The sequence below is a fragment of the Phytophthora infestans genome, genomic scaffold (assembly GCF_000142945.1).
Source record: "Phytophthora infestans T30-4 supercont1.21 genomic scaffold, whole genome shotgun sequence".
Taxonomy (NCBI): Eukaryota; Oomycota; class Peronosporomycetes; order Peronosporales; family Peronosporaceae; genus Phytophthora; species Phytophthora infestans.
The window spans coordinates 141,478-285,656 of record NW_003303738.1 but is presented as its reverse complement, the minus strand read 5'-3'; the positions used below and the strand labels follow the sequence as shown (position 1 = coordinate 285,656).

Here is a 144,179-nt window from a genome sequence, read left to right as displayed (position 1 = left end):
GTATCAAGGACACAGATACAGACTGGGAGGCGTGGGAGAGATCAGAGACGATCGTCACGCATATCAAGAGCGGACGTGCGCGCGAGGCCAAAATGGCAAAAGCAGTCGCCCACCGTGGGGCTCGAACCCACGACCACAAGATTAAGAGTCTTGCGCTCTACCGACTGAGCTAGACGGGCTTCATACTCGCACACAAACCCAAAACATACAAAATCAAACAAACCGACGCGCTCGCTACCACCCACTCGTCCCAGCGATCGCACACAGCCCACACAGGCCCCACCCCGATCCGCGATCGACAGAAGAAGCACTGGTCGGACATCTCGATTCAACGAGTCGTGATCGGCCCAGCCACCCTGTCTCTTCGCACCAACTCCGTCTTGCTCACACGGCTTCACTTCACACTGTCCGAGGTCCTTGATGGACCCGTCCACATATCGAGTCCGAGCGGCGTGGTGGTGTGGCATGCAAGCCGGACTCGATCTGCGCGACCCTGTCCGCAGAAAGAACGGCCAGATTTTACCAGTCATCGGAAACAGGACGACTGTCAAACATCCACACCGGTATCAAGGACTCAGATACACACTGGGAGGCATGGGAGGGATCAGGGACGATCGTCACGCATATCAAGAGCGGACGTGCGCGCGAGGCCAAAATAGCAAAAGCAGTCGCCCACCGTGGGGCTCGAACCCACGACCACAAGATTAAGAGTCTTGCGCTCTACCGACTGAGCTAGACGGGCTTCATACTCGCACACAAACCCAAAACATACAAAATCAAACAAACCGACGCGCTCGCTACCACCCACTCGTCCCAGCGATCGCACACAGCCCACACAGGCCCCACCCCGATCCGCGATCGACAGAAGAAGCACTGGCCGGACATCTCGATTCAACGAGTCGTGATCGGCCCAGCCACCCTGTCTCTTCGCACCAACTCCGTCTTGCTCACACGGCTTCACTTCACACTGTCCGAGGTCCTTGATGGACCCGTCCACATATCGAGTCCGAGCGGCGTGGTGGTGTGGCATGCAAGCCGGACTCGATCTGCGCGACCCTGTCCGCAGCAAGAACGGCCAGATTTTACCAGTCATCGAAAACAGGACGACTGTCAAACATCCACACCGGTATCATGGAGTCAGATACACACTGGGAGGCATGGGAGGGATCAGAGACGATCGTCACGCATATCAAGAGCGGACGTGCGCGCGAGGCCAAAATAGCAAAAGCAGTCGCCCACCGTGGGGCTCGAACCCACGACCACAAGATTAAGAGTCTTGCGCTCTACCGACTGAGCTAGACGGGCTTCATACTCGCACACAAACCCAAAACATACAAAATCAAACAAACCGACGCGCTCGCTACCACCCACTCGTCCCAGCGATCGCACACAGCCCACACAGGCCCCACCCCGATCCGCGATCGACAGAAGAAGCACTGGTCGGACATCTCGATTCAACGAGTCGTGATCGGCCCAGCCACCCTGTCTCTTCGCACCAACTCCGTCTTGCTCACACGGCTTCACTTCACACTGTCCGAGGTCCTTGATGGACCCGTCCACATATCGAGTCCGAGCGGCGTGGTGGTGTGGCATGCAAGCCGGACTCGATCTGCGCGACCCTGTCCGCAGCAAGAGCGGCCAGATTTTACCAGTCATCGGAAACAGGACGACTGTCAAACATCCACACCGGTATCATGGAGTCAGATACACACTGGGAGGCATGGGAGGGATCAGGGACGATCGTCACGCATATCAAGAGCGGACGTGCGCGCGAGGCCAAAATAGCAAAAGCAGTCGCCCACCGGGGGGCTCGAACCCACGACCACAAGATTAAGAGTCTTGCGCTCTACCGACTGAGCTAGACGGGCTTCATACTCGCACACAAACCCAAAACATACAAAATCAAACAAACCGACGCGCTCGCTACCACCCACTCGTCCCAGCGATCGCACACAGCCCACACAGGCCCCACCCCGATCCGCGATCGACAGAAGAAGCACTGGTAGGACATCTCGATTCAACGAGTCGTGATCGGCCCAGCCACCCTGTCTCTTTGCACCAACTTCGTCTTGCTCACACGGCTTCACTTCACACTGTCCGAGGTCCTTGATGGACCCGTCCACATATCGAGTCCGAGCGGCGTGGTGGTGTGGCATGCAAGCCGGACTCGATCTGCGCGACCCTGTCCGCAGCAAGAACGGCCAGATATTACCAGTCATCGGAAACAGGACGACTGTCAAACATCCACACCGGTATCATGGACTCAGATACACACTGGGAGGCATGGGAGGGGATCAGGGACGATCGTCACGCATATCAAGAGCGGACGTGCGCGCGAGGCCAAAATAGCAAAAGCAGTCGCCCACCGTGGGGCTCGAACCCACGACCACAAGATTAAGAGTCTTGCGCTCTACCGACTGAGCCAGACGGGCTTCATACTCGCACACAAACCCAAAACATACAAAATCAAACAAACCGACGCGCTCGCTACCACCCACTCGTCCCAGCGATCGCACACAGCCCACACAGGCCCCACCCCGATCCGCGATCGACAGAAGAAGCACTGGTCGGACATCTCGATTCAACGAGTCGTGATCGGCCCAGCCACCCTGTCTCTTTGCACCAACTTCGTCTTGCTCACACGGCTTCACTTCACACTGTCCGAGGTCCTTGATGGACCCGTCCACATATCGAGTCCGAGCGGCGTGGTGGTGTGGCATGCAAGCCGGACTCGATCTGCGCGACCCTGTCCGCAGCAAGAACGGCCAGATATTACCAGTCATCGGAAACAGGACGACTGTCAAACATCCACACCGGTATCATGGACACAGATACACACTAAGAGGCATGGGAGGGATCAAAGACGCTCGTCACGCATATCAAGAGCGGACGTGCGCGCGAGGCCAAAATAGCAAAAGCAGTCGCCCACCGTGGGGCTCGAACCCACGACCACAAGATTAAGAGTCTTGCGCTCTACCGACTGAGCTAGACGGGCTTCATACTCGCACACAAACCCAAAACATACAAAATCAAACAAACCGACGCGCTCGCTACCACCCACTCGTCCCAGCGATCGCACACAGCCCACATAGGCCCCACCCCGATCCGCGATCGACAGAAGAAGCACTGGTCGGACATCTCGATTCAACGAGTCGTGATCGGCCCAGCCACCCTGTCTCTTTGCACCAACTTCGTCTTGCTCACACGGCTTCACTTCACACTGTCCGAGGTCCTTGATGGACCCGTCCACATATCGAGTCCGAGCGGCGTGGTGGTGTGGCATGCAAGCCGGACTCGATCTGCGCGACCCTGTCCGCAGCAAGAACGGCTAGATTTTACCAGTCATCGGAAACAGGACGACTGTCAAACATCCACACCGGTATCATGGAGTCAGATACACACTGGGAGGCATGGGAGGGATCAGGGACGATCGTCACGCATATCAAGAGCGGACGTGCGCGCGAGGCCAAAATAGCAAAAGCAGTCGCCCACCGTGGGGCTCGAACCCACGACCACAAGATTAAGAGTCTTGCGCTCTACCGACTGAGCTAGACGGGCTTCATACTCGCACACAAACCCAAAACATACAAAATCAAACAAACCGACGCGCTCGCTACCACCCACTCGTCCCAGCGATCGCACACAGCCCACACAGGCCCCACCCCGATCCGCGATCGACAGAAGAAGCACTGGTCGGACATCTCGATTCAACGAGTCGTGATCGGCCCAGCCACCCTGTCTCTTCGCACCAACTCCGTCTTGCTCACACGGCTTCACTTCACACTGTCCGAGGTCCTTGATGGACCCGTCCACATATCGAGTCCGAGCGGCGTGGTGGTGTGGCATGCAAGCCGGACTCGATCTGCGCGACCCTGTCCGCAGCAAGAGCGGCCAGATTTTACCAGTCATCGGAAACAGGACGACTGTCAAACATCCACACCGGTATCATGGAGTCAGATACACACTGGGAGGCATGGGAGGGATCAGGGACGATCGTCACGCATATCAAGAGCGGACGTGCGCGCGAGGCCAAAATAGCAAAAGCAGTCGCCCACCGTGGGGCTCGAACCCACGACCACAAGATTAAGAGTCTTGCGCTCTACCGACTGAGCTAGACGGGCTTCATACTCGCACACAAACCCAAAACATACAAAATCAAACAAACCGACGCGCTCGCTACCACCCACTCGTCCCAGCGATCGCACACAGCCCACACAGGCCCCACCACGATCCGCGATCGACAGAAGAAGCACTGGCCGGACATCTCGATTCAACGAGTCGTGATCGGGCCCAGCCACCCTGTCTCTTCGCACCAACTCCGTCTTGCTCACACGGCTTCACTTCACACTGTCCGAGGTCCCTTGATGGACCCGTCCACATATCGAGTCCGAGCGGCGTGGTGGTGTGGCATGCAAGCCGGACTCGATCTGCGCGACCCCTGTCCGCAGAAAGAACGGCCAGATTTTACCCAGTCATCGGAACAGGACGACTGTCAAACATCCACACCGGTATCATGGAGTCAGATACACACTGGGAGGCATGGGAGGGATCAGAGACGATCGTCACGCATATCAAGAGCGGACGTGCGCGCGAGGCCAAAATAGCAAAAGCAGTCGCCCACCGTGGGGCTCGAACCCACGACCACAAGATTAAGAGTCTTGCGCTCTACCGACTGAGCTAGACGGGCTTCATACTCGCACACAAACCCAAAACATACAAAATCAAACAAACCGACGCGCTCGCTACCACCCACTCGTCCCAGCGATCGCACACAGCCCACACAGGCCCCACCCCGATCCGCGATCGACAGAAGAAGCACTGGTCGGACATCTCGATTCAACGAGTCGTGATCGGCCCAGCCACCCTGTCTCTTCGCACCAACTCCGTCTTGCTCACACGGCTTCACTTCACACTGTCCGAGGTCCTTGATGGACCCGTCCACATATCGAGTCCGAGCGGCGTGGTGGTGTGGCATGCAAGCCGGACTCGATCTGCGCGACCCTGTCCGCAGCAAGAGCGGCCAGATTTTACCAGTCATCGGAAACAGGACGACTGTCAAACATCCACACCGGTATCAAGGACTCAGATACACACTAAGAGGCATGGGAGGGATCAAAGACGCTCGTCACGCATATCAAGAGCGGACGTGCGCGCGAGGCCAAAATAGCAAAAGCAGTCGCCCACCGTGGGGCTCGAACCCACGACCACAAGATTAAGAGTCTTGCGCTCTACCGACTGAGCTAGACGGGCTTCATACTCGCACACAAACCCAAAACATACAAAATCAAACAAACCGACGCGCTCGCTACCACCCACTCGTCCCAGCGATCGCACACAGCCCACACAGGCCCCACCCCGATCCGCGATCGACAGAAGAAGCACTGGTCGGACATCTCGATTCAACGAGTCGTGATCGGCCCAGCCACCCTGTCTCTTCGCACCAACTCCGTCTTGCTCACACGGCTTCACTTCACACTGTCCGAGGTCCTTGATGGACCCGTCCACATATCGAGTCCGAGCGGCGTAGTGGTGTGGCATGCAAGCCGGACTCGATCTGCGCGACCCTGTCCGCAGAAAGAACGGCCAGATTTTACCAGTCATCGGAAACAGGACGACTGTCAAACATCCACACCGGTATTATGGAGTCAGATACACACTGGGAGGCATGGGAGGGATCAGAGACGATCGTCACGCATATCAAGAGCGGACGTGCGCGCGAGGCCAAAATAGCAAAAGCAGTCGCCCACCGTGGGGCTCGAACCCACGACCACAAGATTAAGAGTCTTGCGCTCTACCGACTGAGCTAGACGGGCTTCATACTCGCACACAAACCCAAAACATACAAAATCAAACAAACCGACGCGCTCGCTACCACCCACTCGTCCCAGCGATTGCACACAGCCCACACAGGCCCCACCACGATCCGCGATCGACAGAAGAAGCACTGGTCGGACATCTCGATTCAACGAGTCGTGATCGGCCCAGCCACCCTGTCTCTTCGCACCAACTCCGTCTTGCTCACACGGCTTCACTTCACACTGTCCGAGGTCCTTGATGGACCCGTCCACATATCGAGTCCGAGCGGCGTGGTGGTGTGGCATGCAAGCCGGACTCGATCTGCGCGACCCTGTCCGCAGCAAGAGCGGCCAGATTTTACCAGTCATCGGAAACAGGACGACTGTCAAACATCCACACCGGTATCAAGGACTCAGATACACACTGGGAGGCATGGGAGGGATCAGGGACGATCGTCACGCATATCAAGAGCGGACGTGCGCGCGAGGCCAAAATAGCAAAAGCAGTCGCCCACCGTGGGGCTCGAACCCACGACCACAAGATTAAGAGTCTTGCGCTCTACCGACTGAGCCAGACGGGCTTCATACTCGCACACAAACCCAAAACATACAAAATCAAACAAACCGACGCGCTCGCTACCACCCACTCGTCCCAGCGATCGCACACAGCCCACATAGGCCCCACCCCGATCCGCGATCGACAGAAGAAGCACTGGTCGGACATCTCGATTCAACGAGTCGTGATCGGCCCAGCCACCCTGTCTCTTCGCACCAACTCCGTCTTGCTCACACGGCTTCACTTCACACTGTCCGAGGTCCTTGATGGACCCGTCCACATATCGAGTCCGAGCGGCGTGGTGGTGTGGCATGCAAGCCGGACTCGATCTGCGCGACCCTGTCCGCAGAAAGAACGGCCAGATTTTACCAGTCATCGGAAACAGGACGACTGTCAAACATCCACACCGGTATCAAGGACTCAGATACACACTGGGAGGCATGGGAGGGATCAGAGACGATCGTCACGCATATCAAGAGCGGACGTGCGCGCGAGGCCAAAATAGCAAAAGCAGTCGCCCACCGTGGGGCTCGAACCCACGACCACAAGATTAAGAGTCTTGCGCTCTACCGACTGAGCTAGACGGGCTTCATACTCGCACACAAACCCAAAACATACAAAATCAAACAAACCGACGCGCTCGCTACCACCCACTCGTCCCAGCGATCGCACACAGCCCACACAGGCCCCACCCCGATCCGCGATCGACAGAAGAAGCACTGGTCGGACATCTCGATTCAACGAGTCGTGATCGGCCCAGCCACCCTGTCTCTTCGCACCAACTCCGTCTTGCTCACACGGCTTCACTTCACGCTGTCCGAGGTCCTTGATGGACCCGTCCACATGTCGAGTCCGAGCGGCGTGGTTGTGTGGCATGCAAGCCGGACTCGATCTGCGCGACCCTGTCCGCAGCAAGAACGGCCAGATATTACCAGTCATCGGAAACAGGACGACTGTCAAACATCCACACCGGTATCATGGAGTCAGATACACACTGGCACACTGGGAGGCATGGGAGGGATCCACACTGGGAGGCATGGGAGGGACCAGAGATGATCGTCACGCATATCAAGAGCGGACGTGCGCGCGAGGCCAAAATAGCAAAAGCAGTCGCCCACCGTGGGGCTCGAACCCACGACCACAAGATTAAGAGTCTTGCGCTCTACCGACTGAGCTAGACGGGCTTCATACTCGCACAACAAACCCAAAACATACAAAATCAAACAAACCGACGCGCTCGCTACCACCCACTCGTCCCAGCGATCGCACACAGCCCACACAGGCCCCACCCCGATCCGCGATCGACAGAAGAAGCACTGGTCGGACATCTCGATTCAACGAGTCGTGATCGGCCCAGCCACCCTGTCTCTTCGCACCAACTCCGTCTTGCTCACACGGCTTCACTTCACACTGTCCGAGGTCCTTGATGGACCCGTCCACATATCGAGTCCGAGCGGCGTGGTGGTGTGGCATGCAAGCCGGACTCGATCTGCGCGACCCTGTCCGCAGAAAGAACGGCCAGATTTTACCAGTCATCGGAAACAGGACGACTGTCAAACATCCACACCGGTATCATGGACACAGATACACACTGGGAGGCATGGGAGGGATCAGAGACGATCGTCACGCATATCAAGAGCGGACGTGCGCGCGAGGCCAAAATAGCAAAAGCAGTCGCCCACCGTGGGGCTCGAACCCACGACCACAAGATTAAGAGTCTTGCGCTCTACCGACTGAGCTAGACGGGCTTCATACTCGCACACAAACCCAAAACATACAAAATCAAACAAACCGACGCGCTCGCTACCACCCACTCGTCCCAGCGATCGCACACAGCCCATACAGGCCCCACCCCGATCCGCGATCGACAGAAGAAGCACTGGTCGGACATCTCGATTCAACGAGTCGTGATCGGCCCAGCCACCCTGTCTCTTCGCACCAACTCCGTCTTGCTCACACGGCTTCACTTCACACTGTCCGAGGTCCTTGATGGACCCGTCCACATATCGAGTCCGAGCGGCGTGGTGGTGTGGCATGCAAGCCGGACTCGATCTGCGCGACCCTGTCCGCAGCAAGAGCGGCCAGATTTTACCAGTCATCGGAAACAGGACGACTGTCAAACATCCACACCGGTATCATGGAGTCAGATACACACTGGGAGGCATGGGAGGGATCAGGGACGATCGTCACGCATATCAAGAGCGGACGTGCGCGCGAGGCCAAAATAGCAAAAGCAGTCGCCCACCGTGGGGCTCGAACCCACGACCACAAGATTAAGAGTCTTGCGCTCTACCGACTGAGCTAGACGGGCTTCATACTCGCACACAAACCCAAAACATACAAAATCAAACAAACCGACGCGCTCGCTACCACCCACTCGTCCCAGCGATCGCACACAGCCCACACAGGCCCCACCCCGATCCGCGATCGACAGAAGAAGCACTGGTCGGACATCTCGATTCAACGAGTCGTGATCGGCCCAGCCACCCTGTCTCTTCGCACCAACTCCGTCTTGCTCACACGGCTTCACTTCACACTGTCCGAGGTCCTTGATGGACCCGTCCACATATCGAGTCCGAGCGGCGTGGTGGTGTGGCATGCAAGCCGGACTCGATCTGCGCGACCCTGTCCGCAGCAAGAGCGGCCAGATTTTACCAGTCATCGGAAACAGGACGACTGTCAAACATCCACACCGGTATCATGGAGTCAGATACACACTGGGAGGCATGGGAGGGATCAGAGACGATCGTCACGCATATCAAGAGCGGACGTGCGCGCGAGGCCAAAATAGCAAAAGCAGTCGCCCACCGGGGGGCTCGAACCCACGACCACAAGATTAAGAGTCTTGCGCTCTACCGACTGAGCTAGACGGGCTTCATACTCGCACACAAACCCAAAACATACAAAATCAAACAAACCGACGCGCTCGCTACCACCCACTCGTCCCAGCGATCGCACACAGCCCACACAGGCCCCACCCCGATCCGCGATCGACAGAAGAAGCACTGGTCGGACATCTCGATTCAACGAGTCGTGATCGGCCCAGCCACCCTGTCTCTTCGCACCAACTCCGTCTTGCTCACACGGCTTCACTTCACACTGTCCGAGGTCCTTGATGGACCCGTCCACATATCGAGTCCGAGCGGCGTGGTGGTGTGGCATGCAAGCCGGACTCGATCTGCGCGACCCTGTCCGCAGCAAGAGCGGCCAGATTTTACCAGTCATCGGAAACAGGACGACTGTCAAACATCCACACCGGTATCATGGAGTCAGATACACACTGGGAGGCATGGGAGGGATCAGAGACGATCGTCACGCATATCAAGAGCGGACGTGCGCGCGAGGTTAAAATAGCAAAAGCAGTCGCCCACCGGGGGGCTCGAACCCACGACCACAAGATTAAGAGTCTTGCGCTCTACCGACTGAGCTAGACGGGCTTCATACTCGCACACAAACCCAAAACATACAAAATCAAACAAACCGACGCGCTCGCTACCACCCACTCGTCCCAGCGATCGCACACAGCCCACACAGGCCCCACCCCGATCCGCGATCGACAGAAGAAGCACTGGTCGGACATCTCGATTCAACGAGTCGTGATCGGCCCAGCCACCCTGTCTCTTCGCACCAACTCCGTCTTGCTCACACGGCTTCACTTCACACTGTCCGAGGTCCTTGATGGACCCGTCCACATATCGAGTCCGAGCGGCGTAGTGGTGTGGCATGCAAGCCGGACTCGATCTGCGCGACCCTGTCCGCAGAAAGAACGGCCAGATTTTACCAGTCATCGGAAACAGGACGACTGTCAAACATCCACACCGGTATTATGGAGTCAGATACACACTGGGAGGCATGGGAGGGATCAGGGACGATCGTCACGCATATCAAGAGCGGACGTGCGCGCGAGGCCAAAATAGCAAAAGCAGTCGCCCACCGTGGGGCTCGAACCCACGACCACAAGATTAAGAGTCTTGCGCTCTACCGACTGAGCTAGACGGGCTTCATACTCGCACACAAACCCGAAACATACAAAATCAAACAAACCGACGCGCTCGCTACCACCCACTCGCCCCAGCGATCGCACACAGCCCACACAGGCCCCACCACGATCCGCGATCGACAGAAGAAGCACTGGTCGGACATCTCGATTCAACGAGTCGTGATCGGCCCAGCCACCCTGTCTCTTTGCACCAACTTCGTCTTGCTCACACGGCTTCACTTCACACTGTCCGAGGTCCTTGATGGACCCGTCCACATATCGAGTCCGAGCGGCGTGGTGGTGTGGCATGCGAGCCGGACTCGATCTGCGCGACCCTGTCCGCAGCAAGAACGGCCACATTTTTTACCAGTCATCGGAAACAGGACGACTGTTAAACATCCACACCGGTATCAAGGACTCAGATACAGACTGGGAGGCGTGGGAGAGATCAGAGACGATCGTCACGCATATCAAGAGCGGACGTGCGCGCGAGGCAAAATGGCAAAAGCAGTCGCCCAGCGTGGGGCTCGAATCCACGACCACAAGATTAAGAGTCTTGCGCTCTACCGACTGAGCTAGACGGGCTTCATACTCGCACACAAACCCAAAACATACAAAATCAAACCAACCGACGCGCTCGCTACCACCCACTCGTCCCAGCGATCGCACACAGCCCACACAGGCCCCACCACGATCCGCGATCGACAGAAGAAGCACTGGTCGGACATCTCGATTCAACGAGTCGTGATCGGCCCAGCCACCTTGTCTCTTCGCACCAACTCCGTCTTGCTCACACGGCTTCACTTCACACTGTCCGAGGTCCTTGATGGATCCGTCCATATATCGAGTCCGAGCGGCGTGGTGGTTTGGCATGCAAGCCGGACTCGATCTGCGCGACCCTGTCCGCAGCAAGAACGGCCAGATATTACCTGTCATCGGAAACAGGACGACTGTCAAACATCCACACCGGTGTCAATGACTCAGATACAGACTGGGAGACGTGGGAGAGATCAGAGACGCTCGTCACGCATATCAAGAGCGGACGTGCGCGCGAGGCCAAAATGGCAAAAGCAGTCGCCCACCGTGGGGCTCGAACCCACGACCACAAGATTAAGAGTCTTGCGCTCTACCGACTGAGCTAGACGGGCTTCATACTCGCACACAAACCCAAAACATACAAAATCAAACCAACCGACGCGCTCGCTACCACCCACTCGTCCCAGCGATCGCACACAGCCCACACAGGCCCCACCACGATCCGCGATCGACAGAAGAAGCACTGGTCGGACATCTCGATTCAACGAGTCGTGATCGGCCCAGCCACCCTGTCTCTTCGCACCAACTCCGTCTTGCTCACACGGCTTCACTTCACACTGTCCGAGGTCCTTGATGGATCCGTCCACATATCGAGTCCGAGCGGCGTGGTGGTTTGGCATGCAAGCCGGACTCGATCTGCGCGACCCTGTCCGCAGCAAGAACGGCCAGATTTACCAGTTCATCGGAAACAGGACGACTGTCCAACATCCACACTGGTATTCAAGGACTCAGATACACACTTGAAGGCATGGAGGGATCAGGGACGATCGTCACGCATATCCAGAGCGGACGTGCGCGCGAGGCCAAAATAGCCAAAAGCAGTCGCCCACCGTGGGGCTCGAGCCCACGACCACAAGATTAAGAGTCTTGCGCTCTACCGACTGAGCTAGACGGGCTTCATACTCGCACACAAACCCAAAACATACAAAATCAAACAAACCGACGCGCTCGCTACCACCCACTCGTCCCAGCGATCGCACACAGCCCACACAGGCCCCACCCCGATCCGCGATCGACAGAAGAAGCACTGGTCGGACATCTCGATTCAACGAGTCGTGATCGGCCCAGCCACCCTGTCTCTTCGCACCAACTCCGTCTTGCTCACACGGCTTCACTTCACACTGTCCGAGGTCCTTGATGGACCCGTCCACATATCGAGTCCGAGCGGCGTGGTGGTGTGGCATGCAAGCCGGACTCGATCTGCGCGACCCTGTCCGCAGAAAGAACGGCCAGATTTTACCAGTCATCGGAAACAGGACGACTGTCAAACATCCACACCGGTATCAAGGACTCAGATACACACTGGGAGGCATGGGAGGGATCAGGGACGATCGTCACGCATATCAAGAGCGGACGTGCGCGCGAGGCCAAAATAGCAAAAGCAGTCGCCCACCGTGGGGCTCGAACCCACGACCACAAGATTAAGAGTCTTGCGCTCTACCGACGTGAGCTAGACGGGCTTCATACTCGCACACAAACCCAAAACATACAAAATCAAACAAACCGACGCGCTCGCTACCACCCACTCGTCCCAGCGATCGCACACAGCCCACACAGGCCCCACCCCGATCCGCGATCGACAGAAGAAGCACTGGGTCGGACATCTCGATTCAACGAGTCGTGATCGGCCCAGCCACCCTGTCTCTTCGCACCAACTCCGTCTTGCTCACACGGCTTCACCTCACACTGTCCGAAGTCCTCTGAATGGACCCGTCCCACATAATCGAGTCCTGAGCCGGCGTGGTGGTGTGGCATGCAAGCCCGGACTCGATCTGCGCGAACCCTGTCCCGCAGGCAAGAACGGCCCAGATTTTACCCAGTCATCGGAAACAGGACGACTGTCAAACATCCACACCCGGTATCATGGAGTCAGATACACACTGGGAGGCATGGGAGGGATCAGAGACGATCGTCACGCATATCAAGAGCGGACGTGCGCGCGAGGCCAAAATAGCAAAAGCAGTCGCCCACCGTGGGGCTCGAACCCACGACCACAAGATTAAGAGTCTTGCGCTCTACCGACTGAGCTAGACGGGCTTCATACTCGCACACAAACCCAAAACATACAAAATCAAACAAACCGACGCGCTCGCTACCACCCACTCGTCCCAGCGATCGCACACAGCCCACACAGGCCCCACCCCGATCCGCGATCGACAGAAGAAGCACTGGTCGGACATCTCGATTCAACGAGTCGTGATCGGCCCAGCCACCCTGTCTCTTTGCACCAACTTCGTCTTGCTCACACGGCTTCACTTCACACTGTCCGAGGTCCTTGATGGACCCGTCCACATATCGAGTCCGAGCGGCGTGGTGGTGTGGCATGCAAGCCGGACTCGATCTGCGCGACCCTGTCCGCAGCAAGAACGGCCAGATTTTACCAGTCATCGGAAACAGGACGACTGTCAAACATCCACACCGGTATCATGGACACCGATACACACTGGGAGGCGTGGGAGGGATCAGAGACGCTCGTCACGCATATCAAGAGCGGACGTGCGCGCGAGGCCAAAATAGCAAAAGCAGTCGCCCACCGTGGGGCTCGAACCCACGACCACAAGATTAAGAGTCTTGAGCTCTACCGACTGAGCTAGACGGGCTTCATACTCGCACACAAACCCAAAACATACAAAATCAAACAAACCGACGCGCTCGCTACCACCCACTCGTCCCAGCGATCGCACACAGCCCACACAGGCCCCACCCCGATCCGCGATCGACAGAAGAAGCACTGGTCGGACATCTCGATTCAACGAGTCGTGATCGGCCCAGCCATCCTGTCTCTTTCGCACCAACTTCGTCTTGCTCACACGGCTTCACTTCACACTGTCCGAGGTCCTTGATGGACCCGTCCACATATCGAGTCCGAGCGGCGTGGTGGTGTGGCATGCAAGCCGGACTCGATGTGCGCGACCCTGTCCGCAGAAAGAACGCCCAGATTTTACCAGTCATCGGAAACAGGACGACTGTCAAACATCCACACCGGTATCATGGACACAGATACACACTAAGAGGCATGGGAGGGATCAAAGACGCTCGTCACGCATATCAAGAGCGGACGTGCGCGCGAGGCCAAAATAGCAAAAGCAGTCGCCCACCGTGGGGCTCGAACCCACGACCACAAGATTAAGAGTCTTGCGCTCTACCGACTGAGCTAGACGGGCTTCATACTCGCACAACAACCCAAAACATACAAAATCAAACAAACCGACGCGCTCGCTACCACCCACTCGTCCCAGCGATCGCACACAGCCCACACAGGCCCCACCCCGATCCGCGATCGACAGAAGAAGCACTGGTCGGACATCTCGATTCAACGAGTCGTGATCGGCCCAGCCACCCTGTCTCTTTGCACCAACTCCGTCTTGCTCACACGGCTTCACTTCACACTGTCCGAGGTCCTTGATGGACCCGTCCACATATCGAGTCCGAGCGGCGTGGTGGTGTGGCATGCAAGCCGGACTCGATCTGCGCGACCCTGTCCGCAGCAAGAACAGCCCGATATTATCAGTCATCGGAAACAGGACGACTGTCAAACATCCACACCGGTATCATGGACACAGATACACACTAAGAGGCGGGGGAGGGATCAGAGACGCTCGTCACGCATATCAAGAGCGGACGTGCGCGCGAGGCCAAAATGGCAAAAGCAGTCGCCCACCGTGGGGCTCGAACCCACGACCACAAGATTAAGAGTCTTGCGCTCTACCGACTGAGCTAGACGGGCTTCATACTCGCACACAAACCCAAAACATACAAAATCAAACAAACCGACGCGCTTGCTACCACCCACTCGTCCCAGCGATCGCACACAGCCCACACAGGCCCAACCACGATCCGCGATCGACAGAAGAAGCACTGGTCGGACATCTCGATTCAACGAGTCGTGATCGGCCCAGCCACCCTGTCTCTTCGCACCAACTCCGTCTTGCTCACACGGCTTCACTTCACACTGTCCGAGGTCCTTGATGGACCCGTCCACATATCGAGTCCGAGCGGCGTGGTGGTGTGGCATGCAAGCCGGACTCGATCTGCGCGACCCTGTCCGCAGCAAGAGCGGCCAGATTTTACCAGTCATCGGAAACAGGACGACTGTCAAACATCCACACCGGTATCATGGAGTCAGATACACACTGGGAGGCATGGGAGGGATCAGAGACGATCGTCACGCATATCAAGAGCGGACGTGCGCGCGAGGCCAAAATAGCAAAAGCAGTCGCCCACCGTGGGGCTCGAACCCACGACCACAAGATTAAGAGTCTTGCACCCCGAATGAGCTAGACGGGCTTCATACTCGCACACAAACCCAACACATACAAAATCAAACAAACCGACGCGCTCGCTACCACCCACTCGTCCCAGCGATCGCACACAGCCCACACAGGCCCCACCACGATCCGTAATCGACAGAAGAAGCACTGGTCGGACATCTCGATTCAACGAGTCGTGATCGGCCCAGCCACCCTGTCTCTTCGCACCAACTCCGTCTTGCTCACACGGCTTCACTTCACACTGTCCGAGGTCCTTGATGGACCCGTCCACATATCGAGTCCGAGCGGCGTGGTGGTGTGGCATGCAAGCCGGATTCGATCTGCGCGACCCTGTCCGCAGCAAGAACGGCCAGATATTACCAGTCATCGGAAACAGGACGACTGTCAAACATCCACACCGGTATCATGGACACAGATACACACTAAGAGGCATGGGAGGGATCAGAGACGCTCGTCACGCATATCAAGAGCGGACGTGCGCGCGAGGCCAAAATAGCAAAAGCAGTCGCCCACCGTGGGGCTCGAACCCACGACCACAAGATTAAGAGTCTTGCGCTCTACCGACTGAGCTAGACGGGCTTCATACTCGCACACAAACCCAAAACATACAAAATCAAACAAACCGACGCGCTCGCTACCACCCACTCGTCCCAGCGATCGCACACAGCCCACACAGGCCCCACCCCGATCCACGATCGACAGAAGAAGCACTGGTCGGACATCTCGATTCAACGAGTCGTGATCGGCCCAGCCACCCTGTCTCTTCGCACCAACTCCGTCTTGCTCACACGGCTTCACTTCACACTGTCCGAGGTCCTTGATGGACCCGTCCACATATCGAGTCCGAGCGGCGTGGTGGTGTGGCATGCAAGCCGGACTCGATCTGCGCGACCCTGTCCGCAGCAAGAACGGCCAGATTTTACCAGTCATCGGAAACAGGACGACTGTCAAACATCCACACCGGTATCATGGAGTCAGATACACACTGGGAGGCATGGGAGGGATCAGAGACGATCGTCACGCATATCAAGAGCGGACGTGCGCGCGAGGCCAAAATAGCAAAAGCAGTCGCCCACCGTGGGGCTCGAACCCACGACCACAAGATTAAGAGTCTTGCGCTCTACCGACTGAGCTAGACGGGCTTCATACTCGCACACAAACCCAAAACATACAAAATCAAACAAACCGACGCGCTCGCTACCACCCACTCGTCCCAGCGATCGCACACAGCCCACACAGGCCCCACCCCGATCCGCGATCGACAGAAGAAGCACTGGTCGGACATCTCGATTCAACGAGTCGTGATCGGCCCAGCCACCCTGTCTCTTCGCACCAACTCCGTCTTGCTCACACGGCTTCACTTCACACTGTCCGAGGTCCTTGATGGACCCGTCCACATATCGAGTCCGAGCGGCGTGGTGGTGTGGCATGCAAGCCGGACTCGATCTGCGCGACCCTGTCCGCAGAAAGAACGGCCAGATTTTACCAGTCATCGGAAACAGGACGACTGTCAAGCATCCACACCGGTATCATGGACACCGATACACACTGGGAGGCGTGGGAGGGATCAGAGACGCTCGTCACGCATATCAAGAGCGGACGTGCGCGCGAGGCCAAAATAGCAAAAGCAGTCGCCCACCGTGGGGCTCGAACCCACGACCACAAGATTAAGAGTCTTGCGCTCTACCGACTGAGCTAGACGGGCTTCATACTCGCACACAAACCCAAAACATACAAAATCAAACAAACCGACGCGCTCGCTACCACCCACTCGTCCCAGCGATCGCACACAGCCCACACAGGCCCCACCCCGATCCGCGATCGACAGAAGAAGCACTGGTCGGACATCTCGATTCAACGAGTCGTGATCAGCCCAGCCACCCTGTCTCTTTGCACCAACTTCGTCTTGCTCACACGGCTTCACTTCACACTGTCCGAGGTCCTTGATGGACCCGTCCACATATCGAGTCCGAGCGGCGTGGTGGTGTGGCATGCAAGCCGGACTCGATCTGCGCGACCCTGTCCGCAGCAAGAACGGCCAGATATTACCAGTCATCGGAAACAGGACGACTGTCAAACATCCACACCGGTATCATGGACACCGATACACACTGGGAGGCATGGGAGAGATCAGCGACGATCGTCGCGCATATCAAGAGCGGACGTGCGCGCGAGGCCAAAATGGCAAAAGCAGTCGCCCACCGTGGGGCTCGAACCCACGACCACAAGATTAAGAGTCTTGCGCTCTACCGACTGAGCTAGACGGGCTTCATACTCGCACACAAACCCAAAACATACAAAATCAAACAAACCGACGCGCTCGCTACCACCCACTCGTCCCAGCGATCGCACACAGCCCACACAGGCCCCACCCCGATCCGCGATCGACAGAAGAAGCACTGGTCGGACATCTCGATTCAACGAGTCGTGATCGGCCCAGCCACCCTGTCTCTTCGCACCAACTCCGTCTTGCTCACACGGCTTCACTTCACACTGTCCGAGGTCCTTGATGGACCCGTCCACATATCGAGTCCGAGCGGCGTGGTGGTGTGGCATGCAAGCCGGACTCGATCTGCGCGACCCTGTCCGCAGCAAGAACGGCCAGATATTACCAGTCATCGGAAACAGGACGACTGTCAAACATCCACACCGGTATCATGGACACCGATACACACTGGGAGGCGTGGGAGGGATCAGAGACGCTCGTCACGCATATCAAGAGCGGACGTGCGCGCGAGGCCAAAATAGCAAAAGCAGTCGCCCACCGTGGGGCTCGAACCCACGACCACAAGATTAAGAGTCTTGCGCTCTACCGACTGAGCTAGACGGGCTTCATACTCGCACACAAACCCAAAACATACAAAATCAAACCAACCGACGCGCTCGCTACCACCCACTCGTCCCAGCGATCGCACACAGCCCACACAGGCCCCACCACGATCCGCGATCGACAGAAGAAGCACTGGTCGGACATCTCGATTCAACGAGTCGTGATCGGCCCAGCCACCCTGTCTCTTCGCACCAACTCCGTCTTGCTCACACGGCTTCACTTCACGCTGTCCGAGGTCCTTGATGGACCCGTCCACATATCGAGTCCGAGCGGCGTGGTGGTGTGGCATGCAAGCCGGACTCGATCTGCGCGACCCTGTCCGCAGAAAGAACGGCCAGATTTTACCAGTCATCGGAAACAGGACGACTGTCAAACATCCACACCGGTATCATGGACACCGATACACACTGGGAGGCGTGGGAGGGATCAGAGACGCTCGTCACGCATATCAAGAGCGGACGTGCGCGCGAGGCCAAAATGGCAAAAGCAGTCGCCCACCGTGGGGCTCGAACCCACGACCACAAGATTAAGAGTCTTGCGCTCTACCGACTGAGCTAGACGGGCTTCATACTCGCACACAAACCCAAAACATACAAAATCAAACAAACCGACGCGCTCGCTACCACCCACTCGTCCCAGCGATCGCACACAGCCCACACAGGCCCCACCCCGATCCGCGATCGACAGAAGAAGCACTGGTCGGACATCTCGATTCAACGAGTCGTGATCGGCCCAGCCACCCTGTCTCTTCGCACCAACTCCGTCTTGCTCACACGGCTTCACTTCACACTGTCCGAGGTCCTTGATGGACCCGTCCACATATCGAGTCCGAGCGGCGTGGTGGTGTGGCATGCAAGCCGGACTCGATCTGCGCGACCCTGTCCGCAGAAAGAACGGCCAGATATTACCAGTCATCGGAAACAGGACGACTGTCAAACATCCACACCGGTATCATGGAGTCAGATACACACTGGGAGGCATGGGAGGGATCAGAGACGATCGTCACGCATATCAAGAGCGGACGTGCGCGCGAGGCCAAAATAGCAAAAGCAGTCGCCCACCGTGGGGCTCGAACCCACGACCACAAGATTAAGAGTCTTGCGCTCTACCGACTGAGCTAGACGGGCTTCATACTCGCACACAAACCCAAAACATACAAAATCAAACAAACCGACGCGCTCGCTACCACCCACTCGTCCCAGCGATCGCACACAGCCCACACAGGCCCCACCCCGATCCGCGATCGACAGAAGAAGCACTGGCCGGACATCTCGATTCAACGAGTCGTGATCGGCCCAGCCACCCTGTCTCTTCGCACCAACTCCGTCTTGCTCACACGGCTTCACTTCACACTGTCCGAGGTCCTTGATGGACCCGTCCACATATCGAGTCCGAGCGGCGTGGTGGTGTGGCATGCAAGCCGGACTCGATCTGCGCGACCCTGTCCGCAGCAAGAGCGGCCAGATTTTACCAGTCATCGGAAACAGGACGACTGTCAAACATCCACACCGGTATCATGGAGTCAGATACACACTGGGAGGCATGGGAGGGATCAGAGACGATCGTCACGCATATCAAGAGCGGACGTGCGCGCGAGGCCAAAATAGCAAAAGCAGTCGCCCACCGTGGGGCTCGAACCCACGACCACAAGATTAAGAGTCTTGCGCTCTACCGACTGAGCTAGACGGGCTTCATACTCGCACACAAACCCAAAACATACAAAATCAAACAAACCGACGCGCTCGCTACCACCCACTCGTCCCAGCGATCGCACACAGCCCACACAGGCCCCACCCCGATCCGCGATCGACAGAAGAAGCACTGGTCGGACATCTCGATTCAACGAGTCGTGATCGGCCCAGCCACCCTGTCTCTTCGCACCAACTCCGTCTTGCTCACACGGCTTCACTTCACACTGTCCGAGGTCCTTGATGGACCCGTCCACATATCGAGTCCGAGCGGCGTGGTGGTGTGGCATGCAAGCCGGACTCGATCTGCGCGACCCTGTCCGCAGCAAGAACGGCCAGATATTACCAGTCATCGGAAACAGGACGACTGTCAAACATCCACACCGGTATCATGGACACAGATACACACTGGGAGGCGTGGGAGGGATCAAAGACGCTCGTCACGCATATCAAGAGCGGACGTGCGCGCGAGGCCAAAATAGCAAAAGCAGTCGCCCACCGTGGGGCTCGAACCCACGACCACAAGATTAAGAGTCTTGCGCTCTACCGACTGAGCTAGACGGGCTTCATACTCGCACACAAACCCAAAACATACAAAATCAAGCAAACCGACGCGCTCGCTACCACCCACTCGTCCCAGCGATCGCACACAGCCCACACAGGCCCCACCCCGATCCGCGATCGACAGAAGAAGCACTGGTCGGACATCTCGATTCAACGAGTCGTGATCGGCCCAGCCACCCTGTCTCTTTGCACCAACTTCGTCTTGCTCACACGGCTTCACTTCACACTGTCCGAGGTCCTTGATGGACCCGTCCACATATCGAGTCCGAGCGGCGTGGTGGTGTGGCATGCAAGCCGGACTCGATCTGCGCGACCCTGTCCGCAGCAAGAGCGGCCAGATTTTACCAGTCATCGGAAACAGGACGACTGTCAAACATCCACACCGGTATCATGGAGTCAGATACACACTGGGAGGCATGGGAGGGATCAGAGACGATCGTCACGCATATCAAGAGCGGACGTGCGCGCGAAGGCCAAATAAGAAAAGGAGGCGCGCACCGGGGGGGGTCGAAACCACGAACACACAGAATAAGAAGCCTGCGCGTCTACCGACTGAGCTAGACGGGCTTCATACTCGCACACAAACCCAAAACATACAAAATCAAACAAACCGACGCGCTCGCTACCACCCACTCGTCCCAGCGATCGCACACAGCCCACACAGGCCCCACCCCGATCCGCGATCGACAGAAGAAGCACTGGTCGGACATCTCGATTCAACGAGTCGTGATCGGCCCAGCCACCCTGTCTCTTCGCACCAACTCCGTCTTGCTCACACGGCTTCACTTCACACTGTCCGAGGTCCTTGATGGACCCGTCCACATATCGAGTCCGAGCGGCGTGGTGGTGTGGCATGCAAGCCGGACTCGATCTGCGCGACCCTGTCCGCAGCAAGAACGGCCAGATATTACCAGTCATCGGAAACAGGACGACTGTCAAGCATCCACACCGGTATCATGGACACCGATACACACTGGGAGGCGTGGGAGGGATCAGAGACGCTCGTCACGCATATCAAGAGCGGACGTGCGCGCGAGGCCAAAATAGCAAAAGCAGTCGCCCACCGTGGGGCTCGAACCCACGACCACAAGATTAAGAGTCTTGCGCTCTACCGACTGAGCTAGACGGGCTTCATACTCGCACACAAACCCAAAACATACAAAATCAAACAAACCGACGCGCTCGCTACCACCCACTCGTCCCAGCGATCGCACACAGCCCACACAGGCCCCACCACGATCCGCGATCGACAGAAGAAGCACTGGTCGGACATCTCGATTCAACGAGTCGTGATCGGCCCAGCCACCCTGTCTCTTCGCACCAACTCCGTCTTGCTCACACGGCTTCACTTCACACTGTCCGAGGTCCTTGATGGACCCGTCCACATATCGAGTCCGAGCGGCGTGGTGGTGTGGGCATGCTAGACGGGACTCGATCTGCGCGACCCTGTCCGCAGCAGAACGGCCAGATTTTACCAGTCATCGGTAACAGGACGACTGTCAAACATCCACACCGGTATCATGGAGTCAGATACACACTGGGAGGCATGGGAGGGATCAGAGACGATCGTCACGCATATCAAGAGCGGACGTGCGCGCGAGGCCAAAATAGCAAAAGCAGTCGCCCACCGTGGGGCTCGAACCCACGACCACAAGATTAAGAGTCTTGCGCTCTACCGACTGAGCTAGACGGGCTTCATACTCGCACACAAACCCAAAACATACAAAATCAAACAAACCGACGCGCTCGCTACCACCCACTCGTCCCAGCGATCGCACACAGCCCACACAGGCCCCACCCCGATCCGCGATCGACAGAAGAAGCACTGGTCGGACATCTCGATTCAACGAGTCGTGATCGGCCCAGCCACCCTGTCTCTTCGCACCAACTCCGTCTTGCTCACACGGCTTCACTTCACACTGTCCGAGGTCCTTGATGGACCCGTCCACATATCGAGTCCGAGCGGCGTGGTGGTGTGGCATGCAAGCCGGACTCGATCTGCGCGACCCTGTCCGCAGAAAGAACGGCCAGATTTTACCAGTCATCGGAAACAGGACGACTGTCAAACATCCACACCGGTATCAAGGACTCAGATACACACTGGGAGGCATGGGAGGGATCAGGGACGATCGTCACGCATATCAAGAGCGGACGTGCGCGCGAGGCCAAAATGGCAAAAGCAGTCGCCCACCGTAGGGCTCGAACCCACGACCACAAGATTAAGAGTCTTGCGCTCTACCGACTGAGCTAGACGGGCTTCATACTCGCACACAAACCCAAAACATACAAAATCAAACAAACCGACGCGCTCGCTACCACCCACTCGTCCCAGCGATCGCACACAGCCCACACAGGCCCCACCCCGATCCGCGATCGACAGAAGAAGCACTGGTCGGACATCTCGATTCAACGAGTCGTGATCGGCCCAGCCACCCTGTCTCTTCGCACCAACTCCGTCTTGCTCACACGGCTTCACTTCACACTGTCCGAGGTCCTTGATGGACCCGTCCACATATCGAGTCCGAGCGGCGTGGTGGTGTGGCATGCAAGCCGGACTCGATCTGCGCGACCCTGTCCGCAGCAAGAACGGCCAGATATTACCAGTCATCGGAAACAGGACGACTGTCAAACATCCACACCGGTATCATGGACACAGATACACACTAAGAGGCATGGGAGGGATCAGAGACGCTCGTCACGCATATCAAGAGCGGACGTGCGCGCGAGGCCAAAATAGCAAAAGCAGTCGCCCACCGTGGGGCTCGAACCCACGACCACAAGATTAAGAGTCTTGCGCTCTACCGACTGAGCTAGACGGGCTTCATACTCGCACACAAAACCAAAACATACAAAATCAAACAAACCGACGCGCTCGCTACCACCCACTCGTCACAGCGATCGCACACAGCACACACAGGCCCCACCCCGATCCGCGATCGACAGAAGAAGCACTGGTCGGACATCTCGATTCAACGAGTCGTGATCGGCCCAGCCACCCTGTCTCTTCGCACCAACTCCGTCTTGCTCACACGGCTTCACTTCACACTGTCCGAGGTCCTTGATGGACCCGTCCACATATCGAGTCCGAGCGGCGTGGTGGTGTGGCATGCAAGCCGGACTCGATCTGCGCGACCCTGTCCGCAGAAAGAACGGCCAGATTTTACCAGTCATCGGAAACAGGACGACTGTCAAACATCCACACCGGTATCATGGACACAGATACACACTAAGAGGCATGGGAGGGATCAGAGACGCTCGTCACGCATATCAAGAGCGGACGTGCGCGCGAGGCCAAAATAGCAAAAGCAGTCGCCCACCGTGGGGCTCGAACCCACGACCACAAGATTAAGAGTCTTGCGCTCTACCGACTGAGCTAGACGGGCTTCATACTCGCACACAAACCCAAAACATACAAAATCAAACAAACCGACGCGCTCGCTACCACCCACTCGTCCCAGCGATCGCACACAGCCCACACAGGCTCCACCCCGATCCGCGATCGACAGAAGAAGCACTGGTCGGACATCTCGATTCAACGAGTCGTGATCGGCCCAGCCACCCTGTCTCTTCGCACCAACTCCGTCTTGCTCACACGGCTTCACTTCACACTGTCCGAGGTCCTTGATGGACCCCGTCCCACATATCGAGTCCGAGCGGCGTGTTGGTGTGGCATGCAAGCCGGACTCGATCTGCGCGACCCTGTCCGCAGCAAGAAGCGGCCAGATATTACCAGTCATCGGAAACAGGACGACTGTCAAGCATCCACACCGGTATCATGGACTCCCGATACACACTGGGAGGCGTGGGAGGGATCAGAGACGCTCGTCACGCATATCAGGAGCGGACGTGCGCGCGAGGCCAAAATAGCAAAAGCAGTCGCCCACGGTGGGGCTCGCACCCACGACCACAAGATTAGGAGTCTTGCGCTCTACCGACTGAGCTAGACGGGCTTCATACTCGCACACAAACCCAAAACATACAAAATCAAACAAACCGACGCGCTCGCTACCACCCACTCGTCCCAGCGATCGCACACAGCCCACACAGGCCCCACCCCGATCCGCGATCGACAGAAGAAGCACTGGTCGGACATCTCGATTCAACGAGTCGTGATCGGCCCAGCCACCCTGTCTCTTCGCACCAACTCCGTCTTGCTCACACGGCTTCACTTCACACTGTCCGAGGTCCTTGATGGACCCGTCCACATATCGAGTCCGAGCGGCGTGGTGGTGTGGCATGCAAGCCGGACTCGATCTGCGCGACCCTGTCCGCAGCAAGAACGGCCAGATATTACCAGTCATCGGAAACAGGACGACTGTCAAACATCCACACCGGTATCATGGACACCGATACACACTGGGAGGCGTGGGAGGGATCAGAGACGCTCGTCACGCATATCAAGAGCGGACGTGCGCGCGAGGCCAAAATAGCAAAAGCAGTCGCCCACCGTGGGGCTCGAACCCACGACCACAAGATTAAGAGTCTTGCGCTCTACCGACTGAGCTAGACGGGCTTCATACTCGCACACAAACCCAAAACATACAAAATCAAACAAACCGACGCGCTCGCTACCACCCACTCGTCCCAGCGATCGCACACAGCCCACACAGGCCCCACCCCGATCCGCGATCGACAGAAGAAGCACTGGTCGGACATCTCGATTCAACGAGTCGTGATCGGCCCAGCCACCCTGTCTCTTCGCACCAACTCCGTCTTGCTCACACGGCTTCACTTCACACTGTCCGAGGTCCTTGATGGACCCGTCCACATATCGAGTCCGAGCGGCGTGGTGGTGTGGCATGCAAGCCGGACTCGATCTGCGCGACCCTGTCCGCAGCAAGAACGGCCAGATATTACCAGTCATCGGAAACAGGACGACTGTCAAACATCCACACCGGTATCATGGACACCGATACACACTGGGAGGCGTGGGAGGGATCAGAGACGCTCGTCACGCATATCAAGAGCGGACGTGCGCGCGAGGCCAAAATAGCAAAAGCAGTCGCCCACCGTGGGGCTCGAACCCACGACCACAAGATTAAGAGTCTTGCGCTCTAACGACTGAGCTAGACGGGCTTCATACTCGCACACAAACCCAAAACATACAAAATCAAACAAACCGACGCGCTCGCTACCACCCACTCGCCCCAGCGATCGCACACAGCCCACACAGGCCCCACCACGATCCGCGATCGACAGAAGAAGCACTGGCCGGACATCTCGATTCAACGAGTCGTGATCGGCCCAGCCACCCTGTCTCTTCGCACCAACTCCGTCTTGCTCACACGGCTTCACTTCACACTGTCCGAGGTCCTTGATGGACCCGTCCACATATCGAGTCCGAGCGGCGTGGTGGTGTGGCATGCAAGCCGGACTCGATCTGCGCGACCCTGTCCGCAGCAAGAGCGGCCAGATTTTACCAGTCATCGGAAACAGGACGACTGTCAAACATCCACACCGGTATCATGGAGTCAGATACACACTGGGAGGCATGGGAGGGATCAGAGACGATCGTCACGCATATCAAGAGCGGACGTGCGCGCGAGGCCAAAATAGCAAAAGCAGTCGCCCACCGTGGGGCTCGAACCCACGACCACAAGATTAAGAGTCTTGCGCTCTACCGACTGAGCTAGACGGGCTTCATACTCGCACACAAACCCAAAACATACAAAATCAAACAAACCGACGCGCTCGCTACCACCCACTCGTCCCAGCGATCGCACACAGCCCACACAGGCCCCACCCCGATCCGCGATCGACAGAAGAAGCACTGGTCGGACATCTCGATTCAACGAGTCGTGATCGGCCCAGCCACCCTGTCTCTTCGCACCAACTCCGTCTTGCTCACACGGCTTCCCTTCACACTGTCCGAGGTCCTTGATGGACCCGTCCAGATGTCGAGTCCGAGCGGCGGGTGGTGTGGCATGCAAGCCGGACTCGATCTGCGCGACCCTGTCCGCAGCAAGAACGGCCAGATTTTACCAGTCATCGGAAACAGTGTGGTGTAGCGGGATCAGCAAAATCTGCGAGATTGCTGGATCCAACTTACCAACTGCGCCCAGACACCGACTAACGGTGGGGGTCCCCCGATGATCCGTGTTCTGCTGAACTTTCCTCACCTTGTGTACCCGTCGGTAGGGCGGGATCTTGCTCTCTCGGTAACTTCCGAAGAGTTCAAGTGGTGAAGCTTGAGTGTCTTGGCGGGACGTAAGGATGGGGTGGAGCAGCAGAGGTAATATCTTCACTCTGCGTCCGTGGTTAGTTCTGGATCCTAAGCGAATATTTGAGCTTATGGATCCAGGGCCTAGATCGTGGATCTGGCCGTAGGGTTGCCTTGCGGGTGTGTCCCTTGCCTTTGCGTTTCCTTTACGTCGTACTTGCCGCCTCCTGTAACGGGATCTTGAGAGTTGAGACCTTCTAAGGTGTAACCGACCAAGTAGTAAATTCGGTTAACCTGTCGGATCTGCACGTGGTAGGAAAAGCTCACTAGGTTGTAATATCTGGCCAATGTATTATCCAGTTATCACTACCAACACTAGATTCGCAATTCCCAACCTTCTCCTAGCTCGTACGGCCAATGTAACTCCGATTCTTGAGGGCAGGAAGGCACTTGCGTGTTATTGTGCAAATTGAAGACTGTATTGATACTTAAGCCTATACCTGCCTGGATTTCTACCTTCTATGTCTTTTACTCATTAAATCCCTTACCAGGCTCGGCTGCATGTCCTTTCTTTCCTTGACCCATCATCCCAGCTGTATTATCGTCAGATCCACCGGATCCATGGCGTAATCAATATGGTCACCCTATTATGGGTACCCTCATCCGAATCCAGGTCGTTTGGATCCACTTCACTGTAAGGGTACACTCGTCATGGATCTGAACTCTCCAATCATCCAACACCATCTTGCAACCGTCTGTGATCTCCATTGTCCCACTAAAGTTCGAGATCCACTGCACCCACCATCCCTGTATCCTGATTCCAGGTCCCTCCAGGCGGGACCCTCACCTCCTGGGATCCGAACTCGGAAGTGTGGGATCCGGGACACCTCGCGGTGGATCTTGACTTCTCGCTAGTCGTGGATACTAGATCCACCTTCAGATGACACCTACCATCATTCCTTCATAGGATCCACACTCGATCCACTCGTACATAGTATATCCCATGTCCACCTAAGTGAATCCAGGTAAGGGTGGATCCGAGATGAGTCTTGGTGGATCTTGCCTCCCCGTACATCACTCATACCAGATCCATCGCCGTTTCATACGGGGTGCTGTTTGTCATGGTTAATCCACCTCAGGCAACTTGCATCCGCTCCGGACGATCCAAATCCTCTCTAATCACTTGAAACTGTCACTGATTCGGGATAGTGACCCCGCGTTAGGTCCATTTTTTTATTTCTGAGTGGTAGAGGTCACGGGATTTAAGCAACGTTGGGCTTGTACGGAGCGAAGGGAAGAGTCACCACTCGGGGAGTAGACCGGAGCGAAGACACTTGAGGGGAAGAAGGAAGATTCCGAAGTGATTGATTTATCGGAGCTTACACAGTCCTCACTACCTAGGTCATCCAATCAATTGGTGCATCCAATCACCAACATTCTGCACTCGTCCAAACATCCTATTCGTCTAACCAACGTACCGTAATTATCGCGGGATCGTGTTGGACCAGTTTGGTTACCGGTTTATGGGTACTTACCGCCTGAAACCGGTACCCCTCAATACGCCCCCTCCATGCGAACGCGCGTTGACTCCGAGCGCCGCCGTAAGGTCCTTGTGACGTGGCCCCGGAAGCGTCTTCGTCATGATGTCCGCCAGCATCACAGAGGTCTTGCAGTACTCCAGCTTGACCTCACCGCGCTTGACCTCATCACGAATGTGATAATACTTGATGTCGATGTGCTTGACCCGACCATGGTTCACTGGGTTTTTGGTCATCTTGATGCATGACTGGTTGTCTTCGAGGATCTTGAGCCCTGGTCCCGATTCCCCTGCTGCCGTCAAAATCTCGCAAAGTAGGCGGTGAACCCACTTGGCTTCTTGAATAGCTAAACTTAGCGCGATGTATTCTGCCTCGCTTGCTGACAACGACACACTTGACTGCTTTTTGCTCCCCCAACTCACGGGTGCGCTCATCAAAAGAAACGTGTAGCCCGAAGTTGACTTACGATCGGAGTGGTCACCAGCCCAGTCTGCGTCAGAGTACCCGCGGAAATCCACTTTGTCACCAGACTTGAAGCAGATTCCATGCGACTTAGCTCCTTGTAGATAGCGAAAGATGCGCTTTACAGCAGCCCAGTGCTCGACTTGTGGGTTCTCCATGAAGCGAGAAACGTATCCCACGGCAAAGGCAATGTCCGGTCGTGTCGCGGTCATCAAGTGCATGAGTGCACCTACAGCCTCGCGGAACGGAGCGTTCACCTTGGTCGATGCACTGCTTGGGACTAGTCGAGAGCTCCGCCTTGCACTCATCCATACCAAAACGCTTAAGGATGTCGTCGACATATCGGCGCTGGCACATCGTCACGCTCCCGTCAGCGTTGTACACCAATTCGATTCCCAGTACGAGCGCACACTTGCCACTGTCGGTCATCTCGAAGCGCTTCTTGAGATCGCTCTTGGTGGTTGCAATGAGCTCGGCCGAGCTACCGGTCACCAAAACGTCGTCTACGTAGACCAGCAGAAGCACACAGTGACCATCCACAATCTTGATGTAGAGACACGGGTCGTATGCTGAAACTTGAAAGTCGATGGAGCACACGTAGTCGTCGAAGGTCTCGTTCCATACGCGCGATGCTTGCTTGAGACCGTAGATCGCCTTCACCAGCTCCAAGCAGTCGAAATCATCATCAAGTTCGACACCTTCTGGCACCATGCAGAACACCACCTCTTTCATTATGCCATACAGGAATGCTGTTACCACGTCTAGCTGGTCCAGGGGCCAGCCGAGGTATACGACCAAAGCAATGATCATGCGCAGCGTCACATACTTCACCACGGGCGAAAACGTTTCGATGTAGTCAATGCCATACTTCTGCTTGAAGCCTTTCGCTACAAGGCGCGCCTTGTACTTCTCGATTGAACCATCCGCTTTGCGTTTGATCTTGAACACCCACTTCGTACCGATGGCCCGTTGACCGTTTGGTAACTTGGCAGCTCGGAACACACCACAAGTCGCATCGACTTGAGTTCGGCACGGATGGCCTTGCGCCAATGCACTTGATCAGGCCCGTTTACCGCTTCTTGGAACGCTGCCGGTTCAGCTAAATCACCAGCTTCCACTGCGTTGGCACATGCTCGCCAAAATACAGGCGGAGTTGCGTCATCGTCGTCTTGATCCTCGACGTCTTTTTCTTCTTCATCGGCCACATCACAGACATTTCGCACACCTGATCGGCGCTTTGTTTGACGCTCAAACGAGGTTTCTCGAGCACTAGCTTCCTCCAAACCGGCAGCCTGCTGTGCAGCGCGCGATCTCGTATTCATGCCGTGAACGTTACTTGTGCGGGACTTGCGTTTCCTCGCCTGCTTGAATTCCGTTGGGCTCGCAGTTTCGGTATCGTTGATACTGAGAGAGTCGAGGTCGAGATCAGAATCTGCGTCGCCGTCGCTTGGACTAGCCGTTGAAAATCCTAAGTTTTATTCGTCGAAATTGACATCGCGACTAATCACCACCTGCCCCGCCTCGATGTCATAAACTCGATACGCCCTTGACACTTCTTCATAACCCATGAACAACCCTTCTCGAGCCTTAGGGTGCCACTTAAGTCTCTTTTCCCTCGGAGTTAGGACGTTCGTCCGACAACCAAACACGCGCATGTGCTTCACACTTGGCTTGGACTTGTACTCGATCTCATATGGAGTCTTGCTTTCGATCTTGGGTGACGGCAGACGGTTCTTAGCGGAGATAGCGGCCATCGCCGCTTCGCCCCAGAAACACTTCTCCGTTTGGCATGGTGCAACATGCTGCGACCAATCGTGACGATAGTCCTGATAGCTCGTTCTGCAGTGTCGTTCGTCTGGTGCGCGTACGGAACCGTGGTCTGCTGCTCGATGCCTCAATCTTCGTAGAACACCTTGAGTGAGTTTGTCGCGAACTCACGAGCTCCGTCATGGCGTACGAACTTGACCCGCTTGCCGAATTGCGTCTGTATCTTCGTGATATAGCTCTTGAGGCATTCTTCAGCGTCCGCCTTGGCTCGTAAGTAGAAACCCTTCATGCATCCACTGACTTCGTCAACGATGAGCAGCAAGTACTTGCTCCCACCCAGCGATTCTTTTTCCATGGGGCCGCAGATGTCGAAATGAAGCAACTCGAACGTGTCGTAACTGCGTTTGTCGCGGCTACTGGGGAACGGCTTCTGGACCATTTTCCCTTGCTGACACCCGTGACAGACACTTTGCTCACTTGACTTCAAAGGTGCCTTGGCATCCTTGATCATGCCGCTGTTGACCATCTTGCGTAGCACGTCGATCGGAGCATGGCCCATGCGCGCGTGCAAGTCAACGTTCGACTTCGAAGTCACTGCGTTTATCGAGCATAGTGGTGTGCGCAGCCAGTAAGGACCGTCTACGAGATCTGCTGTAGCTACCACTTCCTTCGAATCCTTGTGCGCAACGTGCATGGTTTCACCGTCGAACACCACTTGAAATTTGCCGCTTTTGTTGATCTGCGGCACTGATAGCAAGTTCTTCTTCATCTTCGGCACGTAGAGCGCGTTGTTGATCTCGTTCTCGCGCTCATCGCCGTTGGGCAGAACCACGTGCTCGATGATGGTCCCCACACCCTTGATTGCAACGTTAGTGCTATCAGCGACCTTCAGCTCGCCTTCCTCTCGTTCGTTCAGCATGACAAACTTAATCTTGTCATTGCAGATATGGTGTGTCGCACCGCTGTCGACTGCCCACAGCCCGGACATACTCTTGCCCGTCAAAACTCCACATTCCAACGAAACCGCAAATGCCACGCGATCATAGCCGTGGTCGTAGTCGTCGTTTCGTAGCTGGACATTGTTGGCCCCGCGTCCACGACTGTTGCCGCCGCGTCGGCCTCCTCGATTCTCATCCTTCTGCTTGGCCCATCACTTCTCAATCACGTGCCCCAATTTTCCGCAGTAAGTACACTGGCGAGACTCCCGCTCGGTACTGAATGCCTTCGCCGCGTCTTCAGTTTTCACCGCAGAGGTCTTCTCGCCCTGTCGCTTGATATGTTCGTTCGTGAGCACCTTTACAACGTCTTGCGTCTTCAGCTCAGCAGTACTCATCTCCAGGTGTAGCACGACGTTCTCGTAGCTCTTGGGGAGACTGCGCAACAAGCAGATCGCAACGTCCTCGTCCTCCATCTTAGCGCCGATGCTACTAAGCTTGGCGCTGATGCTGAGAACTTCATTGCAGTGATGCAATACATTCGCGCCTTCAGACATCATCATGCTGAAGAGCTGTCGCTTCAGGTAAATACGACCAGCCTTCGGCGATCCACCATACAACGTCTTCAAGGGCGCCCACGCGGTCCACGCTACATCGCAGTTGTCGACCACGTGATGGTAGTCCGCATCCATGTGGAGCAGCATCAATCTGAACGCGATGTTGCTCGACTTGACATATTCGTCCTTCGCACGAGAGTCCGTGAAGCTTGGAGTCGTCTCCCGGTTCACGACATGCCATACTGACTTGGTCAGGAACACACCACGCATGTAGCGGCTCCACGTCGCGTAGTTGTCACCGTTGAACTTGTCGATGGCGACCTTAGTTGAAACGTCTTGCGCAGAGAACATGTTACTTGGGCTCATAACCTGATAGAGGTCACGGGATTTAGGCAACGTTGTGCTTGTACGGAGCGAAGAGAAGAGTCACCACTCGGGGAGTAGACCGGAGCGAAGACACTTGAGGGGAAGAAGGAAGATTCCGAAGTGATTGATTTATCGGAGCTTACACAGTCCTCACTACCTAGGTCATCCAATCAATTGGTGCATCCAATCACCAGCATTCTGCACTCGTCCAAACATCCTATTCGTCTAATCAACGTACCGTAATTATCGCGGGATCGTGTTGGACCGGTTTGGTTACCGGTTTATGGGTACTTACCGTCTGAAACCGGTACCCCTCCATACTGAGAAAGCACTTCACCACTTCAGGACGACTGTCGAACATCCACACCGGTGACATGTACTCAGATACACACTGGGAGGCGTGGGAGGGATTAGAGACGCTCGCCACGCATATCAAGAGTGGACGTGCGCGCGAGGCCAGAATGGCAAAAGCAGTCGCCCACCGCGGGGCTCGAGCCCAAGACCACAAGATTAAGAGTGCTCTACCGACTAATGCTTACACGTTAGCGCACGTGTATGAGGAAGCATAAGATGCGTTTTGCTTAGATTAGCTAAACTTTCGTCCGAAAGTATATATTTACTTAAGTAGGAAAGTAAAATCGATTTCCGGTAAAATTGAGAAGTGTTTATTTAAATAAAAGGTATTTGCCAACGACAGAATCCTACAATTTTAATTGGATAAAGATATTGACTTTCAACCAATGAATGCCCTAAATGCATGCAGACCAATAGTCTGCCACATGTAACAATTGGTGTATCTCACACCAACGTGGAAAACATTCTTCGTAACCAAGTAGCCACTTGCGTTACATCTGTTGTGTTTCTTTTCTCAGGCCTACTCATGCGCGGAACTTGAATTACGACAACGGTGTTTGCTACACTTAAGTACGACTTTCTTATATATAACTAGTTTTAGATACCCAATCTACAAAACGAAGTTTTGTCCTGCTCTATATAGCTAAATCTTTGGTCCGTCTTTGAAGGACCAAAATGCTGGATTAAGGCCTGCTTTTACCTGCTAAAACATCATTTTATACGCTTTGTATGGCACTGCTGAAATCCTGTTTTAAATCTTGCTGACAAGATTTTCTGCTTACAACTTGTCGAGCTTTCTCTTTGCAAATTTTTCGATTGCACACATTTATGACTGTTACAGGCTCATTTTCAGGGAGTGTGCCATGAATGAAATAGGTGATCAAGTGAACATGCACCGAATTCCTATGTTATGGCATTCTATGTTATGACATACAGGTGAAATTGACCAATCAGAAGGCTCTTGGGAAGCAAGCCCCTTCACTCTTGATTTTTGTATTTAAATTGCTTTTTTTTGGTTATGGGAACATTTCTTGTACGTAATCATGTCCCATCCTAGAAAATCTTCCGGCTGTAGATTTTGGAGTATAGTATGGCCTTCCTATAAAGGCTAGGCATGGTGCATGTACACCCTTTACATTTTAAAGACAAACTCGCTGGCGCCCGTTCTTGGAATGTATTAGTAATAGTGGGTGCTCGTTTTTTTCTTCTTCTGAAGAGCCTTTTCGGAAACAGCATCTAATAGGAGAAAACGTTAGGAACACATGCTCAGACCTGAGCACCACAGCAAACAATCCACAAAACGCCATGGCCGGGACCGCTTGGCAGCGCCGCCCACGCCTGCACTCCTCGAGCAGTTCTCGCGCCGCACTCGCCTATCTGCTAGCGAGAGAGACAGGCCCCCAGTTTGTCGGGCTCGTCCGGTGAGTAAATGGCGTCTGAATGTAGCGGACTGCAGCTGCTGATCTGCAACCCGTTGGATCGGACTCCGATCCGGAGCCCAGCAGTCGCGCACAGCCGTCGCCGAGCACCCGCCAGCACCAACCCCAGCGGCATGGTAGGCCTCCAGCGGAGCGAGTTACCGCACGAGACCCTTCGAGCCGGCGACTTGATCCAGTACTATTCGCGAGCATTCGTCGCTGGGGACCCCAGAGGCTACCGCAAGAGCCGCGTCCTGAAGATCGCCCAGCAAGAGGACGCCGATTTTCCTATACAAGTGGACACCGACGAGGTACTGGAGCTTACCCATATGATACGCCGCGTGTCGGACATGTCGGGCGTATTATTTGAAGTAGCGTTGTGGAGGAAGCTGCGGACGTACGAGTTAGTGGATGGTGTGGTGGATCTTCCGAGGAGATCCACCACTTTGAAAACTGCCCTACACCAGGCAGTTGCTGATGCTTCTGTCGCAGTAGCCCATCAACTACGTGTAGAGAGAGAAGCAGCGGAGACTCGGGCCCCACAAAATTCCCCAGCAAGAGAACATGAACCTGGTTCAGACGTCGGAGGCTCCAGCACCTGCGATTCGAGTTTTCAGCCGCCGCGCAAAAGTGCCAGTGACTTTACAGACGTTGAGGAAGGACATGCAACCGAGGAAGAGATGCAAAGACGAGTTTCCGAGGAGATAACGGTTTACTTAGTGGTTCCTGAATCTGATTCTGATTCTGTGGAATCAGTGGTAAACGCCGCTTCGCCGCCCAGCACTTCGGCTGTGACGGTGGAGCGCAGCATTGCCCTGCGACCAAGTCCCTCACGTACAGCCGGACGTCTGGAAAGTGAGGATCCTGCCGACGACACCGCAGCCGGTGGAGAGCCCAGAAGAGATGCTGGACCCCCAGCAGTACCTGGCTGCCATTCCGACCCGGTTAGACCGCAGTAAAATTCGCCACCAGGCGAAGAAGAGATCGACCCAGTGGCATGTTCCGCGTTCACGGAAAAAGAGGCACATGGCGAGGTGTGCGACTTCCAGGTCCGGTGCGAATGTGTACTATGCTAGCAACATCACGGCTAAGAAGACCAAGGACTTTTTGAGTCTTCCTTTCGTACGTGAGCAACTGAAAGCGCTACATGCTAAACGGCCGGAGTATCCTGCGCAAGAGGAGAGAAACCTGACGATCCCGCCGCCTATAGCCGCAGTGGAGTGGCCGGACGGAGTAGATGAGATCAACGAATGCCGGATTCCTCCAGGGCTGTCGTTTTCGCACGTCGGAGACTACGACCCCTGTCAGTGCGTCGGAGACTGCTTTCTCGACTCTTGCGACAACGCAACGTCCTCTGTGTACTGCACCCCGGAGAGCTGTAAGTTAGACGCATTGTGCAGCAATGGACCTCGAAACAGAGCGTCGTTGAAGCTGTTTGATACCGGGTGGGTTGGGATCGGGGTGTACACTACGTGTTTCCTGGATGTCGGAGATATTTTGGGCGAATATGTCGGTCAATTGAGCGAGCACGACGCACAGGTCGAAGGTCAACCGGAGGTGGCGAAGAAGAACAACAGTGGATATACAATGCTGTACTATACGAAGTCTACAGCAAAGCAGTACGTGTACATTGAGGCGCTTCACTGTGGCTCGATGATGCGGTTCCTCTCACACGCTTGCCAGCCGAACGCTGATTTTCTCGAGATGTGGAATGGACGCAACGTAAAGATCCTCGTAGTGATGACGAAAGCTGTCAGGGAGGGAACCCAGATCACAGTAAACTACGGCGACGAAGTCTGGTTTAAATGTGCGTGTGACGACTGCTGGAAAGAGGAGCATTAGGAGTAGAATCACTGTCAAATCAATTTTGGTTTGTTACATCAGTTCCATACGTATTTAGCTCCAGAACTTGCAAAACGAACATCCTGCATCTTTACTAGTTAAGGATGTCTTACTACAGGCATATCGGACACTGTACAAGCGCGGAAGTTAGTGTCCGCCAACTTCCTGGGTCAGAACACTCTCATCACTACGTTTCCGAAGCATTGGAGGATCATATGCTACTGTACATGCAAACGTGCAGATGCTGGAGCTATATTGGTGTTGGTTACAATATCCTCGCTTGCAGTGCCTATTAAAAGTGTACTGATATGTGAATTATGCGAATCCGAGACCTGAATGTGCTTGCAGCGTGTCTTGGACTTACAAACGTATTCGAAACTAAGTACTCACATATACTGTCCCCCTCCATGTATTATAAGTACACTACAGGCGTTTACGAGTTGATGTAGAGCTGCATGCAAGTGCTGGACACACTACTTCACTCCAACGACAGCGCTGGACCGATTAGACGAGGCCTTCCTCCGAGCGTATCCCTCCTGCGCTTCCCAGTTACTCGGCGATTCACCAGCAATCGCCTCCCTGCTCCATCAAGTCGATCGGAAGCCCGTTGAGCAAACAGTAGGTGAACGCACGTCCCGAACTTGAAGTAGTAGTTGCAAGGACACCATTGCGATCGTAGATAAACACTCCAACCGTAGGGCGGCTGATCCTGAACCTCCATCCGCGCGTAGTTTGCGCCCATTTGCGCTGACGCTGCTATCTGCTCTTCTGTTGAGCGCTTTGCTCCCTCCGCCACGATGCGTTTGGTTGGCAGTGCCAACACGTGCGTCACACCAGCGTCACCCAGACTGGTATCGGCAGCAATGTTGCGAGCCAACAGCTTTTCGCGAGTAAGCTCCACCGCACGGCGCGTCAGGGCAGGCGCAGCGTCTGGTGTGGCACGGAAAACCCGTTGTTTTGTCGATTCATGCCTGCAGCAGTCGCTCAGCTCTTTTAGTAGTGCTCCCATTTTCAAACGTCGTCGTAGCGTGTAGTCTCGTTTCAACACCCTGTTGAACTGCTCAACAGAATTGTTGGTGGTGGCGAAACCACTGGGAGTTAAGTAGCACTGCCACAAAGTAAAGTTTCGACGAAGCCACTGCCCTTCAAAGTAGGAACAAAAATCCACCAGGTCCGGGTATCTCCTCCAAGTTTGCAAATAGTGATCCAGCATCCAGCAAAATGAAATTTGGTCGCGGGCAAAGTGCAGGTCGTAAAGCCCACACACTAACGCTGCTGCTACATGTGAGGGAAATCCTTTCAACCGCTTTTCCACGTTAGTCATAACGTGAAAAAAACACATCAGATATTGCAGCTCTGGGTCTTCGCGGAACACCATGAATATTGCATTCCGTTGTGCTTTCTCGGCGTCCCCCATCACGTAGCGAGGTGCTAGTCTTTTGCTTGTTATTCTGTAGTAGATCCTGCTTAGAGAAGCCAAGCAGGCCTCGTAGATCGGCTGCAGGCGCTGAGAGACGACGAAAACTGCCACGACGTGGAAACTGTGCACACGATCGGATATCCCGACCACGATGACAGGGTAGTCGGACGTGTTCAGCTTATACGTGGCGTCCATATGCAGGATGTAGCTCTCAGGAAGAAGCGAAAGCCGTCTCACAAGCGTCTTCGTCGTCAAACCTACCACAAAAGGCTCTTCATCCGAACCGTCGCCCATAGCAGGCCTTCCCTCCGTGTCAAGGTCCCCAAGCGAACGTGAAGGTCTCGTTCTCGTCCTCCGTGCCAGTAAACGCGCGCGCATGAATCCACTGCGTCAGGTCGTCGACGCGGTCGTGATTGTCCAGTTCGGTGCGGTTGTAGTAGTTGCAGAAGTTTTGGAATTTGTTCAGAGGAGGGATAGCAGGTGCAGGCGGATGAAACTTCTGGGCCATGGCTTGCTGGATGCGGAGTGGCCGCAGCCTTTGTTGTGAGAGTTCTCGACAGTAATTTTTCTGCTTCCTAGATAGCTTCGGGCGCTTCGGGGAGGATGCACCAGTGAGGTGGCCCCCCAGCTCATAAATGTAGGCGTCATTGGACTCAGAGCAGACAAGCACCTTGCCTCGCCAAGAGCAAGTAGTGTTGCTGCAGGTGGCCGACTCGCATTTAAGCAGCCTGTAACGCATGCTGTGGTGGTAACCACTACGACACACAGTGCAGGGCATTGTGTTGCTCTTGTCCGTGCTGTGGGTCTTGAACGTGCCGAGGATGATGTCGGCCTCGTCGACGCCGAGCTCACACCCCAGCTCCCTCCAGGGCAGCGTCCGGGGCATGCTTCGCCAAGCTCGCGAGAATGAACGGAGACTCGATCTGATTGGACGCTGGACTCCACTCTAGGGCGGCTGAATTGCGCTTGCTCTGCGCACACTCAAGCCACGAGTGCGCCTGCCTTGCACAAAATGCAGGCTGTTCTTTTACCTTTGTGGAGGTACCTGGTATTGGAGTGCCAGCGAGCATCTTAATGCAAGTTCTGGCTTCTTACTGTGTTTTTCAAAGTTTGAAAAAGCTCAGACACATTTTTGTGCGTTTCCCCAAGTTTACAGTGCTCTCGCAGTACAGTTAAGTGCTTTTCACGCGTTGTCATCTAATAGTCGTATAATACTGTAATCTACGACTCGTAGGTGGTGTAATAAGACCATATTACATCAGGCAGACAGAGGAACTGGTGGATGTATGTTTTTCCCGAAATGATTGTATTCGTTTTTATCTGCGAGGCAAATCGCGGTCCCATGCACTGTTGAGTGAGTGTACTATTAGTCTTAATTCATGTAGATTGCATTGTAAAATATCAAATACTTCAGATGTAGTATTAGCATTTATGAATAATTTGTTTAGACAATACTCTCGGTTCGAGAAATCACAACATATCACAAACAGAAGTTATCACAATCCAGCGTGTACCAAAAATGATGGTCATACTTATATCAAGAATGTATGGTTTGTGCTGGTTTGACCGTGTGATTGTACAAAGGAGGCCTGTCAAGTTGACTGGTTGAAAGTGTCGCTACTCACCACCCGACCACTATTTCCTAAACCACCCAAAATTGCTTCTCTAGCGCAATCTGGAATCAGTTGGTCGACCAAAAGCAGCAAAAATATTGCTGAAAGACATTGACCATCCTTCCGTGCCTGATTCATTTTCTTAGTGAGCGACCTTTCTTCATTGATGGTCCAGCTTTATATCAGTAGCGAGAGGAAAGAGGCAGCAATCTCGACGCCACTGTGAAAGATGCCGATACATTTGATCTTGGGTAGCCCAAACTCTATGAGATCACTATTTGGGATAGCACAGACGAGAGGATTTCCTGTATTGTGCGATACTTCGAGGTAAAGACAAGTACATTTTAAAGTTTAAACGTACCTGCCAGATTCTCTACATGTATTATAATAATACAGCTGTCGAACCCATCCTCGCTATAAATCCTACAGAAACATTTTCTCTCTTCGGCTGGTGTCACTTCGCAATTTGCCTCGCACACAGCGCAAGAACACACGCCAACGGACTGTTACGGCAATGCGTCTTTGGTGTGTTTTCATAAGCTTACTGGAAGTTGTCCCTCGTCGCAACTACGGATGTGAGAGCTACAGAAAAAGACTTAGTAGCTCATTCGGTACAACGTGATACCGGTATTCCAGACTCCTCCATCCGACTATTACGGACCCAAAACGTCGCGGACGAAAATGAAGAGAGAGCGTGTCGATACCTGGGGTTGACAAGTTCTCAAACTTAATGAACAACCAGAAAGTGTCAAAATGGCTGAAGAAAAATAATGACGTGGACGCCGTCTTCGTGAAGCTGAAACTCAACACGGCAGGTGAGGATATTTTTTCGAACCCCAAATTTCTCGTCTGGGCCAAGTACGTGAGCAAGTTCAACGGCCAGCACGACGACCAGACCATGTCGATGTTGCCAACGTTGATGAAGAAATACGATCAGGCTCGTTTGGGGAGGATGCTGGAAGAGGCCAAGCATGTTGACGCCACCAAAGACATCGCCACAAGACTGCAGAGTGAACAGATGAGATTTTGGAAGAATTCGGGGGTTACCGCAGACGATGTTTTTAAGTTTTACAAGCTCGACAAGGGGGTATCGAACTTGCTTGAAAACCCTGCCATGAATGTCTGGATCCGATATGCGAATGACTTCAACCCCGGACCAAAAACAACGCTCTTCGAAAAACTGAGCAAGAGCTATTCAGACACAACGCTGTCCCAGATACTGATCGCGGCGCAAAAGTCCAAAAAGACGGAGGTGCTGGCAGCAGACCTGCAGAGCCAGCAAATCCGCGTTTGGTTGGACAGGCTTGAACCGCCGGAGAATGTCTTCAAGTTGCTCATACTCGACAAGGGGGCAGACGGACTGCTTGCGAACCCGCAAATGCAAACGTGGATCCGATATTCAGAAAAGTACCTGAGAGAGAATCCTTACTCCGCGAAGGTGACCGTGATCGGCACTCTGACAAAGTACTACAGTGACACCGCTATGGTAACTATACTGAAGACGGCGAGAACGCACAAGGCAAGATACGCGGCCTCGGGTTTGGAGAGGGATCTCCTCGCAAAATGGGCGAGAGCGCAGAAGTCAACCGACGACAATTTGAAGACTCTGAAGCCGTCGACTGCGGCGGAAAGGACGCGTGTGGAAACCTTGTATCACACGCTCCTCCTAGATGCTGCAAAGCCGGTGCTGTGTGCGGCTATTATACATGTACATGTACTTCGTATTTGTTAGTAGTATCGGCAGCTTCGTAACTGCAAATACATCCATAGTTTGTGGGCCAGGAAACTCAAAGGGAAAACCTCAGTAACAGTGTAGCTGTACAGTAGAGTCTTCTGTAGTCATTCACATCCCAGCCAAGCCTCATATTCAGGGTTGCACGGACCCCCAACACCTCGAGCGATTTGATATCGCCTCATCTTGATGGGAAATGGATTTGTGTCGCACGCGATACCCATGAATCTCGCATTGTAGCACATCGATTCGACCCCGCTGGCATCGACGCATTGTCGGTATAGAGTGCCATTACACGGATCCATGGTGGCTGATGTTGGTGGACCTTCTAGAGAACCAGGATACAGTAAACCATTGCAGACATTGTCTGGATACTTTTGAATAAGTGCCAGAGTGCCAGGAGTAGCCTTGTCACGGTTTGACGTTAAACACGAGGCCGCTGGTGTGCCCCAAAGAGGGTGGATTTGACACATTGGGTGCTGGAGATCGCACTCACCCAAGAAGCCATTACAGCACCAGGTGCCTCGATCGGTTAGAATCAGAGACTTGAGGTTCTCCTGGATCGGAGCGAAATCCGGAAGACTATCGAGACCAGGTACACACGTGACAAGTAACCGTTCAAGGCGGTAAAGATGGTTGAAAGCTGGAAGCTGGTCTAACAGCAGGAACACTGCCAGTGTGAGTGACTTGAGATTTGTGAGTCCTTGAAAAGACGGGAGCCGCCTCATCGGGACAAAACCCGCGAAGTGAATGAATGTCAACGACGACATGTCGTGGAAAATATCGTCCGGTACAACCACAAAAGGGCTCGTGAATTTACTCTCAAGGTGTCTGTCCGCAACGTAATAAAGCGAGTTAGACAAGTCGAACAATTACGTTAGCTGTGAATATTATTACGCACAAAAATTCCAGTTCCGCGAACTCCTTGAACCAGTTGGGTAATGTCTGTGTGTGCGTGTACTCCAGAGTCCTGAAATATAAGAAAAACAAAAGTTTGTTAGATCCCAGACAAATGTAGTGGTAGGGTAAAACACGTACAGATGCCTCAACTCAGTGCAGTGTCGAAGTTCATTGGGCAGAACTGGGAGATAACGGTTCGTTATCTGCACCGTCTGAAGGTCGCCTCTTGTTGCGAGCTGAGCCAGTTTATCCGTCACATTTTCGGGCTGTTCCCACTCGGCGTACGATTTTGGTGCGATGTCACGGTCGATCATCATCAAGCAAGGACACTGCGTCAAGGATTCGCTCTCCAGAATTGTCCACCGCCGAGCGTGCACAGCACATTCGGGATGTGGGTCACACGCGATATTCGACGTACGGACGCTCTCTTCTACAAATATGACCAGTAGAAGAGCATACACCACGAACAAAACAGCAGCAGATCGATGTCTTCTTGGATACACGCGCGCGCGTTGCTTCCACGGGCTCTGGATGAGGTTCACCAGATGCCGAAGACGTAGGAATAGCGTGGCGTGGACACCCATCCGAGCAAAGAAGTCGAGCGTAGACGAGATACGCAGCGACTTTAAGCTCTTGTAAATGACTGCAGTCTGTGCGGGGTCAGCTACAACGCTCGCTTGCTGTTCGAACCATCCAGGCGGGAAGACTTCGTGGTTGATATCGAGCTTATCCCGAGGAAAGTTAAACGTCGACAAGCAGTATACCAGCACCAGCATGGGGCAACCAGCGACGATCAGAAGATCGAATCTGGAATTACAGATCCAAGAAAGAGTTAGATTTCATCAGTCGTAAAAACAGAGGCGACTGAACTGTGATTCGTACAATAGATCGACTAGCGTCTCGATCAGCCCAATCCTCTGAAAAGGTAAAAACATGGTCGTAGCACACGCCAGCGCGTTCGAAGCGATGATAAAAGTGAAGATAGCGACGATCGGCGTAGGGGAACCAGCTTCTAGAATCTGGACCAGCAAAACGGTCTCGAAGGCTAACTCGCCAATTTTCATTCCAAGCTTCTATCCCATCAAAAACAGCACAACCGTTTAGTTTAAACTGTATGGTACAGGATAAGACAAAAAAACTCACAGCAAGTTGACGGGAAACACTGTCTGTCTGCGCGAGGGATAGGAGCAACTGAGCTGATGAAGTCACTCTGCGTGCGAATTGGTTCGCCGTACTTAGTCTATCCAAAGCAGTTTTATTGGCATCGATCTTTGGAGAAGAACGCAGAGATTCAGGTGCTTGACTCACTCGTCGTTTTGGACGAGCAATCAGTTTTACGAGAATGGCTGCATATCCAATCCCAGCAACAGACAACCCGATCACAGAGAGCCACAGTAGATACGGGGATGGATCTACAAACAGCCAGAAGACACCATTATCGAAGTTCTCGGTGTTCATGACGCGATTCACAGTGTAGTTTGGCGCCATATTTAACATGACAAGCCAAACAGTCCATATCAAGCAAATCACCACCACTGCAGCGAAAACAAGTTGCAGGTATACCGATTTAGTTTGCGGTATTGGGAGAAGAGCAGCAGATATGCTCGAGCTGAAGCGTCTCATAGCCGAAGATCGTCTATTATCTACGCTCGCTCTGCATATGGATCCCTCCCCCGGCTGTATTTTCGTCAACAGCGTCGGCAGCCCTGGTGCAGCCGCTGGTTTTACAAGCATCGGTCCTCGGGTGTTTGCGGTTGGCGCACCACGGGTTAAATTGTACAGGATATCATCCGTAGGCGACGCCACTTGCGTGGACTCAACGTCGCGGTCCTCCCCCCATCCAACCTTTCGTGGCGGACTCTCAGGCCCTTTCATGGAGAAGCACGCTGCTGTCGACGGGGTCGAGTGATGGAGATGTCCAAATAATTGCGGCAGGTTCACGCTTAGAATAGCCCACATTTTTTTTGCTACCTTGCTAAATTTGGAGCCCTCTACGCTTAGTGTTTAGCACCATATATCCGGCGTGCTTTGGTGTCTACATGCATACATGTACATGTATAAGGCTTCTCTAGAAAATAACTAACTAAAATAGAAGCACCATCAGTGTTAAGCTCCATACAAAAGTCTAAGCTACTGACGCATTGGCCAAGGTCTTACCGCTGAAGTGTAACAAAGGTGCCATAGCTATCAAACAGCCTTTGCGACTCAAGTCCCGGCTAGATGCGTAATGGTTGTAAAACCGGGTGAGCTGGAGAGAATGGATAGAAACTACAGTAGACAAGGTATTAAAAAAGGCAGCTCTTCTTGCAAGATTATTCTACACAAAATGGCACGACCTCATTGGCTCAAATTGCAGAAAGAACCTTCGCCTTCCCATTACGCGGGTAATTGGAAGGTAGTTGTAGAATGGTTTTGATTGGTTGCTTGCAACATCTACGTCCGACTAAGATTGTGGGACTTCCCCTAATAACCCTTTAACTGCATTTTAATGATGCAGGCTGCTTGAATTTAAGTGTCAATGTGGTCGTGTTAAAGCGAAAAAACCTCTCACGATATTAATAGTTTCGCAAAATTACACAGGAAGTGAGCTACTGCAAAAAATGGAACCCCAACGGCGAATTGAAAGGGAACAAAAAGTAGCTATTAAGTAACCACACGAATTTCGTGTGGTTACTTAATAGCTACTTTTTGTGACGAAATTGATCATGCACTACGAAAGAGACAAAGTGAATAAACGGCTTAGCAACACTACAAATTTCACCACACTGAAACTCTCATCTCCAATCCCGAAGACGGCAGGCCGATGCCCAGCACAGTCACGAAGAGGACATCCGCCTCTGCAGAGCCTACACCAACATTTCCGAGGATGGCTGCATCAGCACCGACCAGGACGCGACACATTTTTGGGACCAAGTTCATCAGACGTACAGTCAGCTAGGAGAAGACAGCGCAACTACAAGAAAAACAGGGGCTCTGCAAAGCCGATGGGCCGGGCTTATTAGACCTGACGTTGCCCTTTATGCCTCCCGCGTGGTACATGTCATAGTCTCATGTATGTGCACTAATGATTTACACGTACTGCATCTACAGGCTCAAGCTGAAGAGCACAGTGGCTGGACATACAAAGAAAATTCGGACGAAGCTGCCAATCGCTTTACAGCAAAGTGAGAGCAGTTAAATGCTAATGCAGTACGTGAACACGAGGAAGCTGTGAAGTCTAGTCGTGCCAAAAGCAAGCGAAAGCCGCGCCTTCGGGCTGACGCTTTTCGTCTGCACCATTGTTACGGTTTTTATTAAAGAAAGCGCGCGGTTCATGCGCGACATTCCCACGCCTCCATGAACGAGCTCGTCTTGAAAAAGAAGCAGAGGTGTACGATCAACGAGCTGGATGTGCACTTTGTTTTATAATTTTAGTTTTTGTCACTATTTTTTCTTTTTCTTTTATTACTTGTAGATGTGAATATATCTAGTGACACTGCGGAGTTTGACTCAGTCGCTGGCGATGACCCTGCTCTTCCTGCTGATGTCTTTCAGCCTCCTGTTGGTAGTCAGTCTCTTGCACGTCCTGCGTCCGCAGGAAAAAAGAAAGCGAAGCAGCTTTACTTAGAAGAACAAGTCGACAAAGCTATAATGCACTCGGAGCGCGTATTGGCCGCAGCAACTATGGCACAAGTGGAAATCCTAAATGAGTAGCTCCAGATAGCTAAAAGAAAGGTGGAACTGATGGGAAATCAGCAAAGTTCGTTAGATAAAAAAGCTGAAATGTCAATGATGACGACGGAAGGGCTCTCAGAGTTTGGCAAAGAGTATCTTTTTTCTGAAGCAAAAACAAGTATTCGAGCGGATGAAGAAACAAACGCTGACGGAAGAATGAAACAAGGTGAATATATTTCTCTTTTTAATAATTAGATGCAATGGGCTCTACCAACTCATTTTTTAGTTTAAAGTATGAGACTGAATTCATCACACACCTGTCCTTCTCAATTTACGAAGAAGGTGACGCGTCTGATGCGTGAATAGGAAGATGTTGAAATTTGTGACGTCGATATCCAGATCAGGAAGCTGTGTACGAGCTCACAGAATGGGAAGTGTTCTGGCCACTAGCTAGGTCATCATTATTGATCATGTTGTGGAGTAAAACGCAGCACTGCAAGATGTTCTTCAGTTTTTTTGAGAGACCAGCACCGTGCAGGCCTAGCCACAGCTGCAAACCGAGATTGTAAGACTCCAAATGCACGTTCCACATCCTTACGAAGTGCTTCCTGGCACGATGCAAATTTCTGCTGCTTCTCGCCTGCAAGTGCCGATATGGCTTTACAAAGTACTTCCAATCTGGATAGATACCGTCCGCTAAATAGTCAAAAAAAAAAGTAGTAGGTAGAGCCACATATCTCGTACGAAAATTGAGGTACACTATCATCTAAGTACTCGGCAATTAATGGCGATGCATCTAGCACATTGATGTCGTTATTGCTACCTGGCATACCAATAAAGCATATCAAATATGAAAATAAGCAGTAGCGATGGCTTCCAAAATGACAGTTGCCTATTTAGAGGCGCCTTGAAAAGCTCCACACCAGGTGCTAGGGCGGTTTTCCCATTACCACTTCATACAGTCTATGGATCTCAACATGCCAGGGAACCCACGCACCGCATTAATCTCCAAAATTATTTTTATGTCTTCTTTTGATGGAAGACGTAGATGGTGAGGCCCATAAAGGTATATAACAGCTTCAGTAAACTTATCCAATGCTTCTAAAACTGTAGATTCACTCATCCAAAACGTTTCATCCAATGAATCGGCCGAACAACCACAAACTAGCATTCTTAAAGCTGCTGTGACTTTAATAGCAGGATGTACACCATTTTTCCAGTACAGTCCTGTTTTCGCGTAAAACAAGGGTCGTAGCTTCCGTAGCATCTAGAATAGATAGAAACAAGGTCTTTATACGAAAACGTCGTCTAAACTGCTCGTCAGTGTACATGGGTCTCTCTCCAAGACACATTTTGAAGAAACGGCTGTAGGCAGCTAAGGGATCTCGTACTACGTTGGGACTTCTGCCACACGCGAACCACCGCGTTTCTTCTTACGTGAGCGTCGTTGTCGTCGAATATAAGCCTGAGAGATTGAAAGATTCAGTGCGTGAGCGCTCGATAAGTTCATAGTTTCCAAAGGCTTCGTTTCTAAAGACGCTGAAAATAGAAAATGCGCAATACAACCGTTGGGAACTGGCAAATGAATTGCGCAAAAACTGGATTTTCTATGATGCACTCGGGGGCGCAATTCCCGATCCACTCTTGATAATCACTTTTGCAAAAACAGTACCGGTGGAGGTGCTCTAAGCTTAGTTACGAAAACGCAAGCTGTGTTATGAGGAGAAACGAGCCGTGACTCACGACCCATCAAGAAACAGCATCCTGATTATTCCCATTGCGTCCCACTGGAGGAATGTTTATCGGGACCACAGCCGATAAGAAATACATTTATCGCCATAGACCACAAACGCAGCGATTGGTAGATGCATGTACTAGTTTGGCGCTTTGTGATGCGCTATTCGTCGTCCTCAGTTCTTGGCTACACACAGCTCTATATAGACGCGCGCTAATAATTCATTTAGGTCACTTCGAAACTCACATCTACACAAGTATGATCAAGCTCGACTTAATGTGTCCTCATGACCTAGATCAGCTTATCGAACACGCTTTTTTGTTGACCTGTCTGCAGCGGGCGCTATTGTTAGAGATTTCATGCTGTACGTAAATATGAGCGTATGATGCGTATGAAAATATGAAGACGTGAGCGTGCACTTCACACTGTTGCGGCTGGTTTGTTAGCTTAATGAAGAATAGGACAACAAAAGTAGTGACCGACTCGGCCAAGGTGACACGAGTGACGAAACTCGCACATGTACTCTCCGGTGCTTGGTACATATCGAGGCTGCATTTGGTGCATTCACAATTCTGCGCTAGTTAACACGGCCGCCAAATTCAGGAGCTCACCGGATTTACTGCTGCGATTCTTGATGGCCATAGCACGGCGATGATCAGGTTGGTGAACAATGTGGATAATGCTGACGGTATCAATCTCCAAACCAGCAGTCTTCTAGGCTAAAGCACATCCGGCGTGATCCCTGAAATCGAATATGGTTTGCTACCCGACTTTATAAAAGCTTTTGCCATAAAAAACCTGGTTCGCGCGTGTGCTTACAACTGGACTCGAAGTGCAGATTTTACCGCTCGTTTCAGTAAATTGGGTGCACCGTGCGTCTTCAGGACGAGATCTTGCAGTTGTGGAAAGTGGACGGAGCTTACATGAAGCACCATCGATATAATGAAGTGTGCTTAACGCTGGTTGGCAAAGACGGAGACAAGCGGAATATCCCCTCCGTGGTCGCGTATGCTCACAAAGAGACGATAGACAATTTTGCCTGGTTCGTTTCTAATTGTATAGCTGCCGGTATTCACTTTAGCGACCGTGCCACGTTCACGGATAGAGGCAAGCAACTGGGAGCTCAATTGTTTTTGGCACAATGGGGATTCAAGCTATATCTAAAGTTTTGCTCTGTTCATTCACGCTTCAAAACCATGGATAAATTCAAATCATTGAGCTTTAGTGAAGCACATGTTAGCGAAGACGTATTTCAATTGCAGTCGTCTCACCCAAGCACGTCTTTTAGCGGTTCAATCGCTAGTATCAAAGCTCGGTATCCAGACTCGATAACTAAGGTGGGACGGTGGAGAAATTTGTATGGAGCTACTTGCATGACCTACATCCAACGAGTTAGACTATTGTTGAGAGCACGCAATTGTCTGGAGATGAACAGACTTGCTCCATACAGCATTGAATGGAGTTGAAGCATATGTCGAAGCCTTGCCGTTACTTGGGGTGCGAAGTAGCAGCGGGTTGAGGGTGGGATTAATGGCTTGCTGGAGGAGATGCCAGAAACCAACGTATGTACGAGGCATTAAGCAGTGAGCTATCACCGTGTGTACTAAGCCGTTGGCTTGATTAGCAAGTTGGAGGCGGACGGCTTCAAGTTGACTCCCCTCGCCCAAACGACGTTCGTGCAACAGGAGCAGAACAGCGTAGGAAATCCGATTGTACTGCCTGCAACAACCACGGACTTCCTGGTCTTTGATGCATTTGGTGCATCGACAAGGACTGGACGCGAAACGTCACCAAGTGAGCATGGCATCTGGAACCTGCTCAGCGTGCGTTGCAACGGAGCAATTTTGGATTCCTTGTCGCCACATCCTGGCTGTTATTTATCGACTCTCGTCGAGAGCAAGTATGTACCGTTTCTCCATAGGCCCCGACACTATTTCCATGGCGCGTACATTTGCATACTGCGATATCTACTGGAATACGAAGAGGTTGGTGTCCCGATCATGCCTGGAAAGTCTCTTGTTGGAGATTGTCCGCTCGCAATCTGCGGAATAAGCAGTGGATACGCAAAGGCAGCTCTTAGTCAGATATCCGCATTGCATTTGTTTCTCTATAGCACTAACCGCGCATCATTAAAAGTTCAAATATATTGTTCAAACCTCACTGCTCTCAATAACTGCAGTAGAAGTTGTCAACGTGATATCTTCGACAATCTTAAGGAACGTTTAGCAACACGGAGTAGTGGGAGAGGTTGACAACCAGTGTATCAACGATTTTTTTCTGATATAACTCGATTTGTTACGTCGACGCGTTCAGTACACGCTCAAAAGAAATACAAGCGCCTGCGTTAAAGTGCGAAATGACTTCGAATAGGACGTGGTTTTACCGACTCTTGTGTCTACCATCAGCAGCTTCATACTTCATATTCAAGTGCCGACCACACAGCGCACCTTCCTCGGTTTATACAGCTCTGGGCTTTGTTACCACACCGCGCAATGTGATTTCCCTCAATGTTAGTGGTGGTGAATGAGCGGCACTTGGAGAATCATAGACTAATATTGCACAGCTTCACAGTGCACCCGTCTCAGGCTAAAGCACTAGAATTGGTCTTTGGCGATAAACGTCTTTCTTAATGTGGTCCTCGCCGATAAATATCCCCACTGGGGTGTCATGTTCAATCTCTAAATTTAGCTCTAAATATAAAGTGTGCACAGGTACAAAATGTCAATGATTTCTATGTTGAAGGGAAGGTGGTGGACACAAGTTTCCTATCCTTACAAGATCCAAGATTGAATTTGTCTAGTTGCGTGAGGTTAAGGTCCATCGCTGGTATTATTCCGCAACTTTACTGTGAGACGGGCGATAATACTGCAGCTTAAAACTTATTCAATATGATGATAGAAAAACAGTCAAATGGTCCGAATCAAAGGTTTATATACCGGTGCCGCGATACGTATTGACATGAAAACGCAATTTCAATGGAAGTCAGCTTCTGAATAGAGGTGTATCGTTTTATAGATTTCCAGATTTGAATACATTTTGTTCGAACCCCACTAAATTTTAGGAATGTGCACCACAGCAATCGCCTAAACATGATCTGCTTGTTGTACCGATAACGGCGGTGAAATCCGCCCGGTGTCTGAATACTATCCTTCATATAAAATAAAAGTATTACGCGCGACAGGAATACCCGCCCATAAATTTGATTGGTTGAATAGTGGTAGTTTCAGCTCTAAGTCGGAACACAAGCCTAAAAAACGATTCCAAAGGGTACAAAAACGATTCAAGAATCTACAGATCCTGATTTAAAAATACATTAACGCTAGAATACGGAATACGGATTGGTTAAAATTGTTCTCTTTAGTGGGAAACCATGTTTGGGCCCGGGCGTGTTTCAAACGTATGGCGGATTCCACCGTCGCTGTCTGTACTTCGAAGTACTTGATCAAAAGTTATGACATGGTAGGGAACAACTTTAATGCGCATGCGGTATTAGGGATGTGGTGTTGGAAATCCCACGTGAACTCTAGCTACAGATGTAGTTAGGATGTTCCCACAACAATACGTCTACTAGGATAGTAAACGATCGTTCGGGCGGACCTGAAGACCCCAGTTCTGCCCTTGCACCGGGACAAACTGGACCTTGTAAACTACTTATATAGGCCAACCAGTAAAAAAAAAACACGCTACTAGCACGAGCAAAGCTAGCAGGTGTTTTGAATCCTCGTGGTCCCAACAGCGGAAGGGTACCAGGCACGGGTAAGCCTTTTACGAGATCACCGAGTGTTCAACACTCGGCCAGAAGAAATAAAAGGGAGGCAATTTAAGCACTCCCAGTCGTGCAAATAGGCAACAATAAGCCGTCACGTAAAACCTCCCGATAATAATCGGCCAATACACAAAGTCTCTTGGCCTTGCCGGATGAACCCTCGCTACAGAGCTTCGAGTTCACCGACAGGCATAACACACTCAAACAAGCTTGACCTGACGCTTACCTTGAAGCCGGACGTCGCTCTGTGTGCTTGAGTGGAAATTCTGTTCTGTATTTAAGCTTACCCTTTCGGGTCTATTCCTAATAAGAAGTCCTAATCAAGTATACAAATATCAAGTGAACAATGATCCGTTATGGATCTTCTTGCATGCCAAGCGTCGTCTGCACCGTCGCATGAGCATCTTTAACGGTCCGCGCCCTGTCCCAGACGGTGAAAGTGCCTTCCAAGGGTCGCTGAGGCTTCTGCGAACTCATCCCAACCGCCACTGAGAGTTCGTACCGTAGATGGTCCGCTGAATGCGAATCCGGCCAGTCCATTATTAATAATAAGGACAGCCTGGATTCAGTGACATATGCCCGTATCCAATACTCGTTGAACGTTCGGAGGTGACGCCGTCGAGTCCCTTGCACCTTGGCGTCTCCGTACATCACCTGACTGAGGGTTCGTCGCTTGAACAACTTGGGCGGTGTCACGTCTTTGTCGACGGGTGATAATCCGCAACTACGGAGAAATCACTACACCACAGGGACGTTGTCAAACGTGCTTCCTCTAGCGATGAAGGGCAAAAACAGCGGCATGTACAGTACATGTATAATATAGAGAGGCCATATCGCCTTCGGCGGCGACATAGGAATTGGTCATCATTAATAATACAGTGTAGATGGAATTTACGTATGCGTCACAACGACAAATATATGTAGTGGACGCCGCCCAAACTGGCATAAGGCCCGATATGTCAGGTTTCGATTGTTGATAGACCTAGCATACCCCGCCGAGGAAATTTACAAGAAGGGAGTCTACCAGTTCGGTAACATACTGTAAGATAAAAAAGTATTGTATATCGTACTCTAAATAACATAGTACATGGCAGGTTAGCTGTACGCTTATTTCAGAGCAGTGTTGCTTTCAAAACCTTTACTATTAACTGGCAATCGAGGTAAAAAGGGCGAAAAAAAGCGTCCAAAAGGGGAAAACTGGAAAGGCAAGTATATGTGGAAACGGTACTTGCGCTCACTAACAAGTTACATCAGCTAGATTCCTACCTTAAACTTGATTATATGGCGCTGTCACGACAGTGGTGACATCTACTCGATACGATCACTGCAATAGGACGCCTCGACTGATCGAACGTTAGGCTTTGTGAACACGGTTTCCTAAATATTGACAAATATCTGTTTTGGTAGCCCGTCACCCTGTCACTTCTGCGCAAGATGATGCTTATCATTTGGATTTCGTATTGGGAGGACCAAGGCGGTACAGCCTTGCGCTGATCGTCTCTTTGTAGTATGTCTAAATCACCTAGAATCTCTACAAATGCGCTACTTCGAAGTGTGAAACTGCTAACAACGTGATGCGCACCACCGCATGTGCTCATGTTTATGCAAATGCTAGTAATCTAACACTCGTTCTCTTAATAAATTCGATCCGTTCTCGTACCTAAATACCGAATACACGCATCTATTTCCGCAGTTTGTTTTGCTGCGTTTTTCTCTCTTCTTACAGATTGTGCCTTGCAGTTATTTTGCTTCGCCGTTTAAGCCCAGATATCGTACAGGAGTGACGACATAAACAGCACCTAGAAAATGATAGGTATAAATAAATCTGAGTCACAACCTACATTCTGCCACCACAGAAATTTTCTAAATCGGACCTCATTGACGCCCCACAGTCACAGCCACAAAAAACAACGTCGGCAGGTCAAGCTACCGCACCGGCCACGCCAAGACAGAGCAATCTTTGTCATTGGTAAGCTGCTTCTGCGTCTTCACCCTATCTCCTATATTATCTACTTATTCGTGCACGGCGAGTACAGCACATCACACGGGAGAGAACGCTGGCGGCTTGCCTGGTGTTCAGCTTTGAAGATGGCCGGACCAGCCGGGGGTGTTCAACGGTGTTTGTGCATCAGTCAGCCGATTATATTATTAACGATCTAATGTCTTTGTGTTGCGAAACTTGCGGTTTGGTGTAGTAAATGCTGCGCGAATTGATATCGATAAGATGCTAGGGCCAAGTGTGTGGCGCTGATGGCGTGCGACACAATTAACTATCAACAGCAGTGGGGGTTGCAGTAGGCATGGGCATGCTGCCGAACAATCTCATTCAACCAAGCAGTGGATTTACAGTAAGCTCTCTCCCAAATTGTTCTCTATGCCGCAATGTATTGACTATATAGACTTGTACTCATAGTTTATGTGATGTCCAATATGTTGTTATAGGCAAACTACAGCTCTCGTAATACACTGCATCACTTTAAAAAGAACCACTCATTGTTTTCCTGTGTGTTCTTCAGTGCTGCCTTTGCAAATTACTTTTGCCATCATGGAGCCAAGCTGCAACCAAGCCATCGCTGCCATCCAAGCAGAAGGCGGGCAGCCCAGAGTACTGACTGCGAATTTGACTGTTCTTATTCATGCGCCACACGGCAATGCTCGTGGTGGCTAGAAACAAGACACCATGTTCGACGTAGCCGAAGGCTATGATGTGTTCTGGGCGAAACGCATTACGAAAATTAACACACTGGCATCAAGTGCTGAAGTTCTGAAACGCAAGAAGCGACTCATACTATGCGAGGACAATGCTATCTACCTGAAGAGGTCTAGCAATGAGAATCAGGACAAATACACGCGCCTGTCGGCGGCCAATTTCGTCGAGTCAATGCACCGTAGGAGGCGGCTTTTGAAGGGCACCGGAAAGTGAGCTCAAATTATTAGTATTCTTGTACGTGGCCAATGAGACGCCAGCTGATACGTCTGCCGACTTCCACCATGCAACGGAGAAGCGTGTCCAGCAAGCCCGCTTGCAGTTAGCTCACGAAGCTGCTAGTGCAGTTTCATTCAGCCCTAGTACAGCACAACATCTCGACATGCATGGCGACCATCTTTTGAGGTTTCGTCCGGAAAGACTAATTGTTCGGCGTTTGAATTCACAGGCATGAGCCTTTCTTTATATATCCGAATTTCTGCTTGAACTGCCTCGCGCACAGTCTTGGAGAGAACCTTGCGGCTCAGGCTCAAGTCGAAATTGAGAGCACGACAAATTATCGACGTAGATACCGTTTTCAGAAGAGTGTGGTGAAGCACCCGTTGGTAAAGTTGGGAAGTGGATTGATGAGGTACGACTCCCGATCGGGTGTTGGAATGCCACCAGTGACGAAGGCGCATCAATGAGTGTATACGCAATCCACGATATCGGATCGGTAAGGTACAGTCATTTAGATACACGATCTATTTAGTAGATCGACTGATTTGTACCCCGTGCCGGGTAAGTACGATATTACCTTCAAGGGCCAGTTTGGTGATCATACGATATGCAAGGTAGTGGACCGCAAAAGTCTCTAATTATTAACAGAGTGGAATTTGCCTCACAAGCAACAAGTGTCTTCGGGCTTAGACTTCGAGACTGTAGCGGGAGGTATATTGGTCCATACAGAAATTAAGCTAAGTCTACCAGGTACACGTGTCAGTCGCCGGAGTTTGCAGCTTGGCCGGTCGATCGTCTTCACTCTCGTCCTCATCGCCCCCGCTATAGGAAGCGGTCAAGTCTAGCAAGGAAAGAAACAAGACCCCGTTAAGTTATAACAACACCCCACGTCGATCAAGGTCGACCACCTACCTGGCGCGTAGCCTGAAGAGTTTCCACGCTACGCTACCCCCAACCATCATGCGTCCCGCCAAGACGGAACCAACCCAAGCCAAACTTCTCTTCAAGTCCACCAGAGGAGTGTAACCAGATCCACCGATGGGTACACAAGGTGAGCCCTCAGCAACCCCGCGGTTATCGGAGTACCCCTCCGTCAGTCGGTAGTCCGGGGCACGGTGTGTGAGATTGGATCGTAAGTTTTGCGAGGGCCACTCCACCACAAGAGGAAAGCATGTAAACAGCAAATTTTAACCTCATCTATATAAAAGGTCGGGTGGCTCTCCACATACGCTTTCACAAATTTGAGCACCGCTGATGGTCACCTGGTACGCTTCTCCTTTTGTTCTTGATTGCCATTGACTACTCCATCACTCCGATATAGAGAATACAAAGGTCGAGTAGTCCGCAGCTTAGAACCTAGCAGCACCGATTCATGAAGTGGAATGTTGTATACGTGAAGAAGGGCAACGGCTCGCCACCAAAGATCTTTGGAGTACGGTATGAGGGCGATTGGATAGTGAGAGGTTGGTGCTGGTTAAAAGGCACCAACCACTCATTTTGCCGGTATAAACCGGCAAAACGGACTTGTTTCGATTTTCGGGGAAGTTTTAGCGTGATAAATCTTATCTGAGCGGTGGACAAGCTCATGCATTTCCTATCCGCAAATTAAGTCAACCACGATAAATCTTATCTCCTACCATCCGATTTGCCAAAAGCACAGTAGAACATGCACAACATTTAACGTATTCTTCCGAATAAAATATCATCTCCAAATTGAAAACCCCTCCTAATAAAATACGATTTCGCCAAGATTAACCTTAGTTACAAAACCCTCCAGATATTATCGATTACAGCCAGTGCCCTGCCTTCGGCCCTCACTTTCACTTTAGCGAAGAGCCCTACAACCAGCAAGCAAAAACATCAGCACTATGCCCAGTCAGCGCGTCCCCGAGAGTATTGCCGAGAAGAAAGAGGCCCTTGACTGGATTGACCGCTACGCCGACGGCGTTCTCTCACGAGCGTTCAGTCATTTTGCTGCTAAAAAGGGATGGAAGATCTCCGCGGCCCAGATCCGCTACTGGTACAAGAATCGTGAAGCCATCAGGCAAGCCTCGAGCGACCTATTACGGCTGAGGGGTGCCGGTGCTCGTCCTAGACTTGGTGAAATCGAGGACATGCTCTTCGACGAAATTGTTTACATGCGCTCCGAGCATCACAAGGTGTCGAGGCAGTGAATCCAGGCAGCTGCTGTCCACCACACCCGAACCGTGCTGAATGATGACTCTTTTGCTGCATCTGAGCGGTGGCTGAGCGCGTCTATGCATCGATACGGACTCTCCTTACGTCGCACGACCAATCCTACCACTTTAACCGATGTGGAACTTGTTCGACGTGCCGTCCGCTTCATGGCTTACCTCACCCACCTCAAGACACGGTTTAATTTGCCACGAACGGTACTCATGGATGAAACCGCTGTATAGTTCGAGGATCTTCGATGTGAAACGGTGGATTTTGTAGGCTCGCGTCATGTTGTGCTTCGTTCGACGGGGTTTGCGTCGGTGAGGGTCACTGCAGTGCTGGCCGTGTCTGCGGACAGAGCAAAATTGCCCTCGCTTGTCATTTGAAAAAAATGGCACTACCGGTACTACTGATATTAGTAGCTCGATAATAGACAAAATCGACGGAGTGCATGTAGTAACACAAAACAGGGTATGGGTTAACAGCACGCTGCTCAAACGATGGCTGGATCTTGTATTTCCGGGTGCTGATGGATCATTTGCCCGGCAAAGCTCTCGTTTGGGACAATATGAGCGCTCATATTTCGAAGGCGATCAAGGCGAGATGTGCAGCCAAAACGACTGACATGATTGATGTGCCTGGTGGCTGCACGCCATATCTGCAAGCTGGAGATATGGGCATTTACAAGTCTTTTAAAGACAGCATGGCACCTCTTATTAACGAATGGAAAACTTCCGACCGTGTAGAGTACACGCGTGGTGGCAGCCCACGCCCACCTTCCGTGAGGGAAGTAGCTGGCTGGGTCATGAAGGCGTGGTAGTGCGTACCAGACGATATGTTCCTTAAGTCTATAGGTGGTGGGGGTTTCAACAATGCTTACGAGAAATGGCACATAGCGAAACATGATGTCTATGGTGATTCGTTTTGTGCAAAGTGGATACTGCAGAATATGGTAGAGCCTAACCAAGAGGAAGGCGTTCAGCAAGACGACGCCAGTGATGGCGAGTTAGTTTGTGAATTATAATACCATCATAATATAGTACCCTTCGATTAGAATGACTACGAAATGTGGTATACTAATACTATTATACCTGTATATTATTCGGAAGAACCCGTTATTAGTACTAGTATTTAAAAAATAATAATAAAAAAATAAAGTGAAGCCCTGTGACGCGCTGCGCATCAGGACCTTGTACGTCTCCGCTGATGAAGCTAGCCATCCCCGAAGTCGATTTCTCCAGCCCCAATGCTGCAGAAGAGCTTCGTCGCGCCTGCACCGACGTGGGTTTCTTCTACCTCGTGAACCACGGCATATCTGACGCACTCAAGGCTCAAGTGTACAAGGAGATGGCTACATTCTTCAGCCAGCCTCTGGAGGAGAAGCAGAAGGTTCTGGCCAACAAATACATGCGCGGTTACACGCTAATGAACGAGGAGACACTTGACCCGTCAGTGCAGACCAGAGGAGACACCAAGGAAGGCTACTACATCTGTCGTCACGTTCCTTTGGACAGTGACGAGATGAAGTTGCCTCTCCATGGGCCCAACGTCTTCCCTGATAAGGCAAAGCTCCCTACATTCCAAGAGACAATGGAGACGTACCATGTAGCCATGTGCGAACTGGGCTTCAATGTAGCCAAACTCTTCGCTGACGCTGCTGGAGAGAAGGGGAAGTTTGACGGTCCAGGGATGTTCGACAAGCCCATGGCAGCCTTGAGGCTGCTGCATTACGCCCCCGAGAAGTCCGACGTGGACAACGGAGTGTTCGGGGCGGGGGCTCACACTGACTACGGTCTCATTACGTTGCTGTCCACGGACATGACTGGCGGCCTGCAGATCTTCCATGAGGACAAATGGGTCGATGTCCCACCGCGTGATGACGCATTTGTGGTGAATATCGGAGATATGGCCGAGAGATTCACCAACGGAATCTTCAAGTCGACGCTGCATCGAGTCGTCAATGTGTCGGGCAAGGAGCGCTACTCCGTCCCGTTCTTCTATGAGCCCAACTTCACGTGTCAGGTAGAGTGCTTTCCCAGCTGTGTGAGTGAAGAGAGCCCGGCCAAGTACCCTCCGACGACCAGTGGTCAGCACCTCGTGGACATGTACAAGCAAACGCATGCTTCGTTTCACCAATCGCCCACGGCTACAGAGAAGTTGGTGTAGGTGAAAATGGGCTCAAACACCTTACATTGAATTAAAAAAATGATGTCGAATGTGAACTTTAAAAATTGCTATATGTGCATTCTCATAGTTTTGTCAATTTGCAGTGGGAATGTGTTGTCTGGTGGAAGGTGAACGAAGACGACGAGGTGAGCGACGACCAATGCTGTCTGTGTTGCTGCTGCGGCCGACCGCGCAACTTCGTTCCAGCAAGTTTGATGAACAGCTCTAAAGCAGAACTTCACGGTCTTGCAACAGCGCATTCTTCCGTCACTTGTACACGCATTGCAGAAATCTGGTCGATACAGACGGCGAATGTCAACATGGCTACAATTCTGCAACACGCTGACACTAAAACTCGACACTGATGTTCATTGCAGGCAGGCTGGACAGCTCCGCGATGTTAGGCGATGCACCTTACTGACCCACCATCTACAACGATCTCTTGCGGTCTTCGAACGTTGTGTCCGTCTACTGCTAGCGAGGCCAAATATTGCTCAAATTCTCGACAGAAATGGCCTCACAGCGCTCCAGTTGGCAAGTTTTCGTCGCAGCTCAAGGTGAAATCATCGTGCTACTGGAAGCTCTTCAGGCGTACCTCCCATTTCTATGCAATCGTTATTCGGCTGAGAAGTAGGCCAGCTCTCTGCAGAACGCAGTCAGCTCCTCTCCTAGCGCTAGGAAACAAGATTTGTCCACGCGCAGTTCTTCCAGCAGAGCGAGGCGACAGATGCTGCGAGGGAGGCCGCGTAGGTCCCGGTTTTTCGTCAAAACAAGCCTCACAAGAGCCTCACATTCGCCAGCATTGTCTGGAAGTTCTTGCAGAGTGTTCTGTTGGGCGTCGAGATACGCTAATGACTTGTTGCTAAAGAGAGAGCTTGGTAGAGTTTTCAGTTTATTCGCTGCGATATCGAGTCGCTGAAGCCTCGGCAGACTCCCAACTTCTGGGGGTATTAAATGAAGTCGATTGCGACTAAGTTTCAAGTGCAGAAGCGTCTCTAGTCGTCCCCAGCCGCGTGATGGGAGGTACTCCAGTGCGTTATCGCTCAGATCAAGGTATTGGATGGCGGCAAGTGTAACTAGCGGGTTACTGGGGGTTATACCGACTTCGTTCGTGTCCTCCTCGTCGCTAGTACCCAATTTGTAGACACTTTCTGGTGCTTCTTCGTCTAGAATACTCTTCTCGCCAGGTCGCCACAGTCGAAGTCGGTTCTCAGCGTACGTCAGAGTAACCAGTGCTGTAAGGGAGCTGATCTGGGCCGGGAAGCACTCGATCCTGTTGCCTGTTAGCGATAAATTCTTGAGACCGGTGAGCTCTGCAAAGGAAGCAGGAAGTTTGTACAGTGCGTTGTACGATAATGATAGCACCTCCAGAGCGCCCAGCATTCCGAAATAATCGGGCAGTTCCCGCAGCATATTTCGTCCGAGGTTGCAGATTAGAAGTGCACTTAAGTTGCCGAATGCTTGAGGTAATTTACGGAGCTTGTTGCGACTTAACTCGAGTCGCGTGAGGCTGGTCAGACAGGGAAACGACTTGGGCAGTCTTTTCAGTGCGTTGTTGTGCATGTCCAGCACCTCAAGAGATTTCAACGCGCCGAATTCTCTTGGCAACTTCTTGAGTGCGTTTTCGTACATGCATAATCGACGTAGCGACCCGAGATTGCAGAAATTACCCAGAAGTGAGCTGAGCGCGTTGCAACTGAGATCCAGTTCCTCTAGACGCTGCAACTCATGGAATGACAGCGGTAAAGTCTCGAGCTTGTTGCCCGCGAGTGACAACCGTCTGTGGGTAATTGAATGGACGCACATGTAAGATGAAAGTGGATACAAAATTACTAGTAAAAGCTTACTCGAGAAGTATCAGACTACCGAAACTTGCCGGCAAATGTTTCAGTTTTGCATGTTCAAGGCGCAACTCTGTCAAGTGTGTAGCTCGTTCCAGCACCTCCGGAGGAAGAGCAAACAGATCGCAATCCCTCACCGCCAACTTCCCCGTGACTTCTGTATCCTTCAACGCGGCATCAAACTCTTTGAACGCCTTCGTTGATACGCCTGCACCCATGTTAGCTGAAGAATCTCGACAACAAAATGGCTACAGTTTAAAATGCCACCGACCAGCTACCGCCACCGAATACTATGTTTCACCACTTCGATGTATCCACCTTCGCATAAAAATTACTGGAGACCTGTGGTTATGGCTGCATCGCGTCGTGTGCTTCGCCTGCAGCGCTCCCCATTGCTCACAGCGCGTATCCAGAGTCTTGTCTCCATCAAACAGTCGCACGAGAACCGTTGCTTCTCGTCTGCAACGCAAGGCTTCTCGAACGTGCTCCAATTTGCCACCATCCAGCCATCGAATGGTCAATTGACACCCCAAGACTTCCGCTTCAAGGCTGCATTGGTGGTCAATACAGCGTCGAAATGCGGCCACGCTGGCCAATTGAAGCAGCTGCAGGCATTGCACGAGAAGTACAGCGAGCAGGGTCTTATAGTGGTCGCGGTACCGTCCAACGACTTCGCCGGTCAAGAACCTGGAAAGGTCGATGATATTTTGAAACGATATGCGGATTGTGGCGTCACATTCGCTATTGCCGAGAGGACGCCAGTGGCGGGGGATAAGGCCCACCCGTTCTTTAAGAAGATCGCAGACAAGTACAGTACATCGGTGGCGCCTACGTGGAACTTTGACAAGTTTCTGGTGGACCATCGAGGAGATATGAGGGCTGTGTTTCCCAACGACACTGAGCCGTTAGTGACGGAGGTTATTGCGGAGATTGAGGAGGTGCTGGAGGATCTGCCGCGGGGAATCGAACCTGGTCAGGAACTCGAGGACGAGTACGATTATGAAGAAGAAGACAGTGACGACGAGAGTGACGAAGAAGGTGAAGATGGAGAAGACAACAACCGACGATACAAGTAGTGCATGTTCCTCGCTGGACTGAAACACAAGTAAAAGATTTTTATGCTTGAGTATAAAGCTAATGGAAGGACTTGCGGAAGAAATCTTATGAAGTTTTATACCTTGGACAGAAGCTTTCTCCACTTTCGACACAAAGATTTTTGCTTATCCTACCAAAATTTGGCAGTGTGGGTTTTTGGATTCCCTGGGTCATTCTCGTGCGGATACGAATGTTCAGGACGAGGTGCAATTGTTAAAGAATGCCACTCTACGACTCTCCAATACACACAGGAAGCGTTAGAACTACATGCCCTGCTATTCGCTAGTCGCAGCTGTGTCACACGTTGGCTATGCGATGTATAGATACCAAAGTGGACTGAATATGGAGCGTGAAGGAGGAATACAAGCTATGTAAGAGCAAATTACCGGTTCATTTCGAAATGTAGTACTTGGATTTGACAACAACAAAGGATTTACTATCAGGCGTGATGAGATGCACATTTGTATTGGAGTCGATGCTCGTACGGCTTGAATACGAGGGAATTACGTTGAAAGCAGAGATTATCGCGGGCTTGGCGGAACGAGATGTTCGGCTGTCGAAACTATCGCTTTTCGCTGCACACAGCACGACGTAGCACGACAGACACGACGGCAGAGCCATGTGCTATGGGTGTTCATTGAACAATCAAGAAGGTTTCACTATGTGGTGGTCAATGGAAGTGACTGGCTTACGTGCTCTTCTTGAAAGGAGCATGTTCGTTCGTGCTACTCGCTACGTTCACTCACATTTATAAGAATGCTAAAAGCAGATCGAGGACATGACCATGACTGTGTTTATAACCTTGTCGGATGACACTGAAGGAAAACACTTTGGCTGGACTCGAGGTTTTGATGATGGGCGAATATCGGTAGAATTCCGGAACTCTCACCCAAGTGTCTACGACGGTTCTAATTTCGTTTAAATCTAGTCGACGTCAGCAGAAACTCTCGTGCAGAAGCCGGAGAACTCTTTGAGTTCTTCAAAGTACCACAATACGATGGTGGGAGGTGTACAGTTACAATCTGCAGTATTGCAGGGTCTATATTCGTGTCGATTACAGAGTTAATATGACGTCTTCTCTCTTCCTGTGACCCCGGTAAAGAGCCAATCGCTTGAGCGCAGATTCGAATCGTAAGCTCCGTCGTACGCGTCCGTTGTACCCAAGACTGCGTGAACGACTTCAGACGGCGCAGTGAGGTTGAACTCGGGCTGGTCTTCCACACATGACTTGTTCATCCTCTTCAGGTCGCCATTATTTTTCACGTACGAGACAAGCAGATCCAGTCCGCATGTATGATCGCCATCTACTACCAGAGCAGTGGAAGAAATCGTGTCGTGGACTGAATACTCGAACGTGATCAACTCCTTACTGTCCCCATCAAGAGCTTCCAGTAAGTACTCTGCGTACTTGTACGATGTCATGGGATCCAGCTTTCCGTTCAACAGTAAAACACTGGCTTGTGCAGGGATTCTGGCACTTGTGTTCCAGTACTCGTCATGTTCGTAGATGATGCCCTGGCCGACATAGTTACTCACGTTCAGTTCCTTGCACACCGTCGAGTTCTCCTTGGAGAACGCGCAGTATAAAGGCGTGTTCATGTACACTTCACTGTCCGAGATACGCGCGTCAGTAAACCGAGCTCGCATCTCTTCAATCGAAGGGGACGGCGATTCCCACATCTCGGAGAAGATGATGACATAATACAATAACGGCGAGTAAAAGGCATCGTCCTGACTGGAATAAACTATCTCTGCGTTGAGAATCGAGATGAAATACGTCAACACTTGAGCGTCTTCGGGAGTGCAGCGATTCAAGCGGTACACGACCGGAGGGATGAGCTTCCGCAACGTTGATCGCCCCAACAATGCACTCAATGCTCCTCGTAGGATCAGCGACGGTGGTTCGTACCGTAAGTCACTTGTGACATCGTTCATGAGCGAAGCACACGTCGAATTAGGGTCATTGTCGAACGCTGCAAGGACATCCTGGAGCGTGTTCTGAAGCCCTCTGGGCTCGAAACGAGCAGCACATTCGTTGTTGTGCTCACAGAGCGCGAGGAATCTGTCTCCGATGTCACCAAAGTCGATGTTCCAGGTCGAAAAATACTCAAACTTGTCTGCTGGAGCTCCAGATGAAGTCGCAATACTGTCGACAACATATCCCGTGACTGTCGGAGGGTCGAGATGAATGAGGCGTTCTACTAGCGCAGTACCGTAACTCACGCCGTATACAGTAGTGTTGGCTCCGTTCGTGAAGTCGGCAATGAACGTGGCGAGATCTGTAGCTGCACTGGTTACCGAGAAAGAGGCCAGATCTCCATACTTGAACTGCAAGTCTTGTGCACACGCAGGCACTTCAAAGGGGTCGATTTTTGAGCCCTCGGGTGAACCGGTAGTCATCGTTTGAGCCGCCACACAGTCTAGAAACGTACTGCGACCTGTGCCTCGATGGTCCATCGTGTATACGTTGACTGCACCGTCAAGCTGTTGATGCAGATCAATCATCAAAGACTCCATCGCAGTGGACGAGTCGCCAGGTCCGCCTTGAAGAACCCAAACATTCGTGGCGCTCTCGATATCTCCATCCACTGCGAGCATGCGCTTCACGAAAATCTCGATAGTCTTTTCACTTGCTTCGGAGGCATCACAGATACCAGGGTAGCACAGTGGTGCATTGTACATAGCACACTCAGCCACCAGGTCTCCGGTACTTCCTTCATCCGAAAAAGTTAAGTCAGAGCAGACGTACCAGCCATTCAGGCGGGTCTTCAACGCTGTTGCGACTTGAGTTAGTGACACTACAGCGATAAGTTTGATGAGTCTCATGAGGGTCTGCAACAAGTCATAGACGTCGGAGATCTCGCCAATTTCAAAGTGGAAGAAAGGGGGCATCATGGGATCATGAAGTGGCTAAGCGATGTAAGCTTCTTTTAGATGTTCCAAGGGGGCATTACTAAGGTGAAGAGTTCTGGATACTTGGCATTTAGAGTCGATAGCATGTCGTCTTTCCATCGAATAAACCATGTTCCAATCGACGCGGAGGAAGAAAAAAAGAAAACCTTAGCCGGCGCGTGATTTTTAAAGTGATGCGATGGCTGAGGGCATACGTTTCGTCGAGAATCATCGCATATTCCACTCACCCGACATGTTTTAGCTAGCCGTTGGTCTGTCTGCCTATTATCGCCCGAGAAAGGCATGTCGTTTGCTTCTCCATATTTCTAGTCTCCCTGTCAGACATCAATATGGCGTTGCTCACTGCGAAAGGATTGTTGCGCTTCGTGAGCGCTGTCGTGGGTCTCCTGCTCTTCATCGTGGCATGCGCGGGCTTCAACACGCTGAGGCTGTCGGTCTCGTCGGCGGACACTCAAGCGCAGTTCGGCTGTCTCTGCTTCTTAGGCGTCTGCTTCGGATTTCTACTGGCCTTCGGTGAGTCCAAGTGGGAAATCTTCTTCTTCTTCTTCGGCTTCATGCGGTACCGACTCGGTCGTGCCTGCATCTTCGCCGTTAGCGGCATCATGACCGCGATTTTGGGCAAGACTCGAAACCAGCAATGCGACTGCAACGATAGCCTCCTCATTATCATCGAAGGTGTGGCGCTCATTGTCATGGCGATACTACAGATCCTCGCTATCTTCATCTTCGGCAACAACAGCGCGCCACGCTGCAACACTGAGACCATCCGTATTCCTGTTGCAACATTGCCAATCACCGTCACGGACCCACAAATACCGAAAGAGGCGGTGCCGTTCCACGCCATCGTGCAGCCAATTTCGAAAGAGTCGCTGCAAACGCCGTCGCTACCAGCTTCTACAACGTCCCAAGGAGACAGCAACTTGCCGTCATGGATGAATGCGTCGTAGGAAGAAGGGCTACGTTGAAGTAATATTTCATTCGAACTCACACCTACATTTGTAATAATACGATACTCCCTTTCATTTTGGTATTGAAAAAATTTCAGCAGGACTCCCGGGAAACATGAGCGATCTACCCGAGGACTTCCACGCGCTCCTTCGACGTCTTGATGCTATTTCGCTGGTGCGTTAGGCCCACCTTGATCCTCTTTACCAGCCCCCGTGCTCATGGTTTCTACAACTCCATATCAACGTCAGTAAATACACTTATAAACACTCTCTTTTGCGCTGAAACAACAGGAAGAATGCCCGGAAACGACGCCCTACGCGTCCCACTACCGCATGATCGAGGTCCTACAGAAGCTACGGTCTACGTCTCTGCCTCCAGAGGTGTGTGGGAGTCTCTAAGCGCTTCAGAATTTACCACAACACTAAAAGTGTATCATTTTTCCTTCAGGAAGACGCCATTGCAGCCGCCAAACTCGGTGCCACATTCCTAACAGTAGAAGAGCCACACAGTACGTAGCATTTATCTTATTAAGCATAATTTGTCCCCGTAATTAACGCCTTGATCTGTGTGCTAGACGCCCAGCCGGCACTGGAAGAGGCCGCGAACTTCTTCTTTCCAGAGCTGGTAACCTTCACGACAGCGATCACGTCAGATGACGGCCAATCGGAGGCAGGCAAGGACGTCCCCAGCGTACTCAAGCAGTTGCCGAGCGTGGAGATGAAGAACGAGCACCAGGAGCTCGTCGTGTACGTGGCAGAGCTGCTGAACCAGCTTGGAGTTCTCTGGTCGAACAGGTCGAGGCTGCTGAGAGCGCTGTGCTATCTGACGTCAAGCCAAAGGCTGAGTGCGACGTATCAGGACCATCAGGACGACGCGCTGGCAGCGACACAGACGCAGACGCACTTTTACTTGGCCCAAGTATATGGGGGTTTGGGTCTGGCGGACGAGTCGGCCACGTTCTGCTTGTCCACATTGGAGCTGCAACTATTGCAGTGTGTGGACGATGCGCAGAAGGGAGAGACGTTGAGGTTCGCAGGGGCGTACGAGTGGGTCCGCAATGCTCTGAAGCTCGTGGAGTTCTATCTGGACACCGACAACCCCCGAGACGCGGCGACGTGTCTGAAGGCGAGTGAATATATGCTGCTGCATCATGGAGAGAAGGACGAGGAAGACCAAAAGCTGCTGACTGCTGAGATCTACGCGACGTGGAGTCGCCTGCACGTGACGACGCTGCGTCTAGCAGGCTTGAGGAGGGAAGGGTTTGACGTTGATGAGGGGGATACAGTCCTGCCTCGACCCAGCAGCATGGAAGCGACGTTAGCGACGTTAGAGCAGACACAAGAGAGCTTTGACATGACGTTTGTTCCGCCGTCCAGTGTGGAGTCCTTCGACCACGCGCGCGACGTGTTCAAGATGGGGCTACGCGCGTGCACGCAAGCTCGACAAGTGTTCGTCCTGGACGGCTTCGTGACGCAACACGTGCGTCTCTTACAGCGAGAAAGCGCCTTGTACCGGCGCCTTCTCCCGTTCGAAGACGCCCGAGGACGTCGTGTGGCCATGCAGAGACGACGTCTCGCTCTACTGACGCCGATGCTGGGCGATACGCTGAACGAACGCGCCTTTACGGACCTGTTGCAAGAACTGTACTTCGAGTGCGCCGAGATCAACGCCGACGTCTTCGAGTTGAAGGAGGCGGGAGACAGAGCCATGGCGTACCTAGTCAAGGCGGTGCAGTGCTACCAGCAGTTCCTACTGCTCTACTACCCGTCAACCAGCACGGACAACGCAGCTGAAGATCCAGTCCGAGTTGGTGTGCTGCGTGGAGGGAAGGAGGTGTGTCTCCCTCCAGGGGACGCTCTGTCTCCCAACGAGTTCCGGACCTTGTTACTTGGCTACTTCGGACTTGCTCATGCCTGCGGGAAGATCTCGTTGCCGTCCGACACGGCCAAGACCGTAGGGTATTGGCGACAGAGTCTCGCGTATCACGAGGCGGTGACGGAGCTCGTGCGCAAGTACGAGACCAAGCACCACGGAGAGCAAGGCCAGGAGCTCCGTCGCAGCTTCCAGTCCGAGCTGCAAATCTGTCGAGAAATGGCGGAACTGCTGCCGGAGAAAATCAACCAGCTCGTGTACAACGGCAAGGCTCTCTAACGTGTACTTGTACTTACATGAGCATGCCCCTCTTAGCTGCTGTCTCACCTGTGTTTTAAATGTCTTTGATGATGGAGTTGGAGGCCTCGTCAATGTGGAAGCCTGCTTTGGTGAACGCCGCAGACTCGTAGAACTCGCTCAGGTCGTAGATGCCCACAGACTTAGCCTTGGACAGCAGATCGTCTCGAAGAACTGTCAGCGCTGTCTCCTTGTGACTGCGCTGGCCTGCCTGGACATTCGTCTGCATGCGCAGTTGCTGGTAGGCGTGCGCAGACTTGAACAACTCGTGCAGCACGTGAAGCAGCAGCACGTTATTGTCCTGACGATACGTCAAGTACGGTCGGAAGAGACGTCGCCATTGCCGCTTGAAGGTGAACTTCTGGGCGTCACACAGACTCTCGGTCAGCACTCGGATAGCCAGCGCCAAGTCTTCATCGCCCACCGTGTCGCGCAGGTGCATGCGAGCGTGAGCTTCGGCCATGCGGAAGAGCGACTCCAAGTGTCGCACAGCCACGGGAACAGCGCCCGTGTGCTGCGACGCACGTCGAAGCTGCGCGTAGAACGCTTCTATTTTGCCTGTGTCCAGTCCGCTCGCGAGCACCGGATTCACGAACGTCCGAGCGTACAAAATGTACTTGCGCAGTAGCTCCTGGTCCAGTGTCATGCTCGCATCACTGTCGCCCACTTGCATGGACTGCGTCATGGCACTGAGTTCATCTTCCTCGTCGGCGGTCTCTTCTTCGTCGTCGTCTTCCGGCCTTTTCTTCTTCGAGTTACTGCGCATGTGACTGGAGACTACAAAATCTGCTAGCCGTTCGTCATCCACAGGGTCCACTTTATCCTGCAGGACACAGAGCAGGTCGAAACGCTGCAGGATCGGGTCGGTGAGCTCCACATTCTCCGCGAACGTCCGCGCAGCGTTGTACCGACCGCCAATAGGATTCGCCGCTGCAATGACCGAGCAACGAGCCTGCAGCGACGTGACGATACCGGCCTTTGACACCGAGATACTCTGCTGCTCCATGGCTTCGTGAATACTCGTGCGGTCCTGCTCGTTCATCTTGTCGAACTCATCGATCAGACACACGCCCTTGTCTGCCAGCACCAACGCTCCGCCCTGCAGTACCCACTCCTTCGTGAAGGGATCGCGAGACACACCAGCCGTCAGACCCACAGCTGAAGCACCTTTGCCTGTCGAGTACACTGCACGAGGAGCCGTCTGCTTGGCGAACTTGAGAAACTGCGACTTGGCTGTACCGGGGTCTCCCACCATCAGCACGTTCAGGTCGCCACGCACGCGCGAGTTCTTGATGAACTTGGGTTTACCGCCAAACAAGGCCAGTGCCAACGCCGTCTTGACTTGCTGATGGCCGTAGATGGACGGCGCGATGCTGTTGATGATCCTTTGCGCAATATCCGGCTGCTTCGCCAGTCGCAAGATCTGCTTCTTGTCTTCTGCAGTGAGCAACTGACTACCCAGCACATCCGCACGACGCTCGACGTGGTTGGCCTCGATCACAGTACGGAAGACAGGGAAGCCGTCGCGTAAGTTGAGCGTCGGGTCTGGCGTGTTGGTGTAGATGCCGGTCACTGCGATCTCGTCTCCAGGTCGCGCCTTGTCGATGAGGTCTCCCACCAGCACCACGTCCTTCGAGCGAGGCACACGACCTGGAGGCACACTGCCAGGTGATTCCTGCAGCGTGATCTTCTGGAAATTACGATACACGGTCTGCTCGCTGTTAACGGGGAAGTGGCCGCGGAACTGACACTCGGGACAGGCGTTGAGCTTGACTTCCTGCTGACTCTGCTGCGTGAACGGACCCAGCACGGCGCCACAGCCAGGGCAGTTGACTTTGACCAGCTGCAGCTGCGGGAACACTGATGTACGTCTCGTCACCACGCCTGAGACTTTGATCAAGAAGTTCAGGTGCGCAGTACGCAAGTCGCGCAGTCGCTCCGTGCCCGGCAGATCCAGAATACGCACGTAGATCTGTTGGTGGATGGTCGCGTAGTACGGGAACAGGGCGAGCACCACGTCCTGCGCCACCTCGTCCAAGATGGCCAGCATGTCCTTGGGGGCTTCCACCAGCCACGCGGCCACCATCGACATGCTGTGGATCACGTCGCCGATCTCGATCTCCAACGACTGCTCGTTACGCTGCGCCATCTGCACGATCTTCTCGTGATACACCAGTCTCCCTCTGCCGTCCAAGAAGGAGTTCAGGAAGTTACGGAACCTTCTCTTGATCTCGTTTCTTGGGGTCTCGGTGGCGATCCACTCGCGTAGAGGCACGTCGAAGTGCTCCAAGTTGATGAAATCTTCGTTGCCCTCGTCTGCTGTGCCGCCCAAGTCTGCGTCTCCATCCTGTCGTCGTCGGAATCGCCGTCTGTGGGTATCGTCGTGCTCCATTTCCTGGTCTTCTTGGAGCACTTGGGCGATGCGTCCATTACGTGCGTCTCGGCGGTTCAGCTCGTCCTCGACGGCTCTGCGTGTGTCCCGATCCATGTCATCATACTGTCTCGTGTCAAGCATGGCAGTGTCGTAGCGATCCAGTGTCTCCATGCGGCGGTAGTCCCTGTATAATAAAGAACAATGAAATGAGACGGTATCCTTAAGAAACGCGACCTTCCAGCGCCCTACATCTCTGCGTTCTCGCCCAGATCTTCTCCATCCGCGTCGTCATCCAGTTCGTCTTCACTAAAGTAGTATCTCTCCCGCTCCTGGATGTCCAGCTCGTCTACGATCTCCTCGTCCAGCTCCTCGGCCTGCTCTCCATAGTCGTCATCTCCCTGCGCCTCCTCCCGCTCCATATCCCCCCACGACAAAGTCATCTACGTCGTCTGCGTCATCTCCATTCGCGATCTGACTCAGTGTTGGCGACGCGGGGGCGTTGGAAGGAGTCGATGAAGGAGCGTCACCGCGGCGCAGGCGACGCCGTTTGCGTCCACGACTGTCATCGTTGTCGCTGTCTGCCTCGCTGTCCTCGAGGCCGTTGGCGAGCGAAGCAGTGGTATTGTATGCGCCAGGTGTAGGAGAAGCTGATGCCACCGGAGCGGGGGTCTGCAGGTTTGTAGAGCCGGTGTTAGAAGGCGAAGCCGGAGGAGACGCGTCGCCCGGGGTGTCCATTTTCGGATCGAAGTGAATAATGCGAGTTCCCGCCAAAAATGATGTGATGCAATTGGCTCCAAGCATGAAGCTGTGGGATTGGTTGATAAAGAAAAATGTATTTTCTATTCCTTTTGTGCCGCTGTACAAGTACCTAGCGAAATACTGTCTGTCTTCTTGGTGAAGCTAATCCACATTATTAAGAAGAGCTAAGTAAATATGTACAGATTATAGCTTCAAATCCGCCTCCTCAATAGGGCGGCTTCAAATTTTAAAATGTATGTTTGCTCACTTTGTTTAAATATTTTTATACAGTTTTTTTAGAACATATATTAAAAAAAGCTAATGGATCGAGATATTTTGATTGCATGTTCTTAATTATTATTTTTTAACCCCCCCGTTACTAAGGCTTGAAAGTACAAGTGATCTCTACTCTATTCGATGGTATGCTGATCACGTATTTACTCAACGAATTTCATGGATGCCCATTGCTGACCACTCAACTAGGAGAAGTCAGATTTGTCGAGAAGGAATCATCAGTCCATCAAGTCATTTGTCGGAATCATCCACCCTTCGTGAGCGATCCATTTCTAGTAGGAGCTGCCAAGTGCCCAAGCAGCGTTACCTCGCTTGTCTATAAAGATGTCAGATTTTTCTCTTCTTTCTCGGTTATTTCCTACATAGATCCAGCACACAATAGTTAGTTCAGTCTCAATACTTAATCGTATTTCAACAATAAACTGTAATAGCTCACCTCCAATGCGAGTTTTATTTATGTCTTCATCACGTAGCCAATGTTGGAGTATCTTTTAAATACTGGACCAACTACTGAAAGTAAGGGGTTGTTCCCCCGTATTGATACAGCAGGCGAACACCCTGAAAATAAATTATTTATATGACGGTGGAACTTTCCCGCCAAAATGTTGGAGAACTCGTACGCTTCACATTTGATCGTTTCACTGTATCGCCAATGCCGCTCTATCTTCGCTACAATCGCTAGGCATCCTTATAACCAATCCAAAGAATGATACTTGTTTCTCGATGCGTCTTGTTGGCCTCCTCGTGGCCCCATCGTCGAGTCTGGTAAACGTAAAGACACCTTGTCTTAGGTAAGGCTACAAGCGGTATAACCCAGCTTGAAGAGCCTATTTAAGGTCGGAGTGGGTACTGCGCTTGCTTTGAGGAAGAGCCGTTCACCATTTGGAGACTTCGCCCGCCACCTTGAGACCGTTACAAATGCGTCCTGACCTCCGTTATTATCTGTCAAAAAAAGGTTTCAATTTTGTTATAGAAAAGTTGCCTATTGGTGATTAATTGTTATATTATGCAGACATTATCATTAGCTCTTTGCACGTTAAGGCTCTTTACAATTTGCGGCTAGTGCTATTAGCTTTGCTAGTCTGGGAGGCCCTGTAACATCCTTCTTTTGACAGCCTAAATGCACTAATCAAAATTTAATCCAATCGTCTTCGTCCATGACAGCTGTAAAAGATCCAAGCGGCCCTCTAAAAGCACATGAAATAAGTGGTTTAACTCTTTCAGTACCACTTATTTTTAACTCTTTCAGTACTACTTTTTTATAACTCTTTGAGTACCACTTATTTTTAACTCTTTCAGTACCTGTTAACTCTTTTAATATTAGTTAAAACGATATCACTATTTTTTTAAGATTGCTTAATCGATTTTAATCCACCACTCACGTGTTGTAAAAGATTAACAATTAGCTGAAATATTATCAATCATAATGAGCCTGAGATCCGCGTTCAGGAATCGATAGTAGCACGATTTTTAGCCAAACTCCTATATTAGAGCATAGCAAAATTAATACTCTAGCGATTCGGGGGATAGCACTACTATACTAGTAGTACTATACGGCCAACTATTGATTGTCGACCACCCAAAATCATCCTCTTTAGCAAATTTGGCCCATGTAGGACAACGAAAGCAGCGGCCATCTAAGCGACACGGGGCTAGGCTAAAACAGAAGAATTAAAACGCTTAACATGCAGGCAATCTGCAAATGCTGGTCCAGAGGTCGCTATCCACCAGAAGGTAATGATAATAGTAGTAGTAGCTATACTTTTATTAGAATCATATATCAAAAGTAGCTCCAAATTTCAGAAGCTAGCGAAATTTTTACATATTAAAATCTTAGATTTGAAAAATATCAGACCTTTATAATATTCTACTGCTTAATACGTTTCTTGACACCTTACCCTCTCTTGAGTCCAGAGTATGTCTCCGTCAGGTTCTAGAAGTGACGGCAGGTTTCAATACCGACGAGTATTTGCTTTGGTGCTTCACTGTGGCACAGGCAAAGCGGATCCAGATGGTAAACCGCAAACGGTTGCAGCGTGAAGTCGATAGAGCGAAATCAGGGTATTTGTTGCTGTTCCCTGCCAATAGCTCGTCCACATCGTGCGCTACAAACCTGCAAACGGAAACGCTAGATTAACGCGCTCAGCAGTGCCTACGGAACACATCAACCTTGCCGTCACTCTCACAATTGCCCTGGAGCTGCATATCCCCGGGTACCTGGGCCCGGTTCCCCAAATTATAATGCGAACGTCCATTGGAAGGAGTAACCTTTGTCATTTGATGACTCAATCCGGAGTCTCCTTTACTACTACATTAGAATGTACATAACTTAACCCCTCTAGCCCCGCCGCCTGTATTCTACAGGATATAAATTTTCGTATCCTGTATTCTAGAGGATAACAAAAAGGCCATTTTCCTCATTACAAAACGTAAGTGTTTCCATACAAACTTCAAGTGTCCACTGAAATTTAAAGTTTTAGAATCACGTTGCTAACCTCGGGTCAATAATTCGTGGCTACGACTTTTTCGAGATTTAGGAAGAGCGAGCGGCGCGCAAATTTCGCGCCATTTGCGAATCGGACGGACATCAGCAAGAACGGCCTCATGCCAAAGCGGAGGCAAATCCGGCCAATAACTTGGGGCAAGCTCTGGACGAAGCTAAAAAGGTTAGGATGGCAATTCGAGCGACCTAAAGGGCTATCCAGCCAAAACCGATACTTCACGCCAGAAGGCTGGTCAAGAAGACCAAACGCTACGCATCTTGTCGACTACTTCGATGGGCCAGATGAAGTATGGAAGCATTTACCCGTGAAAGGTATGTCGATTGGATGGTACTGACCTACAATCTAGTGGCTAATATCCAAACGTTTTGTATGATGAGGTTCCTCCTGCCAAGCGATCCGCATCTGCATCGGCGCCTGTTGAGAAGCAGCTGAACATGGAACCTGCTGCATCAACTACAAAACCTCCGACCAAGGCTCAGTCAACCTCCCGGGCCAAACCAGCGGAGGCTCAGACCAAGTCTCCGGCGAAGGCACTAGCCAAACCTCCACGCAAAGCCCCAGCTAAGACGTCGTGCAAATCGTCTACGACGGTTTCAGGCCAGGCGCCGCCCAGGTCACTTGGCAAGACCTCATCCACGCCGCCGCCCAAGGCTCCAACCAAAACTCCATCAGTGACGCCGCCCAAGTCACCGGCCACGACCCCATCCACGACACCGGCTAAGGCTCAGGCCAAGCAATCACCAGCACCTACAAAAAAACGAGCCAGGAAGTCCACCGCTCCAACTATTGAACCAACGTCATCGACGCCACCGAGACCGACTCATGTAGCCGCAGCGACAAATCTGGTGGATTTATCGACGGGTGACGACAGAATGGAGTCTGGAGACGAAGACGACTTTGTATTGGAGGATGGCGACTATTCTGACGCGGAGGCGGCCAGCGAGCGTTCTGCAAGTGATGCTAGTGATCCCGAGGAAACAAGTGATGAAGAAGATGCGGTGGATTTGTCGGTGGGTACGCCCTTTGACAGAATGAGCAAGGAGGACCTGAGCGAGTATGCGAAGACGGGCTGGACAACATACTTCGAAGCCGAAAGTAAGTATAATCCTGTACGGTACAGGTTTGCATTCATCAAACTCTTTGTGTGATCCGCTAACTTTGAAAACTGTGTGCTGAATGCAGGCAGCTCTCTCGATTTGCCTTCGGCAAGTCTGACCAACTGCACAGCAGCTCCAACTGAGATCGCGCAAGCACTCGGGTGTAATATGGAAGGACTCTTCTTCCTCTTTCTCCCCAAGGAGATGTTGATATCCATAGCAAAGGAGTCCAATCGCTATCAGCGCCAGTTCCGGTCCCAAGCTATTGAATCGATCATGATTCGCCAGCGCCGCATGAAGGAGAGACGCCCCGAATACAAAATGAAGACTCTGCAACAAGTGAAGAAGGAGCTAGACGCATTCAAGCCTATCCAGCCGCATGAACTGGTGCATTTCATTGGTCTACTATGTGCAAGAACATTATGCCCGCATCGCGAGAAGCTAGCAAAACACTGGGCAGTCGATGCACAGGGCGCGGTACCAAAAGGCACCTTCGGACGTTTCATGTATAGAAAACGCTTCGAAGAAATTGTGCGGTTCATGCACTTTAGCAACAACAACGACGCCTCTGCAAAGCAATACAAGACTTGGAAGATCAAGCCCATTGCCGATACAATCAATAAGACGTTCAAGTTAGACATGAGTGTTGGACAGCGCATTGCATTTGATGAAGGTATGATACCCATGAAGAGCAAGTACAACCCCATGCGGCAATACCTTCGTGCCAAGCCCCATCCATGGGGTACCAAGTGCTACTTGACGTGCGACGCTGCAACGGTTTACTGCTACAGGTATGTCAGAGAGAATCTATATATTCTACAGGTTAGCGTCTAACAAGTTGTGATTGTTATCCTGTGCAGGGCTGAAATCTATCAAGGGCGGCTGACGAGTGTTAGTGCTGATCTGAACCAGGGACCAAACGCGGTAATTCGCAACCTTGATGATGTGCTCGACGGACTGCCGAAAAAACGACTCGTCATTACGGATCGGTTCTACTCGAGCGTGCTGCTGTCTTCGATTCTCCTACAACGGGGTCTTTATCACGTGGGCACCATTCAGACGAACCGGCGCGGATATTGCAACACGATTCCATACAAGCAAGGCAAGAGTCATCGACCAAAAGAGCCAGACGGTTTACAACTGGCTCGTCATGATAATCGAGTGCAATCTTCCGTTCGGTCCTGTGAGAATGACACCGTCACAAAGTACACGGTGATGAAGCCAATGTGTGTCGAGACCCTTCTTAAGTACGCGGACTTAGTGACGTAGAAGGTCGAGGCTACGCTGAGAGAGGTGCTCCCCACCAAGTTTGGCATCGTCATCGACGGCTCCACGTTTACGTCGGAGCATTTTGTCGCGGTATTTGAGCACGATGGCCGAGCAGAAAAAGTTCTTCTGACGATGGCTCCTATTGTCGACGACACTACCGCAGATCATACAGCGGACAGCCACGTCCCTTTCTTAGAGAGTGCCCTCTCGTTTTACAAGCGAGACATTAACAGCATCGCTTATCTCGTTGGAGACAACTGTTCCGTCAACACCAGATTGGCTGACCTGCTGAGCGTCCCGTTTATTGGCTGCGCAAGCCATCGCTTGAACTTGGCGGTCAATTTGTTTCTTGCTGAGTACGAGCACCAACTGGATCAAATTCAGCAACTTATGCGAAAGCTACGCGGACTCAACAAGGCGGCAAAACTATGGTAATGTTGTGGTACTTTTAGTCTCTACCGCTTTTTGACTTTGTTTCTAAGAATTTTGTTTATCTATTAGCAAAAGGACCACTTTGCGCCCTTCTTCGCCAGATAACACGGTGGAGCTCCACCAGGGGTTTTCCAATACAGTTTAAAACGGAATTGACGGTGGGTCAGCGCAATAATAAAAAGGGAAATTCCACAATTACCAATAAAAAACTGCAGTAAGTATTGCAGTATTGCCTACAGCTCTGCGTCACTTCCAGCTGAAGATAACCTCGTCACATCCAATAAATTCCTGTTTGTATGCAAAAACATAATCAGCTCAAAATTGGCAGGCAACATGCATGTCTGCTAAGGTCTAAGCACCAGCTTGCACTGCGAGAACAATCGTTTGCATGCATTTGATGTTGGGTGTAGCTGCTTCAACAACTCGCTGTAGATAATATCACCAATGTCTCCTCCACGCTTAGCGCGCTTGCTTGGACCAGCACAAAGAATATGCGTCGCGTAATCTTCCTTGCATGTCTTCCTCTTGCTACCACTGCTTAAGATCTCGAATCGCTTGACCGCTGAAAGAACACCTCCGTTGATCATTGCAAGTTGCTTGTTTGTGGACCCTGAGATAATGATTGGCTAGCAGATTCATAACTAAGAGCTATTATGGGTAATACAGAATTCAAGATACGGTGCTGAGACTACTTTTGTGAATTATAATGGAAATATATCATATTCATAATTTTTAAAAAGGTTGTAGAAAGCCGTTTTTATATTTTATAAAACTGATTTTAGTGATACTGATTTTTTTTATTCAGACCCCTGAGCTCCACGTACAAGATGCTTGAACGATATTTCAAGCTACATCCTGTTCTGGACGAGGATGACGATGACATTACGGAGTTGATGCCGTCGCGTCGCCACGAAAACCGACTGAAATCCTTCTTGGGCCAGCTTGGCGACTTCCAGTCGGCCACCATGAAGCTTCAAGACGACAACGTAACACTTCTCGTTGTGCGCGATATCTTTGATGCGCTCATTGAGAAGTATTCCGTTGCGGAAAAAGATCTTGCTGCCGACACAAATATTATCACGGACGTGGACTTCGAGCGAGCGTGCGTTGTAGCCTTGTCAGGCGCCGTGGACGAGCTGACGAGCGACCAGGAGCTGATGTTGCAGCCATTTGAGATGATACCCGCAATAACGACACCGGACACCAGGCACGGACGCCCACACGGCTTTGCCGACAGAGTCTTGGCGACTAGGAAGAAGCGGCGCGGCGCAAAGAAGGTATTTGACGGTGTGCGCTTCATCCCGCCGACGTTAAACGCCGTCGAGCGGCTTTTTAGTGTGGCGAAACATACTCATTCCCACCATTGCCTGCGTATGCGTCCTATTCACCTTGAAACCGTGTTGTTCCTGAAGATTAATCGGCGCTTCTGGGACGCAAATACTGTAGCAGCTATCGTGAACGCAAAGTAATGGAATGGCGTTCCTACAACACAACTACAACGTCACGACAGCTCTTGCTGCAACACAATGGGCTTGTAGCACCACAACGAGTGCCACAAGAAGCAACTCTAGAAGGGTCGATCGTAATCTATTCGTGATATATTTCAGAAACCTCGAAACTTACGATTCCACTTTGACAAAATTTGTGATAGAAGAAGGCACATTCTGCGACGATTCGATCGAAACAAAGAGACTTGAGAGATAAATGAATCAAGACAACACAGATGCAGGCGCTTGTACCAGCACCGCTAGTGAAGATCTAACGCCCCTAGCGCCTCCATCCCCTCCTGCCACACGCCATAGCTACTCTCGAGCTCACAATTCGAGGTTGTGCAAAGAGCTACTACGCTCTAAACTCCGGCAAATTCAACGCATGGAAGAGAAGTTGCAGATGCTGACTCAACACTCGGAGAAGCTAATACAAGCTCGGGATGAGCTCGCCTCAATGCTCGCCGAAGAGAAAGGTGATGCAACACGCCTAGCAGTTGCAGTTGGGGCCGTCGCTTTGGACAGAGGCTACGTGATGTCATACAGTTTGATGCTGGGGGAGTGCTGCAATATAATGCTTGATAGGCACTAGTGAGTCAGCGTTAAAAGTGAAGCACGTTAATCTATTCGTTGTGATGCAAAACCAAACAGCTTTATTCTATTTCATTAGTGTTGCAAGCAGAGCTTTATCCGTAGCATTCACTATTCGATCGAGCTTGTTGGATCGAGTTGTCACTTCAGGCTGCGAAAGAATCATCCAAAGTATTCTGAGTCTCATGGCAGCAACATCATCACGTGTGACAGCAGTTCTGGAAAAGCTGAAGCTATCTCTCAGCATCGCATACGCCTGAGCAATGCACAACACACCGCACGACGTTCCGTCTGGTTGTTTTGGAGCGTCAAGCCATACTGCGCTTGATTCTAGCGGTGACTCGGTGAGCCGCATAGAGGAATTATGCCAGTTTCGCAGAAACGGTGCCACAGTAACTTCGTAAGTATCTTCCATCGCCGCCCGATACGAGCCGTTGCACAAAGGCTCATAGCAGTAGGGGGTGAAGGTGGGTGGATCTTGACGGTAGTTCATGCGCACCATGATTATTCCCCAGTGGTTGTTGTTCAAGTGAACGGGCATAACAGCGTAATGGTACATCGAAATGCGCCCTACTGGAGTTATTGGGCAACCCATCGTCGGAGCGTAGGAGTCAATAGCAAAACATTCACCAACTGCGTTGCAGATACAGCGGAGGCTGAAGTCGATAATAATATCACTCAGCATCCGTTCTCTTGCCAACATGCCGACCAAATGGTCCACCTTGACAGTGGCATCGCCACTCGACAACCGAAACATGGACCCAAGGCATGCTTTGCCAAGAATTCTCGCGACATCTTCTGCAAATTCTTTGTGTTTTTCACCAGACTCACTAGGTAGCATCCCGTCCGTGTCCGTCTCTTCATCAAACAGTTCTGGGGTTGACAGGTTTTTTTTCCCACTTTGTCGAGAGAACCCAATCCATATCTGCCAGCCAAGCTTCGCACTTCCGACGGGATCTCGTAGAACGCCTTCATGCGGTAGACAGCGCCACTAGTTCACATTTTAATTTGCATCATGTATCCAATACAAGCAACATTATAAGCAACATAGTAAGCAACACAATGAGCAACACAGCAGTACAGACAACAAACCTGGTGAACTTTGGAGTGCCTCCAGGAAAGAACGCGATGATCTCGTTCGTGGTACCTTCGGGGTGATCGGCTTCCGAATCGTTACCGAAATAGCTGGATTTCTTTCGTTTCATCTTCTCCGCTTCGACCACTGCGTCCAGCTTATTCACTAGGTGCTTAGGAATGACGAAGTTGTAGTCGTAGTCATCGGCGCGTACATACGAACGCTGACAGCGCGCAGAACGCGCTCCCATGAAGTCGTCGTCCATGATGACTGGATAGTTTGCCATCAGCTCGCTAACGTGATATCTGTCCTTAGTATTTGGAGCCCACTCCAGTAGTCGAGATAGACATGGCACGCGCTTGTCGGGAAGTTCAATGGCTGCCAGTTTCTGTGGCTTCGAGGATGCCGCCAAGCGAACTTGCTTCGTTTTTTTTTCTCTCGTTGTGTCTAGGCTTAGATTGGGGAAACCTTAGCACGTCTATCTGGCCTGGCTCACGCGCCTTTTGCTTTGAGAGCTTGGCGTCTCTTGTATGGACCACTCGCTTTGTTCGGAGCTCCACAGTTTTAGATGGCTCACATTTGGCTGGAGGCGACTCCACTGTTTGCCGCCAAGCCTGTGTCAGTGTCTGCGCCGTTGTTGTAAGACCCGAATTAGGTCTTTCATTGTGATTCAGCATACATTCTGCTGTGACTCTAGACGATGGTGTGTGTACAGCCGCAGGTTCAAAAGAAAACTCTCCGTTCTTTTCTTCTTCAAGCTGTCGAATCAACTTCATTGACTCCATTAGATCGGCGGGGGTAATTTCAGATGCACTTTCAGATGCACTTTCAGATGCACTTTCACTTGCTGATACGTCGCTGTCGTGGCCCAACTCTGAATCGGAATCCGCCATTTTCTGCGATGACGTGGTGTTCTGCGATGACGTGGTGTCCCTTTCTCGCATACCCCTGCGTACTATTTCCCGCCATGACTGTAGTGCCATGTAGAATTTTGGGCTAGATAGTTGAGATAGATAATCCAGCACAGGTTCAAATACAGCTTTGGCGTAGCAGTATTTTTCTTCAGAAGACAGAACGACAACATTCGCACGCTCACGACGCCGCATTTTTACGTAAATCACGCGTTTTGACAGGCGAGAAGTGTCGAGGTTTTTTCTCCAGCGGGACTGGTTCTCCTGCTCCCAAACTTGAGACTCTTGCTCCACTTGTGCTGCTTCAAGAGACTCCTTTTTTGCTTCAGCGCCGTGTGTTGCTTTGTGTGTTGCTGAGCATTGAGTAAAGTCGCTGTGCGAGGATGACTCGGGTGTATCTTTCAGCTTGTCTTGAACTGACTGCAACGACGCTATCCCACGGCTGAAGGCTTCATCAAGCTTCGCCATTTCTGTCATGCTCCAACGTGGCCGAATACTCGAAGCCGGCATTTTTTCAAACTGGTGTTGTTGCGCGGCGATATACATCAGATGCTGGCAAGGTAGATGGTAGGTGCAATAAAATAGGCAGGAACAGCTCCACTCGAAATAGGCAACACAGAAAGCAACACAACAATAAAAATTCTTACCAATAAATCAATTTCGCAAAGGCAGTCTCCATCGCATCTCTTTGAGCCATCTTCAGATCATATTTGGGACGTCGGCAGACCTTCCGCCAATACGTCAACGCGTGAAATTGACACAGAAGTATCTTAGCGTTCGGGAAAGCTTTCTCAAGAACCCGCCATTCGACAAAGTCCTTATCGATGACGACACTTTGAACACTGCGCCAAGTTGGGTTTTTCCGCTTGAAAAATTCGATGATGTACTTCATCGTAGCTGCCTTCTGATCAAGAGCAAGGAAATCAATAACTGGAATTCCTCTTCCCGTTGCTGATGTTGCAACAAGACTGCCTATAGAACGGTGACACATTTAGTTAATTTTTTAATGTTATTTTCATCAGAACTACAAACAACTGAATTGGACATACCTAAATGGTACCCCAGATTGTTGGTTCCATGTGTCCAGTCCATGACCAAGCTGTCTCCCCAGGTCTCGAAGCATGTCTTCTGAATTGACGATTGCATCGCAATGATACAAGTAATATCAAGCTGATCCTGGACGAGAAGTACATCATTACCACTATCCTCGTCGGCAAAATTGCCCAGGATAACCTTGGATCTCTCAGTACTCGACTCGCCGAGCACTTGTCGCACAAGATTTCTTGTCAGCTGAGGCGTAAGCACCATATCTGTATCCGAAATCATATCAAAATTATCATTAAATTGAAAAAATACGCCAGAAAAAAATATACAGCTGCAAGCGGCCTAATAGTAGCACCCACCGAGCTTGTCCGACAAGTATCGATTAATGTCAGCCGTGCGCGTCTTCATCTCGGTCAAAAGACCAAGCTCTTGGCGGACTTGCGGGGTGAGTGGCATTGACTTCGCCCCACGATACGAGTCGTAGATTGTTTTATTGGTCTTGTGGTTGTGTAGCGATATCTGTGAATCAATCAGGTATTAATATCTCTTTCTAACAGGGTACTTAAACAGAGACTCACCTCCGTTCCTGGTGCAACGATCACTTGCCATGTGGCTTGACCATCCACGACGACACGCTCAGAGCGAACGAGGAAACCTGCTTCACAACCGGTAAAGCGTAAATCGTAGTCACGGCGGCCTTTGCCGCGGGATTCTTGTGACGATCCGTGAGTGCACCACATCCGCTTAAAACTGTGCGTCATCTTCAATGGAAGCTGTGTAATTCCATGTCGGCTACAGTAAATCATACACCCATACATAATGTAAGAAAACACAAATATAATCAAACAATGAGTTCATGTACCTGTTGTACTTGGCCCGGGTTTCCGAGCTTCTAACCCGGTAACACAAGTAGTTCTTCGCAGCGTAATCCGCCAGTATGTCATTAAACTCACTCCAGTCTTTAAATGCTTTCTTCGGGAGCTCCGGCACATAATTTGTCACTGATGTGTGGGATTTCTTCATGGTTTCCCGAATTTGCCAAGTTTTCGTTCGACGTGTAGGCTTGCGAGCTGTGTGGACTTGCGCAATTGGCTTGGGAGCGGGATCGGTGCTTTTACGACTGTCGGGTCTGTACTTATTTCTGGCTCGTCGATCTGGGAATGAACCCGTTTTTTGTGTGCTTTCTTTCAGATCCCGAGCCTTTAACAATAAAGCAAAAATATTTGTAGCAACATATGAAGCAACACATAAGCAACATTGTCCGCAATATAGTCAGCAACATAACCAACAACATACGCAGCAACTTAACAAGCAACACAAATGTACACGTACGCCATGTGAGTTCCTGATTGGTTTCATTGAGATTGACTTTGTGTAGTACGGCCCCGCCGGCGTCACGAATCACAGTATTGGCATCCGCTGTGCCATTTTCGACAGTGATTTCCGTGGCACCATCGATTGCCTTAATGTGCCCCTGTCCAGATACCGGCTTCATGTCGTCTTCAGCAGCTGTATGACTGCTCGCAACCTCTTTCTCGGCCTCCTCTCGCGCAGCTTTCTGGGCCTCCTCTCGAGCAGCTTTCTCGGCCTCCTCTCGCGCAGCTTTCTGGGCCTCCTCTCGAGCAGCTTTCTCGGCCTCCTCTCGCGCAGCTTTCTCGGCCTCCTCTCGCGCAGCTTGCACAAAGCGTAGAATGGATGCCTCAAAACCTAGTAATTTAAAGCAGTGACAATTAGTATTTTCAGGTAACGTAACTGACTTGGCGTACCCGTCACATGTTGTTCGCCATCGCACTTCCTTTTGTCGTCGAAGTCCTCTCCATCGTTGACTTCCTTGGCATTGTCCGTATTGTCTTTGAGCCTGTCGATGCTGGTGTCTGCGTGACGTCCTTGATCGACGGTCCGAATAGTACTGGGGATATCTTCGAGATCATCGTCCCGTCCGTCGGCAGGATCGCGCTCCGGGTTATAATCCTCATCATTGTCATCGTCCACTGCAAAGCCTTGGACAGCAAACACGTAGTCGATGGGCTTACGCTCGCGTAGGGTAGCATTTGGCGCTTGTGTGCTCGTGTCGAACGGCCCAGAGGATGCATCTTGCGCTTAATGCAACGCAAAAACAAAAGAAACAAAGCGGGTAAGCAGACACGATACACTACGTCACATGGCAACAGCTTACCCGACGTGTCCTGCCCGGGCGCGCTTGCAGGCTTGGTTATCATTGGTCCAGGAGAAGAGTGCGTAGCTGCATCAGCAGCTAAACGTGACATCAGCGTTGTGTTGGTAAATCGATTTAGAAACTTAATACAAACGCGACTTACCAGGTGCGTCGATTCTCAGCGAGCTCGCGTGTGGTGGCTTCGACGGTCTCCCCTTCTTCTTCGTCACGTCCTTCCCTCCCTTAGCTCTCGTCGCTGAGTTTAAGGGGCGCGCGTTTGCCTGCCAACCCTTCTTCGCTGGTGTCATACTTGCTGGAGGCTGGTTTCTCGTGTCTGTATTCAAAATACAAAAATGGGAGGCTGGAAATGATTTGGGGGGATCGTACTTAAGTGCGAAAACTGGATCTTGCGAATTTTCAATTTAGTCGGAAATTTTCACAGTAAAGAAAACGTAGATAAATTACGTAGCAACACAACACTCGATTGTGTTGCTCTCAACCTGATGTCGTGACGTTGTAGCTGTGTTGTAGGAACGACTCCGAAAGTAATGTGCAGTGCTGTACATCTAAGTAGTTTATTTTCCAATACACTATTATTGATGTCAATTATTCATTTCTTAAGCTGTAGGTTTTGTAGCAATAGCTTATTTCGGCATGGACCTTCAATATGGTTGCAACTGTATAATCGGAATGCCCGATCGAGCCCATAATAAAGGTACTGGTGGGATTCCGTTCGAAATGAGATTTGTAAAGCCAGACGTACACCACCTTCGCAAGATCGGAGCTTCGGCCTACGTGCACGTATCTGTTACACCGGGAGCACGCAAATATCTAGTAAACGCGAAGATCAGGTTTGTCCTCGGATATGCTGAAGCTGTAGTGGAGGGTAAGGCATTATTCTCAGAGAAGCGCACTGCGAAATTATTACGGACTTGCGCGTCACTAAAGAAAATGTGTATCGTGACCGACATGACATAGATGTCGTGGATGCTGGTTTGGAGTCTTTGCACTCTGGGATGGATAGAGAAGCCATGAAGGGTGAGGAGATCACAGAGATTGCCTCCGAAGTCGATAGAACTATCAGTATCAGCGAGACCGTTGAATTATAAAGTCAAGATTGTACAAATTTGGCTAGCCAATACCACATGCAATGCGAACCGAAGGATATACGATCAGTCAGATACACGAGCGGATCCTCAAGGACTCAGGAGGTCTAGTGCATCGAATCTGTTTGCCCAACTCAGATGAAATGCTAAGTTCACAAAAGGACCTCAGTGATAGCGATGCAAACGAATCCGTTGCAGGGGTTTGTGGCTCACCGTTTACGTCTGGAGCACTGAAGGAACTGTCACACTAGACCGTGGATGCTTCAAGTGTTGATGATTGAAAAAAGAAAGACGTAACGGTAGCAAGTGTATGTGGTGACCACAGAGACGATGACACCGAGGTGTTCGTTGGGCATATTTGGGATGAACATGAAGCGACGTTAGTGCTATCTCGCCACCGAAACAAACTGTCAAGCGTACACATCGCGTTGAAACAAAGTCCGAATTAGAGAGGATTGAGCGAACTGCAGTAAAACCGGAGACGAAGCAGAAACGCACTGGACCTCGGGAAGTTTGTGAGCGTAGCCATCCTAACTACTTAGTGATTATGGGTGAATGTAGTGCAGCAATCGCAACGGATTCTGAATAGCAGTGGCAAACCTATTAGGACTAGTGACGTCAAGTGCCAAAGCATCGTCGCGAAGCTATACTATCCAAGTATTATGATTTCTGGCGAGAGGCGGCGCTTGGAGAAATGGCAGCACAGTTGGCTGAGAGTACCATCAGGGATTTAGCTTTTGCTATTAGACAGCTTAGCCAATTCGTCGCGAGGCCATCGGCTAAACACGTAGGAACGTTGAAGCACGTTCTACGCTACCTCGCGAACACAGTAAACTACGGTATATCCTACAAACGAGAGCACGTGAAGAGTGGAAAGGTGACTCTGAAACGTTGTTGCGACAGTGCCTGGGCTACCCATAAAAGAGCACCACTGGAGTTTCATTGGCAGATGGGGCAATTTCGTGAATGTCTCGACAGAAATCCACTGTGGCATTATCCACTGCAGAGGCCGAGTACGTTGCAGTATGTGAGGTCGCAATGGAAGCAGCGACGGCCAGTAATATTTTGCAAGAAATACTACCAAAACACGATGTGGGGTTTAAGATCCTGATTGACAATCACGAAGCCCACGCGTTGACTACCAGCTCGATGTACAGTCGACGTACCCGACAGTTTGAGGTACGATGGTATTTCGTTTAAGCCCAAGTGCAGAAAGACGTTGTTGATCTGTACAAGGTGAAAGGAGAAGAAAAGCCACTTGACGCGTTCCCAAAGCCTCTGATACGCGTTGCCTCCAGAAACCCTTTCCGGTTGTGGACATTGGGATCGTGCGATGATTGCACGATCCGATCAAGGTGCATGTGAGGTTGATCGAAATGGGGTCGTGTTGGAATGCACATTGAAGACCTGCTCATGGAGGTAAGAACTGATTTAGGACAAGCACTGAGACCAGGACAGACAGTTAACAAAGGTGGCTGTGTGCGACTGAAAGCCAATACCATATAATCTATTACTTTTCATTTTCCTTCATTGGTGAGCACCCAGGCCTACGAGTCCGCTGCTTTCTACAATACCAGCGAATCACCTTCACTCGCGCTCGCTTGTCACTTCTCTCTCTCTTCCTCGGATTATCGCCCTCCATACGTAGCAGCTGGTCATCGAGGGTTGCACACACGTGCATTGCTGGTAGTGAGGCTTAGCTTGAGCAATATAACCTATGGAGGTTAGAGCTAGGTGACCTAGCGTGATTTAGGGACTTATGAAAATATAAGTAGATTTAGAATTAATGGCGACGAAGCCAATGGCTTCGCTCGTACACATTGCAATAGCGTAAGCCAGCTAGTAGCATCGGGTAAAGTGCACCTGGATAAGAAGACGATATTATCAACAACTAAAGTGACACATGTTATTTATAAGCAGGCATGTACTGCGCTCAGAAAAGAAACAGCAAACACCACTTTAAACTAGTTAAAATTACCCCTTCAAAATAAAGGACATTCTACCAAGGGAGACCTATTAGAGCGTACCTATGGGTGATTAGTGATTACCGCGGAATGTGAAAAAGGATATCCCATTCTCGATGCAGCTACAAAAAAATCTGTATAACTGCCACCCCCTCTTTCACTTTCTTAGGTTTCGGTCTTTTCGGTCAAGGGATCCTGCTCGTACTATTTCTGTCCTGAACAAGAGAACGCTGCTGTGCAAAGCATACTGATTACATTGGTATATAGTACTTCTTAGTAGACTGGAATGTGCTTTATTAGGTCTAACAACTTGTTAGTAGCAAGACAGGTATTACGGCTGCTTCAACATGCACTCAATATCATCTTTGTTTACTGAAGAAAGGAATGTCCGCACAGTGGCGGTATTTTCAAAATCGTGCCCACCAGTACATTTAAATCTGCTCCCTCAAAAATCCGAAAACACATACCAGGGACCGAGCCACACTGTGTGACTCACACTGTGAGCAGGTTCAGCATTTTTTTATTGGTGGTCGGCGTGATTATAGAAAGATCCAAGCTGAAAATTGTTTTATCCGGCTACTACGGGTAAGGAAAGGTAGACCATCCCATTACTGACCGAAACACACAAGTAGGAGAGATTACAGTGCACGTTATGCACACCGTTCACGCTAATTAGTCATACCCCGACTAATTGTGGTGTACCAATCGGAGCCCAAAATATTGGGATTTTACCTGCCCATTTTATAAAATTACCGGTCTATATTCTAAGCCGAGTATGCTGGAATATAGTGCTCAGTGGGATCTACTCAAAACCGGTAGTTTTCTCTGGTTTTTATTGGATTTTTGCCAAATATCCCAAATATGTGACGTCACTAAAGTGCGAATGCGAGACTAATTGCGAACTACGACTTATCAGCGTGAACGGTGTAGCAGCAGTGCTATGGATCTAGTTGAAGTGGAGAAGGGAGTGGCGTGTTGGATCCTTTTCACACAAACCCGTTACTCCACATGTACGGTGTCGTTCATGACATTAAAGAAGCCGTCCCGTCTAGTATTTAACGATTTGTACACCACAATTGGTCGGGGTATGACTAATTTGCGTGAACGGTGTACGTAGTAGTAGTAATGAGCGATGAAATACCTGTGAAATCATAAAAAAAAACAAACCGTCGCACAGCCTATATCCCGAAATGAAACAAAGAGTTATAAATGTTTTCTTTTTCGTGCAGCGGTAGTATAATACGTAGTACGACATTTGGATCAGAATTTGGGGAGCAAGACTGGGCTTCCGGTTTCGAAATTTTTTTTAGGCACTATCGATATCCTCGGCGGACAGGGTAATGGGGAGAGCCCTTTTCGGGACAGCTTTTATAAATTTATTGCTGCAGGTTTCGAAGTAGTCCGATAGGGCGCGGCGAGGGTAGAGTGTGGGAAGACAAATATTTTAGGCTCCACCATGGCCAGTTTGGATAAGAATTTTGACAAAGTCGGCCAAAACAGCCTCGCTTTTAGCTTGAATTAAGTATAAAAGACAAATGCTCCATCAAAGATCGACTCAAATGATGGGTTGGTGGGTCAAAACGCGCCCATGATATCCCTCCTGAGGTGCGACCGACGAGGATGACAGGTACAGTGTAGCGCCTCCGTATCAGTGCTTTATCATGCATTTGATTTCGCATCGAGTTGGCACCAGAGTGGTAAGAATATACACATGGTTTTGACTTAGTTTTTGTAAGGGTCATTGTCCCAGAATCTGGTCTTTTTTAGGGATCGTAATGTTTTATTTTTCACTTATTAATAACGATCAGCTAAAATAGGTCTTTTTGGAGCATGTTCGGCATTTAACTGCCCTACTTAACGACCTACTACAACCTTGTCGCCGCTTGTCTCAATGCGCGCGTCGGTTGCCTTGGTGGATAAACGCTGGGGTCCCGAGCTGTGAAAGAATCTATGGAGCTAAAACATATCTTGTCGCGTGGTCATCGGTGACATTAGCGGTGGATCCACCGTTGACAACATCAGTGACGAAGTCGCGTATTTCAGAAACGCGAATGTATAATTCGGGTTGATCGCCACAACTCACATCCGAAAGAGATACATTAGAAGCGATACCCACGACCGCCCCATTGGCAATAAGGGGGCTGCCGTAGTCGCCATAACAAACACCTTCCCCATGTTCAGTCCCGGCACAAAGTGTGACGTCGGTGTTAACAGAGTACTTTACACACTCGTTATCAAGAATAATCTTGACGTCAACAACTTGAAGAGTATCAGGAACTGCATGTTCCTTCGTGTAACCCCACCCAGCAGCAGCAGCAGCCATTGTGCCACACTTCTCGTCCGATCGGTTGATATCAGCAAGAGGTGCTGGTTTCCGTGTCGAGGGTTTTTCAAGTTTCAGCAACGCCACATCTTTACCATTATTTAGTTCCGGGTGCTCAAAAAATTCAACGACACGAATCTTCTCAGCTTTCTGAGCACGTCCTTTCTAACTGTGTCGTGCTTCGAGATAAACGTGTAAGTCACTTGTGAACGGCTCAATACAGTATGCAGACGTCATAACGAACAGAGGTGCAACCAGTGTGCCACCACAAATCGGTTCGTCATCAGTCCTTTCAAGGATCAGTCCTGCAACGAAAGGATACTTGCTGATGTCAGTGTCCGATCCGCCGAAGCCACGATTCTCTTCGTCAGGCGTCAAGTCGGTGTCTTCGATACGGTAACTTGAAAGTACAGGCTCACCCACGTCTTTAGCTAGCGAAATCCGGCAACTGACGTGGCCATAGAAAGTATTATGGCGATACTGTGAAATTTTCGCATCTTGGGATTTAAGAAGGAGGTGGTGTGGCAGCAAAACTACGGTAGCTTGACTTGTGCTTGAAGAGGAAAAAGCGAAATGGACTTCGATCATCACATACCATCGTGCACAATTGCTAGTCTAGCGGCTATTATTGTCAATTCCGCCCCAATTTGCCGAAGCGGGACGATTCGGAGAAAGGCGCGAAGCGGACGGCGAATCGACGCTGCGTTGTTAGAGGCCAAAATTAAGAAAACATATGTTTATTATCCAATGAGATGCCATATACACGTTGAAGTTGAAGTGACAGCGCATCTCGCACCGAAGACTCTACTGCAGCGCCAGCACGGTCCGTCTCCTCGGGCAAAATGCGTGCCTTCATGAGCTCGTCCCGATCTTTTGTCGATGGCCATGCCATACTCATAAATCATGAGCGTCACCGTTGCTCCTCGCGTTGCCACAAGCCACTGGTTCCATGCCTGGCGAGACCTGGTCGAGTCTACTACACGTTTCTTCACCTTGAGCTGCACAAGTTTAGCCCACTCTGCGACCTGATGAGTCTCCACACTCCACACACCGTCAGTCTTGACTTTATGTTTCTTCACTCGACCAGAAAACATTTCCCAAACAGCCTCCATAATGGAGAAGAATGGCCGCTCGTTAAAATCAGCTTCACGCAGTGTTTCAGCTAATGAATACGCTAATTGATGGACGTCTTCACAATGGGCCGCACGAGTAGTTGATAACGATTGTCAGGGGGTGCTGTAGCTGCCGGCGCTGCCGGTGCAGCATCTTCTGTCAGCCCTGTGGCTAAATGGTTCACCGAAATCGAATTTGGTGCTGTTGCATCAACATAATCATCCACAAGCCCCGACATTTCCCGTGCGCCTGGCGTACCTGAAGCCTCTGTACCTGGTACAGGTGCAGCAACTTGATCCAGAGCATTCACTAGCCCCGTCGACGCCTATGAAACAGCGGCTTCAGTCATCAATTCATCAGCTTGGCCCGCCAGGTCGGCTTGAGCAGGTACTGCAGCAGGCAGATTTCAGTTCCCGAGAGACTTGGCTGCCTTGGCACTGGAGTGGCCACTTCCTCACGCGGTGGCGGATGGTCAGGGAGGAAAAGAGAGTCCTCTGGGGGTGGATCGAATGATGCTCGACTTGGCGGACGATATGGAGATGCACGTGGTGCATGGCCTCGCGAGAGCGGAGAACGCAGAGTGATCCCCGGACTGCATGCACTTGTCATGAATGAAGATGGCCAGTCAGAGGTTTATTCTGTATTAACGCCAAAATGCATTTTGTATGATAGGCTACACGATTGGGTGCGCAACTGGTCGTGTCTCTCATACGCGGAAATTTCGAATAGATCGCACAATAATAGAGCGGGAAGTAGAATCTTCATGACGGTGCATGAATTTCTAATCCGAGCACATAATCCATACTAAAAGATGTGATCACAGGTCGGCAAGCGTGATATCTCTGAATGATATTATTATAATACTGCAGAGTACTTGTGTAAGTCGCTTTAGATAACTTAATTTTTTAACACACATTACATGTAGCGCAATATGGTAATTATGGAAATACGTGAAAAACGTATCATGGGGTTCAAAGGATTTATATACAGTAATCTGCCTCAATAAAGAGCTTATAGCCTTCAATATGTTATGCGACTGATATTGCGTCAAATTACTATACATATGTTGTACGGAGAAGTTCCGTGATGTGTCGTATTTACCTTTAAAATTGCATTTATATCAGATGTTCTTTATTGTGGCAAAATACTGTAAAAGCTTTAAAATTATTTCATGCGGAGTTAAGTTTATTAGCGTTCTTGTCACTATTGTTATTGATTTCAAGTACATCATGATGTTGTACGGTATGTTCAAAGAAACATACTGCGATACCGTAAAGGTCTTTAAAAAACGTGCGTTTAAGGGTATGGTTTACGGCTGTGTAGATGGCAAATCCAATCACAGATCCCGCATCAAGCATCCAAGTCGTAATCCAATATATTTTTAAGACCGGGGTCCGCGAGTCCGGCGGAGTTAAAGTTCACTGCCTGTATTGATGCTAGATGCGATACATGGATTCCTAAATTACTGCTTCACCCAAAATGAATTTAAAACGGAGAGTCTTGAGGAGCTGTTGTTTTCATCGAAGCTGACAGTAAAAACTAAGAATTAGGCTTGGGCCGATATTAATAGCGACACACGTAATGACACATGTAGAACTGAGACACTAAGCAAAATGCCCCAAATTAACTGGCTCCACACTCAACAGTGCGGTTTCAAGATGAGCCATATTACGGCTCTACCGAAGCTCCTTACTTGTTCTTATAAGCTAGTGGTCATGCACTCAATATCAACTTTAAAGGAATGACCGCACATCTCAATTTGTGTGCTAAACAAAACACGTGTCTTTTTAGTTTGATCATGGCAGTTGCCACGAAACTAACCTGTAACCAATCAGAGAATTTCGTGAAATAACCGCACATCCAGGGGCTAATGGTAACCAAATATCATATGATATTTAAGATATCGTAATTATAGTATTTTCGATAATAAATAGTAATAGTATCCTATTTTATTAAAAGCTAACATTATACTTTAATATTAACCAAAAATATTAGATACAACAAGATATTTTATGAATTTTCCCACTCAAGTACGTTTCTTGCCACCTTACCCTCGGTGAACCAAGCGGAGCCAAATAACTATTTCGGTCAGGCTCTAGAACAGCAGTAGGCTTTAAGACTGACGAGCATCTGCTCTAGTTTTTCACTATGACAAATACAAAGACGATCGAGATGAATAACTGCAAATGCTTGCAGCTGTTTAACGTCGATAGAGCGAAATCAAGACGTTTGTGCTTGCTCTCTACCGATCTCCTCGTCCACATCGTGCGTCTAATAAACCTGCTGCCTGTGGCGGTAGATTAATGCGCTCAGCAGTGCCAACACACGACGCCAACCTTGCCGTCACTCTCACAATTGTCCTGGACTCCATCTCCCTCACGGTTAATTAGTAATACTTCAGGTAGTCGAACGTTAACGACATCGGTTACAAATATCGCTCTCACTTCCGGTATCGTGGTCCGACCATCTCCTTATATTTGATATATTATTTTAAAGTAGAATAGTTACAAACTCAACTGTGAGGCTAGGATAATGACAGCTTCTATGTAGCGGGGTACGTAGCCCTAAGTGTACCCTGGTTACATGAAGTGTGACACTTCACACTTCAGGTGTATGACACGTCATACTCCGGGATATTTGGTACAGGGTACCAAGGTCGTTCAAAGCCAACCATTGGTCAAACAACATTGCATTTCTATAGGTAACTTATAGTTTGTATTAATCCCAAACTTAGCCTACCTATAAACATACTCAGTTTACAATATACCTTATTTAGGTCACTTCGCTCTCTTTAAAAAAAGAGGGGACCTGTGAACTGCCGCTCACTGAGAGTTTGTATACTCTCGGAAGATAACTTCCTCTAGCGCAAGGTGCTGTGTGACCCCGTCACACTTGGTAGCACTAGTAGTCAATCCACGCCACCGCGGGTAGACTACCTGAGCCTCCGAAGTTCGTTGCCATGCATAGGAACGACTTCTCCCATATGAACGACTTCTCCCATATGAACGACTCTCAGTTGGAGTCGGTTCGGAAGATGGCAGGCATCTTCGGGATGGAGGCCCTGCAGAGCCTGGTGGTGTCAACACCGGCTGAGCAGCTCGAGCGCGTCAATGCATTCGATCCGTACGAGCAGGATCTCATCGCGCATGTGTGAGAGAGCCTGCAGGCTCTGGCGGCGGAAGCAAATCCGCCTCACCCGAAGCCAATACGGCTGAAGGTTAAGCCGGATGAAGGGAAGGAAGGCGACAACCTTTACTTCTGGGTCCGGGAAGTAGAGCTCGCGATGGACGCGGCTCTTATCTCGACCGAGCAACTGCGTGTTGCTTTCGCACTCTTCAACCTTAGCGTCCGTGCTAAGAGTTGGGTGTACACACGGGAAGCAACATCCCCTGGATGTTTCACATCCTGGGCTCAGCTGTGCGAGCAGCCCCGAGCCGCGTTCCTCCCGGCGAACTACCAGTACCGTCAGCGTTCGCGCTTCCTCGCGTGTAAACAAGGAAAGCGCGAGCTGCACGAGTATGTGCAAGAGATACGGGAGATCACGGTGTCCCTAGTGGGAAACCCACTCAGCGAACACATCAAGATGACTGTGTTCATGGACGGCCTTCGAGTGGGCCCCGCGCGCACTTAGCTGTTCCGGGTGCAGTCAAGCACCCTTGAAGAGGCGATTCAAGTGGCTCTTCAAGAAGAGTACAGCCATCGCCAGGCGCGTACGCCGGCCTCAGCGTGGCCTGGGATTTTCTTGTCGGCTCCCGGTTGAACAAGCCCCAACGGACCAGTTCCCATGGAACTTAGGTCCGCCGAACCGCGTGACATCCGCTGCTTCGACTGTGGGAAGATGGGCCACTTCAAGCGCGACTGTCCCGCGGAAAGACTCCGCAGACGGTTCTCCCCAAGCCCGTCCTCAAGGGTCGCTGGCAGAAGCCAGGATCCCGGGGACAGGGGAACGCCGGGAACCAGTAGGGGCGGGGCGCCCTAGTGGGGCGCCCACTGGGGAAGAACTAAGTCTTCGTGATGGGTGCGCGATGCACGAGGCCAGGCAATCGGTGCCAGCCGCCCTGCGCAGTCCGACAGAGCATTGGTGAGTCATGTTCCCACCTCTGTCAGGACCCGGGGCGCCCGCAAGGGTTGCCAGGGTACCAAAGCATCCGGCAGATGCTTGGGGGTCGTCAACGTATATGACGACTCCGAGGATGTTTTGATGGCAGCGCCCAGAAGAGGCGCTGGCCAAGTGGGTAACTTAGGTCCACAGGCGGGTAACTTAGCTCCGCAGACAGCTGCAGCTGTCACGAACACTGAGAACAGCGTGTTCAGAGTGGGCAACAGAGTTCCACTCACGGTCGCCCAGACCTTAACTGAAGAGGAAGACGTCGGATACGCTTCCTGTGTGGGTAACACAGTGCCACACGCGGTCGCCCAGACCTTACCTGAAGAGGAAGGCGTCAAACACGCTTCCTGTGTGGGTAACACAGTGCCACACGCGGTCGCCCAGACCTTAACTGAAGAGGAAGGCGTTGAACACGCTTCCTGTGTGAGTACCACGGTACCACACGAGGCCACGAGTGCCTCGGATGTCGTAGCGCCGACATCCCTAGACGTGGGCAGCAAAGCTCGACGTCACTGTCGCCGTCGTCAGCGACGCCGCCGCCGCCGCCTCAAGTCGGATCCGAACTACGCTCCGATCGACGTCGCTTCAAGCGACTCGGAGTCCAGGGCCCGGGCTCCTCCGACAAGCCCGGTGGAAGCGTGTTGTCACATCTTCGATGACGAGACCGGTTTACCCGTCAAGGCATCTGGTGTCCTCTTGGAACCGTTGCCAGAGGTTGCAGAGATACTGAACCTCGAGGAAATGACGGCTGAGTCTTTCCTGACCGACCTCAAGGCTGGAGAGATTGCTGCGATGGTACTCATGAGACCTGAGACCACTCGGGAGGAGCTGAAATCCTCCTCTGTCTTGGATGAGAACGCCCTGGAAGACTTGGACAAGCAGCGTCATGCGCGCTTGGGTTCTGAAATTTATAAGAACCCCAACGATCCGGTGTATCCTTTGGTGAAGGAGTATGCGGACGTGGTGAACAAACACCCACCGACCCAACTCCCGCCGGATCGAGGCGTACGGCACGAGATTGATCCCGTGCCCGGCACAAAGTATTGTGTCACGAGGCAATGGCCTCTCCCGCGCGAGCAGTGCGAGGTCATTGATGCCTTCTTCGCCGCGAAAGCGAAGGCAGGCATGGTGCGGGAGTCGAAATCCCCGCACTCGACGCCGACTTTCAGCGTTCGGAAATCGAACAGAAAGTGGCGTCTGGTTCATGCTTATAACAAAGGGAACAACGCGACGGTGCCGGATCAGCCAACAATCGTACGAAAGCATGTGTTGCTGAACAACATGGCCGGGAGCGTACTGTACAGTGCGCTGGATTTGGTAGACGGATACTACCAAATCCTGATGCGAGAGAGCGACATCCCGCTCACCGCGGTAACCACTCCAAGCGGCATGCTTTGGGAGTGGCTCGTCATGCCGCAGGGCTTGTCTAACGCCCCGGCTACGTTCAATCGCCTGGTGACGCAATAGTTCAGGCTAGTGCGTGCCTCGTACACACGCACTTCGACGACATCTTCGTCCATAGCCGTGCCGAAGGAGGCAAGACGGCCATGGAGGTGCATCTAGGACACCTTCGTCGGGTGTTGGACGTAATACGAGCGAACAAGCTCTAGGCCAACATCGACAAGTGCGGTCGCCAAAGATCAAGGTTCTCGGTTGCTTCGCCAACAACGTCGGCGTTTGAGCTGACCCAGACAAAGCCAAGGCCATTGTAGCATGACCGACGCCCCGATACCAGAAGGATCTCCGAAAGTGATTGGGCTTGACCAACTGCCTTCACAAGTACATCGCAAGGTACACGGGCCTCGCTACTCCCTTGTCGGGCCTCCTTCAGAAGGACGCCGACTGACGCTGGGACTGAGAGCACAAGGATGCCTTTGACAGCGTCGAGACCAGTATCCAAGAGACTCCTGTCCTAGACCTGCCGGACGAGACGAAGCTGTTCAGCATCGTCTGCAATGCCTCCGACTAGGCAATCGGTAGGGCATTGCTGCAGGCCGACACGGCAGGACACGAACGAGTCATCTCGTTCCAGTCTAGGCAGCTCAAAGCCGCCGAGCGGAACTACCCTGTCCACGACAAGGAGCTCCTGGCATGAAATATGCCCTTGTGAAGTTTCGTGTTCACCTACTGGGCTCTAGGCCCTTTGTGATCTACACAGACCACGCGTCCTTGAGGACGGCGACTAACTCGCCTCACCTCTCCCAAAGGATGACGAGGTGGCTGTCCTTCTTCGCGGAATTTAACTTCCGCGTCGAATACAAGCCGGGCAAGCTCAACGTGCTTGCGGACGCCCTCTCTCGGCGTCCTGACTATGAGCTGGCCCACATCACGCGGGTGACAACGGATCTATATGATCGGATACGCATGGCGTATCGGGACGATGAGGCTGTCGCGCCTATCGTCAAGTTCCTTATGGCAGGAACGAGCGCGAAGTCCGACTGGCTCTCGTCGCGACAGCGCTCACGGCTCCACCGATATGAGATGAAGGATGGACTCCTCTACTACCGGGTGGAGCCCAATGATCCTCCACGGGTGGTCGTACCCAACGACGAGGATCTGAAGCTCGATATCCTCGCGGAGGCGCACGACGGGCCCTCTAGCGGCCACTTGGGCCGCGAGAAGACCTTTCTGTCGGTATCTAAGTCCTTCTGGTGGACCCACATGTACAAGTGGGTCGCCCCGTACGTTAAGACATACGAAACATGTCCGCGGGTCAAATCCGAAGGGCACTTTTCGGCTCCACTACAGAGCCTGCCCGTACCGGCTGACTGTTGGAAGTCGATGAGTCTTGACTTTATCTTTGGGCTTCCCGCCGACGGACACGGCAACACCGGAATTCTGGTGCTCGTGTGTCGGCTGAGCAAGATGATACATCTTGCTCCAGTTCCCGTCACTGTTACGGGCGAACAAACCGCAAGGTTGTTCGTCGATGGCGTGTTCCGCTATCACGGTCTCCCGGAGACAATTGTCTCGGACCGAGACCCGCGGTTCACTGCTGCGTTTTGGAAAACGCTGTTCCCTTTACTGGGAACTCGTCTGCAGATGTCCACTGCGGACCATCCGCAGACAGACGGCCAAACAGAGCGCGTCAATCGAGTACTCGAGGGCACTCTGTGCAGTGTGTGCGCGGCAGCACCACGTACGTGGTCGACGCAGCTTCCAGCTGTTGAGTTTGCGCTCAACAGCGCGGTGCTGCGTCCACGGGGTTCACGCCGTTCTACTTGAACGGCTTCCGCCACCCCAGAGTGCCTCTCACTTTTCGAGGAGACACTGACTCCTCTATTCTATGTGGGGGAGAGGCTCGGAAAGCCCTTTCCTCCCAGGTCTCAGAGGTGAGACCAGTTTCGCTGCTGAAACAGGTGGAATCCTTTATGGATACCAAGCTGAACATTGTCAGCAGGGTCCGCGATGCCATGGCAGCGGCCCAAGATAAACAAAAGGAGTACTCTGACAAACATGGAAGAGGAAACTTTAGTATATTTAAGGTGGAAGACTTAGTGTTGCTAAACATGAGGAACCTACCTCTTGACACTGTCAGCTCTGTCGGCAGCAACAAGATGAAGCACCGCTTCATCGGACCATTTGCTGTCCTGGCCAGACATGGTGCGTCCTCCACCATCGACCTGCCAAAGTCAATGACGACGCACCCGACGTTCTATGTTGGACGTCTTAAGCGGTACTTTGATCCGAAGGGGGTTGCTGACTCGCAGACCCACCTTGGCCCAGCTCCTCAAAGCGAGGGCGGGCCACAGACGTCGACGAAGGCGTCGGAGCAGGCACCCAAGCCTCGGTCGGAACGGCAAGGCTGCGGTCAAGACCGTACGCCGGAGGGGCTCCGTACGAACGGACCCCGGAGCCATACACCGAGTACGCTGAGTACGCCGGGTACGCACCATACGCGTACGTCTGGGAGTGCGCCCCAGGCGGATCCGGACGTGGCAACAGAGCCCCGATCCGTTGGATCATGCGAAAGGCCTCGTCCAGATCGGACGAAGAGGCCCGGCGATCCACCCGCAGGTGCAGGTTCGCGACCTCACCCTCCAACAGAACCAGGCGGCCCGCAAGATGAGCGAGCTCGCCCTGATTCCCGGTCTGGGCGGCAGCATCACCGCCAGTCCCAAGGCCAAGTGCAATCTCAAGCACGAGGACACGTTGACGGAGGCGGTCAACCTCAGGGCCCTGTGTCGGACCCGCAGTCGGAGCACTCGGACGAGAGTGGCTTTCGGGAGGCACCGAGTACTCGTACTCGTACGAGGGCACCTCCGCCCCTGCTTGACCGGAATGGAGAAGTCCACTTCCATGTGGAGCGGATCCTCCAGGAGCAACGGCGTCGCGGTAAGCGACAGCTCCTCGTGAAGTGGAGGAATTATGCCCACTCCGAGAACTCATGGGAGCCGATTGAGCGGCTCCTGATTGACCGCCCGAAGGCTGTCGCAATCTGGGAACAGAAGCGGCGGCAGCTTCATAAGTAGTCCCAAGTGGGCAAACCTCACACGAAGATCACGCTGGTCCAGGATGTGGGACAGCAGCTGATCTTCATGGAGTTCCCATAACTCCGTGGGTGAGTGCTTAAGAGACTCCACCCACGTCCAGAACATGTCCTCGCAAGATTCCCACGTGGGGCAGTTCTCGGGCACAGCCCAGGGGTATCCCCAACGAGGATAGAGACCACCCCGGGTCTTGGGCTTCTTACGACAAGTCGTGACGTCCTTAAGGGGAATGCGGTGTGGCGCGAGAAGCACACACCGAGTAGCCTCCAAGTTGTCAAAGAACAACTGTTCTTTCTGAACAAGGGCTCGCTCATAGATGCCCCTAGAAGTGTGGCCGCCCACAAGGCCACGAGGAGCGACGAGAAGCTCGAAGAAGAGGTCAGCCCCAGAGCTCCCCTCGGGAGGCCAGTACCCTCTTGAGTTGATGACAGCTCCCTGGCTGACGGGTGCCACCACTGAACCCCCACGCACACGCTGGGCAGCTTGGAATTGGAAGTGCCAGCTTCCTCCGACCGTCTTGTATTCACTACTGCGACCAAATTCAAAGAATTCTGTAGCAGTGCTAAGGTCAAGATGACGATATCTGTGACGGGGTCACACAGCACCTTGCGCTAGAGGAAGTTATCTTCCGAGAGTGTACAAACTCTCAGTGAACGGCAGTTCACAGGTCCCCTCTTATTTAAAAGAGGGCGAAGTGACCTAAATAAGGTAGATTGTAAACTGAGTATATTAATAGGTAGATAAAGTTTGGGTTTAATACAAACTATAAGTTACGTATAGAAATGCAATGTCGTTGACCAATCGTTGGCTTTAAACGACCTTGTTACTTTGTACCAAATATCCCGGAGTATGACGTGTCATACTCCTGAAGTGTGAAGTGTCACACTTCATGTAGCCAGGGTACACTTAGGGCTACGTACCTCGTTACATCCTCCCCACTTAGGTTCGATTTACCGACCAATCAGAATGAAGAGGTGTTCGTCACAAACTCTCATTCTCAAAGTCGAAAACCATCGACTTGGCCGCGCGAGCGCGGCGGAGGCTCACTTCACAGTTAGATCCTCGAGCGGCAACCTGTGCGCTCTTCGTCTAGGTCTCCAATTCGACCATTACCATGCCTCGTGGCACTGCTAAGAGCAGTGCTAAGACACGCTCCAAGGCTGCTGCCGGTAAGGCGCAAGTTAAGAGCACTAAGCCTCACGGCAAAGGCTCGGCACTCAAGGAGGCTACTCAGGTGGCCTCCGAGGCGATCGTTTCCTCGGGTGACGCGGCTGTGGGCAAGCAAGCAAGCGCCGCAGTCCGTCGCCCTCGGCCTCAGACAATCGTCCGAGCCCTCGGTTCGTGGAATGTGAGTTCAACTCTGGCAGTGATGACGAGGCCGAGTCCGAGAGCACGCACGATGCTCCTCTGGGCTCTGTGGGTGGGCACATCCCAGTGCCCAGTGAGCACAAGGATGACAGCGTGCAGTCGCTCGCTAGTGATCAAGGCGATCACAGTCCCAGGACGTCTGTGCGCTCTGAGAGTCCGTCCGTCAAGGCTAAGGGCACTCTTAAAGCTGGTGGCGATGAGGAAGAGAATCCTCGCAAACGTCTCTCGCTTGCCGAGGGTCTTGCGCGTGCTAAGGCTTCTAAAGCCGAAGGCGCCAAGCCCTCAAAGAAGCGTACGGCCTCTAAGTCTCCACTCCGCGAGGAGAAGCAGACTCAACACTCCTGTCAGAGTATCTTCGACTCCTCGGATGAAGTGGAGGAGAAAGAGGAAGAAGAGGAGGAGGGTGCTATTGCTGAGCCCCGGGAGGTCTCAAATGACCTCGACCAGAAGTATAGCCGATTGTATTGCTTGTGTCTTGGTAAAATGTAAAGTGAGATAGAAACATGCATGCAATCCAAAGCTCTACATAGCTATCACCAGCGTCCCAGTGATAGCCTAGCCTCTAACAAGGACTCCCTAACTAGAGCTTTCACCAGCTTGAGATGACGAGCTGCAACTTGTAGTTGTAAGCTGCAACAACCTGGTACACTGATGGCTGACTGCAACCATATGCTGGTTGTCCAGCTTGCTCGTCACTCTCGACTGTATAGTGTGGTCGTGGTTGGGCTTTCAAGCCGCCACCCACTTCAAATACCCATCACGATGAGCGCACAGACCACCCTTAAAGAAGTTAAAACAATAGATAAATGTACTTTATAATTACTTGTCAAGATTGCAATGATTGTTGAAGAAATGGTAATGTGCTCTGAGGAACAAATTTGTTTTTTAGACTTGTTTTACTTTCGGATTTCCAGTAATAATAATATGGGATGAATTTGTAATGGCTTTTAAATAGCGATCATATTTACTCAAAGTGCTCTTGTCAGCTATAGACGTTAGTTTTATTCACTCTTGTTTCGAAGCCATTCAAAGCGAAAGGTAAAGTCAGCACCTGAAAAGGATGTCAGAAGCCTTACCAGTGAACCTTCTGCAAATGAGTACGTACCCAGATGTGCGAGTAGATACTGAAGTAGGAATATCGTCACCGGAAATAAATGCGCTTGGATAGCTGAGGCCTGCGTCTCTAGCACAAACGCGAGTTGGTACAGCGGAGAGAAACCGAATTTACGTTGCAGGAAAACATGAAGTAGAAGAAGCGATCCGATTTCCAGTACACCAAACACCACCAGATTTGTCACTGCGGTGATGCCCCAATGGCCAGCACCTCCCGGAAAATAGACAACATTTGGCAATTGCTCGAGAGCAGATTTGTAAAGTACGAATACGAACGGAACGACGCATTCGATGTACTCGACCAACACGAGATACTCGCAATTGAAGAGCAACTGGAGACCATGAAGAACGAGATACTTGGATGGTTCGGTTGGTTTGACGCTGTTCTCTTTTCGCAAATTAGTAGGTGTTTGAGCTTTAACTGGCACTACCGGCATAGATGCTGGCACCACCGATATCTGTCGGAATTTCCACGACGTCAACAGATTTTTAGGCGCGTGCTGGTATGATGACACTCGCGTTAGGTTAGACTGGTGGCCCCCAAAGCTGCAGGACATTCCCATGATTTGTAAACGTTTGTACAGGTTTTCAGGAACGACGTGGGGCGGACTAGCATATAGGCGTACTCGATCTAAAGATGATACCTGATAGGCTTTCGGATTTCGAACTACCTCGAGGATCGTCGACAAAAGTCCACTACTAAATGTAGTATCCTCTCTCGTATTAATAAGATGAGAGCTTTGGCAACGTCGCCGATCTTGAAGTAGTTGTCGAAGAACTCGCTCATTTTTGTTCAGATTACGGAATTTCACAAGAGCGAATACAATATCAACCGTGATGAACAGCGCTGTCAAGTGGAAGGATCCTGACGTCGACATGCAGACGGACACGAAGAGTGCACTGAAAAAATCGACTGAAAAGGCCACGAGTTCTGGAACGAAGTCTTCCAACTCATGAACCATGCGCACCGCAAAGCGTTTTGCTGTAAATTTCCAGATGGGAATGATAATGACCACAAAGTCCCGATACGACCGAGGGATCGAGTCGTAAAGAACTCTGCACAACGGATACACCCCTATCAATGCCATCTGGACAAAAAAACTGTTGAGTAGTTGCTTGTAGTGTTGGGCAAGAACTATCCCGTTGACAAATACTGCAGGCCCATTGACACAACGAGTCACTAGTGGAACGAAGACCCCCATCGTTACAGCGCCAGTCTGCCACATGAATGGCATGGGAAAGCCAATTATTGCAGCTTCGAGGACAAATGTTCCGGTCTGTAGTATAGTTATCGCGAGCGAAGCATAGATCACCTGGCGTACTGTTTGGTTGTATCCCTGGACGAATAAATTGCCTTGAGAAGCCCCAGCGATGTTAACCGACAACAGCATCAGAATGACGCGAAGCCAGAACATCCAGTTCGACGCCCATCCGACAGATGGTGGTTGCAGTGGCAAACATTCCAAGACAACAGCTACAGTGAGAGCTGGTAGCGGAGTCAGCAGGCAAACCAGAATCACTCGACTTAGTGGAGTACTGTTGCAGTAGTGGTCTAGAAGTTCAAGTCGCTCGACTGAGTACGATCCCTGGTTTCCAACTTGAACTTGATTCCATCTCTTCCCCACACGTTTCCAGGACGATATACGTGAGGATGGCGGCGTCAACGAACGCGAGTCAGAATTGCAAGACCCCGATACACCTTCCATCACCGTCGATTCGAGCTTGGCGAAGTGCAGCAGCTATAAATACTTGCAGAATGTTTTTTTTTATTTTAGTTGTTGTGTTTTTTTAGTGACGAGGAGCGTCACAATATAAATTCTAATATTAGGCAAACAATAGCATGGTCAGTCTAATCAACTCTGTTTCGAAAGCCATTCAAAGCGAAAGGTAAAGTCAACACCTGAAATGGATGTCAGAAGCCTTACCAGTGAACCTTCTGCAAATGAGTACGTACCCAGATGTGCGAGTTGATACTGAAGTAAGAATATCGTCACCGGAAATAAATGCGCTTGGATAGCTGAGGCCTGCGTCTCCAGCACAAACGCGAGTTGGTACAGCGGAGAGAAACCAAATTTACGTTGCAGGAAAACATGAAGTAGAAGAAGCGATCCGACTTCCAGTACACCAAACACCACCAGATTTGTCACTGCGGTGATGCCCCAATGGCCAGCACCTCCCGGAAAATAGACAACATTTGGCAATTGCTCGAGAGCAGATTTGTAAAGTACGAATACGAACGGAACGACGCATTCGATGTACTCGACCAACACGAGATACTCGCAATTGAAGAGCAACTGGAGACCATGAAGAACGAGATACTTGGATGGTTCGGTTGGTTTGACGCTGTTCTCTTTTCGCAAATTAGTAGGTGTTTGAGCTTTAACTGGCACTACCGGCATAGATGCTGGCACCACCGATATCTGTCGGAATTTCCACGACGTCAACAGATTTTTAGGCGCGTGCTGGTATGATGACACTCGCGTTAGGTTAGACTGGTGACCCCCAAAGCTGCAGGACATTCCCATGATTTGTAAACGTTTGTACAGGTTTTCAGGAACGACGTGGGGCGGACTAGCATATAGGCGTACTCGATCTAAAGATGATACCTGATAGGCTTTCGGATTTCGAACTACCTCGAGGATCGTCGACAAAAGTCCACTACTAAATGTAGTATCCTCTCTCGTATTAATAAGATGAGAGCTTTGGCAACGTCGCCGATCTTGAAGTAGTTGTCGAAGAACTCGCTCATTTTTGTTCAGATTACGGAATTTCACAAGAGCGAATACAATATCAACCGTGATGAACAGCGCTGTCAACCTGACGTCGACATGCAGACGGACACGAAGAGTGCACTGAAAAAATCGACTGAAAAGGCCACGAGTTCTGGAACAAAGTCTTCTAGCTCATGCACCATGCGCACCGCGAAGCGTTTCGCTGTAAATTTCCAGATGGGAACGATGACAACCACAAAGCCCCGATACGATCGCGGAATCAAATCATAGAGGACCCTGCACAACGGAAACACGCCAATCAATGCCAAGTGGACAAAAAAGGTATTGAGAAGTCGTTTGTGATGTTGAGCAAGAGCCGATCCTTTGACAAACACCGCAGGTGTTTGTCCGCCATTGACCAAGCGAATCACTAGAGGCACAAAAATCCCCATCGTAACGGCACCAATTTGCCAGATAAAGGGCACGGGAAAGCCAACTATTACAGCTTCGAGGATAAATGCCCCGGTCTGTAGTGCACTTACTACGAGCGACGCATAAATCACCTGGCGCACTGTTTGGTTATATCCCGGGACGAACAAATTGGCTTGAGAAGCCCCAGCGATGTTAATGAGCAGCAACATGAGACTGATGCGAAACAGTTCGACGCCCAACCGGCCGATGGCGAGTTCAAAGGCAAACACTCCAAGACAACCGCCACAGTGAGCGACGGTAGTGGGGTCAAGAGACAAACTACTATCACTCGAATCAGTGAGGTGTTGTTGCAGTAGTGGTCTAGAAGTTCCAACCGCTCGACAGAGTACGATCCCTGGTGACCAACTTGAACTTGGTTCCATTTCTTCTCAACACGTTTCCAGGACGACGTACGCGGGGATACAGGGGTCAGTGAAGGCGATCGTAGATTAGTGGAATCGACATGTTCCTTTACGCTTTCCATTGTTATCATCCGTTTTTAGTTTTTTTTTATTCTGAAAACTTCTCAAATCGGTGCTTGAGTGGTGTATGTACACCATTTACCCTGTCGAAAAGCATGGTTTTTCTTTTCCGCAACTTAGCAAAAGAACTGTATCATGGCAAGTCGTTTACTCTTTTCTTTGGGTCTTTGCAACTTGCCACCTTCTTGGCTAACTGTTCGCTTTGTCACTTGGACTAGAAACTCTTCGGCTTCGGTGTGCCATCTGCAGAGCTCAGCTTCGCTTTAGACGGCGACGAGAAGCGAACAAGACTCAAAGTTCCGCGCTTCGACGAGGCAAAAAGTGACAAACCGAACGAGTTGCCACTTTTCCATGATGACGAAGACATTCGCGGCATTCTAACCGTTAAAATTGACGCCGACAAGCGCTTAGAGCACACAGGATTGAAGCTGGAGCTGCTGGGCCTCATCGAAGTGCCAGTGGATCGCAACGCCGGCTTCGAGTTCACCAGCTCAGTGCGAGAGTTGCAACCCAGCGGGGAAATCATCGAAGGGGGACAAACATTTGCATTCGATTTTGCCAAAGTGGAAAAACCTCATGAAAGTTACTATGGCAAAAGTGTCAAGCTGAGATATGTGCTCCGTGCCACTCTGGCAAGAGGAAACTATGCCAGTAACCTGGTGCAAGAGCAAGATCTCTGGGTTCAACGTGTGGCTCCCCCGCCGCCAGCGGATCGATCCATAAAGATGGAAGTGGGCATCGAAGACTGTCTACACATCGAGTTCGAGTACGATAAATCGAGGTACGTGGCAAAAAAATAATGCGATTTAAAAGATATTTGCATAAAAAAAAATGTGGTGTACATGTAGATACCACCTGAAGGACGTGGTGATCGGGAAAATCTTCTTCCTCTTGGTGCGAATCAAGATCAAACACATGGAGCTGGCGATTCTACGTCGTGAGAGCGTGGGGTCGGGGACGCAGCGCCACAGCGAGAGCGAGACCGTCACCAAGTTTGAGATCATGGATGGAGCGCCAGTCAAGGGGGAAAGCGTTCCAGTCCGACTGTATCTTGCGCCGTACGCACTCACTCCGACATACCGCAACGTGCAGAGTCGGTTTTCCGTAAAGTATTTCCTCAACCTCGTGTTGGTGGATGAAGAAGACCGACGGTACTTCAAGCAACAGGAAATTTCACTTTGGCGCAAGAACTTTGGGTAAATTAACCCGACAACGTCAGTATTGCCGACAGCAAATACGACCGAGAATAAGGACGCAATAAAACAGAAATTGCGAGGTTTGCCACTTTCTTTCCGTTGACACACTGGTCGCTAAAACCCAAACTGTTGCCATTTCTTGACTTTTTACCACGATGGGAAACCTGAAAAAAAAATGATTTAACGCGAACGAGACCGGGAGCGATCACGGCGACTGCCTCGGTTACTGTAGCGACGTGGAGACCGCGAACCAGAGCGGGAACGCGAGCGAGACGGCGAGCGTCTACGACTCGTACGTCGAGCCGGAGACCTCGAACGCGAGCGTGAGGCGGACCGTGAACGTCCCCCGGCGTCATCTTCCCGGATTCGAACGCGTTCGCCATCCAGATCGGTGCCGTCTAGTTTTCGAATGGCACGTAGCATCTCGTCCGGAGTGGCAAAAGACGCCGAGCCATTACCACGACGATCCACGTCACTGTGGACGACATCTCCCCCTTTACGGAGGAAATCCTTGAGATCTTGCCAGCTCATTGTGTCTGGCAATCCAGAGATCTTGACGCGATACTGAGTGCCTCGAGGACTGGAGACAGATTCAGCAGTAGAATGAGAAAAGTTGCGGACGTTTGTGCTGCTTGGAAACGTACCGAGCGTCGTCGATGCCACGTGACATTTCCACTCGGATGCGACTGCCTCCGAACGTTGTGCTGGAATTGGGCATTAGAAATGCGTGGAATAAAACTAAATATTTGCGCTTACTTGTTCATCGATCGCACTGCGTCACTGGCATCTTGTTCGTTTTCGTATGTCTGTATGTCGGTTAACGTTAGGAAAATTGTTGCAACTGGTTAGTGGCGAAACTCGTGGACAAAATGATTGCCAACGATTGCAAATCAAATCGCACCAGGAAAGCGAATGGCGGGGGTCGCGCCGGGAACTTGATGCGCACGCTCGTGATGCGTCCGTAGCGCTCGAACTTGTCAGAGAGTTCGCGCTCACGCACATCCTCGGGGAGGTTGCCCACGAACACTCGCGCCATTGTTGCCGACAGTTTCGACTCGGTACTGTTGGCTGATCAGCTTCACAATAACACCCCCGCTTTAGTGGCGTTGAAGCCGGTTGTCTACTACCACCTATTTGCCACAATCTCACAATTATCGCCACCAACGTTGCGTTTCTAGTTTCGTGTTGCCTGTTCTGTTCCACATTTCAGTCAAGCGAAATCTGAAGTGTTCTGCGCCTGGGTGGCAAAAGTGAAGAAAAAAAATGGAGCCTGGTAATGCCGCTGAAGAAGCGGGCCCGCGCATCGACGAGCATTTCGACCACATTCGCGCGAACCTTATTCAGTGCGAGGAGTGCAACGAGAACTTCTTCTTCGACTTCTTGCGGCATCCGCGGTGCGTTCCAGTGGCAGTTTGCCATGTTGCCAGCAAGACTGACTGGCTTTCAAAATGAAAAAGAGTTGTGACAATAATTGTTGTGGTGGCAATTATTGGTAATAGATATTTCGTGACGCATTTCAAGACGTGTCATCTCAAGAACGTGCTGTACCGCTTCAATGGCTGCTCTGAAGAGGAGAATCAGCGCGTGCGCTTCGGACCTCGTCGCAAGAAAGATGCGAAGGCCTGGTTTGGTCAGCTCAAGTCCACTGAGAAGAGGATGGTGAGCATTTGCCAGTCATCGTTTTGCGCCGGTCCAATTTTATCTAACAATCTTGTTGCAATTTCCTGTTGCAGATTTCCATGCAAGACAACAAGTGGGGTGAAATCGCTGAGCGGGAGTGTTGGTCTTGTCGCTTGTAAGTTTCCTCAAGGCTACTGCTAGCTGTTTTACCACATTTCTGACACAAAAGTATCAAACGTTGACAATATCGTAAGGTGCAAACAAGCTCGGAAGAGCAGCGAGATACCTCACGCCTTCGAGCCCAACGAGTTAGGACGTCGGCAAGCGTTGTTGCATCTGCGGCAATTCCACGAAACTACCTACAACCAGTTCCTCAGCATGTTGCCAGCAGTTGACAGCTCTGCCAGTCGGGCAGCTCTGGCCAGTCACCGTTCAGGAAACCAAATGTCATCTTCAAGCCCAGTGGGGTACTTAGGTCTGCAAACAGGAGCACTCGCTATCAGATCAGTTAACCAAAGCAGTGCTAACGGCACGACAACTTCTACGACTCCGAGACAGTCAGTCGAGGCGGAAAGAAGTCGCCTCCGTCGCATGAGAGCAACCCCAGAGGCTAAAAAGGCAGAAGCCGAGCGTAGTCGACGTCGGCGAGAGCAGCTCACACCGGCGCAACGACAGGCAGATACAAAGAGACGAGCTCGCAAGCGACTACGCGCTGAGGAGCGAGAGCGTAGTCGGTTGCGTCGAACCGAGGCCTCTCCTGACGCTCGCCAACGAGAGACGAAGCGGTCGAGAGAGCGACGACAGAATGCAACGGAGCAGCAACGCAAACGAGAGGCGCAACGGAGTCGCATGCGACGTCAGAATGCGACGGAAGAGCAGCGTGTGCGTGAACGGGAACGTTGTCGCCGTCGATACGAGATTCAGAAGCAGCAAAGACTGATGCAACAACAGAGCACGCCGGTTGCCTCGCTGGCTGCCACTCCGGTTACCCCCGTCTCGGACGCGACGAGTCCTCCTGCTTCTGTTGCAAGTGATCAGAGTACGCCACCAAGGCGCAGAGTGTTGCCAACAGACCTTGAGCGGCGCAACCAACAGTTGCTGCAACAACAAGCTGGACTGGGACTGCAACTCCGGTCACTCTATGCGTCGCTATCACTTCCTTCATCCCAGATTGACCTTTGACTGGTTGACAAAATTGCACTGGAAAGGTATCGCATTCAAAAGTCGCCAACGAAAGTACATGACGTGCTAAAACCCAAGATTGCCGAGCAGAACACGGTGTTTCGCGATTCATGCTCCAAGTTTTTTTTTTCACCTTTATTAGTTAGTGTACATCAAATTTTACGTCATTTTACCTAGGAACTCAAATTTCAAGTTTTTTTGTCAGTATGGAGTGGCTGGTGAAAGTCCGTGGTAAACTTGTTCCAGTCGATCCAAAATCATGTCGGTGGTCGATGCACGCATGCGCATGGCCTCGATATCAACGGGTCCGACTGGGGATGGCGCTGCCAGCTCTTGGCCTCCATTATCCACTTGTGCCACCACAATTTTCAATGCTGGGAAAACAGCATAAATCTTTTCCACCGCTTCTGGGGTCGTAATCAGAGACACGAGGGAGATCATGGCCTCCACTGCGCCGTGCTCCTGCAACCGTCTCACTACGGCAATCACCACCTCTGCAGAGGTAACCACGTGATCCATAATAAAGACGTTGTGATAATTTAGACTACTGGGTAGTCTGTTGCCACAAATTTTGGCTTGCACGTCTCGCGTCTGAGAATCACTGGGGGATGCTGACATATCGCCAAAACTCACGTAGCCCGTGGGTTGATCTGGCTCCATCAAGTGGAAAAGATCCAGCATAGGGCAACCTGCAGGCTCCATGGAGACGGCACACGGTGGGTGCTCCAGTGCCACACCGTCCGATTTGCTGTGGTTGGGTAGGAAAATCCCCACCGTCTTGACCGGCACGTGAGCCAAGGCCTCCTCCATCACAATACGCATGAGACGGTCGCTAGAGCGTCGGAACTCACTCACAGTGGCGTGTTTCTTCCTCAATGTCGTGAGAAGTAGCGCCGCCGCTCGTGATTTGACCTCGTACACTCCTTGTTGCTCTTGTGGCAAGTTTTCTCTCATGGTAGGAGACCAGCCAGTTTTGCCCAGCTTCGTTTTCAACGTCTTCGGACGCGGCTTCTTTGGGTGTTTCGCCAGCGGGTTGCCATCTCTTCTGGACAACACTTCATCTCTGTGCTTGTTCAAGTTGCAAATGGCCGCACGGCTCACTTTGTACTCTTTTGCCAGTGCCGATTGCTTTTCACCTTGCTCGATGCGAGATAAAATGGCGCGACGGTCCATTTCGCGCAAATACCGCGAGGATTTCACAATCGGGGCGGCAACTGAAGATGAAACCGTCGAAGTTGGCGCAAGTGAAGCGGCAATATTTGAAGCCGCGACTTTTCGGGCTTGCAGCCCTTGCTCGGAGACCGGGTTGATCTCGATCTTCGGTCGGTATAATGTACTGTTGTAAGTAATCTTTTCCGAGCCGCTTTCACTGCTGGTGCTGGGCGTGGTGACTCGATTGGCTTGCGCAATTTGGAGCGAGTGTGGGGAAAGCATGAAGGCTTCTTGGGGATTCCGCTGCTGCTGCTGCAGCAGGGACACCAAGCCTGGCAACGGCGCGCTGTCCCGGCGACGAGGCAATGGACCCGAGACCATGTGGCGCTTGGCTCCGTCCGGGCTGGAGACGGCGTAGCTGGCCGCGTTGACGTTCTTGTATGCGGACGGGGTGTAGAGCATCTTTTGCGGAACAGAACACAAGAGTTTGTTGTGGCTGCCCAGCTGTTGATTGAGCACCTGCGCTGTGAAGAACCCTTTGCAAAGTGAAGTGTGAGAACTGTGGCTGGCGTATTCTCCGCTGAGAGACAACCCCAGAAAAAAGGCGAAAGTTAGGATGAAAAAAAAACGACAAAAACTCCCTCCGGAACGCGCGTGAGAGACGGGACATATTCAAATGCATTCGATCTTTTGACAGTGCTGCGATGAGATGGCAGCAGCGAGTCCAGACGGGGAGCGCTTCAGTAGCAGGGCTTATGAGCTTCAGAAGGAATCGTTGCACATTGCCTGGGGCGCATCTGCGGATGTAGACGGTGCTTTCACGTGGCAACAACGCCAAAAGATAGGCTCGGTACAAGCTCGTAAATGAGTTGGATGAGACGCAGGAGATTTTGCGCTGACAGAGTCATGCTACAATCGCATTTTTCTGGGGACAACTTTGCGGTTAATTCACTCAAAAAGGAGTTCACAAAAAAGCGGCAAAGAAACGCATAAACCTCCTAAACCCGATTCCGCTGACAGAATGGCCTGCTGCTGTCACCAAGAGTCAGGCTTGTAAACTTGTCACCCCCGCCCAATCCGATTTAACATTTGCCGTGTATTTTAAGCATCTTAAAAACTGTCAATAATCACTTGTGTTTTCTTGAAAGTTGTAATAAACTATGTTGAATACTTATTTCGTCGGAATCACGTCTGGATCGAATCCATTTCGATGACGAAACGTATTCGTCGCTAATTCTAGAAGGAACCCTCCAACTGCAACCTAGGTAGTATTACTACGAGTAAAGCCAGCAGCTCTCTGGCCAGTAAGATACCACGAAGACATCGAGTACATGCTGACTCAAGGCGAGATTTCACCCGTCAGTAGCGCTTAAGCATTCGTGGCGTACGTGGAGGCTCTAGACAGAGGAAGCATATCGGGCCAGTGTCGTACGATCCTGGATGAGGTTTCATAGCCAACGGAAGAGCCGCGAAAATTTCGGCTGACGAATCGCCCGTTTTATTTCTGAATCACAAGATAAATTAATTATTACCAGCTGAAATAATATATATACCTGGTACAGTATTCTGGGAAATCTTCTGCGAATTTGCACTCAGCACTATCACAAGAGTCATTCAGCCAGCTCATTGTCTTTGAGACTCATAGCATCGCTCACTTTTACGACCGCCGAGACGGAAAATTGACGGTTGTGAAGTCCATTAATACTGTGGAACTGCTCTAGAGCTCCTATATTTTTGGGTGCGCGCCGTTGACTGGACGGAGACGGCGAGCAGTGAATTCTTCACACGATGAGTTTGCATTATTTGCTGCTATGATGATCGAAGATCTGCCAATCCTTTTGGCACAATTCGAGGCTAAACGTTGCGCAATATCTGAAGGATTGTGCGCAATTTTTATTAGAAGTTGCATGAAAGCTCACAATAAGCTGCATTCGTCGCGGATACCTTAGCTTTTCAGTGGCGGTGAAAATTTCACCGCCTGCACCTACTTGAGACCGCGGCCGGGTAACTGATAGGTGGCTACGCATCGCAAGCGTTTTCTCGTAAGGGACGGCTATCCACGCGACCTGTCCAAGCATGAGACCGCTAATATCATTCGTCTCAGCAGCATACGAAGTATCATGCAGCGCTCATTCGAGCGGCTCTCGTCCAACGTTCATCACTTTCACTTACGGGGGCCTGTTTACAGAGAGCGTTGCGTTCAGCAGTGAACGTTTTTTAGCTCGTTTAACTTCGTCTGGCCCAGAAACGATATGAGTCATTCACGCACAGCTGTGCTCCGACTCCAAGTTTCCACTACCTGTACCAGTTCAAATTAAAAAAAAAAATCAATGGGATCCAGCAATGCAGTGATATCAGTATGCTGCGGTTGAACGAGACCGGCGGAAGTACTCAATTTTAGCACGCATTTGTCTCCGTCGCCGCTCGAGACGTCGCTGTTCAGAACTGAGCGTTGTTGTTCACTTCGCAGAACTTTTTTCGGCTCTAGTAACGTTTTAATGTCCTTTGTTGTAGACATGTCCAGTGCGAGTCATTTCTCCAGTGTACGTCTCCACAGCGCTGACTACGTTCTACAGTGCTGCCACGTACTAGTGTGCCTCGCCCCAGTCGACAACAATTGACAATTCGCTTCCAAAAAAATTTGGTAAATGCTTACGTATGCAGGATAACACGAGGTTAATCCTGCAAAAAACGGGAACGAACGGTGTATCCTACGCAGTTTAAGGCAATGACGCCCCACCAGCAGCAGCAACAACAGCACTAGCATCTGAGCTAATGGTGTTGCCGATGGTGCTGGGCTTGGGAGCTCGCTGTGTGGCTAGCAAGCGCCGGATTCCGTTTTCGTCATCCTCTCGCAGCACGAAGCTGAAATTCTCTCCTTCCTCTGTCCCCGCAGCCTCGTCTTTCTTCGTCTCCGGACGTACCAGTAAAAAACTTTCGCTCTCATTTGCAACGTAGTCGGGCACTCGCGCACGTAGCGTGGCGTCCAGCAGTCGATTGTTGTCTCGAATGCGCACAGACACGTACTGTCGAGTCACGCTGGCCACTTGGTGTGTAATCGTGCTCACATATTGTTGCAGCAGCTCCTCGGCTGACCCTGTATCACGTACGAGTTTTTCTACAATTAACTTTAAGCCCTGCGACGTGCGAGTCACCGCGAGAGTTTCGTCACGGGTTGACAACCCCACTGCCTCTAGACTGGCGATGTTGTCGCGAAGAGCCTTCATGTCGTCACGCTGTTGCCCCAACTGCGCCTGTAACGCGTCGAGATCCGGTAGCTTTTCCATTTTGGCAGAGATCTCGTGGACCTCCTGCCGCTGTGGCTTCCACGAGCTTTCCAGCTCATTTAATTGAGTCTGGAGAGCGTTCAGTTGTTTCGTCATGGCAGGGATAGACGCTGAAGCCACACTTGGTTGGAAGTGGGAGCCTCCGAGCTCACCTTCAACCTGCTGTAACCATTCCTCCAGCTCGCCTAGACGGGCACGCACGCGTCCTTCCACCGCTATACGTTGTGACCCTTCCAGACGCAGCCGTTCGTCAAAATGCGTGCTGAGTCTCGTCAACGAGGCCTCGTGCTCTTCCGCTAACGCATTCAACACGGTAGCGAAGGGCAACCCAGAGGCAGAACTGGTATCGTAGTCACTTGGAAGCTGCTGCTTCTTGTCGTCATTTGACTCCGACGGCGTCGATGATTCGCCAGCAGGAGAAGATGACGTAGCTGCCTCAGCAATCAACTGCTCGGTACGCTTCGTGGCGCTGGCTACACACGCAGCCTCCACGTCAGCTACCGCTGTACCACAAAAACAGGATAAAACTCAGAGCTTATCCTGACGCATACAGTATAACATTCTACTCCTACCTGATTGGACCTTGGAGTCAATTTCTTCATGCAGCGTCTGCACCAGTGTCTTGAGCTGACTGCTCTTGCCATGTTTCCCCACTGGCACACCGAGGACTTTGGAGATTTGAGCCAATTGCGACTGGAACGCACTCTGACGCCCTTCCAGCGTGGATACTCGATCTCCTACAGCGCTTCCCGTCTCTTCTGACGCCGTGTTATCCTGTTTTTGGGCCGCTAACAGACTCTGAACCTGTTTCTCCAGCTCGATCACACGGCGTTCGCAGCTACAGCCTCCTACAGCGTTAGAGCTGCCTGGAACCCCCTGCATCTGCACCATAATATATTCCTGCAGTGCTCGTGCCAGTTGTTGGCTCTTCATCTCCCTGACATCATCGCTAGAAGGGCTCATTCTCCTTGCTATTGGACCAAAAGACGCAGGAGCTGGCAAGGCAGCAGCAGTGGTGTCTCCTGTGAGCGACGGAGCCTGTAGGTAGCTCAGGTACGAGGGCAGAGCCTCCTCTTCTCGCTCTTCCTCTTCCCTCTCGGGTCTGTTCCAGAGCATTCGAGCTGTGACTTCGCCACTAGAATACGACCCGATAACGCCATGATTCGCAGTTTTCAAGCCCTTCTGGAGACCTGGAGGAGCTGCATTCGGCTCCTCAGATGGCGAAGGAGCTGCCGATACCACGCTGTAGTCTGTAGCGACCGTGGGAGACGAGGTAAAGCTCGCTGAACTGGTAGAGGGCCCGTCGAATGCCCATAAGCCGCCTGTCGACACCGAATGCGGCGGTAAGTCACGACGGCGCTGTTCTAGACGACTGGTGGCGCTACTGCGACGGGTTGAGGAGCCATTCGAGTCACCAGAGCCACGACGCGGGCGTCTAGGGAATAACAGATCCACATTCGACGTGGAGGACGACGACCACATATATACACACCGACCGAGGTAAGGCGTTGAGAGGGAAATTCAGTGAGGTGCAATATAATTTGATGGGTTTTGCTCCGAAATAAACTACCGGTAAAAGTTACTGTGCTTTTGGTACCGGTAATTAGTGGATGCTCGTAAAAAATGACACAGTAGGGTTCGGTTTTCTAATCGACAGCGGTTGACACATTGAGGTTTTCCACACCTGATTTTAGTACCGGTATACCGCAGCTGTTCCGGTATACACTGCTCCCGCTTGTTGCTGACCACACGTGGTGAGCTCTCTCGTAATCGTATTCGGAAGAACAAACAGCAAGCAGTCAAGAAATAGGGGGGGCTACAACGCTAACGAGCAATGACCACTCAAGCGACCACCGCGGTCACCAGCGCTCCCAACTCGCCGTCGTCCAGGGCTCATAAAACCCCTACGGACAGCGTAGCTCCCGTCAGCAGAGATGTCGTCGTCGATGTCACAGGCGGTGACGAGCCGTGGACGGCTATTTCTACGCGTACCGCAATGGATCCCCCTCCACTGCGCACCAGCAAGCGTGCTGCGTCTAGCGGGAAGACTGCTGTCGCGCTAACCGAGGTCCGGAAAAGCAAAAAGAAGGCGACGAAGCGCACCCCCGCGGCGAATACGGGTCACCAGAAGTCCGACGACGACGAGGACAACACGCCGCCCGATCAGCAACTCGAGGACATTGTGGCTCCGCTTAAGTCGAAGAGGTTGAAGAAGGCTCCAGCGACAGCGGAGGACCCGGCGACGTGCAGCTTCCGGTGTCATCCCTCTTCGAGGCAACATCGACATGTCAAGGCTTCGACCTGACGTCGTTCATGCTGTCGCTCGATCCTGGCTATGCCACGGCGATGGATAATACTGGCACGCCGGAATCCCGGCTTGAAGATAAGGCGGGAGAAGTTTCTGCTACGACACTACAAGGGCCTGGAAAGGATGTCATGGCAGAGCTGCATGCGCTGTGAGAGGAGGTCGTCCACTCACGCCTCCTCCACGGCCATACGAATGTGGGCGGACCAGAAAAGGCAGGATAATACACAAATTTCTTCTGAAGCTCTGGTTACGAACATCCTTAGCGAACTGTGTTCGGACACGCCCTTCCCGACCGAAGCGAGTCTGTAAGCGGAGGTTAGGGTGGGCGCGAATCGGCAGGGGGAGGGGGATTTTGCCGCGCGAGGGAGAAATTGCCTTGGAAGGCTCCGAATCGATGATGAAATACTTGCTTAATAAGTCATCGCAACGCTCTCTGTCGGAGCTCGCACGCCGTTCAGCTTTACTTCTACCGGCGTTCGTGGAGCTGGCTTGGGGACAAACGGAGCGGGACAATCTTCCGAACAAGAATCTGGTCCCAGCGGCTCTTGGCGAACTGTGCAGAGAATATATGCACTTGGCGCAGATGCAGAAGATTGCTCGACCGGGTGTCGAAGGCCAGCTAAAATACAAAACAACGCCTCGGCAGTCAGTCCGCCCAGTGAATCATGGCTCGGCTGGGACAGAATTACATGTAACTCCTTGGTTTCCGACGTCGTAGCATACGACATGATATTTTTTATGTCGTATTTTTCGACATAATGGAATAGCATTTGAAAGTGGCTCTGAAATGGAAATCCAATACTTTAATTAAGTCATTTGAAATCGATAAAGCTCAACCGGTAAATGAGAAAGGTCCAAAAACGAGCCAGGGACCAGGGATGCGCGGAAAAGTACGTGAACACGCTTCCTACCTGCGAGTGTGCCAGCTACACCGACTGGTCCTGTTCTACGCCCCCGTCGTTCTGTGAATAAGGATGTAAATTTCGTTGCTGATGACGAAAACCCGAGTGACAACGAAAGCTTTAGCTCTGGTGACAGTGACGACGACATTGAAGAAGACAATGATGACGATGACTTCCATGATTGTGAAGTACCTGAAGAATTTGACGAGCTGCCAGAATATGACGCTGTTCAAATGGACGCAGCCTTCACTGACTCACTTCAAGTAGGCAGTGATGCCCTCAACAGTCAAGCCAAGCAGCAACGTGAGGATGCGTTACGTGCAATGGAGTGGTCGCCAGTGACTCACGAGTTTGAGGAGGGTTTAGAAGCGTACTCTAGTCTGAATATGGAAGAGGCACGACCGGCCGCTGAGCTGCTAAATGCTTGCCACTCTCCACTACCGGAATTATCGGTATTTTTGCAACCGATCGATTTTTTGCAACCAGTGGTCCGTAAAAAGTCTGCAGCACCAACAAATTTGACCAGTTTGGCTTCAAAACAGTGTCCCAGTTAAAGCGTGCCTTTTCTTGCAATTTTGTAAGCAAAGCGACGGTTTCAAATGGATAGGAGTATCTTGTGCGAGACTTTACGCCTTCCGCCGCTTTTAAGGTTTTTACTCGAAAGATACTTTTAATATCGGTTGCAGAAAAGCCGTAAATTCCGGTACTTACCTTCTTTTACTTATGGCCAAGTCGCTATGGGTCAAGATAGCTGCAGAGACGAATCGGTATGACCTTCAGCATGCCACCAGACGTGCAGAAAGAATAAACACAAAGCAACATGATCGGTAAAACCTGATGGTTAAGCAGATTAGTCGGCGTTTAAAGGAAAAGCCGGGATACGAGACGCACGAGATTTTACACGTGGTAGGTCTTCTGATTGCGCGAATGCTCTGCCCGCAAAAGCGACGTTTTGCCGCTAATGGTCGATGGTGAAGGACGGGGCCATTCCTGCAAATAATTTTGGAAGGTTCTTCAGCCGTAATCGACGCCAAGACATCTTGCGCGACTTGCATTTTGTAAACAATGAAACGGAGCGTACGCGAGACAATGTAACGGGCCAGGTATTTACTCCGTTACTTGCTTACACTATAGTGTTGAGGAAGCTCGCAATAGGACGACTGAGTCTTAGGTTTAAGGAAAAATCAACTCTGACTTTATTTTAGGACCAAGGCCACAGCCCTGGCCACTCAAATACACGTCATAGCCCAATTGGCTAATAATGGTTCTGGCTCCCCAAATATCAGCCAATGGCATGACAGAATTTCAGCACACGCTAGTCGTGTGCTGATGCACCTACTTATGTAAAGAAATCTACCTACTTATGTAATGGAGGGGCCCATTACATTACCCCCTCTTAAAGTTGCACTTACGCAACATAAGCACTGATGAAGAACATTGGAGAAGACTGCTGGAACGGCGGAAATAGCGGCGACACTCGCGACATCAAGCCACTGACGTATCAACAAGAGACACCACGCTCAGCAGCGAGCGTGCAGAGTGAGAAGCCATCTCAGACAACAGCTTGGAGGCCACCGGCGCTGGCGCTGGTGTCGACACACGTGGGCTTCGAGGAGTCAGATGAGGTTCTGGTGGAGTGGAGCTTGGACCTTTGGAGTTACCCTGAGGCGCATCGAGATCTTTGCGACGTCGTGTCCGAGCGGGTAATGGAGCATGCTCACGCGCAGTACGCGTGAGTTCGATTCCCACGGAGATCAAACTCCGCGACAAGTGCACGAGCAAGTGTTTTTGCAAGGAAACGCTGGCACGATGATCACCACAGACGCAAAGACTGAGCGCCAACTGGAGACTTCCTTGTGCTTGGGGATACGCTCATCGTGGAACGTCCACGATGTTCTAGCAGACACGAGGATCACGAAGACAGCGCACGAGGTACTTGAGACCGCGAATACGGGGACGACAACCACTTCACTCAGTTGACTGAGCGACGAGGTGCGACTGCACAACGTACGGATAAGTATCCTGTAGACCCAGGCGACTGCGACGTCGGAATATAGGTGACCTGCGAGCTGGGGTTTCACTCGTCGTCGTGGAACCTCGCGTCACTCACGCACACACTCACTCACTCACTCACTCACTCACTCACTCACTAACTCACTCACTTGTTCTCTCGGCTTACTCACCGAGTGGCTCAGCGGTACAGTGCCGAGGTTCTCGTGAAGCTGGTCACCGGTTCGATCCCGGCGTCAGCTCCAGTTTTCTTCTTAATCATCACGGCGAGCGCCTCCGTGTACCCGCGGAGGCTGGCCGCCTTCTTCACCGCGAGTATCAGCACCCGGCTCACTCACGCTTCGGAACGTGAGTGTCTTCTCGTATTCGTTCACGATGTCGGGAACGTCTTCCCGCAAGCGACTGCGCGGCTCCCAAGTATCTTCACCTGGGGATAGTCCCAGCCAACGCACGCGATAGTGTTGCTCCTTGTCTCGCAGGGCGCGACCCTGTAGAAACGCTTCAGTGTGACCGTCACGGGTACCGTGACACTGGCGAAAGTCGTGGTCGACGATTCGCTCAACGATCCAACGCTGAGCGCCCGAAGAGTCGATCAAAGGAGAAGGACCATCTCGCTGGAAAGTTGCCGCGTCACTCGAGGACGAATCAGCGTCCGGGATCTCGGACGGATGGTATTTCTTTAAACGTCCGACGTAGAACGTCGGATGTAGCCGTAGTGTCGAAGGAATATCCAGAGTGTAAGCGTCACCAATGGTCTTGATCACCGTAAACGGTCCAATAAAGCGCGGCCCGAGTTTGTTCGCGCCGAGGTTGATAACCGCAGAGTTTCCGATACCTTCAGTCGACAGGAGCACTCGTTCGCCTGTCGTAAACGTGGCCGTGTTCTTGCGGCCAGCCTTATCAGCGTTCCCTTCTGCTTGTCCACTGCGTCCTGCAGTGCGTCACGAACATAGCGGGTGACCGCTTGGCGCTGTAGTTCAAAGTTGGAGACGACTGCGGAGTCGATTGGTCGCGCCACATGCTTCGGCGCGTAGTTAGCCGGCGCAAGTGGGCTCGATGCGGAACGTGTCACTGCGTTGACCGATGTGGGAACTGGGGTACACTCAAGATATCATTAGCAACCGGTGTGTGTACCGGTTGACCCAGTACCGGTGTTGCCGCCGGAGACATCGAAGCTGGAGTAGACGGCTTGTCGGCAGCTTCTTCCCCACCCAGAGTGGAGACACACGGCGCTGTGGGATGGCCCACGGCGAGAAGAGCAGGGACACGCGGGTGTCACGCGTTGTTAATGAAGAAGGGCGTCAGCCCAGTCGACGCGTGTACCGCGTCGTTCAGCGCGAACTCGGCCAGAGGCAGAAACGATCTCCAGATGAAGAACGACATCGCGTAGCTTCGAAGGACGTCTTTGAAGACGCGATTTACGCGCTCCGTCTGGCCGTCCGTTTCCGGATGGGCTGCTGTGGACATCAACAGCTTCGAGCCCAGTAGCTCGAAGAGCTTCGACCAGAAGGCCGACGTGAAGCGCGGGTCGCGGTCGGAGACGATGGATTCAGGAAGACCATGATGGCGGAAGACCGCATCGATGAAGTGCACCGCGGTATCTGCCGCGGTGATCAAATCCGACACCGGAATCAAGTGGACCATCTTGCTGAAGCGGTCTACGAACACCAAGACACCTGAGCGTCCTTTAGCATCGGGTGGGAGCCCGAAGATGAAGTCCATCGACACCGAGCGCCAGGCCTCGGTGGCCACCGGTAGAGGACGCAGGGGAGCTTGCGAAGACGAGGCAGGTTTCACGCGCTGGCAGATCTTGCAGGTGCGCACCCACTTACGTACCCATTTGTACAGGTGGGGCCAATAAAAGTCGCGTGACACAGTGGCAAATGTCTTCTCGCGACCGAGATGAGCACCCAGCGGGGCATCATGAAACTCATGGATAATCCGTGAGCGCAGATCGGGGTCGTTAGAGACAGCGATACGTGGGGAATCAAAGTTGTCGATGCTGTACGTCAGCAGCTCGTCCTCGAGACGATATCGGTGGAATTTGTTTCGTACAGAGCGGGAAAGGGCTCCCAGTGTATCGGCGCTGGGAGAGCGGAGATGCTCCAGGATACTGGGGTACATCGAGTCATGGTCGTAAGGCCCTTGTTCAAGTGAAGAACGCGTTCTGAAAAGGAATATAGTCTGGGATTTTATTGGCTGAAGTTTAAACGGTACAGTGTACCACTTAAAAAAAATGACGCGCTGAAACACTTGTTCTGGGAACTTCTCAAGCAGGTGTTCTGCCCTCAGCACATTTGTGCCATGGACGACGTCACGGCCGCCATTCTAGCAGTAGTAGTAGCTGCAAGCGTGAGCGCTGTCATTGCCACGGCAGATAAGCGTGGTTTACGACGGCCACCCAAAGCCCCCAGGACGTTTAACACTCGAGCATTCGAGACAGCTCTCCGCACCCCGGGAACAGGGTGGTTCCACGACAAGCTTCGATGTGACAAGAACCTTTTCCTACGTATCTACCGGCTAGTGCATGCTGCGTGGGGCCGTGAGCCCGGCCCCAACACCAAGACCCCCGTCATTAAGCGCGCGGCGCTCACGATGCTCTACCTGGCCAAGGGTGGCACCATGGACCAGGCTGCAACGGCGCTGGGCATCTCCAGGCCTCGTAGTGTAGTCTACATTAACGATACCCTAGACGTGCTCAGCGCCATGGCAAAATCTACTATCGCCATGCCGCCAGCAGAGGAGCTGGCAGCTGTTGAAGATGGCTTCTACGCTACGGCCGGATTTTCCGACACCATTGGCGCCGTTGACGGTACTCTCGTCCGTATTGCGCGCCCACACGACTTTGAAGGCTGGTACTGTCGCAAAAATTTCCCTGCAGTAAATGTGCAAGCTATCGTAGACCATTGTGGTCTGTTCCGGTCCATTTCCATTCGATCGGGGTCAAACAACGACCAATCGCTCTGGAATGGATCGGGGGTGAAGAAAAGGTAAGGTTCAGGCATTTTATTGTCAACATTTAATCTAATTTTGATTGATGCATTTGTAGGATTTCTAGCTACGTGCCTCCTGGAAAGCATTTGCTGGCGGATGCCGGCTACAAAATCTGGGGTCATATGTTGACCCCGTTTCCGGAGGCAGACGCTATGCAAAATCCTCGAAAGAGGCGATACAACTAGGCCCATTCCAGGACTCGAATCGTCGTAGAGTGTGCCTTCGGGCGTTTAAAAAACCGCTTCCGCGTATTGCTGGGCAAACTGGAGCAGAAGACGTCAGATCGCATTTGCAAAGTTATTCTGGGTTGTGCTGTCTTACATAACATGCTTACCCTTATGCGGGACGGATTGCCAATTCATGGTGAGGACCCCCTACTGCAAGATGCGCCTGCTCCAGTCAGCGAGGATCCAGTCGAAAGAGAGCAAGCGGTTTGTCACCAACAAGGTATTGCAAAACGCAATGATATAGCAGACATTTTGATGCGTTGTAGTTAGCTCGCTCGTTATATTTGTTAGTAGTTAATCATAAATACAACGAACAGCTCCACATTTTACTGGCGCTGCGCTAGTAGCTCACGAAGAAGCTGCAACTGCATCTCCTGGAACTTGCGCGTCTCGTCCTGTTGCTGCTGGATTGTCGAAGTTAAAGCGCGAAGCTGCTCCTCGGCAGATGAGCGCGCTCCTAGCGAAAAGGCAATCGCCTCCATTCCACCTTGCAAAGCTGTGGCGAGCTGGGCAACGGGAGCCGATTTCTGCTTGGAAACTTCTTCTGTTGCTTGGGTCACATCAACCTCCATGCCCTCGTCATCATCCTCGTCAATAGCAGAGTCCAGCAAAACTTCGCCGCTAATGCCTACTCGTCCTCCAAAAGCATCGTTCAAAATGGCCCAAAGACCTTTGTCCATTTCGCGAATGCGACAGCATTTCCTGTCCTCTTTTGCTCTCTCTTCTCCTTACGATAGACACACTTTAGTTTCCTATACTTGAGCGATACCTGCATGCAAATAATAATTGTAGTTAATGGTAGTGAATAAACGCAAGTCCAATCAATGCAATAAACTCACCTGGTCGCGGTTGAGTACCATACCAAGCTCTTGGGAGAGAACGCTGGCAAAGTACTGCCATGCTAGCGCCGTTTTGGTTTTGGTGTCGGCACTCTCGAGCCGGCGCTTGACGTCCCCATCAGAGAAGCGCAGTCGAAGCAGCTCGCCAACCATCTTGTTGGTCCACTTGACGCGCTTGACCTGGCTCTTGGCTTCTTCCGTTGCTTTGCCTTTTAATTTTGCCTTAGTCTTACGCTTTGTCGCTGCAGGAGCTGCAGCCGCAGTTGATTCTGGAGTATCCACGACAGTTGAGGGCAAGCTGTTGGCTGCAGGTGAGTGTAAACAGCTTGGCTGTGGTAGCACCAAGATGCTTGGCGTCCTTGTTGAGGCACCTGACTTAGTGCCTATGAAGGGCGGGGGCAGCTCTCCAGTGCACATGCCAAGACTGGCGAGGAGACTCGGGTGCCCTTCGTGGGCTGGCAGGTCTGGTGGCATCGGATGAGAACTGCTTGTGACCAGTCAGACGAGGCTAACTGAAGTTTGGGCTTGGACAGCTCGTGGCACACCATGCCGAGCTGTTGGCTCCCATCCAGTCAAGCTTGTTTTAACTTAATCTATTCTCAACCAGGAACGCGTTCTCCACCTGAACAAGGGCCTAAGCAGCTCGGATCTCGTCGCGAAATGGCATTACCGGGGAGACGCTCGTCAGGTTGACGCCTGACGCCTCGCACGTGGCACACATGTCTACATCGTCTTCATCCAGCGAAGCTTGTCGACCCAATGCACCGCGTGGGTCGTTGTCGGGACGCCGAGACAAAGCGTCGGAGAGAATATTGTTCTTGCCAGGTTTGTAGTGCACAACGTGCGTCGTGGATTACCGGTCCACGACGGTGACGTGAGGCCAATCATTCTGGGCGACCAGAAGGTGCGTGAACACCTCGCTCACATCATTATCACTGCGACGCTTGACCGACCGGGCCAGCCACTCAATCTCTGGTTGATAGCGCGTCAACCACGGCATACCCAAGATGCAGTCAAACGCGTAATTCATCTCAATGACGAGGAAGTCGTCGTTGCTTCGGAAACCGTCGAGCGTGTACGGAAGTATAATCTCGCGCCGCGCGACGCTGCGTAATTTCCCATCGGCCAACTTGACAGCGACCTCCCCTCTACCTTTGCGGACGGTGATGTCCGACGGGAGTATCGACAAGCACGACGCGCGGAAGAAGTTGTTGGTCGCTCCTGAATCAAGGAGCGCTCGCAGTGGTCGCCGGGCACCGGCGACATGAAGACTGACAATGATCAATCTTGAATCGCTCGGCGTGGTGGTGGCATGAAAGTGTGCATGCAGCACAGGAGGGCTAGGAGGTTGGGTTGCCACCGGGGGACCCGGACCTCTATTCCAGCCAGTAGGGCGCCCCGCACCTACTGACCCTGACCGTTTTTTGGCTGGTCAGAACTCACGGGCTCGGCATCGACATGCACAAGCACTGGAGCTGGCGCGCGACACTCTGCCGCGCGATGACCGACCTTCCGGCAGCGGAAGCAGGTGAGAGAACACGCGCTACATGACGCTGGCGATTGCTCGTCGCATCGATAGCGTCGATGTCCATGGGCTCGGGCGCAGAATCCCGGGCTGAAGCAGGCAGCGCGTGAGCGTATGACGCCGCCACCACGTAGTCCTCGCGTAGGGCGAGGGCGAATGCCTCTTCGAGCGTAGAGGGGTCCGAACTTGTAAGGCAGTAGCGCGTCATGCCTTCGCGCATTCCATACACGAACACATGGACCTGAGAGGCCATATCGATCGGCTTAGACACGACGCGAGGTGTCGTGTCGTGTCTTCTGGACGTAGTCGCGCATAGTCATCGAGCCTTTCCGAAGGGCGAAGAAGTCTGCCCGAATTCGGGATTCATCTTGTGGCGGCTCGAGCGCGAGCCGAAGGTCACTCTGGAGGTATCCAGAGTGGGGAAGGCGTTGGGATCGACAACCAACTTGCCGAGAGCCCATTCCTTGGCTTTCCCAGACAGCCGTGAGAGGAGGAAATGGACCTTCGCGGAAGGCGCCTCGATCAACCTCGAGGCGATGGCGATGTCGATCTCTCGAAACCAGCGATTCAGCGGAAGTCGATCTTCTCCGGCACCGGAGTAGGTGGACGTCTCTAGCTTCACGACGTCATTCGTGGAGATACGCGAGGGAGTTGACACTCGCCGATTCGCATCGGCGAGCTCGCGTTCCATGAATTCTTGTGCCGCAACGCGCTGCTCGTCGGGTGTCGCTGAGCGCAGCAGCGACGTGACGATGGGTTCTCCGGACACCGCCGCGAGGCGGTGGAGAGCTTCCCACTCGATCCGAGTGAGATGGAGGAAGGCAGCGTGGTCGAGTTCTTGGCTCATATCGAACTTGGTCGTTGGAAGGAATACAAAGTGCTACCAGGTGTAACGGGCCAGGTATTTACTCCGTTACTTGCTTACACTATAGTGTTGAGGAAGCTCGCAATAGGACGACTGAGTCTTAGGTTTAAGGAAAAATCAACTCTGACTTTATTTTAGGACCAAGGCCACAGCCCTGGCCACTCAAATACACGTCATAGTCCAATTGGCTAATAATGGGTCTGGCTCCCCATATATCAGCCAATGGCATGACAGCATTTCAGCACACGCTAGTCGTGAGCTGATGCACCTACTTATGTAAAGAAATCTACCTACTTATGTAATGGAGGGGCCCATTACAGACAAGCTCTGGAAGTTGCGAATGGTAGTCGAGACAATGCAGAATCGTTTCTTGGTTGCGTGGACCCTACCGGCAGTGTTCGCTTTGGACGAGGGTGTTCTGTCTTCTACTTCTAAAAGAAACACGACTAGAATGTATATGCCGGATAAGCCTCATCGGTATGGCTCCAAAATGTTTGGTTTCTCAGCAATTATGTCGTATGTTACTAGATTAGCTGCATGCGGGCAAAAGAAGAGATGAAGAACACTCCTCATTTGACCATAAGACCGGTGCGGCTGCAGTCGCTAGAGGGTTGAAGACAGTGCTTGGCCCCAACACACGGCTCCCATGGCATGCAGTTGTATTCGACCGCTTCTACTCGTCAATTCTACTTGCTATCGAGCTATTGGCCATGCAGGTGTATGTGATAGGCACGATCATGACCAACCGCCTTGGATACAAAGCGAACGTCAAAGCGAAATGCAAGTCACGTTCAGCAAGCGTTTCTCGAGGCATGTTCACGTTCTTTTGCTCCGTCGGCATTTCTAATATGGTTGCATTTTACTGGTGGGACCCGAAACCCGTGCGTTACCTGTTCACAGGCTCGGTAATGACAGAGAAGACTTTTGCAAGAAACGTCGAGCGCGTTGGTACAATCACCGTGCCCTGACCGGCGGCTGTAACCGACGATAACGTTGTATGGGCGGATTTGATGTCCATGATCAACTTCGCCTACAAAAGTACTCGTTGCAGCAGTCTACGAAGGTCAAGAAATACTACAAAAAACTATTCTTAGGCTTCGTGGATTTGGCACTTGTAAATGCGTATATTTTGCACAAAGAGGCTGCAAGTATCGCTGGAACGCCGGTGACGAATCGAGGAGAATGGTTCGGAACCCTGCAAAACCATTTACTGCAGCTGAAAGTGGAGTACTTTGCTGGTATTGTTGCAACACCGACACCTAGCAGCCAGAAACAGAAGCGCCCCCAACTACGTCTGACGCATGCTGTTGAACAGGCCGAGGACTGAGTGACCGTTACCTGCATTTAGAAGCGTCACCAGCGATCTTGCAAGGTGTGCGCCCTGTTGCGCACGGGCCGAAAGAAGACGTCGTTTGCGACAACTTACTTTTGCGAGTGCTGTTTTATTGACGAGGCAAAGTCCTGGCTGTGCAGCAAGTTACGACGTCAGTACAAGGGTGTAACTAAAACGTGCTTTGAGATCTGGCACAACAACTTCGACTGCGGTCAACATACCTGCAACACTGGGCAAGAGAGTTGTCTTGCGACACACGGGGAAGAAGGCAGGTGTGCACAAGAAGACCCGTCGAGAGTTGCGACTTCGTGAAGATGAGGAAGACGGCGATGATGAACATGAGAGTGAACAATAGTAGTTTTGCCAGCGTGTTATCAAAACAGTGTGCTCGCTTGTCATATCGTAATACACATTTTCTTAAGCATCTGTACCTTTTGTTCTGCCGTTTCTACTGATCTAGATTCAAAAGTAGCTCTGTGCACCACTTTTTCCCCGATATACAGTAGATCTTCCCGCTGTGCGTTTCTAATTTGGGGCAAACTACATCCAGTGCGTTCTGCTATCTACTAAGCGTAGAACTTACGACTTCATAAAGAGCTACCTGTCAAAACTGATACACCTATCCGCACGTCAAACATATGCCACATATAAACATGTAGTGCATGGAAATGTCGTAAGTTACGATATTGTTTATCTCGTTTTCGATACACTTCGCCGGAAGAATATTAGAAAATAACAAGATGTTTTAGGTGCCTGGTCCTCGACATGGCTCTTCTTAAGCAGTGGCCAGAAATAAACATTAACTCGTTCGGCGTTGTGGACAAGGAAAGCGAGGACAACAAGGTTTCCGGACGTTCGGTCCACGCTCTGTCATATCCTGAAGGATCATCGATCAACGATTGTCCCGATCAAGACAGCGCCAAGACTGATTACATTCACTGCGACGCGGTAGCACGGGAGATCCTGAAAGCAAAGCAAGCATTCCATAATGTACCAATCTATGTGATGGTGGGCGACGTGGCCACAACCTTCCGAAATATTAGCATCCACAGCATCAGTGTCTACCTGTTGTCGGACTGACCGAGGAAGAGAACGCCCTGGTGATCGAGCTTTCCGCGCCTTTCGTATGGACAGGCTCTCCCGGATTCTACGAGATCTTCGGCGGAGCGATTTCCCACGTTTATGGCTGCCATACCAACACAGCTTCTCCGGCCGGTTTCTTTAACTATCACTGGGTGGATGACCACATTAACGTAGCTGCAAACATAGGAACGACTTGTTCCGACATGGACCGCTCCCTCTCCTACGCAATGATGACCATTCTGAGCGCTGATGCCATCAACATTGAGAAATTCACTGATGGGAAGACACGCCAGCGCGTTCTCGGATTGGAGCTCGACTTAGTCGATGGAGTGGTCGCCCTACCGGTTTCCAAGATCCAAAAGGCATGCAGGATTGTTGTAACGGGGTGCGTAGCTCCAAGAGTACCCCTAGTTTCATGAAGTGTGATACGTCACACTTTGGAATATCTGGTAATGATTCCAGGCTGGTCCGAGGTCACCATTAGCAGACGACACTGCTTTTCTATAGGTGACTTTTGGTCTGTATACATAACCCAAACTTGAAGTCATATTTTTGCTTAACCTGCATGATGCAGGCTAAGAATTTTTGTAAAGCTGCATATGTAGGCCCCGGTTTAATATTTGTAGCCTCAATTTGAAAGTAGTAACCTTTGTCACTTGATGACTCATTTTAAATACCCGGGTCATTGATAAACAGGAAAACGACACCCTGTGAAGTATCCTTTAAATCCAGGACGACAGAGAAGACACACCGGTGCCAAAAGCACGACTCGACAGCAGCAGCCACCGCCTCGAGGACGACACTGCAAGATCAGATCGCATCAACATTAGCACTACATAAGCGGTTGCGTCAACAGCGGTACTGCATAAGCATTGGACGGCGCGGTAATGGTACCTCCCAATTCGATGAAGTTAATATTGCGAATATTTCACCTGACCAGTTGTTATAAAAATTATCACCTAATATTTTTCTCTGGGACAAAATGATAATAATAAATATCAACTAATATAAGCTAGTACGATAATTTATTTTTCAAAGATTGCGTAATTGGTTTAAATCCACCAACCATATATCGTTAACGTTCGACTAGCCGAATCATTACTCATCAGCCGTGAGTGCGGGACAATTGTGAGAGTGACGGCAAGGTTGGCGTCGCGTGTTGGCCCTGCTGAGTGTAGTAATCTAGCGTTACAGGCTGCAAACCGAGGGCTCACCAAATAACTCATTCGGTCAGGCTCTAGAACAGCAGTAGGCTTCAAGACTGACGAGTATTTGCTCTCGTATATCACTGGGACACAGACAGAGGTGATCGAGATGGAAAATTGCAAACGCTTGCAGTTGTTTAATGTCGATAGAGCAAAAGCAAATTAATTGTTCTTGTTCTCTAGCGATAGCCTCGTCCACATCGTGCGTCTAATCAAACATACTTAACCCTTCTAGCCCGAGCTTTTATTCTGTATCCTACAGAGTAAGGATTTATATTTGAATTAATTATAATGTCAAAACCTCCCAAAAAAAAAATTTTGGGAGGTAAAAAAACAAAAAACATAACGTCCACAACGTATCCAGCATCTGCGACGATCGCGAGCTTCTATTGGCTCACAGCAGTACAGAGAACGGCAAATACCTGCGTCCCACCAATACCTGGCATTTTCGTTACTGCTCCTGGACACACTCAAGAGTCCATCAACAGCCATCCATTCTCGGCGCCAACTGAATACGAAGTGCGCGCAGAGAAGAGTTTGCCCTGTTCCTTCTCACTAATCCGTTAATTTACCTGATCTTACGCGCAAAGAAGAGTTTGCCCTGTTCCTTCTCACTAATCCGTTAGTTAGTTAGATCTTACGCGCAGAGAAGCGTTTGCCCTGTTCCTTCTCACTAATCCGTTAGCTAGTTAGGAACTGGGCAAATTCTTCTCATTAATCCGTTAGTTAGTTAGGAACTGGGCAAATTCTTTCTCTGCGCGTAAGATCAGGTAAATTTTGCTTGATCTTAAAACTACCCATTTCTAAGCTTCCTCGTCGCTCCCTTTCTTACGCTTACGAAATCGTATCTTCTTCTACAAGCTAGGTGAAATGCTCTTCCCGTCGCTTCACGTGTCATGCCAAATCTGCGAGCATATCAGCGTGTTTCCGCTGTCGACGCGTCTAACGTGTCTACATAGAGGTACTCGATCTCCAAACACCTCGCTGTACTGCGAGCAGTAGACGCTAGTCTCGAATAACTTGGTGTTTGAGCCCGCAAAAGCGGAGCAAACTTTGCAAAGGCACTGCCTTCATTTGTGCTGCTAGGAGTAGAAGACGTCGTTATTTACTAATGTGTGCTGCTGGCGTTGTATAGATATGAACACCAGGTCCTCAGCGTTGGGATGAGTCTCGAAACTAATTGTTTGCAGTGCAAGAAGCTGCGTGTGCAAATGGCGCAGGTACTCGGCATGGGTAGGTGTTCTTTCTCCTTTTGTCTTAGGTGTCAAAAAAGTGAATGATGTATCCATTGACCACGGCCATGTCGAAAATGCACAGGAACAGCTGATTGTAGTATTTTTAGAGCGAAACACACTTCTGAATACTGTTGTGCTGGAGCCGCAGCTGGTCGTGGATTTCCACACCACCCATGCCGCGGGTGTAGTCCACAACCAGCTGTGGGCAGGGCACCGTGCTTCGTATGCCATCTTTCTCCAATCACAAAATGCTGGCAGGATGTACGCTGCAGCCTGAAGCGAGCATATTTACCGGCTTTGAGTCCATCCAGCTCAATGCCAGAGGGCCCGTTGTAGTAGTCGGTAGCGGCATCAACTCTAAGGTTTCCTACAAATCCATCGTCAAACCACCATCCCGAACAAGTATGATTGACACACAAACAATTCTGTATACTACGGCTTATCGCTATGCTCTTCATCATACGTAATCCATCCATTCTCCGATATGGCATGGAATCATCGCTTGTCAGATAAAAAGACCCTAGTCGGAAATGTCATCATTCAATGGCATGTCTTCAACGTCATCTACACCTTCTACGCCAGGAGCCAGGGCAATGTCTTCAATTACGTCTTCATCATCCACATCGGAGTCCACCTCGCTAACACCCCCACAAGCAACCACGTTCACATCGTCTGGATCGGTTGGCTCAAACAACCGCTCTCTCCGGAGTCCCTTTATGAAGTCGTTGCTATCAAACACCTCAAAATCAACTCGATAAAAAGAAGGGTCGTCACTCTCACTCTTAGCTTCTTCAGCATCTGTCGTATTCGCTCGGGGTTCCCAACCTGTATCATTCTGAGCAGCAGTGCTCTCCACCCCATTTTGCTCTGTATCATCCTGAGCGCCAACCTCCGAAGATTTCAGTACCTCTAGACTGGCAGCCAGCTGTGATAAAGGAGCAGTTGGGGGAGCGCAAATACACGTGAAGCGTCTGTGCCTTCAACTCCATCAGCTCTCGCATATCCAGGAGAGGCTGCAGGGGGTGGGTAGTCGTAGGTGTCGCAGAAGGTGGCTTGGGCTGCGTAGCCGCTGGTAAATTGCTGTATGGTAGCTGCTGACCAATAGTTTCGTTTGAAGCCTGCTTTCGGCGTGTAGATGCAATGCTCACACTTGAACGGGAAGCTGAAGGCAGCCGGATGCACGCCCAAATGTCATGAGTTCATCTTCACCTAGACATTACGTATCCTGTTAGTACGTAACACCATATATTAAGGTCTAAATACGCACCCTAAAAAAGTTGATGCTGCATCTGTAATGGGCCCTCCCAAGCTACATATGTAGGTAGTTTTATAGGTTCTTTGTAGTGGTTCACACCATTACATAAGTAGGTGCAGCAGCACACGAGTAGCGTGTGCGGAACTGCCGTCACCTTATTGGTTGAAATATGGGGAGCCAGACCCATAATCAACCGACAAGGAGTTGGCGTGTATTTGAGTGGTCAGGGCAAGCCGCCCTGGACCTAAAAAAACAGAGTTGATTTTCTTTCAGACTAAGTACTTGGTTTCAGTATCACTGGACTTGTACGCTTCCTCATCACTACATGTAAGCAAGTAACGGACACCCCAGGTCCGTTACAGCATCGTGACTCGTCCAACCGGCCCTTGATTCCAGGCTTCACGTAGCGGTATTGCTTGGCCATGCGCGTGGGCTTGCGAGCCTTTCACCCGTCCTTGCATAATTCTCTCCACAGCAGCTTGAATGTCATCTCGCCGGGGGTGTTCATCGTTCGAAGAAAGATTTCAATGTGCAGCGATGAGGGAGATGCTGACACGCGGTCGTGTTGGGCTTTAACTCGAATTTTCAAACCTCCACTGAGTTTATAGTGCTCTTTCTATTCACGTAGAACAATCCTCGTCTATCTTCCCTTCGCCAATCCAATAAGAATGATGCCCTTTACAAAACATCATATGCGAATTCATAGTCTGCAGCCAAGTTAGCTGGATACTAAATCCTGCAAAATCTTTTATTCTGTAGGATACAGAATACCGGGTTAGAAGGGTTAAGTGCGAAACATATCATAAAATATCATATAGTATCTAATATTTTTCAAATCTGCGAGTTGGTATATAAATATTATGTAACCTTAAAAAAATGAGTTACTATATATATAATATAAAATAGTACTATTACTATATAAAATATCGTATGATATTTGGTTACCATTAGCCCCTGGGCGCGGCACGCTAGAACAGTAAAACTCAGTGCGTACCCCCCATGAATTTCAATTCTTTATTTGCATGTATAAACAAATATATATGTTGACATCAGTAATGTAATATATGTCCTCATGCAGCCAAAACAAGTTTATTTTAATGCGTTTTCTCCTAGCCTTAATTTTGCCAGCAAAAACTAACTTAGCTAAAATATTTCGGGTCGCAAATTTACTACTTTAACAGCCAAATCCGTTAGCAGAAAAAAAGGATAGATTAATTCAAGAAGTAATAGGTGGATTAATAAATAGAAAGTCTGAAGGATATATTAAAACGCACTCTGGAGTCTACCCCTTTGTTTCTCGAATAGATTTGATGATAATAACTGTACGACTATTCACTATTAATACCTTTAGTCATGTACTACATGACATGTAGATATATATCGTATATCACACATTCACGTGTCAGGGTTAATGCATTAACCGATATTCGAAATAAGTCATTACTCTTTTGCATTCTTATCCAAACAAGTACGATTACGAAATTATAAAGATACAGCCAAGGGGTGCAGTACAAGATCTGACGATGATTGCGATCATCAGAGTAATGTTTTATTTATCTCCGTACAACCGTAAGCATATTGATGGAAATGAATCTCTCGTGAGTTCCGTGACGTACAATGCATCATACAATGTAGGTAGACGTAGTAGACTAAGAACATCTTAACGTCAAATCCTTTGCCTGAGTTAAAGTCCTGGTCTCAAAGGCTAATGCAATTTTACTCTTTACGTCTAGACATTTGGTGTACCCTTACACATTTTGACATTTTCCCCTTTCGAGATGTATATGGGTTGAGCTAATACTGTTAACACTTTGACTCACCAGCTATTCTCCGTTTTCCCTTGACAAGCCAGTAGAGTACTTCTACCCAATTGTACCTCTACAGTCAACCATGTCATCGTACTACAGCATCATATAGTATTTTAAGAGTTTTTAGTCGGATGTAAACTGTTTTCAAATTAGCCTATACTTGGCTGTATTGGTTGGCTAACTAATAGCCGTTTACAAAACAAGGCGTGTAATGTATTACTTCAAGTAATAGTGCTTCGACAAATAAAAGGTAACAACTTCAATTCGCTGCTTTTGAAACAGCTTTCTATCCGACAAAAAACTCTCAAAATATTTTTCATGCTGTGGTACGATGACATGGTTGACTGCAGTGGTACAATCGGGTAGAAGTACTCTACTGGCTTGTCAAGGTAAAGTGGAGAATAGCTGGTGAGTCAGACCTTACTAAAACTAGCTCAGCTCATGTACCAGCTCGAAATTATCTCTAAAGAGTAAAATTGTATTAGACTTTGAGACTTGGACTCAAACTCGGGCAAAGGATTGGACATTAAAAATGCGTTTTTAGTTTACTACGACTACCTACATTGTATGTGCACGTACCATGCAATGCATTGTACATCACGGAACTCACGAGAGACCCATTCCCATCATTATGTTTACGGTTGTACGGAGATAAACAAAACATTACTCTGATGATCGCAATCATCGTCAGATGCATGACTTTTTTTCTTGCCTATTATACCATATTTTTATCATAACAACTATCGGGTGTTCAGACCGACTCTTTATACCCCGATAATAATTAATATTTTTACAACTAAACAGTTGTAGTTATTATTTTAGTCATTGTAACTTGCAGAAACTATTAACAACGTAGTATTACGTATATTTATAGTATGGACGCATTCCTACGTGTACGCTAAGCATCTTCCAGCTTAGTAAGCGTCTTTAGGGGATATTTCATGTGAGAATAAGTAGCTCTGTCTGTTTAGTACTTAAATATTAAAAAGCAACATGCAGTATTAAAATAGTAAATATTAATACTTCGTAGTATTAGAACGATACCGCCTTCGGATATTGGATAGTCTTGTGCAAATCTTCATATGGCTCTGTGAACCACATAAATTTACTGATGTAAGCTACATAATTCAGTTTTAACCAATTGAAGCCGCCTTCGCTCCGCTCGACAGCCAATGAAAAAACTCAAAAACCTGAGCGTTTCGTGTGACGGACGGACAGATACCTGCTATCCTTGACAGTTTATGACTAGCCGGCCGCCGCCGCTACGCGGCGGAGTGACATGGTATGTCGAAGATGAGGTGGCCGCAAATTTAAATGCTTCTAGGTGTCACGTGCGTCGTTCACCCAGTAGGTCTTGGCTTCGTGTACTTCACCACTTACCATTCCGTAGTCTCATGTGGACCAGTACGATATCGTAATGAGGTACGTTTCGGTTATTTCGAAATACAGGTTGGATGTCATGTTCTTCAATGGCCAATGCTCTTCCGTGCTCTTCCTGGCTTCGTGGTTCCCTGCTCACTGGTCCATGGTGCTTAGTGATTATGGGCCCTTTCGCTTGGGCTCATGCTCTTCTGTAGTACGACCCTCTTTCGTGGCTGCTAACTATTCCCGGCTCTCAAACGCTTACGTGAGCTGCACAGGTTTTGTGGTACATAGTCTTTCGTGGCTGTTGCCCTCTCACCGCCGGTACGCTGCTATTCCGTTATTTGGTGCCTCCACCCAGTCGTGTTGTTCCGGCGCCCGTGTTTCGCGCTCTCCTGGTGAAATTTCATCGACCGTGTTATCACGGTATCGTGCAATCGCGGTGTGGTAATGATATTTATGATTTTGTGCTCGCGTAGTATCTGCGTTGCCCGTGTTATCGTGTTCTGCAATCGCATCGTGCTCCAAGGTATGCAATCGTGGTCACCCCAAGCGTCCCCCCAGTGTATGTCGAGGCTGGTCCGCCATCCGTGCAATCGTGTTCTCATGTACTACTGTCCTTCGTGGCTCGGAATGATCAGGTTCTACACTGGTATGGTGTTCCGTGGCTCGATGATCTCCCGTCTATAGCTCCCGTAGCTGCTTGGTTTTGCATGGTTTATGGCCCAGTCCATGCTATCTAGTTATCTTGTGGTGTCACCGTTGGTCTGTCGTTTGTGCTTCGTACTCTACTGTGCTCCGTGGTCTACCATGTTGTATCGTAGGTGAATTTATTTCCGTGCTCTCTAGCAGCTACGTGTTCTAGCACGGTTAAAAGTAGAAACTCTAACAGAGTCCGTGGCTCTTAGTGCTTTCATAGTTTTTCATGTTAATTGCATCGGTCCGCTTACGTACTCTGTAGCTCTGGGTCCAGATATGTTTCCTTCGCATCGTACATACTTTTTCTTACTACCCTACTAATCAAATTCGATAAGCTCACACCTCCGCCTAAGCTCACGCCCTCTCCTAAGCTCCCATACACCGCACCTAAATACGAGAGTAATTGTGACCAATGGAAAATGTTTATTTTTAGCCAATCAAATTTGGTGGTGATTAGGCGGATGCTTACTGCGCTGGCGAGGCTTCCAGCGACGACGGCGGCGGCTAATGCTCCTGGACAACACGCCGCTGTGGTTGTGTGTGTGTGTCGGGAGGGGGGGGGCATAGCGGCGGCAACTAAAGCTAGGCTTTGTTGGCGCGAATCAGTGGCTGGCTTCGATGCTGGTGCGCGGGGCGGTGCTAAAACGCCTACCAGAGGCGCGCGCAATGCACCTGCAGGCACCCGCTCGAGGCTCGCTGTGTGCGAATGCATCCCATGTTAACAATTTTTCGCAACAAGCGCACAGCGGAGCTGCAGCTTGAGACCGTCTGGCTCGAGCGGGGGGGGGGGGCATAATGACCGCCTGGCACGTCAACCACAGGGAAGTAAACGTCCATTGGAGAAATGTTTTATTAGAAACGTTTTTTATAATAGTAATTTGTAACATTCTTTTCAAGTATTAAATAACTATTTCGAAGGATTGAATTACTACTTAGCTAAAGTGCGATCTAGTGGTGTCGCCAGGGCCCAAAAAATCAACAGCTCCTACGACGATATAGTACGTATGTGCCCATCGGCGCCGTCTACTAATGCTAACTAACTCACACACAGGCAGCACCCTTTGCATGGCCTTGCGAACCGCAGCTGAAAATGAGAGCAAAATGAAATTTGAATGGAGCATTTAAGTACGATGTGTAGACCACATATTGAAATTTTAGCGAATCGAGGCCGCCTCGCTACGCTGAGCAGCCAGTAGAACGCGCGTATTAGCCTGAGTTTAACTGACTCCACTAGGGGGGTGGTGGTGCAAATAAACACGTCGGCAGCATAAAGTACAATTAATAATTGTAACCTCAATTTGAAAGGAGTAACCTTTGTCATTAAATGCCCTCAGAATTTAAGGGCTTATTTTAAATATCGGGGTCATCGTTTACAGGTGAAACGACACCCTGTGGAGTATTGTATTATTTCCGGACGACAGCGACGACATACCGGTGCCAACAGCACGACTCGACAGCAGCAGCCACCGCCTCGAGGACGACACTGCAAGATCAGCATCAGCATTCGTTCTACATAAGCAGGCTGCGTCAACAGCGGCACTGCATAACCATTGGACGGCGCAGCACGCTAGAACTTTAAACTTAGTGCGTAATACGTAGTACTCCCCCCATCAAATTTCAATTATTTTTTTGTATGTGTACACATAATTTAATTTTTGACATCAGTATTGAAAAAAAGAACGAATAGAATACCTGATTACGAGTAGATGTAATATATGCCCTCATGCAATCAAAACAAGTCTTTTTTAAAGCGTTTTCTTCTCAGTTCTTTTGAATACCGGCTAATGCATTATCCCTGACTAGTGAATGCGTGCTATACATGTACATGACCATAAGTAGTGGACAGTCGTACAGTAACTACCATCAAATCTTTTCGAGAAAGAAAGGGGTAGACTCCAGAAGGAGATAACAATAGGGTAGATGTGTTTTAATCTACCCTTCAGGATTTTTATAAATCAATCTGTCGAAGTACGCCGCCATCGCACGGTTCAATTACGGCTCGGACCGTCGATCGGATTACGGTCCGTCCCGTTCTGTTCCAGATCGGATTACGTCCCGATCAGGAGCGATTGTAATTGGACAATAGCTAGAAGTTACAATATGGATGGTTTAGGTACGACAGCAGCGGTGCTTGCACAAACACTTACAAGAAGAAAACCAGGGGGACAATAGAGGAATATTGTTTAGAAAGACAAGTAGAACAGTTTCGTTTAACACTAATCTACTCACTTCGGCATTTGCCTCTAAGAACACAGGCAGCAATTCAACAGGTTAACAGCCGCAAAAACGCTCTTACACGCACGCTCCAATCATGACGACCAAGAAAGTTGAAGCCCTCCTGGGTAGTGGAAACTACTTCACTGGGTGCATAATATGCGCATGACGCAGGCCCGTAAGGGTCTGCTTGCGCATGTGGAGGTGGTCAAGCCAAAAAATGTGGTCACGGAGGCCTGGTTGGTCCAGGACGAAAAGTGCTCGCTATCAACGCTCAAGGCGCAGAGTTCCAAATTTAAACAAAACTTCGATCTGCGACCAGTCAATACATGCCTGGAGTACTCTGCAAGAATACTACAACCGTACGACGATCCACAATCGTGTCGCGATGACACGACGGCTGCATGAGGTTATGATGGACGACGATGCGACAATGGTCAGGCATCTGGACGCGTTTGACGAGCTGGTCGTCGGATTACAGACGCTAGGAGAGCCAGTTGACGACGCACGACACATGGTTGTTCTGTTGAGGGATTTACCATCCGAGTACGAGTTGATCTCGTCGATCATCGAGAACGCAACTGATGTGACACTAAACGATGTGAAAGAGAAACACTTAAAAGTGTACGAGCAGCTGGAAAAGAAGGAGACCGCGGAACGCGCATTCAAGGTGTACGGCGGCTGATTCAAAAGTCAAACGGTAGAAGGGAGAGTGGAGCGAAAAGACGGAACGGACCACGAAAAAATGGGTTCGGTTTCAAGGGCAAGTGCTTTAAATGCGATCAAGTCGGTCATATGAAGCGGGACTGCCCGGTCAAGGACGGAGATCGTGAGGGCGACTCCGTATTCGCAGTGGGAATAAGACGGAAGGATGGATGGCTGATCGACAGCGGTGCCACGTCCCACATAAAGCCCCACCGTGAGGATCTGTTCGAATACGAAGATATGGCCACCGGGGATGAGGTGACCATCCGGACGGAAAGCGCCTTTCCCAGCTTATTTCAAAGGCGTTCCTCAGAAAGTTCGCTAGGAAAACTATTAGAAAGATGATATGTAGTTGGCCTGGTTCTTAATATAAAACCCGGGTCGAGCATTGGCAGCACGACTGGGAAGGCATACAGACCCGTTACCGGAAGATGGCAAACCTGCCAGGCGCCCCTGGGTCTTCTTCGTAGAGTTATTCTGGGAAACCAAGTTGTGAAATTCCTGGGATCCTGTAACGGTGTACAATCCAGTGTGCCCCATGTTACATAAAGAGTGACTCGTCACTCTTGTGGATACCTGGTACACGGTACCAGGTGCTCTCGGAACCAGTCAGTGCATGACTACTTAGCTCCACTATAGGTAACCTCTAGTTTGTATGAGACCCAAGCTTATCTTACTTATAAATACATCAGTCTTAAATCTACTCCTCTAAGTAGCAAACCGTTCCCACTGAGGCCGGGAACACGTGGACTTACGTTCACTCGGGAAGTTAATACCCTTAAGCACTTCCTCTGTGCAAGGTGCTGTGTGACCCCGTCACACTTAATAGCACTCGGAGTCAATCCAACACCATCGCGGGTAGATTGAGCTACCTGAATCCTCTGTGCGCTCAACATTTGAGCCGAGATGGACCGAAGCGAGTTTCCTCGCTTGAACGACTCACAGTACGAGTCTGTTCGGAAGATGGGAGGCATCTTTGGACAAAATGTCCTTCGCAGCTTGGCGGCGGCGACGCCTGCCGAGCAACAAGAGCGCGTGACCGCGTTTGAGACCTATGAGCGTGGTCTCATCGCTCAGGTCCGCGGAAGCTTGGAGGCCGCGATGGCCGCTCCCCAGGCAACCAGGCCTAAGCCAGTGTGGCTGAAGGTCCCCGCGTTTGAGGGGAAGGAATAAAAGAATCTTCAGTTTTGGGTCCGTGAGGTGGAGATTGCCATGAAGGCGGGATCTCGGACGAGCCACTTCGGGTGGCTTTTGCCCGGTCCAACCTTGGTGGACGTGCCAAGCACTGGGTATACACCAGGGAGACGACATCTCCTAGATGCTTTGGATCCTGGGCTCAGCTGTGTGAGCAGCTTCGAGCCGCGTTCCTACCGGCGAACAACGAATTCCGCCAGCGATCACGTTTTCTCTCGTGTAAGCAAGGTAAACATAAGCTGCAGGAGTACGTGCAAGAGATGCGCACGTTGGTGGCATCTCTGGCAGGGAATCCTCTACCTGAAGACGTTAAGACAACAGTCTTCATGGACGGCATGAACGTCGGTCCTGCTCGCACCCAGCTATTCCGGGTGCAAGCGACAACTATGGAGGAGGCGATTCGAATCGCCCTCCAAGAAGAGTACATCCACAAGCAGGCTGGTACTCCTCGGGAAGAGGAACATCGCCACGATGAGAATGGCGTTCCTCGGAAGGCGGAGCATCGCAGCAATGACGCTGTTGCTCCTGCTGTCACGCAGCCCGTTGATACCGGTGCGTACAGCGATCCCGAACCCATGGACTTAAGCTCAGCCGAGAGCTTGGTCCGCTGCTATGGATGCGGCGGACATAGACACTACCAGCGTGTGTGTCCCTCGTTAGTCCTCGGGAAAAAGACAGCCCGTGGACCCGAAGTCCGATGGCGTAGGCCACGGCCAGGTGGACGAATACTTTACGTTCACCAGTAGAGGCGGTATGCCCTACTGAAGAGCGCTAAGCCTTCGTGATGGGTGTGCAGGTTGTGCGCACCACGGGACTTAGCCCAGAGAGACGTGGTTCTCTCAAACCGGTGAAGGGCAGTGATGGGCTGCTGGTAGTACACTCGTCGTACGGGGGTACGGTACCCCTTGAACGTTTGATGAGTTCTGGGGCGTTGCTACGCCGCCGGAGCGTCGCTTGGCATAGCGATATCCGGCTGCACTCTATGTCAGAGTGGCGGTCGTGGGCTGGTCCTTGGTGGACTAGCCTTTGGTACGGTGAAGGAAGTACCAATGGTCCTCAACGGACCTGAACGTTTCGCATCGATGAACTCGCGCACCGCGGTGTCGCTCGCAGTTCTCGCCATGAACAACATGGCTGGCTGAACATAAGGCACAGCCCGGACTTTGATGTGGCAAGGCTGAGAAGGGCCTACCAGTCCAGGTCTATGGCGGAGCATTGGTGAGTCATGTTCCCACCTCTGCATGACTTGGGGCGTCTGATACAGACCACCAAGACGCAGAAGCGTCACGGAGCTGCCAACGCGCCGACAGCTCTGCGTACAGCAAGACCATGTTTCGCTGCGGCAATGCCACGGGCGTGGGTCTTTGCCCGGCGTGTGGACCTGCTACACCAGCAGCATCCAACGCCGAAGGTCGTCGCGCCGTACGGGCTTCGACAGTGATTATGCCTTTAAGCGCTAACCAGGTGGGTAACTTGGGACCACACGGTCGCCCAGACCTTAACTGAAGAGGAAGGCGCTGAATGCGCTTCCTGTGTGGATAACACAGAACCACACGCAGTCGCCCAGACGGTAATTGAAGAGGAAGGCATGAACATGCTTCCTGTGTGGGTAACACAGTATCACACGCAGTCGCCCAGACTATAACTGAAGAGGAAGGCATTGGCCATGCTTCCTGTGTGGGTAACACAGTGCCACACGAGGTCTCGAGTGCCTCTGATGTCGTCAACGAGACATCACGACGTGGGTAACGAAGTGCCACGTCCACACACGTCAGCCGCCGCAAGTCGGGTCTGAACCTTGTTTAGGCCGACGTCGCTTCAAGCGACTCGGAGTCCAGGGCCCGGACTCCTCTGACTCGGTCGGTGGACACCAACTCTGTCCGGTGTGTGGGCGGGTCTGCCACACCAGCCGATCCCAACACCGAACGTCGTTGCGCCGTATGCGCTTCGACAGTGGTGGTGCCGAAGGGTATTCACCAGGAGGGAAACATAGGTTCCACAACAAGTTCCGCAAGCAGTGAAGCTGCTTAAGGAGACCGACATTTGGGGCTCCGAGCGTGGGTAACAAAGTTCCACGCAATGTCACTCAGACCATAACTGATATGGAAGTCGCTGTATGCGCTTCCGGTGTGGGTAACACAGTATCACACGCAGTCGCCCAGACTATAACTGAAGAGGAAGGCATTGGCCATGCTTCCTGTGTGGGTAACACAGTGCCACACGAGGTCTCGAGTGCCTCTGATGTCGTCAACGAGACATCACGACGTGAGTAACGAAGTGCCACGTCACGCCACGTCAGCCGTCGCAAGTCGGGTCTGAACCTTGTTTAGGCCGACGTCGCTTCAAGCGACTCGGAGTCCAGGGCCCGGACTCCTCTGACTCGGTCGGTGGACACCAACTCTGTCCGGTGTGTGGGCGGGTCTGCCACACCAGCCGATCCCAACACCGAAACGTCGTTGCGCCGTATGCGCTTCGACAGTGGTGGTGCCGAAGGGTATTCACCAGGAGGGAAACATAGGTCCCACAACAAGTTCCGCAAGCAGTGAAGCTGCTTAAGGAGACCGACATTTGGGGCTCCGAGCGTGGGTAACAAAGTTCCACGCAATGTCACTCAGACCATAACTGATATGGAAGTCGCTGTATGCGCTTCCGGTGTGGGTAACAGAGTTCCACACCCAATGCAAGTAACATAGCGCCGCACACAGAGCCATTGGCTCGAAGCGCGAGGTTGTATTGTCCTCGCCAGACGTGAGCAACTCGCTCGACGTCAAGTCGCGCAGACTCAAACTGCTGACGCGAAGGCTGAATGCCTTCGGTCGACCATACCGACGCAGTGCACATGGCGGGGAGCCGTTGCGCCTGCCAGTGGCTATTAGAAGCCACGAGAGACTCAGTAGTCTCGAGGTTAAGTGGGGGAGAGGCTCGGAAATACCTTTCCTCCCTGGTCTTGAGGTAAGACCAAGTTTCTTACGGAACCAGGCGTCGATGTACATCGACTGCAGGCTGGAGACGAGCAGCCGGGCTAGAGCTGCGGTAGCTCTAGCCGAACAAGACATAGTGGCGAAGAAAGCCACTGGCGCAAGGTGCCTCGGAATCGCTGAGCGAATCAGCAGTGTTGGGGTTGCAAGCAACCACACACGAGGCGAAGCGCGGGCCTAGTGCAATCAACGCACTGGTCCCTTGGTCATGAACGACCTGTCGAGTAGGGTGAACGGAACGTCTCACCCGCCGACAAAGCGGTTGCGGTACGTGATGTACGCAACGCGCTGGTATAATGGGCCGTGGAGCCATTACCCAAGTGTGGTGCAAGAGTGCACACAAAACTGACCAGGTGGTGGTCGAGGCAGGGCACGCAGTCGTAACTGGTGCCGCACCGAGCATGACACCGTGGTGATGGCAGCTTGCCTTACCATGTATTGGTACCCGTGAGTACTCGGTGTCAATGCCAGACACCAACGCCGCAGCGACATGGTGGCGATAGATGCCCCACCACGGTCGAGTACCATCAAGGTACATGGTGTCTGTGACAGACACTGGTGTAGGTGCAAAGGATATGCACCATTCCCCGCTCTGGACGCTGTGCGTCAACGCACGTACCGTGCATCGGCACTGGCTGCTGTCGAACAGCCTGCCAGGAGTTCCACGTAATGAACTCGTCGTGCATGACACACATGAAGTGCACGGAGCACTTATGGTAGCTGTGGTACGTGTCGTACACAGCGTACCTCGTGTACGGCCCCATGGACCTGTACACTGTGCTTGCACATGCGTCGTGCATGATGTGAGCACTGGGCATGAATCCGTTCAGGCGCCAGCACAGCAGAAGCTGCTGCCGCCAAACATGGCAACCTTGTGGTGGGCGTACTGCACCAAAGGTTAGTACCGTACGGTACATGGTGTCGATGGGAGACACCTACACCACGGTTGTGTACCGTCACAGTACACGGTGTCGATGAAGGACACCTACGCGCCGTTGGTATGTTGACCAAGACGCGAAGAGAGCGTGGCAAAAGCTCTGCCCGCAAGGATGGATCCTTGCTGGAGCCAAAGGCATGGCTCGAGGTGAGCGGAGAGCTCCCTCTAGTGCTGGGGAAGGTGTTGCCCTTGTCGGTGTCGTCCCGTGACAAGGGTGCCCGAGTTGAAGCCGCTTAACTGCGTTGTCGTCAGGTAATCGGGGTAGCGCTTCAGCACGTGGTTAAACAGGTTGGAGTACCCCGTTTTGGGGTCCTGCTTGCGAGTGGTACCGCGTTGGCACCGAAAATACTCCGTCGGCTCATCTTGAGCGTCTAATAGAGCAGTTAAAAAAGTAGCTGCAGACTTGCTTGGTCGTGAAGGTGTTGGAGGGAGCCATGGTGAGATCAAAAATGATAGACGAGCGCCTCAGGTTCGCGTTTTGAGCGACCGTCGCTAACAACCATTCGATTTTGTCTGGAGACCGAGCTCCGTATTTACGCAAAAAAATAAAGCAGAAAAAACTAGATTTTACGAAAAACAAAGTACTTTGTTGTAAATACAAACTAACTAATTGGAATAAGTCATCAGATTTATGAAAATCAATAGTTAAGTGTAAAGTATTGTATTGAAGCAGCAATACAACGATTATTTCGGAATGTCTGGGCTCGAATCTTTACGTAGGCTGCATTTCTTAATGCTTTGGGCCACAGCCGCTTCGGATAGCCTGCATGCTGCATCGCCGCTTTGGCCATCTCCACCAACGTCAGGTGCGTTCGCTCACACAAGTCTAGCTGAGCGCCCTTGGGGCCGACTAGTACATGTTCAATACAGCAATTCTTGAGCCAGTCCTCCATTTTGAGATTCACAAATTCCCCACCTCTGTCCGTTAGAGCTTTTTGAGCACAATGGACTGTGCACGCTACTGTATTTCGCCTTATACCAACGTGACGTTCTGCTCACATCTAGTATGCTCTTGTTCACCACTGCGCTCGACTTTGCTGTCAGCATATGCATGGTTACAAAGCGCGAGTATTCGTCCATGATCACCAGAACTGCGTCAAACCGCGTCCCGTTTTCTTTCCAGGTATCTGTAGGTCTGTGTTCACAACTTGGCTCGGTGCCGTCAGTGCCCGATCCTTCTTCAAGTATGGCTTCTTCTGCTGCTTACCTAGATGACATGCATCACATATAACGCACGGCAGGCGTTGAGCCATCATCATGCGCTTCCCAGGCCCCTTAACAATTATTGGCTTAAGGAACTGTGGACACGTATGACCAGTCTCTTATGCCAGCGGTTGAGCGAGCCACCGCCAGTATCTCCTTTGGCATTCTGATTGGCATGCTGCTCTCCACACTTTTTGCTCCGGAAATCCCTTTGCAGCAGCACGAATGATCTCGTGAACCTTAGTGGTATATATACACTACATGTACTATCGGCACTGTAGCGAATAGATGCCTTCAGACCATCAAATTCCGCCAGGCCAGGCAAACTCTCTCGCAACATTTCCACCATATTAATGTCTTCCAGAGTGTGTTGCAAAGTTTGTAACTTAGTCCGTATGCTGAACATCTCGCTCAAGTACAGGTTAATATTACCACCTGCTTTAAACCTCTTTTCCCAGAGTTCATGCCGCAAGCGGTGAACTGTGTGGGCCTTGTCCGTCTTGATAACCTTGTTTCGAACAGGTCACCCGACGCTTCCCTCATTTCTGTTCCCATCGTCTTGTCTCGACTCTGTAATACGATGTCAAGCGACACCGACGTTCCAACCCTGCGCAATATCTTCGTTTGCTTCTTGTTGAACTTCACCTCGCTCTCTGCGCATGTTACCGTGTCTCTCTTGACTCTACT

At 51.2% G+C, this 144,179-nt stretch overlaps 12 protein-coding genes across 12 annotated transcripts; 4 read left to right on the top strand and 8 right to left on the bottom strand.

Annotated features, from left to right (window-relative positions):
• Positions 1 to 40,798: 40,798 nt before the first annotated feature.
• PITG_11818 (uncharacterized protein) lies at positions 40,799 to 42,339 on the bottom strand (the record flags this gene model as incomplete). The annotated part of the gene is made up of 4 exons (XM_002901264.1): positions 40,799 to 40,823; positions 40,877 to 41,494; positions 41,565 to 41,633; positions 41,696 to 42,339. The coding sequence occupies 4 exons, from the start codon at positions 42,337 to 42,339 to the stop codon at positions 40,799 to 40,801; spliced, it is 1,356 nt and encodes a 451-aa protein (XP_002901310.1).
• A 9,813-nt stretch (positions 42,340 to 52,152) lies between these two features.
• PITG_11817 (uncharacterized protein) lies at positions 52,153 to 54,111 on the top strand (the record flags this gene model as incomplete). Its single annotated transcript, XM_002901263.1, has 4 exons — positions 52,153 to 52,195; positions 52,611 to 52,687; positions 53,387 to 53,637; positions 53,874 to 54,111. 4 exons carry the CDS (start codon positions 52,153 to 52,155, stop codon positions 54,109 to 54,111), a joined length of 609 nt encoding a protein of 202 aa, XP_002901309.1.
• A 4,492-nt stretch (positions 54,112 to 58,603) lies between these two features.
• On the bottom strand, positions 58,604 to 60,047 carry PITG_11816 (uncharacterized protein; the record flags this gene model as incomplete). Its single annotated transcript, XM_002901262.1, has 2 exons — positions 58,604 to 59,768; positions 59,836 to 60,047. 2 exons carry the CDS (start codon positions 60,045 to 60,047, stop codon positions 58,604 to 58,606), a joined length of 1,377 nt encoding a protein of 458 aa, XP_002901308.1.
• A 2,057-nt stretch (positions 60,048 to 62,104) lies between these two features.
• On the bottom strand, positions 62,105 to 63,750 carry PITG_11815 (serine protease family S33, putative; the record flags this gene model as incomplete). Its single annotated transcript, XM_002901261.1, has 2 exons — positions 62,105 to 62,138; positions 62,192 to 63,750. 2 exons carry the CDS (start codon positions 63,748 to 63,750, stop codon positions 62,105 to 62,107), a joined length of 1,593 nt encoding a protein of 530 aa, XP_002901307.1.
• Positions 63,751 to 64,899: 1,149 nt separating this feature from the next.
• On the top strand, positions 64,900 to 66,936 carry PITG_11813 (uncharacterized protein; the record flags this gene model as incomplete). Its single annotated transcript, XM_002901260.1, has 5 exons — positions 64,900 to 64,959; positions 65,076 to 65,165; positions 65,233 to 65,293; positions 65,360 to 65,409; positions 65,521 to 66,936. 5 exons carry the CDS (start codon positions 64,900 to 64,902, stop codon positions 66,934 to 66,936), a joined length of 1,677 nt encoding a protein of 558 aa, XP_002901306.1.
• Positions 66,937 to 66,991: 55 nt separating this feature from the next.
• On the bottom strand, positions 66,992 to 70,063 carry PITG_11812 (DNA replication licensing factor Mcm2, putative; the record flags this gene model as incomplete). The annotated part of the gene is made up of 3 exons (XM_002901259.1): positions 66,992 to 69,512; positions 69,578 to 69,726; positions 69,773 to 70,063. 3 exons carry the CDS (start codon positions 70,061 to 70,063, stop codon positions 66,992 to 66,994), a joined length of 2,961 nt encoding a protein of 986 aa, XP_002901305.1.
• Positions 70,064 to 87,849: 17,786 nt separating this feature from the next.
• PITG_11807 (serine protease, putative) lies at positions 87,850 to 89,174 on the bottom strand (the record flags this gene model as incomplete). Its single annotated transcript, XM_002901258.1, has 4 exons — positions 87,850 to 87,951; positions 88,079 to 88,407; positions 88,522 to 88,798; positions 89,115 to 89,174. 4 exons carry the CDS (start codon positions 89,172 to 89,174, stop codon positions 87,850 to 87,852), a joined length of 768 nt encoding a protein of 255 aa, XP_002901304.1.
• Positions 89,175 to 104,750: 15,576 nt separating this feature from the next.
• On the top strand, positions 104,751 to 105,453 carry PITG_11806 (vacuolar protein sorting-associated protein 26B-A; the record flags this gene model as incomplete). The annotated part of the gene is made up of 3 exons (XM_002901257.1): positions 104,751 to 104,773; positions 104,827 to 104,955; positions 105,023 to 105,453. The coding sequence occupies 3 exons, from the start codon at positions 104,751 to 104,753 to the stop codon at positions 105,372 to 105,374; spliced, it is 504 nt and encodes a 167-aa protein (XP_002901303.1).
• An 11-nt stretch (positions 105,454 to 105,464) lies between these two features.
• PITG_11805 (splicing factor, arginine/serine-rich, putative) lies at positions 105,465 to 106,414 on the bottom strand (the record flags this gene model as incomplete). The annotated part of the gene is made up of 4 exons (XM_002901256.1): positions 105,465 to 105,950; positions 106,015 to 106,074; positions 106,127 to 106,176; positions 106,272 to 106,414. The coding sequence occupies 4 exons, from the start codon at positions 106,404 to 106,406 to the stop codon at positions 105,551 to 105,553; spliced, it is 645 nt and encodes a 214-aa protein (XP_002901302.1).
• A 196-nt stretch (positions 106,415 to 106,610) lies between these two features.
• Positions 106,611 to 108,024, top strand: PITG_11804 (uncharacterized protein; the record flags this gene model as incomplete). Its single annotated transcript, XM_002901255.1, has 5 exons — positions 106,611 to 106,764; positions 106,870 to 107,029; positions 107,104 to 107,165; positions 107,245 to 107,846; positions 107,942 to 108,024. The coding sequence occupies 5 exons, from the start codon at positions 106,634 to 106,636 to the stop codon at positions 108,022 to 108,024; spliced, it is 1,038 nt and encodes a 345-aa protein (XP_002901301.1).
• A 268-nt stretch (positions 108,025 to 108,292) lies between these two features.
• PITG_11803 (uncharacterized protein) lies at positions 108,293 to 110,232 on the bottom strand (the record flags this gene model as incomplete). Its single annotated transcript, XM_002901254.1, has 2 exons — positions 108,293 to 109,904; positions 110,147 to 110,232. 2 exons carry the CDS (start codon positions 110,230 to 110,232, stop codon positions 108,374 to 108,376), a joined length of 1,617 nt encoding a protein of 538 aa, XP_002901300.1.
• A 1,864-nt stretch (positions 110,233 to 112,096) lies between these two features.
• On the bottom strand, positions 112,097 to 114,093 carry PITG_11802 (uncharacterized protein; the record flags this gene model as incomplete). Its single annotated transcript, XM_002901253.1, has 5 exons — positions 112,097 to 112,134; positions 112,186 to 112,197; positions 112,245 to 113,114; positions 113,184 to 113,560; positions 113,645 to 114,093. The coding sequence occupies 5 exons, from the start codon at positions 114,091 to 114,093 to the stop codon at positions 112,097 to 112,099; spliced, it is 1,746 nt and encodes a 581-aa protein (XP_002901299.1).
• Positions 114,094 to 144,179: the final 30,086 nt, after the last annotated feature.